The 144179-nt window shown below is 48.0% G+C and overlaps 1 protein-coding gene across 1 annotated transcript; it reads left to right on the top strand.

Annotated features, from left to right (window-relative positions):
* The first annotated feature begins 67056 nt into the window (after positions 1-67056).
* SYT6 (synaptotagmin 6) lies at positions 67057-125681 on the top strand. Its single transcript, XM_055312597.1, has 7 exons — positions 67057-67219; positions 77669-78017; positions 79513-80071; positions 113697-113817; positions 118282-118453; positions 119882-120032; positions 125462-125681. The coding sequence occupies exons 1-7, from the start codon at positions 67057-67059 to the stop codon at positions 125492-125494; spliced, it is 1548 nt and encodes a 515-aa protein (XP_055168572.1). The 3' UTR covers positions 125495-125681.
* The last annotated feature ends 18498 nt before the right edge of the window (positions 125682-144179 follow it).

Below are 144179 nucleotides of genomic sequence, written 5' to 3'. Positions count from 1 at the left end.
CAAAGGCAGGCGCCAAACCGCTGCGCCACCCAGGGATCCCTCTGTCAGTGATTCTTTTGAGCAAAAATGGTGTTCCACTTTCTGAAAAAGGCTAGTTCAGCTCACAGCTCAGACCCATCACACACTGCTTTTCATCAACCATCGTGCTTCGGCATCCAGCAGAACTGCTTTATGTGTACTTCCCAATTTGTCATGCAGAATATTAAAATACATGTACTCAAGGATCAAGAGTAATAAAATTGATAATTCTTACCACTCCATCAAAAACATTCTTAAGTGAGACTGACCATTGTTTTCCTGCAAGTGTGTGCCGATCTCATCAATACAGGGACGCAGGTAAATGATATCTATCTCAGTATTGTTAAGAAAATAGTTTTGACCTCAAGGACCTCCTGAAAAGGTCACAGGGACCCTTGGGTGTTCATCACTGTTCTAAGACTTTTGGGTTGGAAGAAAGGACACATTTCTTTATTTTCTAAATGAAATTAACTCTGGCCTGAGAAAGTCCACCGTGCTTTCTTTTGAGATTATTTCCTCCTTTCTTGGGTCAGGCACAGAAAACAGGCAAGGGCCTTGGTCCCTCCTGGTTGCTGCTGACTGCTTCTTGTCCAGACCCTCTGGGTCCTCTGGTGGCTCTGTTGGCAGCTCCACCACCTAGAGCCCTGCTTGGCAGTGGGCTCTTCCCCAGACCCTCCTGGCTCTGGCACTTGGTGCTCTGTCCTCACAGACTCTCCTGCCAAGGTTCTGCCTCTTCAAGGTGCATTGGCTCAGGTCCTTATTGCTCGATAACTAGCAACTCTCCTTCTCTTTAGGAAGAGCCTATGTCTCTAACCACTCCCTGGATCAAGCTTCCCTCTTTTCAATCCCTAAAGTCTGAAGCCTTCAAAATCCTCCTCTTCTCCAGCATTCTGATATAATTCACTCGATGGACCTAAGCCAAAGGGCCATGGGCCCCAGATTGTGCATGAATTTGACTACAAATGTGTTTTTTTTTAAAATTTGGATTAACTGTCGTATTTAAAAATCAAGATACAGACAACTGTGATATTTATCTTCTCCAGAAGCATTAGAGGGCCTGACAACCTTAGGCCTACATTGTCATATGGTGGCAGTTGCTGAAGATGAGAAAAATGGATCCGCCATGTTGCCAACGAGCTACCATTTCCTGTTAAACCCACCACAGCCTCCTTTGCTCACTCACTTACTTGCCTGACTTCATTAAGACTTGAGTTTGTCATCTCTGTCCAGCCCTTTGAAGAACAAAGCCTTTTTTCAAGGTTTATCTCCTTGAAAACAAATTAGTTTTTCAATCACCCCATTATAGTTGAGAAGACAGAGATAAGCCTGCCTGACGACAAACTTTTATGAAAGGATTACTATGTTGCCTTAACCCCAGTTTAAAAGCAGAGCTTCCCCCTAGCCCTGCTGCTGCTGCTGGGCATGTGTCTGTGCAGATGCCCCTGGAACCAGGCCTCGCTCATGCAGACCAGGAAGGCACCTGGACCTCTGCCCATTATTTCTACCTCTTTCCATGAATGAAAGAGACAAAACAAGGAGGATGCTAACCCATGTCATAGAACCTGCAAGGGAGAGGCACTGGGACAAGAAACTGAAGTCCCACAAAGCCTAAAATGCCTTCAAACAGCCACTTCTTTCACCTTCATGTCATCCTTAGAGACCTCTTGCAACTACCCTGGGAGAGAGAAGACATTGAGTAAGAGGAACCCCTGAAAACTTCGGTGCTGACTTTTAAAACAGTGTATATTTAGGTGATTCAGGGTGATGTGCCTGTCAGGTGAGGAGGAAAAGGGGGTGGGAGCATGCAGGGCTTGCAGGTTGGATTTTTCATTTCCCAATTCCTTCTTTTTTAAAACTTGAGTTATTTATTTGCTCATTTATTTTATTTGAGAAAGAGAGAGCGCGTGCACATGAACAAGGGGAAGGGGCAGAGGGAGAGGGAGAGAATCTCAAGCAGACTCTACAGTGAACACAGCGCCTGACATGGGACTAGATCTCACAACCTCCAGACCATGACCTGAGCCGAAATCAAGAGTTGGGCGCTTAACTGACGGAGCCACCTCCTGGTTCCTTCTGAAGAAATACATTGATAACCAGAGAGAAAACTCTCCAAGTTATCCATAGTGTTGGCACTTCAATATTGCAAACCAATGGGAATAAAATATTTCAAACTCAAACAACAAGGTGGAGCTTCTCCAACTGAAGTTTGTAGAGGACTCAGAGTATTGCCTATTTGAGGTCTCTTGGGCCTCCTTCACAAAGTCCAAAGTGTTCTATGGAGCACTATTGGACAGCCACAGATTTAGCTCATGCAAATCTCCTAAGAGAAAACACAGGGAGTCCTTGACTGAGTCCAGCCACAGATAAGGGTGTTTGTTAGGTACCTGATAACGTGCTACTGAGGAACACTACAGCTTGATGCATATAGAACACGGATTGGAAATGATCATTGACTTACCAAGTGGGTGCCCAGGGTAGATCATGTTATATTTTAAGCCTCCTCAACATCAATTATCACTTAGAGTATAAGTCGTTTGGATTATTCAGGTGAGGCCAGGCGGAGCCATTTTGGCCAATTCTTCTCTGTATAGAAGCAGGGTCTGTTTGTGTACTATGTTCATTGTCTTGGTGAAACCACAAGGCGTTTGTGGCCCCTGGCTCCTGTCATGGTCTGTGACTGGGTCAGTGCCAGAGCTGAGGCCTGACTGAGGCCATGAGATGAGGCAGCTTATGGAAACTGGAGGTGGGGGGATGCGGGGAGTAGTTCAAACTCAGCATCACTGTTGCTTTTCTCTCCTCTTTTGTATAAAAAAGATCAATCTCATGTCTAATTCATTTGAAAATTCTCCACTTCTCTGTGTGTGTTTTTGGTAAAAATAGAAGTCTCTGAGGATTGCAGGCTCCTGCTGAATTTTATGAGCAACTTCCAAAGCTTGCTAACCAGGTTCCTCTAATCTTTCCTTGAGCGAATTAAGCACCAGTGGGAGGCTTGCTTTTCCGGGTGACTGGTTTGAGTAAAAGACTTCCAGGGTTGGGGGTAGAAGACTTTTAAGGTCATTTAATCAATTTGTAGACCATGGAAAACACAACATGTGGGCAGGTTGACAGGAAGTTGGCCTATCACCTCTATTTGGCCTATCACCTCAATCCCATCCTATTTATTTTTCCCCTCCCTCCCACCCCTCCCCCTCCCTCCCTTCTTCCCCTCTTTTCTCTCCCTCCTCCTACCCTCCCTCCCCCTCCCCACCCTCCTACCTTGCTGCCATCCTCTCTCCCTCCCTCTTTCCATCCTCCTCCCACCCCTCCTTCCTTCCTTCCCTCCCTCCCTCCCTCCCTCCCTCCCTCCCTCTTTCCTTGCTCATTGTTCCCTTCCTGGTCCTGGCTATCATTATTTCTGCAGCAGACTCCCAGCTCACCTCTCTGCCTGCAGCCTTTCCCTTGCCCAAGCCAGGGAGTGCTTTCCAAAGGACAAATGTTATCCGATTTCCTTCTGGCTTTAAACCTTTAGTGCTTCTCTGGTTCAAAAACTTCTTTAATGTTAGAAGTCAGGATACACATTGCCTTTGAGGAGGAAAGTGGGATTGGTGATGGAGAAGGTAGGCTTCCGGAGGGTTGGCAATGCTTGATTTCTTATCTCCTGTGGTTGTTACATGATAATCACATTGTGATAATTTATTGAGCTGCCATTATGATGTGTGCACTTTTCAGTACATGTGCTATGCTACTATAATTTTTTTAATTGGATCAGTGTTTAATATCACCTTCCTGTGCTTTCCGAGGTGGAGGTGAATGACTTTAAATGCTGAGGAAGGGGGCTATAGGGATTGCTGAAGGGATTCGTTGAAACTTGTGGCAACTTTGAAGCTGGAATATCAAAATAATGAGCTAATTTCAATGACTGCTGGTGTGACAGACTTGTAGACTGTCTGATGAATGGTGCTATGGATCTGCAGTGTTCTGGGATAATGATGATTCAAAGGAAGCTCTAGAATTCTTTACAAAGGTTATGGTTTGGGGCTGAGCAGAGAGAATTAATTCTGGCCCAGTTCCCATCCAAGAAAGGATTTGTTTCGGATGAAGGTTGATTAGGCACTGGCTTGGCGTAGCTCTTAGCAGGGGTGTGAGGTTGCTCCATAGGAAAGCTTTCCTGAAGTTTGTGATTAGGGCTCCAAGGGGAAAGAAGCCAGGTGTTCCTCAGAGGCAGGCTGCAAACCTGTCCCTAGGAAGTGACTTTAATGGGTAGGCCAATAAAGGGTCCCTGGAGGAAGTGAGGGGTGCTGAGTCCCTCCTGATCATCCGATGGAGGAGCAGAGGCAATAGGATAGCTATAGGTCTCAGAGCAAAGAGAGAATTGGTGTGTTGGGAGTGATGGGAAACAGGCAGAGAGGCTCCCCTGTCCTCTCAACTGAGCCACCAGCTTGCTGAGCTTTTACAATAGTTGGGCTTCTTGTTCACTGCATTAAAAAAAATTACTCTTCATAGCCTGGGTCTACCTCCACTTAGCACTTTGTACATGATATTGGTATTTACTTTCTCATGCCTCCACCTCCTTGTTGGCCATGATGGCGGCACTGTCCCTTAAAACCATTGTACCCATCTCCAGTGCAGCATCTGATACCTTGCAGGTGCTCAGTGAGCATTTGTAGAACAGCTGGAGGTGCGCAGGTCTTCAGAGAGAGTTGCTTCCACTCCACAAAACCTCCCTGAGGAGTGGGACTTATTATCCCCCAGAAAACTGAGGCTCAGAGAAGTTCATTCAAAGCATATGGCTTATAAGTAGTGGACCTGTGATTCAAACCTCGGGCTGTTTGTGTTACCAAAGCTCTTGCCCCAAATCTCTAGGTAGTGCTGACCCCCACCTACTGTATCCTAGTATTCTCCAGTCAGCAACCTGTAAGGTTGCTGACTTTTTTATTCAGGGTAACTTAGCCCTCCCATCGGTGGATCCCAAATAGCCCAAGGATCAGGTTCCCTAGCCAAATATACAACATCCTGCACAAGAGAAGATGGACAGTTTCTTCCTGCTTCTGCCTTCCCAAGTCGTGGGCACATCCACTGCATGGCTTGCTGGCCAGGCCTGATTGCAGGCTTAGCCTGAGTCAAGGGGAACAGTGTTACTGAGATTAATTAAAACCCATCAGGATACACCCTGGAGCTGGGGATTGATTGGATTATGCCAGGGACAGGTGGGGACCCAAAACAGTGGGCTGTCTGCAAGGAAGGTCTCAGGATTGAAGCAGTAAAAAGGTAAAAAGTTATCCAGCCTAGCTTTTCTAAGGAAGGCTCCTCCAGTTAGCATTTTAGCCTCACACAGCCGATTGTCCCTTCACCAGCCCTTTTCCCATTGCCAATGTCCTCTGCTGGTCGTTTGCCCTTTGGCACAGTGGCCCTCTCTGTTGGCCTGGCTTTTTGCCTCACCTGGCCACATTTACCTGCTATGCTTCCCACATGCCTTGCTAACTCACTGGCCTGAGTGTACTGCCTACCGATAACCCTGTGCCTTCTTCCTGGACAATGTGTGCATCTTTTAATGTCCCTGGATTAATCCCACCCACCCACGTCACTCCCCTTCCATGACCCTCTAGCCTTGGGGATTCTCTCCATGGATTTACTTGCTGATGCGTTGCTTAAAAACTTTCTAAGTTCCAAAGTCACTTCTCATGCATTTCATGGGCATTTTTTTCTCCCAAACAAAAATGTTTGTTCCTTGATGAGAATAATGTCTTCTAATTCTTTGGCAACTCCAGGAACAATGAGCCTCATTCATATCACACACACACACACACACACACACACACACACACACACACGTTATCTCTTCTGACTTCTGCAGCCACACTGGAAAGGGAGGCAGCCAATCAATGCCACTAATTAACTAGCCAGGATGCCCTCAGCCTAGCATTTTGCCCTTGCTCTCACCCCTCCACAGAGATGGTAGCTGCCTCTGTACATGTGAAACGTTGGAGAAAGGCACAGCTCCAGCAGCTAGGGCCAGAAAATCCTAGGAATATTGTTCTTTTTGGCTAGAGTCTCTGGGGATAATTTAAGCTCTACAGTGAACAAACTGTCTGTGACGCTGCTAGGGTACAATTGCAGGAAACTGGAACCTGTGGAGTACCTACCATGTGCCACATACCTGTTCCTTACTTTAAATGCTTGTCCCTTTCAGTCATACATTTGCCAGTGCTGCTTCCTCTGCCACTCTTTCTCGAGTCTGTTTGGAGAGTTACACATACTCTCTGGTAAGCTCATATAGCACCCTGTGGTGAAATCCCCAGAAAAAGTTTCTTCTCCTTTTTGTCTGTTGTTATTATACTTTGTTTGTTGACCCCAGCTCAGCACAAGAGAGTGCACTGCTCACCTGCCTGCCTCTCTACTACTGGGTGAGCTTCTTTTTTTTTTTTTAATTTATTTATTCTAGAGAGAGAGAGAGAGAGAGAGAGGCAGAGACACAGGCAGAGGGAGAAGCAGGCTCCATGCACCGGGATCCCGACGTGGGATTCGATCCCGGGTCTCCAGGATCACGCCCTGGGCCAAAGGCAGGCGCCAAACCGCTGCGCCACCCAGGGATCCCACTGGGTGAGCTTCTTAAGGCCAGGAACCATTTTTTCCTGCATCATTGGATCCTCTGAGGACAGATCCCTGTCAGATAATAATAGATTCCTGTTGAATTAAATTAAATTAATTGTTGCTGAGGACAGCAGAAGGCAAGATTCAGAAAGAGTGAATACAGGACTTAAATACAGTGATTTGTAAATAAATAAGTATTTTTCTCCTTTATTATGGCTCATGGATGGAGAAAGAAGGGGGAAAAAGGAAGAAAAGAGGACTGATAAGGCTTTTCCCTCTCTAGATGAGCTTCTTAAGAGCAAGAATGATTTTATATCCCATGGCCCAGCCCAGCCCCTAGAATATGGAAATGATCCATAAATACTTATTGAGTGAATAAATGGAATGTTGGTCAGGTTGTGCTTTGGGGTTGGATTCTGAGTACTGCCTAGGGTGGGGCACAAGGACCCTGGAATCTAAGGTAGGATAGGGAAGTCTTCATGAGGGAATAATCGACTTGGTCTATGTTTCCAAGGGCCCATCTATGTCTCATACCTGTGGTTGATCAACTAGCTTCTCTCTTCTCAACCTCCTCCATCCCCCACTCTCTACCCTCAGGTCCAGCACTTGCAAGGTTGCATTTAAGACTCTAAACTGAGGCCTCAGGTCAAGGGAATGAGACCAAACCTGTCCTTCATGTGTGCCAGACAATCAAGATATTCACATCATGTGTTCTATTGGTGGTAATGATCTAGATGACTATATTAAAATTAAGGGTACAATACAAATTTAATGAATATTAAAATGGTTAAAGTCACTTAAATCAAGCTAAATAAGACTTGTCCTACAATTCTAGCATGTAATAGCCATGCAGTTGCCAGTGTAAAAAAACAGTATCATCCTTTATGCACATTATGCATAGACCAGTGGTTCTCACTTGGGGGTGATTTTGTCCTCCAGAAGCATTTGGTAATATCTGAAGACATCTGTGGTTGATACAACTTGCTATTGGTATCTAGCCAGTAGAGGCCCAACATGGTGCTAAGTATTCCATATTACATACAATGCAAGAAAGAATTAACCAGTCTAAGATGTCAATGGTGCTGAGGTTAAGAAATCTAGTTATGTACATGTGTGTGAACACGTGCATGTGCACGCACGTGCAAGCACACACACACACACACACAAGAGTCATATAAACTGTTGGAAAATTGCAAAAATATTCCTTCACTGTTATGTGCAATTGTTGTGAATAATACACTAATTATGGGTACTCCAGAATCATGAACTGGAATATGAAGAGAAGCAAGAAAATGGAGAGGCGACACATTGCATTATGCAAGAACTGATTGCATTCTTGCTATGCGAGAGGAGGAATTTGACATTTTAATCAATTTATCTTTCCTTTCACCCAAGCGATTCTGCCTGTCAGTCGCCACCCCCTTGCCCAGCTAATGCACATTCTGAAGTAATGTCCATCTCTAACATCAGAAACAATACAACCCACAGATCTTGACATTCAGACCCAATCACCTTTTGTGTCAAGGACGTCAGATGAGATGTGAAGAAACACTTTCCTGGGGCCAGAATGGTGTCGTTTCAAGAGCAGGTGTTTTAGGTTATGGGTCATGCTGTACCAGAGTCAGGCAGCAGATCCCTAGTGACAGAAGTGGCCATGTTTTCCTTCATAAATGCAGTTACTGTATTTGTGACATGGGGGGGCTTCAAAGCATGAAGCCCAGGGCAGGGGCTAGGAGGTTCCATGTCCTGTTGTCAGCTTCGGGTTCTGAGTGGGAACATAGAGGAGCTGAGAAGCTGCTAATCTCAGACCATCAGCAGTTTCCCAACTTTTTTGCAGAACAGCATGCTGTTTAGCTGCCAAAATATTAGGACTGGAAGCAGCTGGCAAAAATGTTCAGTGAGGAAGTGAGCCTGCTTGGAGAAGCCAAAGGAAAATTCTCTTAGACTGTGACCCAAGAAGGAACGTGGCCCTTAGGACCTCTTTTGGAAACTTGCGCTCAGCCAACTTGGGGCTCCCTCTGACCCTAGGTCCCCAGGGTTCTTTTGAAGAGTGTGTCTGGGACCAGTACTTATTGCTAGTCCTTTCTGGGGCAATGGGACTGAGGAGACCCTATCACTACTCAAAGAAATTCACAGCCTAAAAGTGAATTTATTCTCAGCTTATGTTTCGTGAAATTGGAAAGCAAAAAGAAGTAGACGGAACAAGCCACTTCCATATAACTCAGCTAATATCTCTAAAGAGGCAGGTCCAAGGCGGAATAGATGACAGCCACCTGTGCAGGTGAGTGTTGAGAAGAGAGAGGGGACACACAGCTCTACTGAGGCTCATCCCTGTGTACATTCACAAGTCCCTTTCCAAAGAGCTATCACTTGGTCCTCACTGCAACCTCAGTACAGATACCCAGGCGGGTTTGTTTTCATCATACAGGATATTGACCTTGAACTATAGAGTAACTCACACATTCAAGAAGTTATAGCTGGGAGGTGAAACTTGGTCTTTGGGCTCTAAAAACAATGCTCTTTCCAGTGACATCAGTGTTTCAGACTGTGGGCCCTGGACATTTTCATTATGAGGAGAGGTTTGTGAACCCAAATGTACAGTAGATGCTACCTGTAGCCTCATGTGAAGAGGGCCTATAGAATCTATTGACACTGATACAGAGCTCTATGGAAGGGTCTTGGAAGCAACCCATCATCCTCTGCTGTATTAGAGGCAGAGAGGTGACGTTCTTTGTCACTAGTGATACTGGGCACAAATATTCCTATAAGTGGATAGGACTAGGGTGGAGGCATGAATCTTTGGTTCATGGTGTGTGGTGTGCAAAGGACTCCTAACTCAGATAAAGAACCCTACACATAGTACATGGGAGGTGCTCAAAGATTTCATCAATTGACCAAGTGGCTGAACTGTAGAAGAGAAGTCAAATGCCAATGGGAAAAGCAGCCTCCTAATGGCAACTAGGATGGGGAAAATCAGAAGCAAATTCCCTCACGCACGAGGGACAAGGAATGGAAACAAACAGCAAAAGCATTTAGCACATTGCTAAACACTGGAAAGCTGTTGTTTTTGGAATAATAACACAACCATGCAGTCTCATTAGAAGTTCTAATGGGAACAGAAAAATACTTGTGGCCAATTTCCTTTCTGTTCCTGTAATTAGTAGTACATTTTTAAAGTACTGAGTAGGGTGCTAAGTCCTTTTCAATCACTACGAGTTCATTCATTCAACAAATGTTCACTGAGTGCCTATTATATGCCAGCCATTGATCTAGTGTTGGGGATATAAGAGTAAACAAAATTGACAAAATTTTCTGCACTCATGGAACTCATATTCTAGACAACAAAGAAGTGAAAACTACATAGTCTATCAGGTGGTGACAAGTGCTATATAGATGGTGGCAGGGGGAGGGACATGGGGGGAAATTGGCAAATTTAAATAGGATGACCAGGGAAAGCCTCATTGAGAAAGCAGTGTTTGAGCAAAAGCCTGAGGATATGATGGAACAAATTAAGAAAATATCTGAGGGAGGAACATGCCTGGTGTTTCAGGAACAACCAGGAAACCATTGCAAGGATGCAGAGTGAGAGAGAGGGAATCAGGGTGAGGCTGGAGTCTGGGTTATACAGGACCCTATAGGCTATTGAAGGATCAGAAGCTCTTACACTGAGTAACATAGGAAGAGGTTATGTGATCTGACCTGCATTTTAGCAGGTTGCCCTGACTACTGTGTTGAGAATACTAGTAGGGAGTCAAGGGTGGGATTAAGGAGAATAATTAGAACGTTCTGGAAAAAATCCAAGGGAGAGACCTGACCAGGGTGGTAGCAGTGGAGGTGGTGGGAAGTGATTGGATTCTGGATACTTTATGAAGGTAGTAAAGGCAAGATTTGCTAATAGATTAGATACAGAGTGGGTGGGAAAGATTTATCAAGGGTGATGCCAAGGTTTTGAACCTGAACAATGGTAAGAATATAGTTGCCATAAATTGACATGAGGAAGGCAGTGGAGGGAGGAAGCATAGGTTTGGAGAAGAAAATCAGAAGTTTGGTTTTGCGTTAAGTTTGATATGATTTACTTCTCCAAATATATATATTTATGGAGAGGTTCATGTTCGAGATATGAATTTGGAAGCCATAGCACAAAGATGGTACTGAGAACATTCACCAAGAGAGTATTTAGAAAAAGAGGTCAGAGTTCTGAAGCTTGGGGATATGAGCAAGATGTAATCAACAAAAGCCTGGGAATGGGTGACCAGTGAAGTAGGAGGAAACCAGGAGAGTGTAGACCACCCTGAGTCAAATGAAGAAACTTTCAAGAAGTGTCCGCTGTCTCCACCATATCAAAGGCTGTGAAACATTGAGCAAGATGAGTCCTGAGAATTGCCCATTAACTTTAGTAACATGGAAGTCAATGGTGAGTTTTACAAGAACAGTTTCAGTAGAGTGGGGCAAATGACAGCTTGACTATTGCAGGTTAAGAGAAAACAGGAGGAAAAGCAACCAGGGAATATAGACAACTCCTGAGGAGCTGGATGCAAGAGGGGGTGTAGAAAGGAGAGCTTGTCCCCCTGGAGGGGCCTGTCAGTCAAGAAAGGTATCTTTTCATTTTTTTAAAAAATATTTTTTAATGTGGGGAAGGTTACGGCATGTTTATATGCTGATGGGATGATCCCACACGAGGGAAAAATGATGATGCGAGACAGACGGGGGAAAATTGCTGGGGCCAAGTCCTTGAGCAGGACAAAGGAGAGACCCCCTTCAGAGCGCATGCGTGGAGGCTGACCTTCCCGTGCGCAGGTGAGGCCTCTGTGAAAGGAGGAGGAACGGTGGTCACAGACGCAGCTAGGAGGGGAGGCGGTGGCGGCCTGATCTTTCGGCTTCAGTTCTCTCCTGCAATCAGAAGCAAGGTCGTGTTCTGAAGGGGAGGGGAGGGGAACGGTGCTGGAGGTATTTGAAAAGACATTCCTCCCAAGTCTGTTGTGGGAATTACCTGAAAGGACCCAGCACAGCATATGGCCCATAGGAGAGGCTCATAAAATGAAAAGAATTCCTCTATTGTCTTTGTGATTGTTGTTCAGAACAATTTCTTTTGAACATTACATATATTGCTTTTATTATCATAATAATATTTCATTTTCGATGTAAAAAATTATGGAATAGGCAGAGAAGTATACACACACACAAAATCACTATCATCGTTCCACAAAGAAAATAGCTCTTACCAGTTTGATGTATATCCTGCCACTCCTTTTTATATGCATATACAATATATATAACCTGCTTGGGATGTAGCTTTTTTCGCTTCACATGTATTTCACGGTTTTCTCATGTCATTTGGTAGTGTCCCAAAATATGATTTTTAATGGCTATACATTCCATAAATGGCTATAAGCATTCCATCATGTGGCTATTCCACCATTTATCTTGAAATTTCCCTATTTTAGACATTAAAATTAATGCCAATTTTTCACGTTTGTCACTACCACTGTAACGGACATCCCTGCAGAGAAATCTTATGCTCTGATGAGTTCTTTAGCGTAAACTCTTAGAAATGGAGTTATTACATCAATGGGTAGGAACTTTTTAAAAACTCTTGATGTATATTACCAAATGGCCTTCCAGAAAAGTTATACTAATTTACATTTCTTCCAGTGGCATAGGAGAATACCCTGACATGATCATTTTTAAAACCTTTGCAGGTCAGTATTGATTTATTGTTTTAATCTGTACTTCCTTGATGATTTGCAAAGTCCAATTTCTTTTCATATATTTACTTTATTTGCATTTCTCTGGAATGGCTCTGTACAGGGAGTTTGGCTTGAGGAAAAGCTTCTCAGTGGAAAGACTTTTGAAGATGCTGAGAGTTGTCCTGGGTCTATCCCTTTCCAGGACGCTTCCCTGGACAGGGACTTTGAGCTCCAGGAAGCCAGCATGCAGGGGTGATCACAGCCCTTCTGCTATCATTTCTTTGTCCCAGTTCTTAGGGAAGGCGCCTCCAAGCCCCTTCCTCCCCCTAGATGGCACCTCCATAACAGGGAGACTCCAGCGGTGTCTGCAGGAATCATCCCAAGTCCTAGGGCACCCAAAGTCCTTTTTAATATTCCACAAAGAGAGACTTTCATCCTATCCATAACCTGGCAAACAGGAGTCATCACAGGAGTGAGTGAAGGGACATCTACAGAGGGCAGTGAGCACTTGTTTCCTTTCCCTCTTGGTGTAGTGCCTGAAACTTGACTTGTTTTGAAATGAAATAATTCCTCTCACCCAGTAGAAGGAAACCAAACCACCACATTGTTAGCACTGACTTTTAAAAAGTTCTCCCCCAGGGATCCCTGGGTGGCGCAGCGGTTTGGCGCCTGCCTTTGGCCCAGGGCGCGATCCTGGCGATCCGGGATCGAATCCCACATCGGGCTCCCGATGCATGGAGCCTGCTTCTCTCTCTGCCTCTCTCTCTCTCTCTCTCTCTCTCTGTGACTATCATAAATAAATAAAAAAAAAATTTAAAAAAAAAAAAGTTCTCCCCAATATATCTTTAATACTCATCTTATTTGATGGAGACCCAGCTTGTCCTTTTAAACCAGAGCATCAGAGAGACTCCCAACATAAGCTTTAGCTACAAAGGCAGTTATTTTTGCAATTTTTGAGGAATAGAAAAACTCCCTTTCCAAACTGTTTTGTTAGTGATAGCTTCAAACTCAATCTCTTTTATACAGACACACACACGTACACATGCACACACATACATATACACACACCCACAGATATCACTACTACCACATCTGTCCCCCCACACTCGTACCGCATTTCATACACCACTCCCATACACACACCCAACCTACACAACACACATAACACCATACTACACATTGCACCACACATGAGCATACCCACACACCACACACTCACACCACCATGACTACCACCACATCCCTAGCCCCCCAACACACACACATACATTCCTTCTCCCTCACAATCCTTCCCATCACAGCTCTCCACTCTTGGGCTTCTAGAAACATACATGGGCCTGCGATTTTCACAAGGATGAAGAGGGTTGTGCTGGGTCATCCATATTTCCCATCACAAGACATTGAGGTCACCCCAGTCATCTTGCTACCTGCCTGTAAGGAGGGGAAGGGGACAGAATATGCCCAAGCCAGGGCTCTGGGATGCATCCAAGGATCACTTAGAAATTAGTGAGTCATTTTTGAGGCAGTAGCTTTAGTCCAGAGCACACCTTGGACTGAAACTTCCCTGCTTGCTCATTAATATGGCTCATGGAACTTGCAATCTGGAATAAATCAAGTCTAGGGCAGATGGTCAAGCCAAGACAAAAGAACCTTGAAGCATCTACGCTTCTAATTTCCCTCCACTTTCCTCATTTAAAGATAAAGAATTAAAAAAAAAAAGTCTCAGTGGTATGAAGGAGCTATAACTGTATAGCTCTTGTAATTAGAAAGGGCAAATCTAATCAACTTTGGTGATCAGCTTCACAGATCTGTGATAAAATTTTCATGCCACAGCAGTTTCTCAGTCCTACCCTTCCTTCAGAATCATTCCCTCTTCTACTCAGAGTGTTCTCAGAGACCAGGGGCTATTTTCTAATACTTGCCATGGAAAAACATCATTCAGGAGCAAATCTGCTATAAACTACTCTGGTTAGGTGGTCTGGAGTCAAATCTAGATAACTTCTTGCATATCCCCATGCCACCACTGTCCTTTCCATCAGTGTGGATGATTGAAAGTTACTCCCTCTTGACTAGAGGTGTCAATGTTGACTCATGCCAAATAAATTATTTCAACCACTGAAGACTTTCCAAATGGCAGTCGATGTGGTATGTGGTTGAGAGACTGGGCTCTGGGTTCAAGTACAAAATGATTTGAATCTGAACTACTCTGGCCCTAGACTCCTAACCTCAGATATCTCACAAACCATGAGTCTCACAGATCATAACAGGATATACTTGATGGGGAGGTGGAGAGGATCAAATGAGGTGTTGCACAGGGCCTGGCACATAGCCCCGTGCATTTACTTTCCCAGGATATGCTATTATTATGAATGTGCTCTGAACTTCTGCAACCAAAATATCTAATAGGTGGGCACATCACAGAGAACTTCACTTGCCCTGATAATGCCCTGCAACCAGGAAACAAGGAAGGGAGATTGTAGCCACATATTTTCCAAAAGATGAACTGTCATTTCTCAGCTGTAGTAAGAGACCAGAGGGATGTTTTTCCCTACCTGTTCCCAGCGTCAGTGGCACAGAATCACCTTGGGAAGTGGCCAGGTAGTAATCGTGTCCCTGCCCTTCCTAGAGTTCCTCTAATGAGACCCTCTTTCAGCCTGTTCACTCATTTGGGACTATGTCTCCCTTATCTTTTATACTAGTTTGGCAAGTCATTATGATAGTAATAATACCTGTTATTACCAGTCAATCTCTCTCAATACAAAATTATTATCATGTAACTTGGCCAAAAAGGTCTGTGTTGTTATAATTTATAAAGGCCAGATGAAGCAGAACAATAGAACTTGAAGTAATAACAATGACATCTTGCATTTCCATGGTGAGTTTATTTTTCAAGTACATAGTATGTCAGCAGGCTGCTCTCTGACCTCCCTTGGCCAAGAAATCCTGGCATTGGGCCTTTTATTCTGTTGAGAAGCCTAAGTTTTGGGGCCACATGTCTCCATGTCTTCAGGCTCTGGTGATAGCCGCATCAGATGGAACCAGACCTCGTGGGGGGGCTGTTTTTCTGCAAACATGTGCCCCTGACCTCAAAGAGGCAGCGTCTTTATTATGGCCATTTATTATTTACAAAACACTGTAGGTGTACACAGCATTTTATAGACACAAAGACAAGGTCCTGCCCTGTGCACTGAGAGGTTTTATCCAGCATTTCATCTGTCTGAGCTGAGCTGTGGGGATGCAAGGCAAGCAGGACTAAAGAGCTGAGAGTGGTGTCTAGGGTGTCAGGGAGGAAGGAAGGATTTCTGACGAAGAATTTTAAATGGGGAAAACCAGGTGTGTGAAACTTGAAGCATCACTGCAGGGTCCAAGGAGAGACTTAGCAATGTCCTGTGTTCCAACCCCGTGAAGAGAAATTCTGTCTGTGTGCCTTGGAACAGTTGGGGGAGGAATAAATGAAAGACGGAGAAGAGACAAGTGCCCTGTTGGGCCCAACAGCCTCTTATCCCAGCCTGTACCTCCCTACCCCAACTTTCCTGCAAGTTGTCTTGTTTTCTTCTGTTTTGGGGAGTAAGCATGACAGGGAGGAGGATTAGTTGGCCTTTAAAAAATGTGTTGTTTTTAATTCACTCTGTAGCTTTGAGCAGATTCACTTTCTTCCTCAAAAAGGGTAGATTCCTGGGTACTTGGGCCACCTGTCTCCAGGTGGAGGTGGAGGTGGCCACCAATCTCCAGCCACCTGTCAATCATTCCTCTTCTGCCTGCATCTGCCTGGCAGGCCAAATCTAATGGTACCACTGAGTCTGGTGGGTGACCATCACCTGCCTGTGTCATCCTTCCACCCACCTAGCAGACACTCGTCCAGTAGCTCCCAGAATAGGCACTGGTGTGAAGGGATGAACAAGCCCCCATTCCTGCCCCCCTAGAAGCCATAGACTCTCGGGCACAAGATGTGAAAAAACGATGAGGTTGGGATCAAAGCTGCCTCTCTTTTGGGAGCAGCCCGAGGGTTTGGCAACATGAATGCAGATTCCTTCAGGGCTTCTAGTCAGTTTGGAGATGTTCCTGGGCTCCTATCATCTGAAACAAGGGCTCAAATCCTAAGAAGGTGCAGAAATACAGACTTGCCCTGGGCACGGGACAAACTGATCACGTCCTTGGCATGGGAGACTTCCTGCTCAGAGCTCAGGGCTTAGTCTAATACCAGGCAAGTTTTGCAGCCAGAAACAGATATAAATTTGGCTGAGTTGCACTAGCGAAAGCAAAATAGATTCTGTAATGTACCGAATATGCACCAGATGGCTCTGCTTCCTACCAGCCCTGTAAGGCTGGTTAACTGCCCTCCATTATCACCACCACCGCCCCCCCCCCACCATCGTCACCACCACCACCTTCACCCCCACCCCCCACCACCATCACCACCATCATCATCATCATCATCATCATCATCACCAAATCTTATTAATAGCTCTGTGGTACATGACACTCTACAGAGTCCTCTGAGTCTGGAGGTTTAGTTGAGAGTATTTCCTGCCTCCCTCCCCCAATCCCCTCCCTCCGCCTCCACATCCCAGTATGTCTGTAGTCTGGGTTATCGTTTCCTCCACAATCTTCCTTCCCCATTTCCCATCCCTTAACCTGTTCCTTCTTCACATTCCCTTCCACTTTCCAAGCCGATGTCAGAGTGTGGACCTTACACCTCTTGTGTAAGAATCATCCAGGGAGTGTGTTAACAGTACAGATTTTGGGGAGCCCCTCTGTCCCCCATGGTAATTCAGAGTGTCTGATGGTGGCCCATGGGCGTTTGCATTTTAACAAGCTCTGTACATGATTCTTATATGCCATAGAATTTGGCAATGCTGCCCTACACTCTCTGCTTTCAACAGGAGCCAAATAGTCTATCAGCTTCCCAATTTAGAGGGGCACAGACCAAAAGCCAGCTCAGGAAGGGACACCAGCAGTCATGTGCCAGAGCTGACCTGTATCTGATGGCAAAGACATTTTCACAAATTTACAAGCTGGTTGTTAAACCATAGGTAGTTTGAAATCAACCATGGGGCAAGTATTTACATCATAGAAACTATCAAATACTACATATCAAGATCTTGTTTATTTTTTTGGAGAATTAGTTCACCAGCACACCCCTGGACACCAGGTATCAACCCAGCACTGTGATTTGCCCATAAGAGCCCTAAGGACCAGAGAGGTAAAGGGATCTATCCAAGGTGTTTGCAACAGTGAGGTGGAATCATAGCTAGAATCTGAGGCTCCTGGTCCTTGTTCTGATGTACATGAGAGCCCTACTTCTTTTTCATAATTATTTTGCCTCTTTTGGGAGGTTGGTTTGTAAGGATTCCTCCATAGAATTCCCATGAGTGGTTTTCACTCTGTGAGTTGGTTAGGGTACTTCGATTGCAAACCACAGATTCTAGCTGCCGTAAGCAGAAGAGAATTCAATTGAAGAGTCTCACTGAGTTCACAGAATTGGAAAGTAGGCTTGCAGAAGGACCGAGCAAGGGCAGCTGAGGACTGCAGGCAGCAGGGACTGATGGACTGTCTCCTGAGGGAGATGTGGATGGGTTGAACCAACTCCAACAAATCTTCTTTCTAGCCTTGCTTTACTTTGTTCAAAATACAAATTCCTTGAAGAGAGTGAGATTGCCCTTGGGCCTCATGCCCACCTCTTAGCTCAGGCTGGACAGGGCACTTGATTGACATACCCAAAGCTACATACAATGGGTGAGAGATAATTCCCCCCAAAGAAATCAGGCACCTTTACAATGCGAAGAGAAAACTGATGCCCTTTAGCCAAAAAAGAAAAAAAAAATCACATGCCTTCTATGCATTTCAACCAGACAAGAGCTCTAGAAAGCTTAGATCAATATTTCCCTCTTTCCATTGATACCTTGCGTGGCACTTTATGCCCTGGGTACATCCTGCCTTTGGCTTGGTGCTAGGGCTGGGAGCCAGACTTGGGCATTCTAATGCTTAAATGCTTAGATGCTTAATGCTTAAACTGAGCTCCCAGTCATCTTTTGCTCACTCCCTGTGTCCTCTCTTACTGTATTAACTACCATCTAAATGCTAAAGATTCCCAACTCTGTGTATCTAGACTTATAGGTTGGGTTTCCCATTGGACATATTGACCTTAGAAGCACTTTACAGCTCCAACTTCCCTTCATTCCTGCTGCCACTCTCTGGATTCAGGTTAGCATCATGCTCATGTATCATTTGTACCACCTCTGGTCTCTTCTCTATTATATTCTTTCCTATCCAATCTATCCTGTACATTGCACCAGTTCAGTTCCTAAAAACAAGTGAATCTTATTATCCCCATCCTTACATGGCATGCAATAAGTCCTTTTTATTCAAAGTAAAGTCCCCACATCCTACCTTCCACACAAAGCTTTTGGTGATCTGCTCTTAACATGTCCCTCTCAGCCCCTCTTCCCATCACTGCTGACACACAACCTTCACCTTTATCATGTGGAACCTCTCAGCAGACACACCAGACCTTCTTGGACTTCTTGACCACTTCTTGGAATTTTCACATGCTTTCCTCTCTGTGCAGTGCCCCTCCTCAGAATCTTTCCCCAGAAAGTTCTTATTCATCCTTTATGACTCAGAAGACAAGATAGAAAATGTGGGCAGAATGATTGTGTTAGATGGATGGGAGAGGTAGAGATTGTCTTGGCGAATCTTGGAGAATCTTGGTGAAGATTGGCCTTTGCTGTCCTGTCTCATTAGATTTTATTTCTCTGTCCATTGTATTTCCACAACTCTTTGTTCATATAGTTCATAAAGTGCTCTCTCCATTTTAATGTATGAATTTACATGTATTTTTTTCACCTCATTGTCAACATTCATGAATTTTTTGGCCACTCAGGACCTTTCACATCCTTCCTATGTTTGAGAAATTCTCTGTTTTATGAATCTCCACATTCTACTGTGGAATGCACACACTCACTGTCCCAGCCTCCCTTGCAGCTAGAGCCCAGGATGTGACCACACATGCACATCCAGAAGCTAGTGCTACAAAGCAGTGAGAACTGTGTGGACACAGGGAACCAGTTCTGCAAAGTGTTTTGGGGTTTGATTCTTAGGTGTGTAGCTTCCCAGAAATTTTGTGATTGAACTGCTATTCTTTAATAAATCTATTTTCTGCTTAAAGTAGCCAGAGTTGGCTTCTGATTTTTACAATGAGGATATTGACCTTTTAGTCTGAAAAACCTTCAAGAGAAGGGGCTGCTGCTTGTTTATTTCTTCATTTCCTCCGAAGTTCCCAGCACCACGTTGCTTCTGTGTATGTATTTGTTGAATGAACACCTGGCTTCTCTGGGAGGAGATTGCTTATCCCCAATGTCTGACTTAAATAGCTACAGGCTGAAGTTTCAGAGCTTAGGGTAATGCTTATGTTACTTGCTTCAGATACCTGGGTCCTGGAACTTATTTCAAAGAACTCAGAATTTCTCAAAGAGGAATGTTGAACAATCCACAAGATTACTTTGATTTTCATGTAGAATTTTTTATGTTTGTTTGACTTTCCCATAAAGCTCCTAGTCTTGGACTTTAATTGGGTTTTATTCTTTCAATTCCAACATATTCCTGCATTTTCCTTCTTATTTCTTCCCCACATAGATTAACAAAAGAATTGAATGAATTTCCCTGCCCCAAACCTGGAACCATTTTTTAGAGATAATGTAGACTGCCTGTGTGTCATCTACTTATAAGGCCCTGGAAATAATTTTTTTGTGTGTGTTATAGAGTTCCTAGGCCAATAGGAGAGCAGAATACTAGAGGCCTTCAATTTCATAAGGCATTTGATAGAGTCTCATTTTACTTCCTTGAAGACAGAGTAGAAAATGTGAGCTGAATGACAACACATTGGGGTCATGGTTGAGGTGGAGATTGCTAACGGTCCACCAAATTCCCATCTTCTTCATAGGAACAGGAGCAGAGCTGGCCCTGGCTGCCCAGCTGCACTGCATTTCCCACCTTCCATACAATATGGTGTACCATGTGTCTAAATTTTCTCCACTGACATGCGAGCAGAAGTGATGCCTGCCACTTCTGAGCCCAGCCCATAAATATCTCCTAGTTGCTCATCTAAGCTCTTCCCCTTCCTGCTGGCTGGAATGGTGACCAGCACCGTAACAGAAGTCACATGCTAAAGACAGAAGAGCCTCCCTCAGCCTGGGTCCCTGACTAATGGTGGGAGGATGGTCTCCTGCCAAAGTGGAGCTTCTTCATACTGTTACATGAGAAAGGAGTAAACTTGTATATCTGCTAAACCTGAGTTGTTGTGTGGTCTCTTAATACTGAATTCACTGTTCTCTAATGCACTGGGATAGCTGGTTTAACGGCCATAGCCAAAGGATAATGACCAATGCATCAACATCAGCTTGGAAGGAGAACACCAGTGACGTACCACAGGGCTCTGTCCTGGATGCTGACACAGATTATTTTAAGCAATAATTCAGACAAGGCTGTGGAAGTCATACTTACCAGATTTAAAGACGACACAATAGCTGGTCAAATTAAAAAAAGATCTCACAAAGCTAAAAATAACAGGTGCTATTTTCTAAGCACTTAATGTAAGCCAACCTCTGGGTTTAATGCTCTCCATACATGATCTTATTTAATGCCTGTGATAATCCTACAATGTAGGAACATTATCTGCCTTTCCAAGATGGGAAAACAAACTTTGGGAAATTAAGCACAGAGCTGGTAAATGATATTTCTGGGATTTGAACCTGGACTCTGTGGTCCCGACCGCGATGCTGAGGTGGCCTTTTGTCTAGGTTTGTCTGGGACATCCCTGGTTATTCCTGTTGTCTCACTGTGATTATTAATAATACTGATAGTACTCCTTTCACTTTCAAAGGTGTGCTGATTTGAATGATAAATTATATGGTCACCTTAGTGATTTTTCCCAGTCTAAACCTAACAAGGTAAGGTTTAGAGGAAATCAGTATAGAGCTCCATACATCAGAAATTCAAATATGGAAAATTCAATGGATTTTTAAAATCATAAAACATTACATTGAGACAATAGTATGATTAGGTTGTAAAAATGGCATTGGAAACTTATATGTCATCATTAGTAGGTGTGGTGAATCCAGAACAAGGTATGGATGGTTCTATGGTACTTGGTGCTGGATAGGCCATATTTAAACTGTCGAGATATCTTTAAGGATCCATATTTACAGAGAGACAACCACAAACTGAGGCATATCCAGAGGATGATGTACTAGTGCAATATCAGGAGACTATATTATATAAGGACTGGGTGAGGACCATCCAAAGGAATGCTTCACCTGGTGTCAAGCAGACTTTAGGGACATATACGCTGTCCTCATATGTCCCAGTGGCTGCCATGTGGGGGAGGGATCAGGCTGATGCCAGAGACTCCAGATGGCAGATCCAGGACTAGGTGGAATGACAAGGAAACAGATTCCAGCTCAATTTCAGGAAGAACTTTCTAACAATCTGAGCTGTCTGACAATATGCCTGCTTCGCAGAGGATAGAGCAGCCGGTCCCTGGTCATGTTCAAGCCAAGTCAGAGACACAGTGGTAGCACGTGCCCTGGGAGTGGGGTTGAATTAGATGACCTCTATGCTTCCTTCTCAAATTCTGTAGTTCCAAAAACAGGGATAGAAATAGATCGCTGACACAGACAGGGCACAGAATTTATTCAGGGTGTGAGTAGAGAACCAATCACAGCCTGGATTTTTAAAATTTTTATTCTATTTATTTTTAAAAAGATTTTATTTATTTATTCCTGAGAGACACACACACACACACAGAGGTAGAGACATAGGCAGAGAGAGAAGCAGGCTCCCCACGGGTAGCCTGATGTGCGACTCAATCCCGGGACTCCAGGATCATGCCCTGGACCAAAGGCAGGCACTAAACCACTGAGCCACCCTGGATTTTTTTTTTAAAGGCAAGTATACAAGCCTTAATTTGTACTTTGAATGGCTCCATGGTCCCTAACCATCTCTGAATTACCAGACCTGCTAAGGTAGGCTGGGGGCTTGAATTAAGCTAGTCAGGAATGATCCCATTATAGTGGGACCAGGAGTTGGTGGTTGTGCCTGAGCCAGAGAGAAGAACTCCTGCACCTGCAGGGTCCAGGGGAACAGAAGGGAGGATGTCTGTCCAGCCCTTGAGTAGAAATAGAAGAGAAAGAAGTAGAACCATGTACCAGGTTGGAGAGAGCTGAGTGCTTCTAGTGCCTGCTCTGTGTCAGCCTCCATGGTTGCCAGGCCCCAGATTTTTTACCCAGAACAAAGGAACTTCTGCATTCACCCACAACTCAGTGAAAGGCTGTTGGCTGAAGCCAAGGGATTATAAGGTAGAATTTGAAATTAGGATGTTTCTCAGTTGCAGGTAACAACAACAACAACCAAACCAAACCAAACCTTCAAACTGGTTTAATGTAAAGTGATTTTTTTATTGTCCATGTAACTGACAAGCCTACAGGTAGCTTTAGTTTCAGGCGATGCTTGATCTAGGACTTCAAATCATTAGGATCAGGAGTCTGTTTCTTTCTCCCTATTTCTTCTTCTTCTTCTTTTTTTTAAAATATTTTATTTATTTATTCATGAGAGACAGAGAGAAAGGCAGAGACACAGGCAGAGGGAGAAGCAGGCTCCCTGCAGGGAGTCTGATGCAGGATCTGATCATAGGACCCTGGGATCACTACCTGAGCCAAAGGCAGACACTCAACCACTGAGCCACCCAGGGGCCCCTCTTTCTCCCTATTTCTTAACTCTGCATGGCTCCATTGCTGGCCAGATTCTCCCACTGTAAACCTCATCAGCCCTGGGTAACTTCCAGTATCCTAGAAAGCTATGAGTCCCGTAGGGGAAAAAGGCGAGGATGCATCATTTCCAGCCAGAACCCTGAGGTTCAGTCTGATTGGGCCTAAGTAACATGTCAGCCTTGAGCTTATCACTGTGACTGGGATAATGCAGGGAGGGAATGCCATTAGTTTAAGCTTCGTAGCTGAAGCTGTGCATTGGTGTCAATCCTGTACAAATCACGTGGCTAAAATAGGGGACGGAGGTTTCCCAAAGGAAATCTGATGGACTGTTGCTCAGAGGAGGGGGAATGAATGTGGAGCTGTAAACAACAGGTATCCCACAGGCATGTTCTCTAATCTCAGGGGGCATCTATAGAAAACCCCGTTAATTGTGAATCTAAGGTGGTATTCCCCTATTATAGAGGAAACCCTGGGTCCCAGGAGAACAGAGAAACACCTAACCCAGACAGGAAAAGAGGTAGTTAGGAAAGTCTTCCTGGAGGAAGTAGTGTCCACATTGAGACCAGAAGTGTGAATAGGCTTTAACTAGATAATAAGAGGGAAAGACAGTTGTACATAAAGGCATAGGTGTGATCTAAGCCAGTAGGTGAGAGAGCATCACAAGCTGGAGTACTGAAAGGAACTTAGTGTGGCAAGAGGGAGCAAGGAATCCTGGGAGGCAGAGCGCTCAGCCTGGCAGCGCTGTTGCTGTCCTTTGTACCCAAGAATGGAGCTGGGGCTGAACTGAGGGGTGGGAGCTTCGTTTGTTCAAAAGGCTGCAGCCAGGGCAGCATTAGAGGCTGAGCACTGTCTGCATGGGGAGGGGAGGGGGGCAGCCCTGGCTTGTCCTCTCACCATCCCTGAGAGACAGCCCAGAACCCTGAGGGAGGAGGCCACAGAGTCAGTAGGTATGGGTGAGGGGGGCAGAGGCCCAGCGCTGTCCAAGGGGTTAGCTCAGTCTCTGGGTAGCCCCAAGCTAAATATCACAGTTTTGCCTAAAGCTGGCTTGAGATTAAATAAATGTCTGTTAAATTATAGACTGAGGTACTCGCTGCATTAATATTTTTCACTGGATCTCGAGGTGTGAAAGAGGATTATTTGGAGAAGAGGTTTTTCTCCCAGCCTGTACGTCAGAATTTCCTAGGGAGCAGTGTCAGCAATGGTGTCACGGTATCATCCTGTGGTGGCAGGGCTCCCAGCCCTGCTGGGGCTCCTGTGGTGGCCCACTGCCTTCTTGCTGGAGAGATAACATACGTCGGTGGTGATGATGTGGGATGACGTGTGGAGTCAGGCAGCCCTGGGTTTAGACCTCAGCTCCTCCTTGTACTGTGTGATCTCCAGGAAGCTTCCTGACTTTGCCAAGCTCCAGTGTCCTTCTCTGTAAAATGAGGTTGGTACCTACCTCATGGGAACTAAATGAAATTATGTTTCTAAATTGCCTACACTATCATAAACCCCTAAATGGAAAATACTATTCTTACTGTGTTAGAGATTATTTCATCTTTACATACCTTCAAATGCCATTCATTCGCTTGTTTCTTCTGGCAACATTTACTGAAAATCTCCTCAATCCCACGTACTGGAAACATATCTGTGAACAAAACAGGCAAATATCCCTGTCCTCGTGGATCTTACCTTCTAGTCAGGGAGATAGACAATAGACAAATAAAAGACAAATTTCAAATAGCGATAAATGGTCTGAGGAAAATAAAATAAAGAAGAGAGGGGAACCCATAAGGGGATGTTTTAGATAGGAGTGATCAGAAAAAGCCTCACTGAGGATGTGACAGCTGAGCAGAGACCCAAAGGATGGGAGAGAAGAGAACCACGCGGGAAGTGCTCGAGGCAGGAGGAACAGCTAGTGCAAAGGATGGGAACGGGTTTGGTATTTTCCAGGGAGAGCAAGAAGGCTTCTGTGGCTACAGCAGCATGAGTCAGGTGGGTGGTGGGATAAGGGGTGGGAGAGCCAGGCCAAGGCCAGACCTTGAAATGCAGATGTTGTTCTAAGATGTGATGGAAGGTTTACTACCACAGGCAAGTAAGATACTCTCGCCTACATTTCATAAGGGCTGTTCTGGCAGCTTCAGGGAAAATTGACTGGGAAGTGTGGTCCAGGTGACTACCAAAGGGTGTGCATGCCTTTGTTTTATTCTTGAAATAGTAGGCAACCTCTGAGATGTCCCCAATGACTCATGCTTCCTGGTAATCACTTCTTTTTGTAATCTCCCCCCCCCTTGAATGTAGGTGGACATAATGATTCCCTTCCATCAAATATATTATGGCAAAAATGACAACATATTACTTCTAAGATTAGGGTATAAAAGACTATGACTTCTGTCTTTTCACATGTTTGTTGGCTTGCTGTGTTGCAAGCTCCAAGCAGCAAGGAGCTGTTATCTTTAGCCAACAGCCAGTGAAGAGCTGAAACCTGCCAACACTACCTGAGTGATCTTGGGAGTGGGTCCTCTTCCAGCTGAGCCTTGGGATGACTGCAGCTCTGGCCAACACCTTCACTGCAGCCTCAAGGGGGACCCTGAGCCAGAGGAACCCAGCCAAGCCACATGTGGATTCCTGACCCACAGCAGCTATGAGATAATAAAAACCAGTTGTTTTAAGTCACTAAGTTTTGCAGTGATTTGTTACACAGCAACCTATAACAAGTACACTTGGGATGAGTCAGTAAAATGGGAACCTAGTATAGCCAATCGGAAGTGTAAGAATTACCAAGAATCACTGTGAGTTCTTCCTTCAGATGTCTCATGACTCACTGACTTCCTTCTGGTCTTTAATCAATGTCATCTTCTCACTGAGGGCCTTTTTGGCAACTCTGTAGAAATGGCATCTCTCCACTTGCATGCTGTCTTGTCACTAACCAACACACTATAGACTTTACAGTTATTTTGTTTATGCCCCTCTCCGCACCCCGCCCCCAGCACCTTGTGAATGTAGGTTGCACATAAGCAAGAGTTTGGGCTCTTTTGATCACCACTGTATTCCCAGTGCCTAGAATCCTGTATCACCCTGGGAAAGTAGTAGGTGCCCAGAAATATCTGCTCCCACATGTACCGCTGTGCTTGAGCAGTGCAGGCAAGCACCGAGGAGTGACTACGTTGGCTAGAGACTACATTATTCTGTTCAGCAGCGCTCCACATACATGCAGAACAAAGAGCATCAATCAAAGCCAACCGCAGTGTCTGGGAGGCAGTGAGAATTCCAGAATACAGAACATGAGCAGCAAGAGAGGATGTGCAAAAGATGAGGAAATGAAAGGGAAGCAGGAGTGGGGGAGCAGAGTCACCGCACTGAACAAAGCCCTCTTGCGCTGTGTGTCAGCCTGGCACATCAGGGTCCTGGCCACCTTCACTGTGGTTGAGTTTAATCAGTCCTAGAGACGCTCCACTGGCTAAGCAGCTGTTACGTGGGGTTATGGTATATAAAGTGTCTTTGAACTGGCTACAAAATTCTGTGGTATTTATTGCCTTACCTAAGCTCTCTTCCTCCCAATTTCACATTTAAAAAATCAGCTCTTCCTTTTTTAAAATAATGGAGGGGGGAGAGGAAAAGGAAGAAGTTAGTCTTGGAAAGTGGGGCATGTCCCAGTGGAGAGTCCATTAGGGAGCAGAGCTTCACATCCTTAATCTATGGCCTTTGACTGCATGTCGTTGGCTTCTATTTGGGGGATGATCATATTGTCTTATTCCTCCATTCACTATCCTGGTAAACTTTTCTGTATGCTCCCTAAAAACCCAATTTCCCCATCCCACAGCATCTGTTTCAGAGAAGGCTACTGCCAGCCTATAGAGTGTATAAATTCTAAAAGAATACCCCTTCTGTGTGGACACACTCCGCCAACAGATGGCTTAGTGGAAAGCTGTTGCTTTTGTGCAAAGAAAAGGCATCCCTTCTTGTAGGACTGGAATTCAGCCTTACTTGCCTTCCTGGCTGGGTACCTTTGCACCGTGTATAAACTTGTGTCCATACACAGTGGCCATCTTCAAGTCCTTCCTTGTCCTCATCTATAAATGTGAAGTATGTGTGAAGAGTAAAACTCTAAACCATCTGAAGCCCAAGGGGGTGTTGAACGGGGTTGTTCAAGATGTGTCCTAGAAACTTTCTTTCTGAAGACAGAGATCACATTCAGTCTGGAAGTAATTCTTGATACCACGAATTCCAGTTCCCAACCTAGTCCACCATAGACGTAGCCAAGCAGAGGCAAGCAGATGCTGCTGCTGAAACAGAAGAGCATGTTGCAAGTAGAGAAAGGAGTCATTGTGGGTTATAAATAACCAACGGCAGGCATTTTGCAGAATATATTGGAAAAGACAGCCTCCCTGGATATCAATTGATATAACCTTTGTTATTTAAGATCTAAACTTTGGAAAATGAATAGCAACGCTTCAGTTAAAATTATAAACGAGAAAAAAAATAAAATCTGAACTCTGAGAGATTACAGATACAGAGATTGAGAAGTTTCTGCAATTAATAACGAGAGCCTTGATAGAAGAAATAACTGCCTAAACCTGGAACAATATGAACCAAGAATTAGGTGGGACCGAAGAAGCAGCTCAACCTCTTGGGCCCAGATAATATAAAATCAATAGATTCATCAGTCCTTCACTTTGGATGGAGTGGAAGTAAGCATCGAGCCCAGGTGGAGTTTCCCCCGTGAATGCTACAGTAAACTTTAGATAGTTCTCATTACATAGTGTGAAACTCAGCCATTCTCAATTAACCTTGGTCTAATCTTTATTGAAGTCTAAATTAAAGAACACTTCCAAGTACCTTCTCAAATGGAATCTGACTGTGAGAAGAGCCCTACCTAACTATGGCTGACAGGTCCCGGTGTCCAGAATGGGCAGGGTAAGTAATGCAGCCTCCCTCTGGGAATGCGCCTCCGAGAGCCTTCTCCCTGTCCAGAAGGGGCTGCACATTAAAGTGACAGTGTGTGTGGCTCCTGGCCAGGCTACCTTTTTGCAGCCATCTGTGTGACAGAGTCTCCACCAACCTGCCTTTGTGTTCACCACCCCATGGCATCAATAACCCAGCACATTCCTGTGTGTGCCTTGCGGCTAACCTTGGGCAGTCCTCAGGAGCTTCAGCTCCACTGCAGAACCAGCCTCCCATGGTGAGTCTGTCTTTGCCTTGTCCCAACCCCCTAGTGTCCACGGAGGTGAAGTGGGGAAGAAGGCAGGCACTAGTAAAATTTAAGTAGAAACCATTTGTTTCTAAAAGGGAAACAACTTTCAGCAACTGATAAAACTGGTCTTTGACTGTCTTCTCACCTTTCTTTCAGTGCCTTGCCACTACCTCCCCCAGTCTGTCGATAATGTCCCCCCTTCACTCCCATCCCACAAACTTCCCTTGAGAGCTCAAAGCTCTGGCTTTGGCCTGTTTATCTTCAGAGGGCTCTACGCCTTCAAATTATTCTTAATCTCCATTCCATTTTCTTATGCCATGTGGGGAAAGCAATCTGATTAAATTCCAAACCCTCACCATGGTGGTTGGTGAGATTTTATTTCAGTCATGAGCACTTCTGGCCGGCAGCATGAAACACATTTTTTTTTTTTTAAGTAGGCTCCATGTCCTGGATCCCAACATGGGGCTTTTACTCACAACCCTGAGATCAAGACCCGAGCTGATATCAAGAATCAGACCCTTACCCAACTGAACCACACAGGCGCCCCAGCATGAAATACTTCTATACTTCTTACAATGCTGAGTATGGCATCACTGCATTATTCTTGTCATTTTATGTATTATTGCAAATAATTCCTTTTTTAGACTATAGCTTCTTGGAGTCTCGCTTCTCACTCTTCCTCCCTTCCTCTCCTCTCTTCCCTTCACTTCTGAGTGTTTCTCTTTTGAAATAAATTACTCCATGTAGATTTTTCTTTTGACATTTATTCTACCCGACAGGGGGTCACTATTACTTTTGACCTCCAGAGGTTTCTAGAATTAGGTTTGGGGACCAAGTACTGCCTCCTCCTACTTTTCTGTTGTTGTTATTGTTTGTTTTGTTTTGTTTCAAATGATTGAATAGCTCAGCCCTAGTTTTCTAGCTGTATCTTTTTTTCCCTTTTAACATTTAAAAAATTGGGTAGAAAACACATGCCATAAAATTTATCATTGTAATTATCTTTATTTTTTTAAAGATTTTTATTTATTTATTCAGGAGAGATACGGAGGGGAGAGAGAGAGAGAGAGAGAGAGAGAGGCAGAGACACAGGCAGGGGGAGAAGCAGGCTCCATGCAAGGAGCCTGATGTGGGACTCGATCCCGCATCTCCAGAATTACGCCCTGGGCTGAAGGCAGCGCCAAACCGCTGAGCCACCCAGGCTGCCCATAATTATATTTAAATACACAGCTCAGTAGTATCAACTATATTCATGAATTCATGCAAAAGATCCCTAGAACTTTTTATTGCAACACTGAAAATCCATACCCATTAAATAGCAACCCCTCATTCTCCTCTTGTCTCCAGACTGTGGCAACCACATTCTACTTTTTCTATGAGTTTGATTGGTTTAGATACCTCATAGAATTGGAATCATACAGTACTTGTCTTTCTCTGTGCCTGGCTTATTTCACTCAGTATAATACCTGCAAGTGTTACCCATGTTGTAGCACGTGTCAGAATCTTCTTCCTTTTTAAGGCTGAATGACATTCAGTTGTAGGCACACACCACATCACATCCATTCATCTGTCAATGGACATTTGGATTGCTCCCATCTTTTGGCTATTATGAATAATGCTGTTATGATGAACATGGGTGTGCATCTGTCTCTCTCTTATACTAGAAGTACATTAAAATTATCCAGAAAGCAAGAAGAACTGAAAGGATAAAGCTCCACTTTGCCACAATGGCAAAAAAAAAAATCTGCTGCCTACTTTGTCACTCACTCTGGAAGCTGCTTGCTAGTGTGAAAGTTATTTTGCATAAAATTATCTATTAACTCAAAGCTTTCAACTCTATTTAAAGCTCCACTTTAAAGTTTGACTCTTTTTTTTTTTTTAGTCCTTCAGAAGTTTTATTATCTGAAAGTACTCAGAAATGTCTCCATTCATCAGGGATCTCTAGAATACTTTATTCTTGAACAAGGGTATCTTATATTCACACTAACATGCAAGCGACTCTTGAGCGCTGTCCCTGCTCAGCGTTAGTTTTTAAAGCCGGTACATCTTTACGTGGCATTGAAAGTAGCTATTGAAAAGGAATTTGTAGGCAGAAGTTTTTCCGTAAGTCAGTAATTCCCAGCCCCTTCTCCAGTAGGGCAGACAAAGAAGAAAATCTCCCATGGTGAACCCAGGTAATGACAGATGTCTGCTTGCTTTGCCTTCATCTCTCTTCCACTCAAGAAAGCATAAAATACAAGTGAATAGAATGGGTGTTGTTATAGGGATAACCTTGAATTTTCTCTGGTTTATTTTTTCAAAAAGTCATTCTTTTGCAAACTCCAGTATCTTAACTATTTAAACAAATCACTCACAAGCCACCTTACAAATGATTCACTGCACCAGTACGAACACACTGTGTTTGAGAACTTTTGCCTTAAATGGTGATACTGCTGTTCTGCATGTGGTGCGTTCAGTCCTGGGAGGGGTGAAAAGAGGTTATGTTTGTGGTTCCCTAGTTCCTTCTTTCTGATTGGGGAAAGGCAGAGGAAGGACAATGGAGAAGAGTAGCAAGTTCCTTGAGAGTCCAGAGGTCTTGATCTTGAACTTACTGCTAGGCTTCCTGCAAATTCAATCATTTTGAGAGCCCTAAATGACAAGCTCCAAGTCTTTGGAGCAGGAATAATGGAGTTCCTGGAGATTCTGGAACAGTTAAGATAGAGTTTAAGGGTTAAAACACTCACTTTGGAGGCAGACAAATATGGCTCCAAGTCCAAACTCTGCTACTTCTTAGCTTTGTAAACTTAGGTGAGTTATTTAACCAGTCTGATCCTCAATTTTCTCCTTTGTAAAATGGCCTTAAAAACAATCTACCTGATTGATGTTTTCATATGTCTAGAATTCCTTCTTCAGTTCCCTCTTTCCTATGGACAGCCCATTCTGTGGGGTTCAAGTGAGACTGACCTCTACTTCATCCTCCCAGCCACTCCTGTATCCACTCAAAGAGTTTGATTCAGGGAGGAGCATATGACCCAAACTGGCCAATCAGATCTTTCTGCTGGGGCTCCTGAGAAAGATTCTTTTCTGCTGCAGCCACTCATTGGGTAGACAGCAGTATGGGGGCAGGGGGCAGTAGCCATCTATCCTACCATGTGGGAATAAGCTGTCCAAAGAATGGAGTCGAGTGGAAATAAGCAGAGGTTAAAAAGAGCGCCCTAATGAAACTGATTCTGTGTTCCAGCCATGCCTGAAAGCAGATGTGCCGGGGTCCTTAAATTTCCCTTTTTGTTTAAACTAGTTTGAGGAGTTGAGTTTCCAACATTCTCAATCAGAAGTCGACTAGTATGCTACCTGGAGGTTGTTGTGGGACTAATGCCTCAAAGGGATTTGAGGCTAGGTCATGGTGTCACATCTTCTTCTGAGCCTCTGTCATCAGCCCTTAAGCTAGTAGAAGCCAGAGAGTCCCTCCTTTTGTGTACATGCGTGTGTGAGTGTGCGAGCGCGTGCATGTGCATGTGTCAGGAGTAAATAAGAGCCTACAGACTCTCCTTTCTCCTCTTTCCTTGCTCCATCAATGCGACTCAAGAGCCCTGGAGGAGAAAGTACTTCCAAGTGCAGCTCTTTGAATGACTGCTGACCGTTTCTTCATACAGCTCAGTAATCACTATGGGCATCCCATGTCTATATGGGATTGATTTGGTTGTAAATTTTACTTGATTCTTTTCATCACACTCCATTTATGGAACTATAGAATATGAGAACCAGGAGGTACCCTACAGGAGGAAGTGTCTGGATGGACCCTCTGTCCTGCCCCTCGGGACAGGGGGAGTATTGGTTCGGTGATCAGCCCCAGGCCCCACAGCCAGCCAGCTGGCTGGAGCAGGTCTATGCTTTGTCTCCTGATTCTCAGTTCTCTGCAAGGCTTTTGCCCTCAGCTTGAACTGGGCCTCTTCTCAGCTGCACATCCAGACCCCTCCTCCCTCTCACTGAGGTGCCATGTGGTGTGCAGCCCCAAGGTTTGCCTCGCTCAGAGGTAAGGTGGGGGTGCCGCCCCTGCCAGGTGTTCTGAGCAGCATGGCCGAGTTCCCACCTACTCCAGCAGTGGATGCCCCCCCTCCACTCTGCACCCTCCCTCCCCTCCCTTCTTTCTCTGTTCTCTATTTGTCCTTTTCTCCCCATTGTTTTGTAGCTTCATCCCTCTCTATCTGCTCTTGACCGCCCTTGCCTTCTCCCTTGCTCCTTTTCCCTCTCCCTTTGCCAATCTCCCTTCTTACTCCCCTCTCTTCCTCCTTTCCTGGTCTGGTTGGCCCACTGCTCCTGGGGGCGGGGACAGGTTGAATCCTCGATGTGGAAGCTAATGTTCTGAAGCCAGAATTTCCCCCAAATGGGGAAATTCCCAATTTTCCAATGACCAACAATTCCAACAGTTGTTAATATAGACTTTGTGTTTAAAAAGATTTCTGTGGGCAAATCAAGAGTTATCAAGTTTCATGGGTAAGAATTTAAATCCAAACTTGAATGTGCAAGAACTGCCATATTACCCTATTTTCTTAAAATCAATTTGACTCTGAATCCAAGCCTCCACCCCAACAGGCAAAGGGGAAATTCACCTTGTCATCACTGAAGAGTTCCTCCTGGTCTTGCCCTCGCCCATCCAGGGTTATGACAATGTCCTGAGGCATGACATTGAGCAGCACCTTTCCGGTAGGCACCCACGGCCACATAATGGGGAGTGTTTTGTTTTGGGTTTTTTTTTTTTTTTTGCCTGTGCCTGTATGAGGCTTGGGCATGGGGACCTTAGCTGGGGCTGGAGCCTCAGTGCCCAAAGCAACCCCCAGCTCCCAGGTCCTGTTGGGCTCCAGTGCCAGCTTCTCCCAGACATCTCCACCTCTGGTACCCTTTCATTTTGGAAATTTTTTAGCTGCTTCCTCTTCTGGCATCCCCTGCACTTTCTACCAGGCAAAAAAACTCACCTTTTCCCTCCTGCTCAAAGAGGATCCAGCAGAATTTCTCCCAAAGGCAGGAAAGTCTATATCAACAAATGGCTCCCGAGGTTCCTTCCACAAAATAAATCTCCTCTCAGTTAAGAGAGAATAGAGGGCTGGTTACTTTCTCAGGGAGAAGAAGCTGGGCAAGGAAAAACAGTAAGAACAAAATGCAAAATATTTTCTTGTAACCGGCCCTGTCATCAGAGGGAGACAGGTCCCTCCTTGGAGAACTTCACGGGGCCACTGTGCATCGTGAACCTCCAGGAGGCAGAGAGAAAACCTCTCCTGTTGTATTTGACCTAGAAACGTCTCTGTCAGCATCTCAAGGACTAGTTCCACAGAACATACCTCTGGGAAATTCTGCATGGGCAGTTAGCTGAGGGCTCCTAGCTCTGGGCTGGCTCTCAGCCTGGACCAGTTTGTGACACTGTCTAGTGGACACATGGAAGGACAGAGTAACGCTTCAAGCTGTGGTGGGAAGGTGTGGGCTGAGGGTTCCAGTCCTGGCTCTGCTTCTTCCACACTATCACCTCAGGCAACTTAGCTTCTCTGAAGTTCAGTTTTCTCATATGTAAAACAAGGTTAGTAATAATACCTACATAGTAGTGTATAGGGAAGATTACATGAGGTAATGCACAGAAGCATCTAGAACAGCTCCTGGAATGTAGCAGATATCTGGAGTGACATTGTCCTTGTAAAGCCTGAATCCGAGGAGTCTGTGAGTAGCAAAGTGACTGTCCAAGTGGGCTTTGAAGAGGCCCAGCTGGCAGAGCTGAGGGATATGAAGGGGAGCAGGGTCTGGAGATCAGACCCTGATCTCCCCAGCTGGAGGCAGAATGAGGATGCAGGGGAGTGTGGTTCCCTCCCAGCACAGCTCCTCAGGGTGCTGCTTTTTCCACGATCTGAAGAAGTATGTTAGCAAGACTGTTACTAAGGCTGCGATAACAAACAAACAAACAAACGAATGAAAACAAAAGCCGAGATCTGAGACACTGACCCCATTAACCTGGAGCACAGGCCCCAATCCCCTTCTTTATCTTGCCTCAGAATGTGGCTTCCCTAGGGTACCCGGGTGGCTTAGTCGGTTAAGTATCCAACTCTTGGTTTCAACTCAGGTCATGATCTCATGGTCCTGGGATCCAGCCCTGGGTCAGGCCCCACACTTACTGGGGAGTCTGCTGGAGATTCTTTCTCTCTTCTCATTTCCCTCTGGCCCTCCTCCCCTTTCACACACACTCTCTCTCTCAAATAAATAAATCTTAAAAAGAAAAGAACAGAATATGGCCTCACCGCTGTGAGAAGGCCATTGTGACATGTGAGTGAGGACTTGTAAGGATCTGAATTAGGGCAGCATCAGCACAGAAGGGAGAACAGAGAGAGCTACCCCGATAATGGGAATGAGAGCCTCCCCGCCAAGAGCTTGCTCTGCCTGCTGCCTACGTTGATCTCCTTTATGGGGACATTGGGGTGTCCATCAGCCATGGCTTCCTCCAGCTGTGCCTTGTAGGTAGTTCATGGTGGCAAGGATTGTGCTGAGATGTGGTTCAAGGCCAGTGTTCAGAGGCACGGGGACTTGGTTCATTTCTGCACCCCTTACACTTAGCACAGGGCTTGACTCTTTCCTGGCCCCTCAGGAAGCAGGTGCTAAAGGGACAGAAACATTCCCTGCTTCCTCATGACTTTTGTCATCAAGGCTATGGGGCTAACAGGCAAGGTTCCAACAGGACGGGATGGGATGTGGGCACCTGACACAACCCCCTCCACAACTGGCTAAGGAGACTGCGAGAAGGGTGGGGGGAGACACTGAACCAAGGTGACAGGTCTGCTCCTGCCCCCTCCCACCCTCCCTTCTCTCCCTGCACTGCCTCTGACCCCTGGGTTTCTTTGCAGCTCAGATTAACAGCCTATGAAGGGAAGCTCGCTTCTAGCATGAAGCCATGTGCACAGGCACAGCTGGTGTTGTGCTTCGCCCCTCCTGACATTGCTTCAGGAGCAGAGTGATTTGGGCTGCAGCATTAGGAACAGGCTGTCGAGGAGTAACAGCGCATTAATTTTGACCATGGACAGGAGCACAAGTGGCAATTCTGCTTAGACATTGTATTTGTACAGAATGGAGGCTGTGTCGGTATCCTCTGTCAGTTCTCGTGCACTGCCGGTGTGTGGAGCAGCACTGGGCTATCATCAATAGCTTGGCAACTGTGACAAGGTCTGTGAGACACGAGGTTCTGTAGGGTAGGGTGATGCCACAGAATCATTGAATCTTAGACCAGGGAGGGGCCTTGGGTATCGGTCTAATACTGGAGCCTTGTTTTGTGGTGTCACTGGACCCGAAATCCAAAGAGGTAAAGGAACTCAGGAAAGGACACAGAGTTCATGCCGCAGCAAGAGCAAGGAGAATCCACAGCTTCTGGCTCCCACCTAAGTGCTCCCCCTGCAGAGAATCTTCTCTCAGGAACTGTGTGGTCTAGAATCCTTTTACTTGAACTCCGTTTGCAGAGGGATGGGTTCCCGAGGAGCCAGATCTTCCTTGGGCTGGGCTGCACGGAGCTTCCAAGGATCCAGGTCTGGTGAATCTGCTGCTCTGAAGCATCGTGGTGCAGCCCTTCCCACGGGGTCTACTCACTGGATGGCAGGTGTCATCCAGGTCTGCCCTTCCCCTCCTCACCTGCTTCTCCAATCTTTTCTTTCTTCTCTTCCTTTAAGAAAGCCACAGGCTCTGCCTCTGATGGACTGGGCTGAGGCCTTGCCTCAGAAGCCTCCACTCTTAGAGCTGGAGGGAGCCCCAGAGATCATCTTATCTAGTGCCCCAGAAGGAAACTGAGGTCGGAAATGCCAGCCTAAAGCCACACAACTGGGGAACTGGCAGCTGAGGTTAGAATCTAGGACTCTGGACTCGGTCTTAGTACCCTTCCCTCCTGATCCCACAACTTGAGAGAGAAGGCCTAGGCAGGGTTCCTCAGAGTGGGGCCTGTGGACAAATTGGCTTCAGAATCACCCAGAAAGCTTGCCTACACAGGTTTCAGGAGAGCTACCCAGGTGGAGCAGATCAGAATCAGTAGGGCGGGGCCAGGGATCTACTTCTGACACACCGCTTCCTTTGAAGAACCAGTGAGGCATATATTACAATCAGTGGTGAAGGGTGTTGCAAGTAATTTGTTACTAATAATACTTGAAGCTTTGACTAGAACAGATACAATAGCCCTGCTCTCACACACTTGCATAATGATGAGCTTCCTTGACCAGGGAAAGTTATGCAGCTCCAGCTGACTCTCAGGGAAGACACCAGCCCTGGAGTCTGCATTTTTCTGCACCCAATGACCAGCCCCTTGTGTTTGGGCCTCTGCTGAATGGATGTCTGAGGGGCACACACCTTTGGAAACAGGCTGAATGGGGTTTGACTCCAAGCACTACGGCTCACCAGCAGTTCATCAACTCCCTTGACTTCTCTGGGTTTCAGTTTCTTCATGTGAAAATCAGGAATAATAGTTCCTACCCCTGAGAGTTGCTGTGAAGATTAAATTAAAACATTCCAATGCATGTGAATTGGAACAAAATGAATGTGCTGGGGTCTATAGCAACCTGCAACCTACAGCAAGGCAACTGGGTGTGGCCTCTGGCTTCTTCACCTTCTGGGGAAGGGGAAGACTAGGGTCTGAGGACAAAGGACCCCCAAAGGACTCTTCTAGGATTACAGAAGAACTGTGTTTCCCAGGGGGACAGGCTTCACGCAGAGCCTACCCCTGCAAAAAGGCTCCCTAAGTGGAAGTGACAATATTAGTTCTTGTCACTGCCATCTTTACTGCCTGCCACCTTCCCTCTGCAGAATTTGAGGGCTGTGGCCTGAGCTGGGACCCCCTCACCTTTCCCGCTCTTCCATTGCAGGAGCTCCTGTCCCAGCCCTGAATCCAATTCAGTGAGAACAGAAGTCAGACTGGGCATCAGGTGGGAGGCTAGTTTGGGAATAAATAAAAGACATACCCCTGGCTCTTGTGAAACTTCCAGCAAAGGAGAAAAGGAATGCTAAGCCCAGGGATTTTATTTTGCATCTTTGCTTCTCTGCAGTCCCACCTGTCTTGTATGTTACCTGCTTCTTTTCGGGATGGACAGCAGGATAGAGCACAGAGGGGCATGTTTGGGGATCCCAGTGGGCTGTTTGATTCCCAGACAACTCTCCTTCATCTTACTCCAGACTGTGTTTACCTCCAAATATGAGCCACTCAATGGGCTGTTCTGTTGCAATTTCAATGTATCAATAGGCAGCCATTCACCAATAATGATGCCCAGCAAGAAACTAATTTTCTTATTCACTGCACATGGGCCTCATTAAGGCCTGTAGTACATGTGACATCTCAGGAGGAAACAAGCTCCAGGCTGGGAGGCCTTTCTCAGCATGTAACCTCCTCATAAATAATGGGTGGGGGACCCTCTGGGGAGCAGTGGCCCTGTTAACCCACTTCCTGAGGTTCACTGGCTGCACCACAAACAAATTCTAAATAAGCCTCAAAATGGAAATAATGAGTGAGCTCAATGTCGATCGATACCCCTCATGGCACTTGTACAGAGGCTATGGTCACTGCAGCGCACCGTACTTGGATATGGCCTGGTCCTGGGTGAGCCTAGGCTTTGCTTTCTGACTGCAGACCCCAGAGAGAAGGCTTTTAAAGAGCATTTGCCACTTCTGCTCCCCTCATTTTGCAGACGATGCCTCTAACTCCTGTGTCTGTGACCCTCTCCCCACTCGTCCACAAAGGCGCTCATTAGTGCTGGCCAGGCTCACATCAAAGGTGACTGTAGGTCCAATTTGTAGGAATCTGGTTGCTTTTAATTATCCACACCCTTAGGGATGGAGGCCTTAGGGCATGTACAATTTTTAAACTGCGTTTTATCTAGAAAGGACCCACATGATCCTAGACAGTCTGAAACGATTAAAGAAAAGTTTGGGGGCAGCCCAGGTGGCTCAGTGGTTTAGCGCCACCTTCGGCCCGAGGTGTGATCCTGGAGACCAGGCATCCAGTCCCATGTCTCATTGCATGGGCTCATTGCATGGAGTCTGCTTCTCCTTCTGCCTGTGTCTCTGCCTCTCTCCCTCTCTGTGTCTCTCATGAATAAATAAATAAAATCTTAAAAAAAAAAAAAAAGAAAAGTTTGGTGGTGGGAGGTGGTGACAGTTGGGATAGCATTACAGACAGGCTGGGTTTCTAATCGGTCTTAGCTTACTCATTTTCAAAAACCCCTTGGGTGGAGACAGACTTCTAGGCAGAGGCAACTCAGATATGCTCTTGGTATCCATAGGGAGCTGGACTTACATTAAAACTTTGCAACTGACCTGTGTGTGCACAGGAGGGATGCCCATCCTACTGATGTGAAAAACAAAGGCAAAAGAAAAATTACATTTCCTTACTACTTACAGCCCAGTGACAAATCCTTGACATAGGCAGAGTGACATTCCTCTAGGAATGCAGCTGCCTCGACGTTAATATTTTGCTAAGGGCAAAAGGCAATCTTAGACTCCCATGATCCTGTGAGTCTACTTTAACATATAAAAATTGCTTTGGAAACTTCCTTTATCTCTGCCCATCAAGATATATGTTGGCGATCATCCCACATGCATATAGTCCGTGGATGTACACCCGAAGGGTCTCATGACTCAGATTTTATTAGACAGTAATAAATGACCTTTTCCCAACAATAGCTAGCCCCCTCAAGGTCTTGGAAAATTTGTTTCCAAAATACCTTGGAGGCTTGCACTGTCCCTAACCCCCTATCAACTTGAAAGTATATAATCAGTCAATCGTCACAATCCCAGTGCAGCTCTTTCTGCTTACAGGTCCTGTCCCCATGCTTTAATAAAACCACTGTTTGCACCGAAGTCATCTCAAGATTTCTTTTTTGGCCATCAGCTCCAAATCCCACTGCTTCAAGCCACATCACTGCTTTCAGGCATTTAGAAATCTTCATACTGGCTCAGATTAGGCTGCGCTCTTTCTGGTGATATTTCCCCTTCCAAGGATGACTGTAACTAAACTGGCCTAGCCTCCTCACTGAGTCTTATTTAACAAATATTTACATTAATGAACTTACAAATTCAACACCAAAAAAACAAAAAAAATTCAGTCAAGAAATGGGCAGAAGACATAAACAGATATTTCTTCAAAGAAGGCATACAAATGGCTACCAGACTCATGGAAAAAATGCTCCCATCACTTGGCATCAGGGAAATACAAATCAAAACCACAATGGGATATGACCTCACAGTGGTCAGAATGGCTAAAATTAATTACTCAGGAAATAAGAGATATTGGACAGGATGTGGAGAGAGGGGAACCCTCTTACACTGTTGATGGGAAAGCAAACTGGTGCAGCCACTCCGGAAAACAGTATGGAGGTTCCTCAGAAAGTTAAATAAATACAGAGCTACCCTATGACCCAGCAATTGCATTACTAGGTATTTAGCCAAAGTATACAAAAATAGTGATTTGAAGGGGCATATGAACCCCAATGTTTACAGCAGCAATGACCACAATTGCCAAAATATGGAAAGAGCCTAGATGTCCTTTAATGGATGAATGGATAAAGAAGATATATATATATATATAATATATATATATATATATATATATATATATATTATTTGGCCACCAAAAAGAATGAGTTCTTGACATTCTCCACATGCCTGCCATGATGTGGATGGAACTAAAGGGTATTTATGTTAAGCATGTAAGTCAGTCAAAGAAAGACAAATACCATATGATTTCACTCATATTTGGACTTTAAGAAACAAAACTGATGAACATGAGGGAAGGGAAGGAAAAATAAAAATAAAACAGAGAGGGAGGTAAACCATAAGAGACTCTTAACTCTGGGGAACAAACTGAAGGTTGCTGGAGGGGAGGTGGGTGGGTGGATGGGGTAACTGGGTGATGGACATTAAGGAGGACATGTGATGGAATGAGCACTGGGTGTTATATGCAAATGATAAACCACTGAACTCTACCCTGAACCTAATAATACACTATATGTTAAATAACTTGAATGCAAATAAAAATGAACAACAAACACACAGTGCTTGCTGGCACTTTTAGGAATACTTACTGATTGAGTCCTCATAACTACCAATAAGGTGGTTACTATTATCGTGCTTATTGTATAGACAAGAAAACAAAGGCACGGAGAGACTGGGTGACTTGCTCAGGGTCACACAACGCGCAAATGGTGGGACCAGAATTCAGATGCAACGTGGTTGCAGATCCTAAGCCCCTGAGGTGAAATGTTGGGGTCTAGGGGTAAACACTCAAGAAGGAATTCTTGAGAAATCTTTGGTGCAAAAAAATAAAGGTAGTTTTATTAAAGCACAGGGACAGGACCTGTAAGCAGAAATAGCTGCACTGGGGTCATGAGGAGTAGCTGATAACATACTTCCAAGTTGGGAGGGGGTTAGGGATAGCTAGGTCCCTAGAGAATTTGGAAGCAGGGTTTCCAGGATGTTGAGGAGCCAGCTGCTGTTAGGTAAAGGTCATTTACTACTGCCTGGTGAAACCTTAGTCATGCGACCCTTCAGATGTGTATTGGTAAGCCATATGCTTGGAGGATGATTGCCATACATCCTGGGTGAGGGGTGGAGAGGGATAAAGGAAGTGTCCAAAGGGAGTTTTATATGTTAAAGGAGACTGGATCCGGAGGTTGGGCTAACGTCAAGCTAAGGTTGCTCTTTGTCTCTAAGAAAGTACTAACATTGAGGCAGTTGTGTTCCTAGAAGAAGGTCACTCTGCAGGTCCCAAAGACTTGTCAACGAGCTGTGAAAGAAAATTTAATTTTTTCTGTCTTTCTTTTGCCTTTGTTCTCCACATAACTAACTGCTTGGCTAAACTGCACCTACACGCCTGCAAAGACCTTGCTAAATAGTCCGTTTTTAGGTCTTTGATCCTTAACCAGCCTATGAGTTCTGAGGGCTGGAATTCACTGCCAGGCACACAGCTGATGTTCTAAGTGCTCCTGGGAATACCTTGACTCCTGCCCCGAGTCAAGGAGGAGCACACAAGAGCCAGGAATCTTCTCTTGGCACAAAGAAAGGAGCGGTTATGAGCTGAATCATGTCTCCCCTGCCAATTCTTAGGTTGAGAACCCAGCCCCCAGTAACTCAGAATGTGATTTTATTTAAAAACAAACAAACAAACAAACAAACAAACAAAAAGGTCGGGACTCCTGGGTGGCTCAGTGGTTAAGCATCTGTCTTTGGCTCAGGTCATGATCCTGGGATCCTGGGATCGAGTCCCACATCAGGCTCCCCTGCATGGAGCCTGCTTCTCCCTCTGCCTATGTCTTTGCCTCTCTCTGTGTGTCTCTCATGCATAAATAAATAAAATCTTTAAAGAAAGAAAGATCTATATAAAGGTAATCAAGTTAAAATGAAGTCATTAGGGTGAGCCCTAATCCAATATGACTGATGTCTTTATAAAGAGGAGAAATTTGGACACAGAACACTAACAGCGGAAGACAATGCAGAGAGACAGGGAGAAGAGAGCTGTCTGTAAGCTAGGAGAAGGAACCAAACCTACAGGCACTTTGATTTTGGCCTTCTGGCCTCCAGAACTGTGGGACAATCTATTTCTATCATTAAGCTGCCCAATCTGTGATTTGTCCTGGCAGCCCTGGCAAACTAATACAGGTGCTTAAATGAGGGCAAAGGGCAGCAGCCCCCAGGATCACCAGTGTTACCCGGTGCTGAAGATTGTCCTTCCATCTCATGCTGACTTGCCTGGCTCCTCTCTACTGCCCCTGCTCAGGCCCCTGCTGTAGGCTTAGCTCGGAACAGGTCCTGGCACAGGACTAAGTGACTCCTTTGTCATCCCCATCATTGGCCCTTCGCACATGCATCAGGCCAGGCACTAGTCTCTTGCCAGACAGCATGATGTCCCACAGACAGAGTACCAGCTTCTGTATGACACCACCCTGAGTTCAAACCCCAGGGCAAGTACTTCACATCTATGCAAACATGGGGCAAGTTTTTTAGCCAACCTGAACCTCAATATCTTATCTGAAAATGGACGTGTGCTGGTTTTGATTGCTCATTCCTATCAGCATTTTGATTTCCCTTGGGGAATTATTTATTTCTTGCTGGGTGTAGTTTTGACAAGACTGTAAATGAAGGTGACTCATCTTTTCCCAGCTGGGGAGGGCATAGACCCCAAGTTAGGCCAATCAAACTATTTTCCTGGACTTTGATTCTAGAACAGAGTGGCACACGAATGGAAACACAGTGAGTATGGCAGGTATGCAGTCTTGCCTGTTCCCACTTGCCTTGTCTGTGTTCCATCTGGATGTTTAGACTCCACATCTGCCTATTTGGTCTATTAGGCTTGACAGGCCTCTAATGAACTTTCACTGCTTTTTATATGCATAATAACTTCCCCAGAAGTAACACTTGCTATGGGTCACGCTATCTCCTTGCCTGCTCTTGTTCTGGACCTTCCATACCCAGCATCATGCCTAGACCCTCCCTGTCCTCACCTCCTGCAAGTGTCCTGTGTTCTCTGAGTTCTAGGGTGCTGCCCATGGAGAGGCCCCAGAGGCCAGGGTAGAGGCTAAGCCAGGGAAAACTACTGGTGCCATTTTGATTTGTTTTATATACTCAAGTTCTATATAAGACTTCAGTTAGGAGGAAAAAAAGACCCTCTACTGGAAAAAAAAAAAAACCCTAGATCTTTATATTGTTTGCACATTCCAGCTTTCTGTTTGTTCAGAACTCAGTTACCCATTCACTTAATATTTGCTTAGTGCCTGCCCTGCCAGGCATCATGCTAGATGCTTGGGATGCCAGGGGAGGAAATACAGACTCGATCCTCAAAATGCTCATGAGCTAGAGTGGCATCCCTCAAATTCAGTGTTCTCACAGGGCACCTGAGGATCTTGTTAAAATAGATCCTGATTCTGAGTTTGGGCCTGAAGTTCTGCATTTCTAACAAGTTCTCAGATGAAGGAATCAGAAACCCAGTGCTCACTCATGCCTTCTGGGATGCTTGTAAAAATCTTAATGCATGAGCCATGATGAAATCAGCATCTGTAATTTTTAAATAGTGTCGGTGAACCCAGTATATAGCCAAGATTGAGAATCACTGATCTATAGAGAGAGATAGACTATGCTGGTTTTTTATGGCTGTCATAACAAATTGCCATAAACTTAGTCATGTAAAAAACATGCATTTAATATCTCACAGTTATGGAGGTCAGAAGTTCAAAATAAGTCTCATTAAATTAATCTCACTAAAGCCATGGTGTTGGCAGGGCTACGTTCCTCTCTGGAGATTCCAAGGAACAACTCATTTTCTTGTCTTTTCAAGGTTCTGGAGGCTGCCACATTTCATGGCGTGAGGCCCCTTCCATTGACTCCAATCAGGTCTTTCTCACATTGCATCACTCTGGCTCTCTGCCTCTCTCTTTCTTTTGTAAGGACCTTTGTGATTATATTCAATCCACCCAGATAATCCAGGATAATCTTCTCATCTCAAGGTTGGCTGACTGGTAATGTAGTATAACATATTTACATATCTTGCAGATTAGGACATGAACGTCTTTCGGGGGGGATATTATTCTGCCCACCACACAGACATGGATTCCAAGATTAGACAGCTCAATGTGGTTCTGCCTTGAAGGAGATATGCATAGGTTGGCCGGGGGCGGGGGGGGGGTGCGGGGGGTGTCCTTACCCAGCCTTGGAAAAGGGAGAGGGGGCATGGTCATGAAGGACTTTCTGGGGGAAAGTACTGCAGATGATTTGTACTGGCTCTAGAGAGCAGACTGTCAAATTGCCAGGAATACAACCCAAAACAACCATCCATAGCTTGAATATTTCACCATGGAAAAATGGCAAATGCTACAAATTATTCATGTTTTTTTCTTTCCCAGAGAATCAGTTGTTAAACATTTACTAGCACACCACTGAGGGGGTGCCCCAGAGTTGAATCTAAAAGAGTAGACATGAATTAGGTAGACAAGACACTTACCTTTGAAGTATATCTACTCTTATCAAATACAGTATAAATTCCCATTGGATAAGACACATGTTTCAATGCCTCTAGAGCAGGCTTCTCAGACCTTAATATGCACAGAGATCACCTGAGGATATTTATTTATTTATTTTCACCTAAGGATCTTGTTAAAATGCAGATCTGATTTAGGAGTTCTGGGTGGGGTCAGAAAAGAAAATATTTTTCTAATAAATTTCCAGATGATGGCCAGAATGCTGGTCCAAAAGGCATGCCTTACGTAGCAAGACTCTAGAGAAGTGGTCTCTGAAAGTGATCACAAAGCAATCCATTCAGGTAGAGGAAAGATGATTCCAGAGTTTCTATTTGCGTATTCTATCTACTGATGATGCCACTGGTTGCCATTATTTTATGTACATTGGAGAAAAAATTTTAAAGCTACCAATTAAACTATGATCTGCTATTAATTATAAGATGCATATTAATTTTAGAGATATTACAATGTGACAAAAATGCATGTCTTTGAATCAATAAAATGCAGAATTTGTATTTTATAATTTAAAAAGTAAGAAATTGGGCACCTAGGTGGCTCAGATGGTTAAGTGTCTGCCTTAGGCTCAAATCATGATCTCAGGGTCCTGGGATCAAGCCCCATGTTGGACTCCCTGCTCAGCGGAGAGTCTGCTTCTCCCTCCCCCTCTGCCCCTCCCCCTGTGTGTGCTCTCTCTCTCTGTCTTTCTCTCAAATAAATAAATAAAATATTTGAAAAAAAGGTAAGAAATTACACTTACCAATATTTACTACATGGACTGACACCAGAGCTCTTCCTGGCCTATATGTATGGTTCTGAACGTGCACAGCCCAGAGAGACCCAGAGGTAAAAGTGGGGGTCTCATACCCAAAGGGATTAGTGCTTGCCAATGCACTTTTGTTGTTTACTCATTATTTTTAGTTTTTATGGAGAGAGAGGTTATGTTATCTAGTTTTAACTAAAATAGCCATCATAAAATAGACAAATGGTTTAAAAGGATTCCTGGTTTGAAGTAACACCAATAATATAAGCCTCAGTAAGCAATAAAAAAGGCAGAACTGACATTTCTCCTCCTGATGTGAGTTCTGCATCTGCCACATTATGCAGTAAAACAATGATGATCTAATCAGATCTGACAAGACATTGGGTGGGGGGAGAAATTATCAGAAACCCTTTTGAAACATGGGTTTACATCCATTTCTATTAGGGATGAATGTCACCCTTGAGACCATGAGTATTAGTTTTATGGTAGGACTTGTGTATAATTCACACACACACTTAGGGAGAAAAGCTCTGCTTATTGTAGGTACCCAGGGACCCTTGCTGATGGAGCTTCCACCAGCTTGAATGCTCTGGGGGCGCTCACACCAGCAATTAAATGCTCTGGTCTGAAAGTGGTACATGTTTCTTTTGTTTACAATTCACTGGCTCAAATCAACCATATGGGCCCAGACACAAGGAGACCCAGAAGTGCCACCTGGCAAGCAGGATCGGTGACTGCCATGACACCTGAGTATTTTTTCTTCACCAACTGTGCCTCCTGTCCATCTGGGGTCATGATCATTGCAAGATACAGACAGCTCTTGACGCTCTCTGTTAGAAGATACTGCCCACATAAGCCTGGTTAGCCTGGAAAAATCTTACTTTGAAATGCATTTGAATATGAAGAGAAATTGGAGAAATTGCAAAGTTTATGAACAGATGATAGAGTCAGATCATGAAGTCATAACCTTGAAAACCTGTCTAACTCTTCCAAGCCAGCCCTATTCTGTTCTGGGAAATGACAACATCCCTTCTTAGCTTTGTGCCAAGAACTGAGTTAAGGAGATCTCTCTTCCAGGCTACAGTGGGCACAAGGAGAAACAAAGTTGGATATTATCACCTTGAAGAATGGATTTAATCAGTGGGGAGGATCATGCCAAGGAGGCTCTGGAAGCTACGCTCATTCCGGAAAAAAATCCCAAAACAGATCATCTATCTGAAGAGAATCTAGAGTTACAGGGAATGTTTTCAATCTACAAAGGTTATATATACACCCCAATTTTTTTAAAAGATTCTATTTATTTATTCATGAAAGACAGAGAGAGAGAGAGACAGAGACAGAGACACAGGCAGAGGGAGAAGCAGGCTCCACGCAGGGAGCCCGACGTGGAACTCGATCCCTGGTCTCCAGGATCACACCCTGGGCTGATGGCGGCACTAAACCGCTGAGCCACCGGGGCTGCCCTATACACCCCAATTTTTAAAAAGAGCTCCAAGTGGTATAATGAGCCCCAAAAGAGAGATACTTTGGGGTGACTCCATAAGATGTGTCAGAGCTGAGTCTTTCATGAAGCAAACTTCATTCACATTTGATATTGAGTAAATAGGTGGGAAACAAAAGGCAGTATTGAACTAGGATGTAATTATTCATCTGTAGTGGGCTCCCAGCTCAGGTACTGTTTTAACTAAAGGAGCATCATCTTTTCATCAGCAACTGGAATCTTATCCCAATTCTATTTGCCTGGGAGCCGGTGATGTTTGGAAGGAGCAGTGGCCAGGGAAAGTCACTATGTTGTGCCCCTGGGTGGGGACAGCACAATATGCAAGGAGAAGTCATTCTGTAGTATTTACTGTGAGACTGGAGGATGGCAGCCCCAGGAGCAGATAAACAAGGTAAAGAGTTGTGTCCTGTGTATGTGACCAGTTTAGCCTACTAAGATCATATTCAAGCTGGAATTTTAAAAAATTATCTAAATATGAAATTTTTATTTTTTGTATATTTTTCATTGGAGTTTGATTTGCCAACATATAGCATAACACCCAGTGCTCATCCTGTCAAGTGCCCCCCTCAGTGCCCATCACCCAGTCACCCCATCCCACCACCCACCTCCCCGTCCACTACCCCTTGTTTGTTTCCCAGAGTTAGGAGTCTCTCATGTGCTGTCTCCCTCATTGATATTTCCCACTCATTTTCTCTCCTTTCCCTTTATTCCCTTTCACTATTTTTTATATTCCCCAAATGAATGAGAACATATAATGTTTGTCCTTCTCCAGTTGATTTACTTCACTCAGCATAATACCCTCCAGTTCCATCCATGTTGAAGCAAGTGGTGGGTATTTGTCGCTTCTAATGGCTGAGGAATATTCCATTGTATACATAAACCACATCTTCTTTATCCATTCATCTTTCGATGGACACCGAGGCTCCTTCCACAGTTTGGCTATTGTGGACATTGCTGCTGTGAACATTGGGGTGCAGGTGTCCCGGTGTTTCACTGCATCTGTATCTTTGGGGTAAATCCCCAGCAGGGCAATTGCTGGGTCGTAGGGCAGATCTATGTTTAACTCTTTGAGGAACCTCTACACGGTTTTCCAGAGTGGCTGCACCAGTTCACATTCCCACCAACAGTGCAAGAGGGTTCCCCTTTCTCCACATTCTCTCCAACATTTGTTGTTTCCTGTCTTGTTAATTTTCACCACTCTCACTGGGGTGAGGTGGTATCTCATTATGGTTTTGATTTGTATTTCCCCAATGGCCAGTGATGCGGAGCATTTTCTCATGTGCTTGTTGGCCATGTCCATGTCTTCCTCTGTGAAATTTTTGTTCATGTCTTTTGCCCATTTCATGATTGGATTGTTTGTTTCTTTTCTGTTGAGTTTAATAAGTTCTTTATAGATCTTGGATACTAGCCCTTTACCTGATAGGTCATTTGCAAATATTTTCTGCCATTCTGTAGGTTGTCTTTTAGTTTTCTTGACTGTTTCTTTTGCTGTGCAGAAGCTTTTTATCTTGATTAAGTCCCAATAGTTAATTTTTGCTTTTGTTTCCCTTGCCTTCATAAATGTAATATGAAACTTTTAAAGGGCTTTGCAATTTCTTCTGAGAAGTCTTCCTGGAAATGCTCAGGCCAGATCAGCTGCCTCACCTCTGTGCATGCCACTGCCTTGTATCTATTACAGTGCTGTCATCATACGAGAATAATTGTATACGTATAATTGCTTATTTTCTTTCTGGCCATTGGACTGTTCTCCCGGAGAATGGATACTACATCTGGTTCAGTGCCATCCCCCTTGTGTGTGACACATAACACGTACTTAGCATATTTGATTGAAAGGATATGTGGATGGGGTGACTCATCTCAAGCCCTCAACTGAAAACACTATTGACATCCCATGGAGGACCTATTGCTATGTACGCTTTCTTTACGGTAGGGCTCCTGGGCCTGGAGTCTACTCTATGCATCTTGTGGGAGGGGATTCAGCTCATGCCTAGGATTCAGGGTAGGGGGGGTAGGTTTGATGCAAATGAATGCAGTATTTTATGTGCATGTTCATTTTTCTGGATAGGGTGCCCACCAGAGCACTTTAGAACCACTCACGACCTCAAAAAAGCATAAAAAATTCCTATGCTTGTGTAATACTTCCCTTTGGCCCTAGTGGAGGAGGGATGGGAATGAGTTCTGGTTCTGCAGGGTGGTACCTGTCATCTTCTGGAGATAAGGGGCAGCAGACAGTTACTTCTAGGCTCTTGACCACGGCAGATCACATGTCACTCTGCCCCATATCCCCTAAACGCAATGAGATAGACACATGTCTGAATTTGAATCTTGGAGTTGCACCATTTGGGATTTTAGAAAGCAATGAACCGTGGAAGGGACCTTGGAAAGTGGCAATCTCAAAGAGAAGCAGTCAGAGATATTGAAGCCAAGGAGAGAGGGAGGCTGCCTCGTCATGCAAGAGGAATTGCTTCCTGCAGGAGGCTCTGGAGGGCAGAACTGAGATGAGTAGGTGAATGCTACAGGGAGTCCATTTCTGCTTTTACAGAGGAAGAACTTTCTCCCAGTTAAAACTGCTTAAAAAATGGAATGGTCTTCTCTTTGAAGGTAGTGAGTTCTCGTCACAAGAGAAATTCACGCAAAGGCTGAATGAACAAGTATCAGGGATACAGTGGGGCAATAATTCTAGGATTCATTTCACTGTCTCCGTCCCAAGTAATTCCATAGATTTTGAAAGGCATTTCACCTTTCTTAATTCAGTTCCTTGGAGAGATTCTTTTCACCAAGCCTCACCCACAGCATCTAAGCTTTTGTCTTCAGGTTGAAGTCAAGGGCTTGTGCAGGCAGGCTGACTCTAAATAAATGGATGAGATTCTGAGCAAAATCCCTCTGAATAATGTACTGAAATATATTCTTCTAAAATGTGAAACAGATAAGCAAAACATCTTTTATTCTGATATACTCTGTTTTCTTGACTATCCTAGAAGCAACTGCTCTTGAAGATTGAGCTGTTGGAGCCAAAGACTCTGAAATTAATGGAATGGAATTTTCTGCCATTTGTGATAAATTCTGGCCTTTTTATGCACATGAAAGTCTTGGGATGAGCGGAAACAAAGCTACTAACCAAGAGGTTATTTCGACAAGCTTCTTTCAGCCATCCCTCTATTGTCTTTTCCTGATCACAGCTTTTTGTTTTGCACTGAATAACAATAAAATAAAAAACGAGAACAAGTGAGAGAGAAAAGCAATGACACAATGTTCGGCCAACAATGCAAACAGAATAAAAATGTTCTTCGATTTTAGACAAAAGAAGAAGAATTTGGTTAAGGGCAAAAAAAAAAGTGCAACTTTAAAAAAGCAGCATTGGGAATACCATAACTTTTCTGAGCCACACAGAGTTTCACCTAGAATGTTATTTTCAGTTCTAATACGACCTTGGGCACTGTGGACACACGATCCCTGTTTAGATCCTTGCTTCTTCAGGGCTTCGCTCAGCGAAGTTCCCCCTTTCAGACTCAGAGTCCAGTCCCCTAAGTCTGGAGGAATCCTGATCTTTCCTGGTCTTGCTTTAAGCATACTCTGCTTTTAAACTTGTCTCTGCACTTCCTTTCCCTCTGCCTGGGATGTCCAATGCCCCTGCCAGCTCACTGTGACTGCTGGAACTAAAACAGCCCCACCCCCACTCCCACAGCCAGACACTATCAATGACATCACCCTTTCCATTGCCGTCATGACATGTCTTGTGATCTTCTAAGCTTATTTGTTTACTCGTGTATTATCCGTCTTCCTCAACTGAGATACAGTTTCCTTCTCCGTAGAGTTCCTCAGCTGCTTTGAAGCACAGGCTGTCAGAGTACCACCCAGCCTCCTTCCTTTTACACAATTATCTGATGGATGTTCTCCTAGAGACTCCTCCATTCACTGACTACTTCATCTGCTTTACAGTTTCTCTTTCTACCTATCAGGATTCTTGGTGACTTCCATAGCCATATAAACGTCTCTGGTGTTTCAGGTCCTTGACTTGCTCATTGCCCCTAATCTTACCCTCCTCCTCCTTAGCCACCCATGCCCATCCATTCATCTTTACCTATTCATCTTTACTGTACATAATCGGGGCCCCAAACTATTGACCCACTCACCCTGCACTCTCCTTCCCCTGCTTGTGCCTATCCCCTCCTTACCCAGCTCAGATTCCCATATCCACCTGCAGAATTACTGCCTTGCTTCATTATAATAAGCTATCTCTCCCCTGCCTCATTCTTGGTATTTGCATGGCAAAATTCCCATCCTGATTAAATCCAACTCTTTGCTCCTCACCTGTGATCATGGCTGAAAAAAATACACACCCAGATTGATTTGTCTCATTTTAAATTCATGACCACAAACCTCCAGTGAGCCCTCAGTGCTGCCAGGCAGTGCTCCCACATTCACCTAGTTAATTCACTCTCCTACTCTCCGAGAGGTATATTTCATACATTTTCTCTCCTCTGACCCCTCTCTACCCATAATCCTCCCACTCTCAGCTGCTGATCTCACATGCCATGTCACCGAGAAAACAGGAACTCCCACTGGTGTATCCACCTGCCTCCCCACACATGAAACCCACAGAGTCCACCTCCTTCCTGCTACAAGAAATGATGTGTCCATGCAGCCATTGAAGGCCAAACCCTACACCGCAGCACTGGATATCCTTCCCCTCCCCACTCAAGGACATTGTTCCTTGTTCTCCTGCATCATGACTCTCCTCTCCCCACTATCCTTGTCAGCATAGACTGCTGTAACATCTCTCGTCTTAAAAAGGAAGAGATCCCTTGACACTGCAATCTTCTCCGGCAACTGCCTCATTTCTCTGTGCCCCTTTCTAGCAACACTCCTTGAAAACTTGACCATAGCCATCATGACACATTCACCTGCTGTTGTCTCTTGCATGCTCTCCCATCATGTTTTTCTCCCAGCCTCACCCCACCTTCCCATAGAACCATTGTCAAGGTCCTCAGTTGTCTTAGTCAGCTCAGGCTGCTATAACAGAATTCCATGGACTGGGTGGCTTAAACTACAAACATTAATTTCTAATAGTTCTAGAGACTGAGAAGTCAAAGGTTAAGGTACTGGCTAATTCACTTCCTGGTAAGAGTTCTGTTCCTGGCTATGGTCAGCCACCCTCTGTGTCCTCACATGGCAGACAGAGCACTCTTGTCTTCTCTTCTTTTAAGGGCATTAATCCCATCATAGAGCCCTCACTCTCATGACCTTATCTTAACCTAATCGCCCCTCAAGGGCCCCACCACCAAATACCATCACATCGGGGTTTAGCATATCAACATATGAATTTGGGGTATGTGAACGTTTCATCCATCACAGCAGTGATCTCCAATGTTGCTAAATCCAGTGGCTCACTCTCAGTTCTCATTTACTGGACCTCTTAGTTGCATTTGGCACAGCTGATTCTTCTTAAAACAATTTTTCCACTTGACTCCCAGGGTACCACCCCATTTTGTTCTCCAACTTCACTGGCTGCTCCTTCCCAGTTATTTTTATGGAGGCTCCAGTGCCCAGCATCTTAATGGTGCAGGTCACAGCACTCAGTTCTTGGACTTCTTCTCTATTCTTCACTCTCTCCTTAGATGACCTCATCCACCCACAGCTTTAAAGATTGTTTCTCAGATTTTTATCTCCAGCCCTAACCTCCCTGTTGTACTTCAAACTTGAATATTCAACTGCTTTGCTTTATCTCCACATGGATGTCCACTGGGTATCTCGCACTTGACACGTACAAACTGAATGGATAATTTCTGTACCACCCTCACCCCCACATAAACCTCTCTTTCCTGGGAATCTCCAGCTCAGTAAATGATTCCACAATTTATCCAGTTTCTAAGATAAAAAATCTGAGGATCATCTTTGACTCCTCTCTGACACACACCCTACAACTAATCAATCAACAAATTCTTTTGATTCTATCTTTAAAATATGTCCGATATCCAACTAAGTCTCACCACTTCCACCACTACTATCCTGGCCCATACCACCATCAAATCTCTCTTAGATTACCACAGAGGTCTGCTAACTGGTCTCTCTACTTTTACCCTTGTCCCTCTATACTTTATTTTCCACAGGGCCAAGATGATCCTTTAAAATGTAAATCAGATTATGAACACTCGCCTCAGACTTTCCAGGGCTTTAAACACTCTCAGAATAAAATCCCAAATCCTCACTGATGGCTCCAAGACTTCACAGCCCCTCTGTCCAACAGCGCTTTCTGCCATGATGGAGATGTTCTTCATGTATGTTGTCCAATATGGTAGCCATGGGCCATATGTGGCTATTGAGCATGTTACATGTGGCCCATACAACTGAGGGATTGAATTTTAAATTTTATTCAATTTTAATTAGTTTAAAACTCAGTCGCCATGTGTGGTTAGTGTCTACTATATTGTACAACACAGTCTGCACAGAATTTCCAGCTTTGCCTGCTACCTTCTTCCCTTCTTTCACTTGGCTCCAGACATACTGGCCTTCCTGAGGCTCCCTTGAACATTTTTTTAAGATTTTATTTATGTATTTGAGATAGAGAGAGAGCAGAGTGAGAGAGAACATGAGCAGGGGGAGGAGCAGAGGGAGAAGGAGAAGCAGACTTCTCACTAAGCAGGGAGCCCAACATGGGGCTTGATCCCAGGACCCTGAGATCTTGACCTGAACTGAAGGCAGACGCTTAACTGACTGAGCCACCAAGGCACATTAACTTGAACATTTTAAGCATATTCTCACCCCAAGGCCTTTGCACTTGCTCTTCTCTCTATCTGGAATTTACTTCCCCTGGATGTTCAAATGTCTTACACCCTCACTTTATTCTGGTCAAATACTATCTCCTCAGAAAAGTTTTTCTGAATACCCTATGCCGATAAAGGTATTACCTGTTACTCTCCAGCCTCTTTCCCTTGCTTAAGTTCATTTCTCGGCACCACTTCTCACCAAACATGATATTATAGACTTGTTTATTTGCTCATCATCCATCTTCTCCATTAGGTTATAAGTTTCATAATGTGGAGAGTTTGTTTTGCTCACTAGTATATCTCCCAAGCTTAGTGGGTAGTTTGATCACTAGTTGAATGAATGAATGAATGAATGAATGAATGAATGAAACAGCTCCTGCCAAGCCAAGAGTAAGCACCTGTACTAAGTATTATAAGGCTACAGAAGAAACCTGAGGCAGGGACCCCATCTGGAAGTCCACAGGAGAGGACTAGCATTGGCAACAGGTGTTTGCAGAGGGCAGAAGGGTCTATGTGGAGGGTTGGGGCTCTTTGCATGCGGTGTGGGTGGGAGGGTCTGCAGAGGCCGATGTGGAGAACAGAAGAGGAAGAGGAAGAGGTTGTTGAAGAAGACTGTGTGAAGGACACACTATGCCTGAAAGTATCTAGGCAGGGATCCCAGGCCAGGGAGCACCCTGAACAAAGACGTGGAGGCCATAGACCAGCTGTAAGCCTTCTTCTCTCTTGTGTGAGCACCCCTCCTGCCCCCCAACACACACCACCACCCAGAACTGATCCACAGGTTTGCTGATCTGTGCTGTCTATGGCAAACTTCTCAACCTCACCCTCCAGGGTCTAATCTAATGGAGCTCTGACCTGTTCACAATAACATTTTACAAGCTCTCTGTTATTTCCTCAGTGTTGCATTCAGTTGTCTGCAACTTCGGTGCTTTCTCATTGCATTTAATTTGAAATCACTCAGGATGAGAAGCAGCAAGCCCCTTCAGGCCTTGAATCTGAGCTGGTTTCCCCAATTTGGCTTTACCAGTAATAAAGCAGATATTTGATGTCTCTCTCTGATTTCTGTGTCTGTTTCTGGCTTAAAATCTGGAGTTTTGGTGCATCGGCCTTCTCAGAAACCCTAACGTCTTCAGAATCGGTTGAAAATGTGACCTCTTCTGGAAGCTTTGCCTGCTTCCCAGCAGATACAGTGGCATCTGCAGCAATTTGCACCCATACTTGACAAGGGGCTTAAGATACTGTCTTCTGGCAAGCTCCTGTAGCATCCAGCCTGTGTCTGCTCCTCACATGTTACCTCAGCTCTCAGCTCAGAATGGATGCCTAGTAACCTTCCATTAAAACCATGAATGGAAGCAACAGCCATAGCTCCTGAGACAGGGACAGCACAAAGGCTCCAAGCCCAGTTTTGGAATGGTCATGGGAGGCCTATGGAAAATGGCTATAATGCTGTGCCAAGGGCCTATCTCTATTCTCAAGGCTCCATGGCACATTCCCCAAAATCCCAACACAGAACATGTGTTGGGCATCCACAAACTACTTTCTGCAGTTTAGGCCTTACCTTTGGAAAACATAGGTTCCCCCCCCCCCCATTCCCACCTTATTGCCCATGTCTGGCTGCTTGTTAGGCCATTCCATTGGGTCCCTAACTTTGAACAGAGAAAGCCAGAAGCTGCTATTAAAAACCAACCACCCTGGATCCTAACGAGAGAATCCAAATATAAAGAGATGCTTTTATAAACAACCGAGTAACTTGAATGTGGACTGAATAATAAGAGAGGATTATTATTTTGTTAGTTTTGTTGGGGTGATAAATATTTATATACAGATAAAAAGTTTTTATCAGAAGTGCATGTGGAAGAATTGACAAATAAAATGGAATTTGCCTCAAAATACTTTAGGAAGGTAAAAGGATGAGGGAGAGATGAAACAACGTTAAGAGAATGTTAATAATTTTTGAAGCCAGGTGATGGGTGCATAGTATATTTCATTTCACTGTCTCTACTTTTGTATGTGTTTGAAGATTTCAATTAAAAAAAACCCAACTTCTTGGTGTTTCCTTTCTTAAGGCTGCAAAAGAATAGGATCCCCATGAGGCCCAAGAGGGTTATCTCTTCATGGAGTGCCCTGTGCACTTTTTGTCTGAACGTATTTCTTTCTACTTATCAGTTTAAGAACCCACAGATCTATTACGACAGTTTTATTAATAATCTGGAGGTTTAAAACTGTTTTAATGAATTGGCAAGGATAGCAAGCTTAAAAGAAGGATAAGGTGATTTTGCAAAGGTCAAAGGGATTAGGCAAGCCCAGAGGGGTCCAGTCCCTGGTCTAGGGCATGACCTTCATCACACAGAGAGAATTTTCCTGCCACAGAAATAGCCACACAAACCAGGGTGGATAAAAGCAGAAGCTCCAGGCCGTAGGTTTTGCTGACTGTGAGCAGAATTTGCCCCCAGGGCCTAGCGCCAGAGCTAGACCACCCAGCAGTGGGAGTAATTAAGCTAGGAAAGGTCACCGATTCATAATTTATGTGTAAACAGCTCAATTTAACTAGCAGCCCCCCTCCTCCGTTAGTGCCCACCTCAGCAGAGAGGGGAAAAAAAGCAGAGGGCCATCTGAAGTTTTCCAGGCCAGCAAAGACACATGCCTACTTACCTGGGGGCAGATCCCTCTTGCTGGAGCTGAGGACAATTTCTGTTGTGGAGATGTGACTGTTCTTGGTGTAGTTGAGGTGTTCAGTTGTAGCCTATAATAGGGGTGGTTAGCAAGGCCATCCCCTTGTATTTGAGGCCTCTCAACAATCACTTATGAAGTCTAAATAATAATCATAGTGCCATCATTTATTTACAGGTCTTCTTCAGGTATTACCACACTCTACATTTAAACCTCCTGACACCTCTAACAGTTGGTCAAATTATCCCCTTTTGTAGATGAAAAAAAAAAAAAAAGGAAGCTGGATTGGGGAGGTTGTTATATACATTGAATTAGTCAGACTCCCAGGATTAATATCTAACTCTGATATAACTCCAAGGCCCAAACCCTTAACTTCCATCATGCCTTGCCCATTGCCAGTTGTCTTGGCCTGAAAGTGAGGGTTGTCCTACTCTCTGGGTGACAGCTAACTATGGTCTTATTTTATGTTTTTATCACAGAAGTTGGTGTGGCTCCACCAGTTCATCTGAAGACTGGCAGAAACTAGAAAAAAGATGAAGTTTGGGATCCCTGGGTGGCGCAGCGGTTTGGCGCCTGCCTTTGACCCAGGGCGCGATCCTGGAGACCCGGGATCGAATCCCACATCGGGCTTCCGGTGCATGGAGCCTGCTTCTCCCTCTGCCTGTGTCTCTGCCTCTCTCTCTCTCTCTGTGACTATCATAAATAAATAAAAATTTAAAAAAAATTCCCTTAAAAAAAAAAAGATGAAGTTTTCTGTCTACCCTAAATTCTTTAATCTCACTCAAGCCACTCAAACACACAGCACACCAAGAACCCACAAGGACAAGTTTGACACATTCACAAGGGTATGTGGCACTTGTCCTGGGGCCTGGGCTGCTTAGTGTTGACCCCATCCTTCCTGGTTTCTGAAATTCTGGGTCTGCAGCTGGGACCTCAGCTCTGGCCTCTGGGCCTGGTGTCCTTTGTCTTTGGTCCTCTGGTATTGCACAAGTGGCCTCTTGGCTGCCACTGCAGAGCTTATGGTAAATGTCAGGACCCTCTCATTCCTGCCAGATTCCCAAAGCATGCCTCTGGTTGGACAGTCACCACACTCTAGCCTCTAGTCAGAAGGGGCAGATGCCCAGGAAGGTTTAGCCAGTAGGACAGGGCTGGAGCTGGATTCCCAGAGGTTACCAACTAAATGGCAGGCCATTTAGATCTGATGATGAGAATGGCTTTCAGAGAAAATAAGGACTTCCCTTTGTTGTTGTGCGGTTTGGCTCTAACAAGTTAACCCAATGACTAATGAAAAGCCCCCTTTCCCACCTACCATCTTCCCCAGGTGAGCATAGTTGTGAGAAAAGGGATTGGTTTTTGGTGATTTTCATGCACAAGAATCATAAAGAATTGGCTATGAGATGAGTCAGGCCATCCAATCCACTTCCTGCTAGGGCTGGAGGCGCTCATTGCTCTCTGAGGCTTCCCCCAAGCTGTGGAGCTATGGCCTGTCTACTCTACCTGGAAGCATCCAGGCCCCTTCACTTCAGCAACATCCTATCCTTGATTCCTCCTCCTTGAGCCAGAGGCTCCACCAATTTCCTCCTTCTTCCCTGTTCTTTCCTCTTTGGCCCACTTTCTTTTCCTGGGCAGAGAGGCTGGGCTCCCCTCAGTGGGCTCTGGGCCTCCCCTCCAGGATTTTCTCAGGAGTTTCAAAACAGGCTCTCTCCATCCTCCAAAGATTGCTGAGAGTTCCTAAAATCTCAGTGGCCTGCCAGAGGGAGAGCATGTCAGTGAATCTGCCAGGTGCTTTCAGGAGTATGCCTGAAAAAAATCCCCCTGGGGGTGTGTGTCTGTCTGAGTGTGGTCTGTGTGTGTATGTCTAAGTGCCTGAGTGTGTGCTTGTGCACACAGTGTTGTGTGTGTGTGTGTGTGTGTGTGTGTGTGTGTGTAGGAGAAATAATTACTCAGAGTGAAACAAAATGTTTTTCCATCGAACTTAGCTGTGGTTCCTACCAGCAGTCTAAACAAATACATCATCACCCACCCACGGCCCCATTACCTGGCTTGGCACTGGGCTAGCTCCCCACAGCTGGGGCAAATCAAATCCCCCTCTTACCAGGGCATTAGAGAGGGCCCCTGGGGCAGCAGACTGCTGTTACTTACCCCAAAGGACAGGTTGCCCCAGGGGCCAGTGGTTGCCTCCCGTTTTAACTATAATGGTGCTCTCCTCCGAAGCTAAGTTCTCCTTCCCCTTCATCCCCATGCTTTTGTTCTCTGCCTCCTCCACCAGCTCCATGTGCACCCTGCTAATCTGGGAGGCCTGGGAGTCCAAACCCACTCTCTGACAGAGCCACCCTAGACCCTCTTCTCCCACAGCCAGCTTGGAGGTTGGGAGGGAGGGTCAGAGAAGAAGGTATGAGTGCGCAGGGGCGAGACATAGCAGAGAGAGGCAAAAAGGGAGGGAGGGAGTGGGAAGGGAACTCTGCATTCCCCATTAGCAGTACTAATTGCACAGTAATGACTTTGTGTTATTATCAGAAATTTATCCTGGAAAACAGTCAGCTGCCCCAGCAGACACACGCTTCCTCCACAGCAATGACTTGACACTTGAGAAAAATGAGAAATTTCTTCTCATAAAGAAACTTTTCATGACCCAAACTCTGGTGTGCTCATGGAGACATTGGCGCTGGTTCTTCCCAGCTGCCTGCTGGGTCACCGTAATCTGGGGGGGGGGGGGGGGGGGGGCGGGGCGGGGGCAGGGACAGTGTCTTCCTCTGCTTCCCTTCTGGCTGCAACAACCGCTCACCATAGGAGTCTGTTCTCTGGCCAAGAAATTTTGCTCAGCTTTTCTTTTATATAAATTGCAGATTTTTGTTCCAAAGCCTTGTCACACAAGCTATTTCTATGTTCCCCAATTCTTCCAGGCTCACCTGGCTAAAATCTCAAGACTCTACTCCCCCAGGAAAACTTCCCTGATTGGACCCATTTAACTCAGCTCCAATGCTTCCAGCACTCACATGCTCACTTTGCATTATGTGACATTCACCCATTCACCTCTCTTCAAAGCAGCAGATACTCACTGAGTGTGCATTAGATGTGAAGCACTGAGGACATAAAGATGAAGAAGACGCAGACCCCAGCTGGAAGAGCTCACGGCCTAGTCACAGTCAACAGCATGATGTTGCAAATCTCTCTGGCAAAGGTAGGCATCGGGCACAATGAGCTAAAACGAAAAGGGACACATCTGAGACAGCTTTGAGGTCAGGGAAGGAGTTGTTCTGAGTGCTTTGGGTGATCAACTCATTTAAGCCTCTCAGGGAACTGATGACAGTGGTACTTCAATTATCATCTCTAGGAGCAAGAAAACTGAAGCATGGAGAGGTTGAGTAACTTGCCCACTGTCACACAGCAACTACAAGGCTGATTTGAATCCAGGCAACCTGACTCCAAAGCCCACACTCCTAACCTCTGCTTGATTGCATCCTGTAAGAACCAGCTGAGGGATGAGAAAAAAACAAGAAAAGTGTTCAGAGCACAGAAACATGAAATTACGAAGTTCCAGAATCTAGAGCGCTCACCGGAGGGGAGGGGGGGAAGACAAGAGGAATTACACGAACAAAGAGCAAAAGCAGGGAAGTTTGGGTAGGATGTGAGGATAAGAGACAGGAAATGACACTCTGTGAGCACAGCCCAGGCAGCCTAAGGGATGCCTGGAGTGTGTGGAGAGGAGGCTAGATGGGTGGATGGCGGCCAGGTCTGGAAGAGCATTGAATGCCATGTGCAAGAGAGTCGCCCTCAACCTGAAGGCTCCGGGAAGTCTACAAAGGATTTTAAATGAGAGAGTGACATAATCGTATCATCCTGTAAGGCAACTGCCATGACCCAGAAGAGGAATGCTGAGTGCCTGAGCTAGGGCAGTGACAAGGGTAGGGAGCACAGGGGTTCAAATGTTTTAGAGATAAAATCAGGAGGATTCGGTGCCAGACTGAATGTGGTGGGTAAGGGAGAGCGAAGAATCAAGGAGGCCTCGGAGATTTTTAGTTGAGTTTGTTTTAGTTTTACCCCCTTTCAAGGAGGTAGGGCAGGTTCATGAGGGAGAATACAAATTCCTGTCTTGGACATAGGGGATTCAGAGGGTCTGGAATAAAAGTGTTCGAACAGGAATTTGGAAATTCACGGGTAGAACCACAGAGAGACAGAATCAGGAGTGCTGAGGGTCGGGGCTCTGGGTTGCCTGGGCTCATAGTCTGGCTCTGCTACTTGGTACCTGTAGCCTATAGGTAATTACAGGGTCACCATGAGAATTAAATGTTATAGTCACTAGGAAGTGAGCAGGGGAGATCCTGGAACAGAGTGTGTGTGCTCAGTAGATGTATAGTGGTATTGCTCTGATTACAGGTATTCTTTAGTGTTTGAAGCTCCCAGAGTGGATGAGATCACTCAGAGAGACTACGCAGAGACAGAAGAAGGGATCAGAGTCCAGAGCTGAACCTGGGAGAAAATGGAAAGGCAGGGAGGAGGCAGAGGGGAGAGTGAATCAGGATGGGAGGGAACTCCAGAGGAGAGAATATCAGTCGATAGGGATGTGGGCATCTGCAGCAAAGAGGTCAAAGAACTCCTTTGAAACTGATTTCTCATGTGGCCTCTCTCCTCGGCTGACTATATGCATTCCCCCAGGGCAGGGCCTGTGTACTTGGGGCTCTGCACAATGCATGTGATGACCACACAGGGCTGCGTCTCCTGTGGCTGGTGTGGAACCGGGTCTGCCCAGGACCTCAGTACATGCTCAGCTGAGTGAATGAATGGAGTGAAAGGACAGGCTCAGATTCTGGCTCTGCCACTTGTTAGCTATAACCCCAAATCAGTTATTTTTAGCCTCTTTGCGAACCCACCACAAAGGTTTGGATAAGAAATATCTATCCTTTGGATAAGAAATATCTATCCGCTGCTCAGGGTTGTTGTCTGAAGTGAGATAACAAATGGGAGAGTGTTGTGTAAACTGTCCCACATTTTATGAATGTAAGGGAATATTAATAAAGGTTGGGGAGTTGACCCATTAAAATCTTTTACTGTACCTCTAACAAACAGCAGAGATGTAGATAGTCTTGGGGGCTGGGATGGGAAAAGATTTTTGTTTTATAGAATGGATAGAGGCTAAAACTGGAGGGACAAGTGTATTTTTTCTAGGGACTTCAGCCCCTCAATTCCACCGATGGCTGTAGGCCACTGACCCAAAACATGTCCTTTTGATTCTTATGGCTTGCATTCCATTGAAATCAAGGATTAAGACTTCCTGGTTTTGACAGAGCCCTTTTGGATTTGTTGTTTTAATTAGTTTTGGCATTTTATCTGGTTTCTTTTCATTAGTGCAACAGTCAGAACTCTGAGATGGCAAACTCTCTCCAGGCTCCATGGGGGAGAATTATAGTCTTTGGCGTCCCGGTCTTATAAGAATCTTGGCTTGGCCCTTTCTTGGAAGCTGTGTTCTGACCATGGAACACAACCCAGATGCAGCAGAGACTCCCTGAGCTGTCCTCTGAGGAGTTCTATCTCTGTCAAGAGTGAAGCAGCCAAGCATGTCCTAAGCCATGAAGCTGCTTGGCCTCAGCTCTGTGTTTTATCAATGACACTATCTGTCCCCCCCAGAACAGCATCTGGGCTCAAGATGCAATGGCAGGGGGCTATGATCAAAGGGCCAAGAGCTTTGCAAAGAGACACAGGAGTAAATCTTTCACTGCCCTATAATTTATTTCCAAATATTTTTTGTTATAAAGTCAATTTAAAAGCATTATAATCTTTTCTGTAAAAAATAAAAAATAGGGACACCTGGGTGGCTCAGTGGTGTCTGCCTTCGGCTCAGGGCGTGATTCTGGGGTCCTGGGATTGAATCCTGCATAGGGCTCCCTGCAGGGAGCCTGCTTCTCCTTCTGCCTGTGTCTCTGTCTCTCTCTCTGTGTGTCTCTCATGAATAAATAAATAAAATCTTAAAAAAATATATATATTCACGCTCACCATCCTTCCTAGTACAAGGAAGGGGTACTAACCAGGAATCAGAAGGTCTAGATTCTCTCTTTCTGCCACCTCCTAGCTTATGCAACCAGGGACCAGTCACTTCATTTCCCCATTTGCCAAATGGACTTTTAGCATCCACCCATTCTGCCTCTCTGGGTTGTTATAAGATTAAATGAGATAAGAGCCTGGGGCTCTTGGGTGACTCAGTTGGTTAAGTGTCCGACTCCTGATTTCAACTCAGGGCATGATCTCAGGGTGGTGAGATTGAGCCCGGCGTTGGGCTTCGCACTGGGCGTGGAGTCGGCTTGAGAGTCTCTCCCTCCCTCTACCCCTCCCACCACCCTAAAAAAAGGGGGGGGGACAAATTCCTTCTTGGCAATGTGCAGGGACTTGTCCAATGGAAGAATATAGGTTAACCTCTGGACAGTGCCTCATGGATGGCCTTCTAGGATCTGAGAGACAGAGAGAGGGCAAGAAATGTTGTTTGTATTAATATCTGCTGCAAATCAGTCACAGTGTATTAGGTGTTTAGCCTAACTCATATAACCTTTGTACACTCTAAAGCAGGCCTTTTATGACCCATTTTACAGATGAGGAAGTTGAGGTTCAGATTGCTAAAGTATGGCACCCAAAGTGATATAGCTGGTAAATGATAGAGGCGGAATTCGAACACAGGTCTGCTTGACTCCAAAACCTGTGCTCTTTCTTCTGTGTGGGGTCAGTGTGAAGAGGAGAACACTTGGCTTCCTTCCTACCTCTTCTCCTCCAATCATTCTCATTTCTCAAGTAGTACAGTGAGAGCCCTCACACACCATGGTTACTTAGGTACCACTCTAAAATTTTCAGGGATGATGTTGCCTTTCTGACCTTGAATTTGTCTGTTTCCCCAGTCCCCAGCCCACTGGGTGCAACAAACCCTGTCCAGCCTTCCCAAGACTGATCTGGAACACTACACTTGAGCAGAAGCACAGAACAGAAAAGACCTCTGAAATGAGGAAAGAATAAGAAAGAGGCAAATATAGCCCTGGCTCAGGAGGTTTGAATTGTCAAAGACCTTCCTCAAAATAAAAGCATTTTTGGCCTCTCAAAAATACCTGGGCGTTGATGCAGGGCTTTGTCTTCTGCATCTTTTCAGGCACAGAGGAATTCCTGAAAACTGTTAGGATGGCCTGGAATGGCATGGTTTGCAGAGTCACCTAGCTGTGGCTAGAGTTACTATGTTGGTGTGGGGGGTGGGGGACTTCTGCTGGAAATACTGATAAAGCTGTTCTGGCAGAAATCCCATGGGGATTCCATAGCAGTGTTTGTTTTAAATAATGGTGTAAAGTAGTCCCACTCCCCAATATAGGACATCGACTTAATGCTTCACCAGCAGTGAAACAGGTTCAACTGATAACTGTTTTCCTAGAGTTAATTTAAAACCCTGGCACAAAGTATCCACATACCTCACTAAGCAGGACACAGGGGCAGTGAGGAGAGGATATCAGGGGCCCTCAAGCTTGGGTCAGAGCCCTCTTGGCTCCAATCCATTTGACAAAGCAGTGAGTACACTTGTATTTTTTCTCTCCTCTCCCTGAACGTCAGACAATCAGGCTGTGAACGTCAGACTGCTCCCTTTACATCTCTACTGGGGGCTTGGAGGGGAGGAGGGAATGGGGAAAGGGCTCCCTATTTAGAAATTGCATTGAGATGGAAAGACAATATGACACATCGGCTCATGTCAAAGGAGCTCATTCTTCTCGCCTACAGCATTAGCAATTTCCTACCGAGGTTTAATTTTTTTTTTTTAGAAATTATTATTTTGTTTTAATTTACTTTTTTTGTAGCATAACTCAGCAGGTCATTATTGCTCAGAGCAGAGCAGGGACCTGTCCAAGGGCAGTCAGACCACTGCCTAAGAGAATTGGGGTGGGGACAGGGAATGTGCACTTTGGCTATTTCTGAGGAGAAGAGGGCATAGGAATGGGAGGCTGCTTGTTTCTGCCCCAAATCTCCTTTCATTCTGCTTCCTACCCCACCTCCAGTACCCCCCCAACTTCTGAGCAGTCTGGCCTAGGGGGGCTGGGGGCCCAGACTCAGGAGGCTCCAGCCACAGTGTAGATGAGAAGAGAGCAATGGGGGAGGGGAAGCCCAAAGTGAGTCTGGACACTATCTCTAGAGCCAGAAACACTGCTCTTCTGTCCCTTTTTCCTTTACCCACTCAGCGCCCCCCTTTCCCTTCATGTAAAAATCCTAGAATGTTGTTGCTGGAAGGAGCCTTGAAGAACTCCTCGTCTAACTTCATCACCTTACAAATAAGGACATTGACACCCTGACAAGGAACGTGACTGCACCGGTCCTGGCACCCAACTTCCTGGAGCCCAACTTAGTTTGCAATGCAGTCTCTGCTCCTTTTGTCTCCATCCCACCCTTAAATTGAAACTCAGATGGTATTTCTCTGAAAGATAGCCCTGAGGGGCAACAATTCTACTCCTTTCTACCTCCTTCCCTTTTCAGGTCTGGGTGGGACTCTGGGAATCTAAATTTGGTCTCTTTATATGGGAGTGGGCTTGTCAGAAAAGAGGGTTTTAGAGAGGAAGAGTTCCCATCTTTACGTGTTTTTTGTTTGTTTGTTTGTTTGGTTGGTTGGTTGGCTGGTCTGTGGCAGGTTATGTGACCACAAGTACCAGCAGGTATCAGCATTAACCTGGGGGCAGGGAGAGGGGCAAAGAAGACAACTAAAGTGGGGCTTTTTCTCAATATAAGAAAAAAATGTTTCTCTTTTATCTGTGTTTCTGGATGAGTGTTCCTTTATATGTGTCTAGGTCTCTCTGTCCCTCTTTCCCTGTTCTCTGCATCTCTCCTGTACCTCCTCGATCTGTCTCTGTATGTTTGATTCTTTGCCTTTTTGTCTTGTCTCCATCCATGTCTCTGTCTCTCGCTGTCTCTTTCATACACACTCATTCATGCCCTCCAAATTCAATAAGTTATTGACTGATCCGGGAGCCCCAGCCCCTTCCCGCAGCCCTGTCAGAGCAGAAACTCCTCCCCGTTCTGTTGAGAAATGCCAGGTCCAGAGCTGCTGCTGGGGCGCCAGAGATGCTACCGTTTGTCTAGTGTGGAGGCTGAATCCGGGAACAATGAGAAATTATCTGTTAATTCTCAGATCCTGCCACCTGCTCTGCTCCAAACAGGCTCCTTTGCCTTCAGTTTAGAAGCAAATCCCCCAGTCGTTGCAAAACAAAATATTGATTTCCCTGCATCACAGGCCTGGGCCCTTGGAAGGTCCTGTGCTTTTTCATTCTCTGCAAAGGCAAAACAAGGCGCTTTGTTCTGTGAATTTCCCGGGGAACTCGGGAGGGGGAGGGAGAAATCACCGCGGAGTGACAGAGTTGCCATAAACATGGGCAGAGAGCAATTCTTCTCCATTTGTATTTTACATAAACACAAACCTGCTGCCTGGGAAACTGTTAATGAACATGTAACAAGCAGCCTCTCCAGTGCTGAGCTCTGCCTTGGGTGGTGGAGCAGGAGGTGACAGGGCTCCTGGACTCCTCAGGTGGGTTCTAGAAGCACTGGGACGCGCTTGGGGACTCCACAGCCTCACCTGTTCCTGGAACAGCGACTGAGCACCTCCCTCAGGAAGGCAGCCTGGATTGCAAAGTGTCTCTGGGCTCACTCCAGCTCAGGTCCTCTGGCCTGAGTTCCTAGCCTTCTCCTATCTCAGGTTCGGGAGGTCAGGGTGGAAGCTGTGAACCCGCCGCGACTGCCCACCCTCCACCTCCCCTCCCCTTGCTCCCCCTCTACGGTTCCACCAGCTGGGCCTTCAGCACCGTGGACAGGGCCAGGGAACGCGTCCTCGGCGCCCAGACCTCCGCGGGAGCCGGGGCGCCCTCAGGCCGCGGCTGGGCCCTAGTCCCCGAGGCCGAGGCCGAGCAGCCGGGGTTCTCCAGCCCGAGGGCCAGCCAGAGCGCCTGGCGCAGATGGCGCCTGTGGAGACCGCCAGGAGCTGGGGCTCGGAATCTCCTCCCTCTGGAACGTGAGTCACCGCCCGAGCCACTTCCAATTAGCGTGATAATTAGGAGGAAAGACCCTCCTCCCCCACCCGCCACCCGGGCACGCGCCAGCCCCGAGGCTTCTGGAGGCTCCAGCTAAAGTTTCCTTCCCAGCTCCGGGGAGGCAAAGGGACCTGAGCCTGGAGCTTCAGGTGAGCCGCACACGGGCAGGGGCTCACGGAGCGAGACGCCTCGGAGCCCGTCAGCCAGCCTGCCCTTGGACCTCACGCCGCAGTCCCTGGGAGGGAAGTCTGCCTTAAGTGTAGCCTCAACCCTCCCGTTTAGTTCGGTCTTTCTGGCCCTGGTTATGCTTAATAGCAAGACACACGATCTCCTGTGGTGTTGCACCGCTGTGGGGAGATGGGTCTGGCGGCGACGGAGCGCCCTCTTGAAATGCCCCCCATCCCTATTTGCCAGAAACTTTCCCCTCCCGTTGCCATGGAGAGAGACGGCCGCTGCCTCTCGTTGCCATGGCAACGCGCGGTTCCGTGGACCGCAGGATTGCGGGGCTCAGAAAGTCTTTCTGCAGTTGGAATAGCCCCGCAGTCTTAGGGTCCTCTGCCTCGGAAGCTGGGACTTGGGGGGGGGGTCGTCGGACTAACTTCCCTCGTGAGGAACCTTGGCTCCCCACTCCCCGCCGGGTCATCTTTCTTTCCGTAATGGGTTTATCTATTTCGTCGCCGCTTGTGCGGCATGTGGCAATTTCCCCAGTGTCTTCACAAACACCGTCTCTCTATTCCCCGCAGCCTGTGAAGCACTCGTAATCATTATGCCCCTTTTACAGAATGGGCAGTTGAGCCTCAGAGAGGCCCAGGGTCACAGCAGGCAGGGAATGCGGAGTCAGATCCCAGGCCCTTTCCTGGGCCTTGCACCCTCCGCGGTGCTGGACCACCGGGCTCCGCTGCCTCGAACCCGCCGGGACTCCGACCTGTCCCCGGGTGTAGAGGGGGCGGCCGCGAGGCGCCAGACTTGCCAGCTGCCGCGGGATGCCACGTGAGGGGCGGAGACCCTGCGGGGAACCGATTAAAAGCCGAACGGAGCCGCAGGGGGCCGCTGCGGGGAGGGTCTTCTTGGGGCCGCGTCGCCCCACCCCAGTCCAGAGGCTGCACGGGTTCGGGCGCCGGGGTGTCCCGGGCATGAGTGGGGTGTGGGGGAACGGGGGGCCTCGGTGCCAGGCGGCGCTCGCGCTCCTGGCCTCGCTGTGCCGGGCCCGGCCGCCCCCTCTCGGGCTGGACGTGGAGACCTGTCGGAGCTTCGAGCAACAGCCCCCAGAGAGGAGTCCGAGCGCGGCCGACGCAGGTAACGGGAAACCCCAGACCCCCTCTCTTCCTGGATTCCCGCCCTGGCCGCCGTCCCTCCCCGGAGCCCCGGCCCCGGGAGCCCCGAACCTAGACAGAGGATTCTAGCTCAGGGTCCTGAACTTGGAAGCAGCCAGTGCCGCGTTCCATCGCCCGCAGGGCAAGCGGAGAGACGTGAAGGGGACCTGGGAGGTGGAGAATCCCTGAGCCCCCTCCCGTGTGACTCTGCGGGGATCTCGTGCAGAGCCGCGCTCCCGGGGTGCAGCGCCCCACCGGGGCCTCAGTTTCCCTAGCGTCTCTCCTCCGCTCACCCCGCGGGCGACCTGCCAGGGAAGGGGTCTGGAGCGAGTAGGAGACCAGGGACCTCCCGGCGGAGGAAGGAACTCATTTCTTGGGAAGGGCGGGGGGGTGGGGGGGGAGGTTGTGGAGGTCCCAGGGTCCTTCTGTCGGTTTGCGCGTCCGTTTGTCTGTTCTGTCGGGGAACGCTGTCCGAGCCCCCCGGTCTCAGGGCGAAACTTGCGTCTGCGGGCGGCACGAGGTCTTTGTGTCCGAGCGCGTCTCGGGCGGCGAGTGGCTGTCTGCGTCTCCGCTGCGGGGCGGGGGGCGGGGGGCGGGATGGGGGAGGGCGCCTCGGCATCTTCCCCCCGCCCCCGCCCCTATAACTCGCTCCCTCGGTCTCTCTCTGACTCACTCGGACTCGCGGCCGGCGCGCGACTGAGCCGGTGCCTCTCGCCGACTTTGCCAAGCGGGCGCCTCCCGCCCGAACCGCGCGGACCCTGCGCCGGACGCAGCCCCGCGCGGCCGCCGAGCCCCGGCGGGAGCCCGAGCCGGGGCGAGCTCGCCGGAGCCGGTGAGTCGGGAGCCCGAGCCCCGCAGGGCGCGGGCCCGGCGCGCAGCTGCGGCGTCTCTCGGGGGTCGCGACAGCGGCAATGGCGTGTCGCGCCCCGGCGACGGGAGGCGGGCGGGTGGCGGCCGGCCGGCCCGGGGCTTCCTTGCCGCACCAGCGCTGAGCAGCCGCGCTCCCCGCGGCAGCCGGGCTTCTTTGTCCGATGCCGACGTCTGGAGGGTCCCGGGCGGCAGGGAGCTCCGGATGGCCCTCCCCCGGGGGGAGGGGCGGGGGCAGTGCGAAGCCTCGAGAGCGTGAGAGGATGCGGAGTGGGGGTGGGGAGAGCCCGCGGGGACCCAGGCTCCGGGGTTCCCTCGGCTCCGCAGACGCCGCTCCTTCGTGCCCCTCGACTCTGACCCCAGTGGCACCGGGCCTAGGGGTAGGCGGGGGTCGCCCCTGGGTCCCCCCCACACGCATGCGGGCAAGGGAGAAAGGGGCCGCAGGAGGCGGGAATTTGGTCTCCAAGCGCGTCTCCAGGGAACAGAAGCCGGGGACCCGGGCGGCGGTTCCCGGAGCAGGTACAGGTGGGGTACGCTCCCCAGAGGCCGCAGGTTTCGGGGCCCTGTTTTCACTTGAGGTTAAAGGTCAGAGCTGTTGGTGAGTCCTAGGTGAGGAACGGGGCCGCTGGGGGTGGGCAGAGGAACAGAAGCCTGGCAGTGGGCCAAGGGGAGGGCTGTGGGGGGGGGGGGGTTGTGTCCTGCCTGCAGCAGTGGAGAGCACCTCAGCCCCGTGTGGGTTGTAGGGGGCGCTGCTCTCTCGTGTGCGCTCTCCCTGGCCCTGGCAATATTTGATCAATGGGTCGATTACTGCAGCAGAAAGGACTAAGGCTAGACCTAAGAAGAACTTTCAGAGGGTGGTGCAGTGATGGATGTTGGCGAGGCCCATTCTCCCTCTTGAAGAATCTCCAAATAGATTAGGCCCAGCAAGTGTTACTAGATTTTGGTTCTCAGGTGCCATCATCTGCTACGCCATCCCACTCCCCATACCCCCTAGACGCATAATTTTCCCCAAGCTAGGGAGCCTCTTCCTGACTGTCTACCCAGCTCCCTTCCATCCTCTCCTCCAACAATTTGTTTCCAGTGGGGGCCTCAGTGCTGGTCCTGACTCCTTAAACCCTAAAGGGGATAATTCAAGGTAAGAACACACCTGTCAAGTTCCACCTGGGGTGGAGGCTGCCTTCCTCCCCTGTCTGTTCAGAGCAGAAATGTATGTGCTGGGGAGGGTGTATGTGTGTGTGTGTGTGTGTGTGTGTGTGTGGAACATTCTGATACAGGGAGGCAGTGGTGTCTCAACTCCTGGGGGACACCCTGTAGTCGAATGACAGGTACTTGGCCAAGCTGAGGATGAGAGAAGGTTGAGGACTAGGAGCAAGCAGGCTCCGATGAATCAGTGTGCCTTTGCTGCAAGCTGCTTGAGCCCTGGTTAGCCCTGAGGGACTTGAACTTTGGCTGCTGAGTCACAAGCCTCAGGAGGCCCCCAGGGTGCCAAGCTAGTGGGCTGGAAGGAAGGAGGAGACAGAAGGGGACCCTTGATCACAGTGAAGGAAAGAAAGTGGTTGAGAGTGGGTTTGAGATCTTGGGGTTTAAGTGAACACAAGTCTGGGGAGATGCCATGCAGCTCAGGACCAGGCGCCCAGGTAGCCTGGGTCTAGCCTACTCCTTGCATCCCAGAGCCACTGCTGAGGGCTAGATTCTTCAGTCAGAGAAATGCTGGATCTTTTTATTTGTATAGTCATGAAAAATGCAAGTGACTAGAGCATGCCCAGTTCTCTTTACCTCTGTCTGTGTCCTCCTGCCTTCCTCCTACTGGGAGTCTCTAGCTCACAGGATTTCTAGTAACACCCCAAAATTCAACTTTGAGAGATTTGGACTCTACTCTCTATTTACTGGGACCCTTCTATGTGCCGTGGTCTGTGCTAGGAATTGCACGGGAAACCTTGATCAGATCTCCTTGGCTTTCCTGACTTGGAAACACCTCTACACATACTGTCCCAGGTAGAAGCAAGTTCATTTTTCTTTAAACATTCTAAAGGCAAAGGGTCTGCTTTCCTCCTTAAAATACAACCTCCTCCCGACCTGCGCACCCCTGCAAGTGAGTTCTGACAGGCAGTGTTCTATCTTCTTCATGCCATTTACCTTGTGGAGATGAATGAATTTGTTCCATAGGCCAAATTGCAGAGTGTTGGAAGTGGGTAGGAGGGTTCTGGATTTCAGGTAGTAAGCAGAGTTTCAGAGGTGTTGCAAAAAATTCAGGAACTGACGGGGATCCCTGAGCCTCCCTGCCCCTGCAGGGCTGGCAGCCAGGAATGATTATTCTTGGGCTTACTTGTGGCCATGAAATGTACCTACTGTTGGTTCACTTCTCTAATGACTCTGGATATGTTCTGTGATTCAGTCACCTGGCCATTGGCAGCACAGGTAAGATTTTTCCTGTTTGTGATGGCAAGTTAAATGCATAGCATTTCATTAAAACACAAATGTCCTGTTTCTATAACTAAATAATCAGTTACTCCCTCACCTCCTGTTGGGAGGAAGAAATTCTGCAATTTTGCCTTCTTTGAGGAACGGTGCAATGGGTACGATCCTTTAGAATGTACATCCTTTAGGTCATGTTCCGACTTTATAGTGTGTCTTGAACTTTAAGGGCACAGCCCTTAGGGTAAAATATCTAGGAGCTGTAGAGTGCTTGGATTTATAGTTCTAGAAGTTTTCTTCTACCTCTATCTGTGGGAACTTTGAGAGTGGAATGGTAGACTCCTCCCCTCCATGCTCTGTACAGAAGATGTGTCCTAACTACTCTGTTACTCTGTCCACAGAATTGGGGGCATAACACGGGACTGCAGAAAATTAGGACTAAGACTGAGGCATCTGGATCCTGCCAGGTTTCTTTAGGGTCTGTGTAAGGCTGTCTGGAGTGGAAAAAAGCAGAGCAAGAGAAAGTCCTGCCCAAGCAGGACATCTAGCTGTGGACACTCTAGGTGTCTGATACTGTCTCATCCCTCCTTTCTCTCTATTGCTGCTCTGTTTTTCTTGCTCCGTGTGGACCTAGGCAGACCTTCCTCTCAGTACTTGCAGGTGTAAACAAGAAGAGGGGTGTAGAGAGAAAGAATCTCTCTGGCTCTCTGTTTGCCATGCCCCCCCCCCCCGCCAACTTGGGGGCTTGAACTCCACATCTCAGAGAGGCTCCAAGCCCTGACCAATCGGGTGGAAATGTACAGTTACCATCTACCAAAATAATAATACTAATAATTGCTAAATTAATGCCAACGCTGTTAGCTATAGCACTCTGCATTAGTCTCCGGTTTATCTCTGAATCCCCTAATGATGGTGGAAGCCTGTGTCCAGTCATAAAGCTTGTGCGGCCATAATTAGCCTGGCATTGTCTATCTTCATCGAAGCTTTTCAGGAGCATTAATTCCTTCTCTGTTTGGACTCTGCTAATTATCCCCATCGGTGGTTCGGCCTGGATCTCTGAAAGAAGGAATGGAAGCAGAGGCTCTCTGCTCCCCCTCCCTCTAACCCTGAATTTTAATTACACCAGCATCTCCTAATAAATTTACAAGCCACAGCAGAGTTTATTATTAATGGACCACATCTGTAAGGCTTAGAACAGAATAGCCCCGTTCCCCTAACACACACACACACACACACACACACACACACACACACATACACATGCACTCTCAGGTATTTCTCAGGGACATCTATCTCTGGACAAGGTGTTTCCAGGGGCCACCGGTTATTGGCCTGGTGCCTGGTGTGTAACGTTCAGTGTCTATACTTTCTAGGGAAGAAGAAAGAGATGGGGGATGAGGAGGTTGGTCATAGTCCTAGTCTCCAGGTTACTACTCAGGTACAGAAGATCAGGCCAAATAGTAGAGGTTGTGTCCCATACCCTTCCTGATGATAACAAAGAAATGCCCCCCACCCTGCCACCTTCCTGTCCAGCTTTCTACTCAGCCCACAGTACTCTCAGGGGCCTGGCTCAGAAGCTTGGATTTTGGCATCAGAATTCCCAGGTTTAAATCCCTGGTGTCAAAAATAGTTTACTTCATACAGAATGGACCCAAAGCAGGGCCCTCTGAGACAAGGAAGGGAGATATCAGACCACAGGGGGAGGCATCCAGGAGACCTTGGGCCCCTCCTCTCTCCAGGGAAGTGAAGATCTCCCTGAAGCCCACGAGGACAGACAATGCTTGTCACCCTCAGTGAGACTGCCTGGCAGGGGTAATGGCTCATGGCCTCCCTCCCTCTCTCTGAAAAATGCTGGGTTATTAATTAGCAACCTGGGGCTTCCTTATCTCTCCACGCTGACATTCCTTTCTCCAAAGACAGAGCCCCCTCCCTTAGTGTTAGGATTCATCAGCAGCTCTTATCACCTGCTATTGTTCCCATTTTTCTAATAGGTTTTGACGTTAGGAAAACCCATTTTGTAACAGTAACAGGCATTTTTGCTAACAGATTGTAACTAAAAAGATAAACTGGGGAGAGGAAGTGAAAAGAAAGGACCATTTTCTCTACTTGCCCCAAAGCTGGAGAAAGCTGGCTTCAGGGCCTCAGGTTGCTAATCGACCCTTGGAAAATGGTTTATGGATAAGCCTGTGGGGAGCAGGAACCACCTGGGCTGAGGACCCCTCATTCAGGCCCAGAGACACAGAAGAGCACAACCCAGAGATCAGACAGCAAGAAATGCAGAGGTCCAAGAGCCCGGAAGGAACAGCACCAAGTCTGGGAAGGGAGAAGACTCTGGGTAGAACCATTCATATTAATACTAGTAATATTATTTGCTATTTCCTTCCACCGTGCCCTTTACATTATCTCATTTAATCTTTACCATCTCCCTAAGAAATTAGTGTGTACCCCTCAAAGATAAATTAACTCAGTTTAGGGGTGTTAACTAAGTAACCTACTAAAGGCGACGTTGCATTTCCAAATTTCCGAGAGAACTTTGCAAAACCATAGCATGTTCTCTCAACTGTGGATTTTTCTCCTACGATTTTCTTTTTACTCCTTTGGAGCTCACTCCTGTTTACCAGATGGCTGGTGACAGTAATAACAGAACTGGACAAGTAGCAAACCAATGAGTATTGACAGAAAAACTAGGAGATGTGAGATCTCTCATGTAGTACCTAGTATGTCTTGAGATCTAGCTATATATGCAATACTTATATTCTTTCTGCTGCTAGTACGATCGTTCCTAGTTTGTAATGACAAAGATAAAGTTCTATTAGTGTTCATGACTTGTGGGTGTTCTGCTGAGGGGATATTCAAAACTAGACTGGGCAAAACTAGGTGATTCTAATAGAAATGGCCAATATACTACATTCTGCCACTGTCCTCAGCACTTCTACTCTCCCTGAAACCTCACAATGACCTTCTGAGGTAGGTACTATCACAGATGAGGATTGTGAGGCTTGAGAGATTAAGTAGCTTGCCAAAGTCACATGGTTCAAAGGCAATGGAAATGGACATTTGAGGGGCCCAGCTTGACCCCAGGACAACAATTCTTTTTCTCCAGGCTGAAGAGGAAATAAAAAAGGAGAAGAGAGGGAGAAAGAATACAGGGATTTAGGAAGGTTTTTTTTTTTTTTTTTTCGTTTTCAGTACTGTGGTGAGGGCTTTCTCCTTTCCTGGAGGGTTCTCTCTCTTGTCAGGAAGCTAGCATGAGATGGCAGTGTGAAATATCAGAGCACTGGGTCAGGACTCAAAAGGTGGCTGAGTAGCTCATCAAAATCATCTGCCTCACAGTGTTGAGGTTCAGGCCAGACGAGTGGAAGAAAGGCTCTGAAGGCTACCTGTGACTTGCTAGAAGGCAATATGCCCTGATGGGTTGGCCACTGCTGACCTGGGGTGGGAAGGCACATCTGGTGGCTGATCTGGGCCTTGGTACAGCCCTTAGACCATACGGGAGCCTCACTTTCCCAGGCTCAGTGAACCTTTTAACCAGGCTGTTTGGGCTGACTGTGTTTAAGGCCACATGTGGTGATTTTACAGCGGCTAAATCCTGTACAGTCACCCTTGCCCTGTCCTAATTCTGCTCTGGACTTGCTCACCGCCTTGTGTCCCTGGTGGGTGAATCCACTCAGCAACAGGACCCAATTCCTCGTGTAATGCCTGTGGGTGAGGTGTCCTGGAAAGAGATTCTCCAGGCAGAGGAAGGGCCTCTCAGTCTTACATAACCAGTATTGAGTGCTGGGTGCTGATTCCGAATAATCCATACCTCTGCCTGCCCTAATCACAGCTCTGAGGGAACAACAGCCCGGGTGGGGGGGTGCGGGTGGGGGTGAAAGGGAGTATGGGGAGAGACATGTGCGCAAGCATTCCAAATAGCAGCCATACAGAGGAAAACTGATTCCCTCGGCCCGCCCCCTTCCCCCACCTCTCTTTTCATTTATGAATTCCGGTTTTTTTTTTTTTTTTGTCAGGCTGAACATTTAAATGCACTCTATGCTCTCTGGATTCCCCCCATTTCTCCCCCTTTCTCATTAAAATTCTAATTATTACCAGAGCAAGTAAGATGTATGATCAAAGGAAAGCAAAGCCCTAGAAATACCTTTTTGTTTTAAGGTGACTCATTGTAGAGAATGCATCCAGAACAGCTGGAACTGGGAACAGATGTAACTGCGAAGGGGCTAGAGATGGCTGGGTTCTTAGAATAAGGACCCGTGTATCTGTGGTCGCTTTGCTGGTGAACCCCAGGGGCATCAGGGCCTAAAGAAACTGTCTCCAAACCATTTAGCTAATGGACTCATAACAACACAAATTATTTGATTTAATGCCTCCAATATATATTTGTTCCCATGTTCCATACTCATGTGGGTTGTGTCTCCAATTCTACGGCTTACCAGCTGTGTGACCCCAGGCAATATAATCCTCTGTGCCTCACCTTTCTCATATGCATAAAGGAAATAATAATCATATCTATTTCGCCGGAGAGTATGATGTGAGTGAATACGTAAAAAGCGCTTCATACCTTGGACATTGTAATGTTTAAAACTTAACTAAATCTAAAAACAAAATGCGGGGATCCCTGGGTGGCGCACCGGTTTAGCGCCTGCCTTTGGCCCAGGGCGCGATCCTGGAGACCCGGGATCGAGTCCCACGTCGGGCTCCCGGTGCATGGAGCCTGCTTCTCCCTCTGCCTGTGTCTCTGCCTCTCTCTCTCTCTCTCTCTCTCTCTCTCTCTGTGTGTGTGTATGTGTGTGACTATCATAAAAAAAATAAAAATAAATAAAATAAAAACAAAATGCTATCATTTCTGTTATTAGCAACCTGTATATTGCAATTCTGACTTATTGATTTAAAGATAATAAATACGAAAACAATCTGATATTTTTTTCTCTTGTGCCCCCAGGATGCATGCACACTGCACTAGAGACCTTTAGAAGTGAACTTAGGGGACTCCTGGGTGGCTCAGCGATTGAGCAACTGCCTTTGGCTCAGGGCCTGATCCCGGGATCTGGGATTGAGTCCCACATCGGGATCCCTGTGAGGGACCTGTTTCTCCCTCTGCCTGTGTCTCTGCCTCTCTTTGTGTGTCTCTCATAAATAAATAAATAAATAAATAAATAAATAAATAAATATATATATATGAACTTAGACTTGGCTTTCCTGATACCTGGCAGTGTCCAGGTGAAGGACAAATCCCAGCTCCTCTGGCTGGGGAGAGGCTCTGATGTCTCTGCAGGGGGCTGGGGTTGCTGTGGGTGGCTGTCATAGTTGATCCACGCCAGTACCAGGGAGTCAGAAGGCAGTCCTAGCTCCCCAGACAAGGTGGCTGACACTCTCACCTCCTTCCAAGGTTCTCTGGCTGGGGGACAGCTTTTCCTGGTGCCTGTGTGCTATAAGAGAACTCTGGAGTACTCTGGATTCCCCCTACAAGGGACTTGGCATCTTGGTACTGCAAGCCTAGGTTAGCACCTGGCATGTAGCGGGTGCTCAGTAAATGCTGGTTAAGAAATAATTCTAGCTCTTGTGTGTGCCATTCATTTATTCATTCATTCACTCATGGATTCTCATGTGCCAGGTTCTGTGCTAGGCCCCGAGTCAGACAAATATGAAAACACAGAGTTACAACAGCCCACAGTTTAATCAGGAACAGCCCTGATTAAATAGGCTAGGACAATGGAAGGAGCCCCAGGCTGGGTGGTGGACATCTGGACCCTGGTCCAGGCTCTGTGTCTGACCTGGGACCCCAGGTGAGTCCCTTCTCTGGACTACTGCTTCTGTCTGCAAAAGCACAGCCTGGCCTCAGTACTTGTAGGGTCATTTCTCACCTTAGATCCTAAGGTTCCTAGGGCACTGAGCCAGGATAATCCAGGGCCTGCAAACCCACAGGCCTGCAGGGGCCACACAGGCCACTCAGGTGAGGACACACACCCCTTCCCTCCGAAGGGTACAGGAGCACAGGTCCAGTTACCAAGGCATCTGGCCTCTTCCAGAGTTTCCAGAAATTTGGTGTGATGATGATGGTGGTGGAATTTCTTGACTTTTCCACTTTCACCCTGGCAGGCAATACTCCTCTGCGGGCTTGTTCACAAAGTTGACAAGTGACCCTTGAGCACACTGTGCCCAGTGTCCCATTGGTTGGGAGGCTTCTGACCTCTCAGAAGGAGAAGAGGCTTTGGGATCTAAGGGTCATTCCAAAAGTATGTGTGTGTGGGGAGATCTGCTTAATCATTTCTTCTAGAGGGAGACATCCGGGCTGCTCTTCTGGAATAACAGGCATCCTGCTTCCTGCTGGGGTCGGGGGTGGGCTGGGGGCAAGACAGTGAGCACCTGCCTCTGAACCAACTGTGACATTCAAAAATGCTGGTTTTACAGCAAAACTCTCAACTAGCCCAGAAATGGGAGAAGCCAGCTACAGGAATCAACTTGTAATGTAGCTTTGAAATAAGTTGTGTAGGTCAAATTCCGACTTTATCCAAGTATTTACTGAGCCTGCCATGTGCAGAATTGAGAGTTCTGCAGAAGCCGGGGACCTGATCCCTGCCCCTTGTTGGCATCAAGTCAGCTGTGACTGTTAAGCTCCCGCGTGGGCTCTGGGCTCCCCAGGGGTGGGGTAAGGGAAGAGATGGAGTTGGCTGAGCCTCTGGTCCCCGAGCCACATGGCCTGTTGAGGAAGAGAAGCTGTATACGCAAAAATGACTCTGCTGTAAGTCTGGCCATAGTAACAGCTCTAATAGAAATTCAAACAGCATCCAATTGTGAACGCTTCAGGAATTTGCACATTTGCTTAGGCTGCTATTTAAATTACTTTCCCTTCCCTGTGCACGTGCCCATAGGCAGTGGGGGAGGCCGCCCAGGTGCTCCCCAGGCTGGCAGCCCGGGAGGGGTGGGGGATGGGGGAGGCCAGCGCCAGGCTGCAGACGTTTCCCAAAGTGGACTGTGGAGCGACACCCCTAAAACCACCTGTCCTCTGGCTGGCAGCTTTCTCACGAGCGTTCTTCTCTCTTCTCCCTTTGTCTTTGTCCCTTCTGTGTGTCCCCTCTGCCGACTCCCTTCCCTGCTTCTGCCCACCTCTGTCCGTCTCTGTCCCTTCCTGCCCGGCTCCTGCTGAGGGCAGGCACCTCTGTCAGCCTCCTCGCAGTGGTGGTTATTGTGTGTGGCGTGGCCCTGGTGGCAGTTTTTCTCTTTCTCTTTTGGAAGTTGTGCTGGATGCCCCGGAGGAGCAAGGAGGCGTCCAGTCCCGCGCCCGCTAACCCTGCCCCGGAGGCCGCGCCGCGCCCCGGCCCCAGAGGCGTCATGACCGACAAGCTGAAGGACAGCGCGGCGCTGGGCTTCCTGGAGGCGGCCGTGAAGATCAGCCACACGTCCCCCGACATCCCCGCCGAGGTGCAGATGTCTGTCCGGGAGCACATCATGCGCCACACGCGGCTGCAGCGACAGACCACAGAGCCCGCGTCGTCCACCAGGTGAGCGGGGCTCTCCGGGCCTGGCCGCCAGCCCCCGCCCGCGCTCCGCTCTCGGCGGTGGGGCCCAGCCCGGGCGGAGCGAGCGAGCGAGCCGGGAGGGGCACCACGCGCGCGCTGCCTGGAGAGCCGGCCGCGGTCAGCATGGTCAGCAGCTGGGAGGTGGGCACCCCGAAGGGCTGCGGGAAAGGGGAGCCTTGGAGGTGGGTGCGTGCTGCGGGGTGTGCACTGGGCTGTGCACGCGTGGGCGGGGCGGGGCCTTTGGAGGGAAGGAAAGACTGCAGGCAGAGGGCAGAGAATGTGCAAGGACCCAGAGGCGTCAGAGGTCGTGGTGTGTCCAGGGATAGGCCAGTAAAGCTTGCAGATCAGAGTCTGCGCTGCATGCAAGGCAAGACCAGAGGTTCCTAACATGTTGGGAATAGGATTCCTTTATGACCTCTGACAGGGTTCCCTGCAGGACAGCAGTTGTATACATGGCATCCTTTAACTGAGAAAGCCAGAGACAGCACCCACAACATAATGACAAACGTCTGCTCTAAACTCAGATACAAAAATAAATAAATAAATAAATAAATAAATAAATAAATAAATAAATAAATAAACAAACTCCGAAATGGAAGCGGTGCAGTATGAGACACTGTATTTTTATTCAAACGTAGGGCTCATGTGGGCTCCTGGGTCCCTGCAATGTCTCCCCAGGCTCTCAGGGGAGCAGCCAAAGGAGACTGGGCCTTCTAATGGGAGTCCAGGATCGAAAGTGCCGGGGAGTCACATTGTCAGAGTTGATCATGTGATTTCGGGCCAGTAGCTCACCTTTCTTAGGCCTCACTTTCACCCACTGTAAAATAGGACTAATGATTCCTAAGGTTGCTGTGAGGAGCCAAGGAAGGAATGCATCTGGCAATCCAGAGCTGACGATACTTACTATACATCTGGCCCTGTGCTAAGTGCCTTTTCTGTGTATTAATCTGGTTCATCCTCACAGTAATCCTATGCAGTTGCTACTTTTATTATCCTCATTTTGTAGCACAGTGAAGTTAAATAACTTGACCAAGGTCACATAACCAGACAGTGGCAGAGCCAATATTAACCTACGCAGTCTGGCTCCCAAGCCCAATAAATGTTAACTACGGTTGCGGGGGTGGTGCTGCTGATGATGCTGGAGGGACAGCCGCATCCAGGGTAGGAGAAGGGGTCTCATGCTTTCATGGTAGAAACCAGTCACATATACTAGGGAAAAAACCCAGAAAATAGGTGGGCGTGTGCTGGGAATGGTAGCCAAGGTACCATGAACTGAGTTTATTATATACCAGACCCCATCCCAACTACTTTCCAGAGGCTTGTATTGCTCACAACCACCAGTGCACAAAGTGTGTGCAGGAGGCAAAGGGCCCCCGCAAAGGGTGGGATGAGCCAGGGCAGACGGGAGGTGCTGGCCTGCATATCTCTCCCCCTGAGCCGTGACCCACTGTCCCTGCCCCCTCCCACCCCGTACCAGGCACACGTCCTTCAAGCGCCACCTGCCACGGCAGATGCACGTCTCCAGCGTGGACTATGGCAATGAGCTGCCGCCAGCGGCAGAGCAGCCCACCAGCATTGGCCGAATCAAGCCCGAGCTCTACAAGCAGAAGTCGGTGGACGGGGACGATGCCAAGTCTGAGGCCGCCAAGAGCTGTGGGAAAATCAACTTCAGCCTACGCTATGATTACGAGAGTGAGACTTTGATCGTGCGCATCCTGAAGGCCTTCGACCTCCCTGCCAAGGACTTCTGTGGCAGTTCAGACCCCTATGTCAAGATCTACCTCCTGCCAGATCGCAAGTGCAAGCTGCAGACCCGGGTGCACCGCAAGACCCTGAACCCCACCTTCGATGAGAACTTCCACTTCCCGGTGCCCTACGAGGAGCTGGCCGACCGCAAGCTACATCTCAGTGTCTTCGACTTCGACCGCTTCTCCCGCCATGACATGATCGGAGAGGTCATCCTGGACAACCTCTTTGAGGCCTCCGACCTGTCCCGGGAAACCTCCATCTGGAAGGACATTCAGTATGCCACAAGTGTGAGTACAGCCTTGCCTCCCGGGCTTCTTGAGGATCCCTGGTGCTGGGTTGAGTGGGGAGAGTCCCTATTGTTCTCACCTGTAGAGACAAGTAGGCCTTTGCTCTTTAGAATGTGAAGGGGGGCTCTGCAAACTGACCGGTGGCTCAGCCCACCCTGGGGAAGTCCTTGCACTGTGCCCCAGGTTGGGCTGGGGCCACAGAGCTCCTCCTGTGTGGGTTGGCAAGGAAGAGAATTTTTGACCATTGCTTCTGATTACATGTTCTGAGGGGGTTACCTCTACCTGCTGGACCTTAGGTCTACCACCTAGAAAACAATGTCATCTATCTCTTTGATCACGGAGGAGGACTGAGCCAGGTCTATAGGACTGGACCAGACAGCAGCATCTGCCAAGTGCACTGATGTGTACTAGAAGTCTGGGAAAGGCAATCAAAAACAGAACATATTTATCAGGACAAACAGGTTATGCAGCAACAAATAATCCTAGGATTTGGTAGCTCAGAGCAACCAAGGTCTAGTTCTTGTTCACGTCATACGTGCTTTGCAGCTCGGCCGGTGGCTCGACTTTACCTTGCGGCGCAGGGGTCTGAGCTGACAGAGGCTCCGTGTGGACACATGCTGCCATCATTACCACATCAGGAAGAAGGGGATGGGGCAAGTCATGCACTAGTCCTTAATGGTTCCACAACGAAGTGATATATGTCACTTCGACCTACATTTCGTTAGCCAACTCAAGACACGTGGCAACTCAGGAGGGCAGGACAAAGACATCTGACCACGTGTCCAAAGAAACTGGAACCATGTGATGGCCAACACCAGTGACTACCACGCAGCCCCTTCTCTCAGGCATTCCCTGCCTGGGCCAGCCTGGAAGGACACCTGGCTAATCCACCCACGGGATGGGATCCACACACCACATGGGGTTGGGCGCTTGGCTGTCTGTGACCAACTATAGTTAACCAGGGAATGTTTTGAGGAGCTGAGGCTTAGGCTGGTTTTTCAGAGGGAGGACACGTCTGGCACAGAGGATGAAGAGGGCATATCCAGAGGTCCAGTGTAGACCTCACAGGTATGGGTAACTTGCCTCTTTCTTAGCCCATCTGGGCAGCTGAGAGCCCAGCATGGGTATTCTCATCAAACGCCAATGGCCTTGTGTCTGGGGTCTTGAGTGCCAAACGGTCAAGTCTTCCAGGATATTTCCTGCACTGTTTCTCTGGGGGAGGAATGACTCCATTCAATCTCTAGACCTTCCCCTTGAATACAGTCAACTCTCAATATTTCTGTGTTGAACTTGTGAGGAGAGATGCCAGGAAAATCAGCCCTGCTCTGATGGGAAAAGTGTGAGAAACTTGATTTGTTCAAAGTTTGGTGGGCCTCGTTTCGGCCCCAGGGAGGGTCTCCGGGACACCCCATTCTAGCTGGTGCTGACTTTTACTGGTTCAATCTCATGACCCAGTGCCTCCCCCACCTTTGCTTCTATGATCTCCCCAAGAACAGGCGAGGCAGCAGGGCCAGGCAGAAAGGGGTGGGCAGACCGGGCGGGCTGGAGCAGCAGCTGTGCACCAGGCCGAGCCCAAGAGCTCTGCTCTATAAATCACTGTGAAGTTTACATCTGGTGCAGCTCTTCCCTTGTGGTCTCATTGGCCAGCAGCTTCATTATGGTGACTGCACAGGTAGAGAAAAGCAGCTTGGGCCTCCCTGCATGGAGGTCGAGGCTCAGGAGCTCTGAGAGTGGGAGGGGTGGGGCCAGGGGCTGGAGAAGCACAGCTTGACTCAGACTACGAAGAGACTGACTCCCTTTTCTAACAGGGTTCCCTGCCTCCCTCTCCTGTGACTTTAGCTGCAGGCATGATGGAGATCCAGGTCTGGTTTGGACAGTCTGTGTCTCAGAGGGATGCAAGCTTCCTAAATGCTAGAACTCTGTGGCTGTCTTGCCCACATCCCATCCCTTTCCCCAGCCCAGCTTCAGAAAATGGCAGATCATCCAAAAGGTGTTGGACCAATCGTCACCACCCTCATCATCCTCAGTACTCTTCTAGTTAGTCCTCCTCCCTCTCTTCCTAAGCAGAACACTGTGCCAGACACTTGTGGGGGGGAGTGGTGAGCAGGGCTGGGATTGAAGATGGCCCCTTTGATCCATAGAACATTTAGAATCTAATTCCGGAGGCAAGAGATGTCCATGCAAGGGCTAGTAATGCTGAGTAGTGAAGAGTGTATACCGTGTGAAGTTGCTCTTGAGAGTTAGGACAGCCCGGGAACTTTTCCCGGAGGAGGAGGAGGTATTAAGCTAGGTGGGGAGGAGCAGTATACATAGCTCGACAGGAAGGGTAGCATCCCAGCCAGGAGCACAGGGAGGCCCAGCCGCCCCCACCCCCCGCCCCGAGTTTCTGAAGCTGAGGAGCAGGTGACTGGGCTCACACATCCTGTCTTGCTTGCAACCTGTCTGGGCTGATATCCTGCCAACGAGAGGGCCCTGGAGCCCTCCAATCTGCAGCTCTCCCAATGGGCTGGCTCTCAGGAGTTGGCTCATCCTCTTGGTGGGGGAGGAATCAGACAAAGGAGGGAAAAGGAAAGTAAGAAGACTGGGGAAGTAAGAAGACCTGTGTTTTTGGTGCTGACTCTGAAATTATAGTTATTTGGGGGTCAGAGAGGCCCAAGTCATCATCACTGAGAATGAGGAACACCGGGTGCACATGAAATCCCGTGGCTAGCACGGTGGGGGCGGTATGAATGAGCACAGGGTCTCCCATCGGTCCTGTGTGCTGGACTCCATTCTTAGGAGCAACGTTTGGGCCCCGCTCCCCTTGGAACTCGGGCAGCTCTGCTGTCCTGCAGGCTGGTCCCCATACCTCCAGAAAGTCCAATATTCCTGCCTCCTGCCTTTGCTCACAGGGTCCCCTCTGTCAGGCAGGCCTGCCCCCACCGCTCTGCCTGGCCCAAACCAATCCCTCTTTCAAAGTTCCCTGAGTCCTGCCCCTCTTACAGAAGTCACTCCTCTGGATTTTTTATGTGTGGGTCCCTCAATTATGCCCTGAATCATATTCAGTCTTACAAAGCCCTCCCAATATCTCAGGAATGCCTTTGGTTCTACATGTGACTTTCTCTTATATTTTTCCTCATGGCTGAATGTGTCATTTTATGCAAACATAAGAACTCAGCACATTTTTGTAGAATGACCAACTGCTTAGCTAATTCAATTAAAACTGTATATTGGAATGCAAAGAAAGTGTTATTAGAGAAGCGGGGGGAATGGGGTGTGGCTAACCTGGAAGGCTTCCTGGAGGAGAAGGTCAAATTGTATTTTGAAAATGGGTAGATGGGACACCTGGGTGGTTCAGTGGTTGAGCGTCTGCCTTTGGCTAAGCGCGTGATCCTGGGATTGAGTCCTGCATTGGGCTACCCGCAGGCACCCTGCTTCTCCCTCTGCCTGTGTCTTGGCCTCTCTCTCTGTCTCTGTGTGTGTCTCTCATGAATAAATAAATAAAATCTCTAAAAAAAAAAAAGGAAGGAAATGGATAAAGTCAGGCTTTGTGGGGAGAGACGCAGCCTGTGTGTTCACTCCTTCAGAGACATGGTTCAGGTAGATGGTTTGTGTCTGGAGTAGCAAATTCATTAACCAGTTGGATCAGATAGTCTGGGCTGAAATGGAGGGTCAGTGACTCACAGAACAGGTAGGAGGACAGGCATGATGAAAATCAGGGGCCTGGCAGGCTGCTTTGATTCACGTGAGGCCATGAATGCTGTTCCATTTTCGGTCCTAGTGCTTATACTGGAGCATCACGTTCAGCCTGGGAGGTGGAACCAGTGTGTCCCTTGTTTTGGGCTCTAGCTCCATTGCTCAAGTTGGTTTGAAGTAGCAAAGCCTGGAGCATTCATGTTGTTTTCCCCCCAACCGCTGAATGAGGAACTTCAAGGCTGGTGAAGGGGAGGTGAACATCTGGGGAATCTAGCTCTTGGTTAATTGCAAATCTTAAGCCATAAGGGACATTTGCCTTGCTGCCCCCAGGTGGTTCTGGAGGGAAGCCTAGGGAGCCATGGAGGTAGTACCCCCCACACCAGGCTGGAGGCTGAGAAGCAGGCAACCTGAACATGCTAGAGCCCTCAGAGGCCTTTTCTATTCCCCTGACTCAAGGAGCTCATGGTGGGAAAGAGATCGTGGGAATTGGATAAATGCACTCCAGCCACAGCAGGGCTGCCCCTCCAGTTCTTGCCGCTGCCACTCTTGCCTGGCCTGACTCAGGGCCCCTGGTGGTCTCCTGGGCATTCCCAGAGCTGCGCATTTCCCCTCCACCTAGAACTTCGATGGGCTGAAATCCCCCTGCTCCTCCCTCCCCCACCTTCTGCCCCTAGTCTCATTATTTCTATATAAAGCTGTAGATTTATCATTATAATAGAGCCGCTATCACCCGGGTTTGCTAACGTCTCTGTAATCTTGTAGTTATTGCTACAGAGGCCTCAGACCCCACTGCACACAACTATTCCTGTCGCTGTTCCTGCTCCTTGGTGGCGGGGGGAGGTAAAGACTGTAATTGGGGCCATAAATATGTGTTGTGCTTGGTGGCGGTAATGGGCTCGGCCGTTTTCCTGCCTTAGCAGGTCCCTGCCAGGTCAGAGTGAGCAAATACAGGTGTGTGTGTGTGTGTGTGTGTGTGTGTGTGTGTTGTTTTGGGGTGATGGCTCACTCTGGGTATTTCCAGGGACCCTGGACTCAGATGTTGCAGGGAGGAAGAAAGGCCTAATGTGGTAGACGAGTCTCTAGCCTGGGAATGAGCAGGACTGGACAGAAAGACCTTTGGTGCCAGACACACCGTGTTGCAGTCTAGCTTCTGCTCTTTCTAGCTCTGAGACCTTGGGGGCGCTAGCTACACTGTGCCTCAGTTTCCACTTCAACAAAAGAGGGATGGTAATGGGAATTGTAGTTCGTAGTGATATTATATGTAGAAAACTAAGTAACATACCTGAGATGCCTAGGTCAGTGCTGTCACAGAACAGCCTCCGGAGCCTCCTTCTCACAGTGACTTTCCTCCTGGTTCAGCCTGTGGCCACCGCTCTCAGACCTGACCCCCACCTCGCTTCAGTCCCAACTACCTGTCCTGGCAGGTTGTTAGGTATCTTTATAATTTCTTGCCCTAGCCGTGCCATATGTTCTCTGTGTGACCTTGGGAAAGCGACTTGTCCTCTCTGAGCTGCAGTTTACTCAGCGTTAAACCAGATTCAAAGTTCTGAGATTGTCTTCTAGAGAAGTGGCTTCTCTTGTAGAGAAGTGCTTGGCTCTCTTGCTTTCAGAGCAGTCCCTGGGAGTGTGGTCCACAGTTTAATAGGCTGCTGGGCAGCATTTCCAGACATACTGTCCTCCCTTAGATGTTAGTAAGAATCAGTCCTCTCTTCAAGCCCCTGAGAAATGTCCTCTGCGGGGGTTCCTGCCGCAAGGAAGCACCCCTCCCCACCAACAAGGTATCTTCCTTCTTTTTCCACGAGGCACAGTCCTATGAGGGGCACTTAGCTCCCTCCTCACCTGCTTCCTCTCAGATCCCTGTTTACTGGGGCTTATTACTTGAGCTCCTACCAGGAGTCTACAGCACAACCAACTTGATTACATTTTATCCTTACCACAAGCCTTATTATCTTCCCCTTTATGTAAACAAAGAAATGAAGGATCAGGTTAAGTGATTCACCCAGTGTCACCCGGAAAGAAGGTGGTAGAGAGCCAAGATTCAAATCCAGGTCTTCAACTGAGCCCGTGGTCTTTGCGAGGCAGGAGTGGAGTGGCATTACATTACTCCCTGGGGCAGAAGACAGATCCGAAATTGTGTAGCTCATTCAAGGGATCCAGAAGAGTGATTTTGTTTTCTCTTTTGGCCGGGTTAGGTTGTCTCCTTCCTCTTGTTCCAGGTGGCAGCTTTTGTGTTGACACTGGAATTCCTTTCCCTTCTCCCCAGGATCCTTCCTGTGGGCAGTAGTCTGACATTCATTGCTCTTTTGTTCAACAAACATTCGAGTGTCAAGTATGTTTGGTCAGTTGCATCACTGAGCACTTGTTGGATGTAGAAGCTTGAGCTGCCTGTGGAAAGGATGGCAGAGAAAGAGCCCTCCACCTCAGAGTGCCTTGGCTAATGTGCACCTTAGAGTATGCCCAGTCCCCCCCCACACACACACATATGACATATGCCTGGGAATAGACCGGTTCAGGATGCTTGCAACAAAACTATGCTCTACTGCAAGCCATGTGCAGAAGTGTTGGGGAGAAATGCAGAAAAGAACAGAAAAGGGAAGTTTTATGCTAGACTTTGATGGCAATGAAGGTAGAGAGTGCTAAAAGGCCGGGGGGAGGGGGCGGTCAGGAGTGGGGGAGTGTGTTTCTTGATTTTCTCCAGATTGGGGAAAGGATCTAGAAAAAACTTCTTTCACATCAGATTGATTTTTTTTTCTTTGTGCAAGACTACTGGTGGTATAATTAACTATACCAGGTACCAGGCTAACACTGAGAACACGATGACTTAAACTCCAGTCTTGTCCTCAAAGGCTCACAGTCTGATAGGGGAGGCAGGAAAGCAGCTCTGCTGTCCTGAGGGACATGCAGGTCTTCACTAGCCCAGTGTGTTGAGGAAGGCTGGCCTCCTGGAATGAAGTTGCCTGTCCTTGCCAGAAAAGAGTTCAGTTGCATCCTCTTCTCATGCCCATGTACTCAAGTCAAATGAGATCCAAGGGTAGCCACAAAAGCCCTTTTCAAGTAGAGCCAAAGAATCAGCTAAATTGATCTACTGTGACTCATTAAATCACCTTGGGATGAAGCCTCCCCAAGGTTCATTGACCAGCGGCTTCATGCAATGCACACCTTGGATCTCAGGCTCTCAGCTCTACCCTGGCTGGGAGGCAGGCGGCAGGAAGAGGGAAGCATGATGAATCTTTATACACTCAACATGTCTTCAGTCATCTCTCAGAGAACTTATCTGGGTCCAAGAATAACTGAAGGCACAAATAGAGGCCTTGCTTTCAAAGAGCTTACCATTCAGTAAAGGTTTCAGAGCAAGTCAATGCAATCAGAACACGATGATTTGAGGTGATTATGGAAGCCAGGAGGGTAGGTGAGTGGGCTGAGGATGTAGATGGTGGAAGGAGAAGTTGGGAGCAAGAACTGAGCTTTGGGGATCACCCACACTCATAGAAGAGAAAGCGTAGGCCCAGCAAAGGACAGCAAGCAGGAGGAGACCCAAGAGAAAAGAGAACGGAGGAAGTGAGAGGAGGGATAATTCGACAATAGCACATTCAGTGGTGATCTGTTCTACCATCTGCGAGGCACCTAGTACAGTCCTGGGCTCTGGGGTATAGAGCTAAACAAAGTCCTTGCTCCCAAGGCACTTACAGTCCAGTTGGGGGACATGGGTGAGTTGGTGAGGTAAATATGTAGAGTCAGAGAGATACTGTGGAGAAAGCAAAAACGGGAAAGTGTGGTGGAGAGAGCAGTTTGAAGAGAGGATGTGGCGTAAAACAGGCTGGTCAGGAGAGGCCTCCCTGAGAAGGGCCCTTTGAGTAGATCCACAGGATGACTCAGAGAGAACCATACAGATACCTGGAAGAGAGATCTGGGTGGAGAGAAAGGCAAACAAGGAACCTGACGTGGGTTGGTCAGATAACAGTCAGGGGGCTGGTGTGGCTGAAGCAGAAGTGGACTGGGGAGGGGACAGAGCAGAAGCGGAAGTGAGAGGGATATAGAGGCAGGGAAGCTTAATACAGAGGCAGGGAAGCTTTTTTTCTTTCTTTTTTTTTTTTTTTGCAGGCATAACTCATTAATTTATTTTATGAATAAATAAGAAAAAAAGCCGCTGGCTGGAAAGAATAGTAGAGATTTGTTTTCCAGCATTCTTTGATTTGGACTTCCCCACCCCCACACCGTTATAACTGAGCTCACTTCCCACCCGTAGTCCGAAGTGATGACTCTTTCAACCAGGCCTTACCACCGCCTCTCCAGTTCAGAGGAAATTGTGTCCGGCCTGCGGCTCAACAGTCTTTATCCTACTCTGGTTCCAGCTTCAGGTACCCAGTCAAAAGTTTTAAAATATCACTGTAGCTGGCAGGTTGGGAGTAGACTCTACATTCAGGGCAGAAACAGAGAAATCAGTTGAGAGACTATTGCCATAAGAGACCACGGTAGCTTAGACAAGGATGGTGAAGGTGTAAGACCTGGCTTGATTCTGCACATGTTCTGAAAGCAGAACTAGCAGAATTTCTTGACAGATTGTGGGTAGGGCCTGGGGTATGGAGAGAGAGAGAAGAATCAGGGTTTTCAGCTTGAGCAGCTCAGGAGAGAATCACCAATCACTGAATTGAGGAATCCTGGAGGATGAATCCATCTGGGGAGGAAGGTCAGGCACTCAGACCTGTACACATTATATGGGAGATGACTTTGGGACATTTAAGTGGAGTTGTTGGACAAGGACTTGGATATAGAGTCTAGGGTCCAGGAAAGAGGCCTTGGCTAAAGAAATAAATATAGGAGAAATCAGCATATAAATGGTGTTGAAAGCCATGAGACTGGTTGAGATCCTGTTTGGAGATCCGCATTTAGACTGAGCATCAGGACTGGGACTGTCTTGTTCAGTGGTGGCGACTGGGAGGAAAAATCAGCCAAGATGTCCGACAACTAAGAGCCAGTGAGGTAGGAAGTAGGGAGATGCAGGGCCCTGGGAAATAAAGAAGTATTTCCAGGATGAGAGCCAAAGACCAACTGTATCAGGTGGACCCTGAGAGAGACAGCCTGAAGTCCGAACCTTTGGCTCAGCATCATGTGACAAGAGCCCACCTGGGAAAGAGATCACGTGTAGAAGACTGGGACATGGGTTGCATTGTTTTAGGGAACTTTCCTGAGTGGCTGGCCCTTGCAATGTGACTTAAAAGACTAAGAAGGCTGGTTTTGCAGTGTTTTCCAGGTATGGGTCATACTTCGGGGAAGGCAGGGCTGGGATGCGGGCGTGGGGGAGCAGTGGGCGGCTCCAGCCCACTCAGTGCAATCCAGGCCAAGATGATGCATTCCATCAGGAGTTTGCCGCAAAGGCTCAGTATTTCTAGAATTCTGCCTTAAATTTCCAGGTGTCTGGACTCTTGCAGGCAGGACCAAGCCAGGATAGAAGCAGAGAGGGAGAACTTCCCAAAAGAGGCCCGTAGGGAAAATTAGGGTCATGCAGAAGCCACGGGTGGTGTGAGGGAGCAAGGCTGGGCCCGGGCTGCCTGCCCAAACCACAAACACAGCTCCCCAAGCCTTCTTGCCAGAGATACTCTGAATAATGTATGAAGCCCGCCAGCCCTGCCCGCTTTGTGTCGGTGACCTGGCCCCAAGTGAGCCCTCTAGGCTGCGTGAGCCTGCACTCGAGTCAGAAGCCACCTGGGTCCAGAGAGGCCACAAGGTTCCTTTGTTTGAATGCTGCTCAGTGGGACTGCCTCCCAGCCTGCTAATGTTCACTCACCCCCACACTCCATCGAGCCTGGCCTCGTTTTCCTCTTTGTTTGTTGGGATGCCAGGCCTTGAGCTCTCCTCCTGTGCCCCCACCCTCAGGTAGTGGGCAGAAATATCCAGACCTTGCTCCCATAGTTTATGCCTCCAGCCCCTGCCAAGGCAGAGGACAGCTGGGTGGGCTCTTCCTTTTGCTCTCCTCCATGCAGGTAGGGCCTGGTTGCCTCCCTGGGAGGAAGTTCCTGCTCAGAATAAGAACCACAGCCCTACCCTCAGAGCTAATGTCTTTTTTTTTTTTAAGATTTTATTTATTTATTCATGAGAGACACACAGAGAGAGGCAGAGACACAGGCAGAAGGAGAAGCAGGCTCCTTGAAGGGAGCCTGATGTGGGACTTGATCCCTGAACTAGGATCACGCCCTGAGCCAAAGGTAAACACTCAACTGCTGAGCCACAGGCGTCCCCAGAGCTCATGTCTTATAGTGGCTGGGAGCAACCTGGAAGGGCAGGCACCCAGGGGTCCCTCAAGGCTCAAAGCTTAGGTCCTGAGAATGCGGCTCACCCTGCCAGGCCCCAGGTCCAGAGGCCAGAGGGGCCAAGGCTTTTCTAGAAAAAGATCACTGAAAATCCATCAAGAACCCAGCCAGGGGAAGAGACAGGGTATGGGGCCCGAGCTCCATCCTGCAGGCAGCATGTTGGAGAGACAGGGCACGCGGTCCCAGAGCGGTGGGCAGGGCTCCTGCCCACCCCCCACCCCACCCAGGAATGCTCCAGGTCTGCAAGTTCTTTGGGCAGAGGTGATGAGGGTGTAGCACCCCTTCCACATCCTCTCCCTTGGGCCTACTGGGACCAGTAGCTGTTCTTGGGCACGTGGGGTTAACAAGTTTCCCGTGTGGTACTGGAAAACAAATATAATTGGTAAAGACAGGTCCCTGACCTGGCAGTAAGCAGTTGCTCAATAACTGCCCCACTGGCCTTGGGTGCTCTCCCTTTCCCAAGAGGCCCTTCCCCTTGGCTTCAGAGGAAACGGCCTGAGAGGTTGCCAGAGGCTCCCAACAGTAGAGACAGTTCCAATCTCAACCTGGATCAATTCCGAGCTTCCAGACAGCCCCCACTGCCCACTCTGGCCAGCTCCTTACAGAACCCAGCTCCCACTGACACCTGAAGCGGAGCCTGTTCTGCCTCCCTCCTCAGCTTGCTGCAGCCAGAGCAGGCTGGCTCAGCCCCCCCTGCCCTGCCCTGGCCCCAGATGCCCTTCATTGGTATGCGGTGCATCTCAATAGTATAAATATCTCATCTTTGCCTACACGAGAATGAATGGGAAATCATTAGGCAGCGAGCTCATGCATCAACAAAAATCTATTTCTCTAACACTGGGACACTTTCTGTGCTCCCCCACCTTGCTGTGCAGAGCATATGCACTTGTCTTGTCGCTTCTATCACCTGATAACCCACAGTGACATTTTCTTCTGGAGAGAGACAATTTAGTCACAAGGGAAGCAACAGCCAAGCATCCCCTCTGGACACTGTCAAGGACATTCAGACTCCAGGATTCATTCAGGAGGAAGGGATTGTATGGGGTCCCCTAGGTCAGCATGAGTTCAGAGACTGGGGTCACTGGATATAAGTATGAGCAGAATAGCAACTGCCTTGGGAGAACTGGGGCCATCCCTGGGGAGTTCCTAATTTCCAGCAGACTGCAGTGTTATAACCCCATGTTCTCATGGATGTGGGGAAGGTCAGAGCTGGAAAGTGTCTCAGAGATGATCTGACCCAGTGTCTTCCTGCTACAGATGAGCAAGGCAGGACCAGAGAGTTCACGCTCATCTGGGGTGGCTCAGTAAGTCCTTGCAAATCTGAACCCAAAACCCAGGTCTCACGAGACCTAGTCCTGTGCTCTGCCTACTGCCTTCCTTGGTCGTCTCTAGGGTTTGGGGGCCAATTCTCTTGCCCTGGTATTTTGTGTCACTCCCCACCACTGCCCTTCCCTTCCAAAGCTGCTGCCCACTTGCTGTCTTCACTCTGTGCTTGTGAGTCTCTCCATCCTGCAAGGAAGAGGGCCAAGGGAAGACTGGGAGTCCAAGGCATGAAGTGTCAAAGGGTGCAGAGCAAAGAACACATTCTTGCTGCCAGCAGTTAGCCTCTTGTATGGAAGAGACTTCCAGTTTCCAGTGAGACTGGAAATAGGGCAAACCAACAAGTGACATCAGCACAAAAATCAAGGAAGAAAGAGAGGCCATTTATGAAAATGCCTCAAACCCTAAGCCAGGTGACTTTGACTTCAAAGCCTCCCCACTGCACATAAATACTTATATTTTGGAAGAGGAAAGAGGCAAAGCTAGCTGTAGGGTCCTGGTCAACCAAGACCCGTTGCTAGCATATTTTTAGGGTATTTTAGTGTCGGCAACTGTGTAGAACTATGTGGCCTCTCCAGCAGACCACCTCCCCTATCCCACTCTCCCACCAAGCCTGTGGCTGTCTGGTCCCCATTTATCCTCATCAGTTATCCCTGGCCACATGTTCCTCTCATGTCTGAGTTGACACCTACTCATTCTCCATAAATAGTCAATGCTTTCCTCTCTGGTCAAAGTCTTTGAGACCTTGTGGGTCTCTCTAAGTCTGTAGCAAAACTGGGTATGGAGTGTTTTCTGCAGAGTCCACTTGGCACAGGGATGAGAAATTACAGCCGGAAGAGCACCCCGAGATGCTGGAGGGTCTGAAGCAGGAGGCTGAAGGTTCGCCTTGTTCTGGCCAGCATTGCCCTCAGATCTGATGGCCCGAGGAACACTGGTGACAGCTTCAGGAGATGCCCATGTCTGTCACTTTACAGCTCTTACCCTGCTGGGGTAAGACTGGCTGGACTTGGCACAGCCTGGCTTTCAGGGAGGCTCCAGTATCCTCGACTACGACTCTAGCTTCTCCCAGAGCTCATTTATATTGTGATCAGAAAGCACATGAAGGTGGGCAGGATGGGCAGGGGTGGGGTGTGAGGGGCCAGGGTGGGGGAACAGGGCTCAGATTACTGTCCGTATGGAATCCCGTTGTAGGTGGAAGTGAGCACCTCTGCCTCCTATGCCTCCTATGTGCCAGGCTCTAAGTGACAAGCTTATTGTTAATCTCCAGCACGCCCCTGCGGGGGTGGGGGGTACTGTTGGCATCCCCAGGTTCCAGGTGAGGAAACTCAGACAATCTGCTCCAGGATGCGAAGCCAAGGAGATGTGGAGTCAGGAGTCAAACCCAGGTGCCTCGGCTCCACTGTATGTGCTCAGTCCTCCTCTCTGCTGTCTCTCAAGAGCTGGCTAAGGGGGGCTCTCCTCAAGGCCCTGCCTCTGCTTGGCGTGGGAAAGCAGATGTTCCCCTCTGACACTTCATTTTCTGCCTCATCTAAATGTCCTCTTCTCCGCCTCTGGTGACTCTTCCTTCACTGACCCAATCATGGGACACAAGCCCAGCTCCACCCCGCCCCAGGCAACACAAAGTGAGTTGCTGTGCTTCAGTTGGAGGTTTGTTGTCATGAGAATTGGGTCTTTCTCCTCCCACTGCCCAGTGGAGAACTCCAAATGACACAGCAGACTGCTGCCCCGAAGGGCTCTCCCACCAGGCCTCCCATAGAGTGCCGCCTCTCATCTTTCTCTGGGCTCCTCTGAGCTTTCCCCAGCTTCTAAACTAAGCTTCAAAGCACAAACAAAGGCCCTCTTTAAATTGCCCTGGGCAATTAGTTCTCTCCAGCTCCTAGGCCTGGGCCCCATTCCAGCTACATCTTCAAACTCTCAAAACCCGACAGGGTGTTCAGTTGAGTGGTGATGGGCCATCTTCTCCAGGAGCAGTGGAACCCTGAGATGGGTGGATTGCCTTTACCAGGCTCCACCCTCCAGAGAAAGCAATTGTGTTTTTAAATAACATTTGTTTTCTTTTATTCCCTGAGAACTGCTATGGCCGTTGGGATCCTGTGAGCCCCTGCAAGGGCATGTGGGGCCGTCCCTGTATGTGCATGAAGAGGTCCCTCCTGGGGGGGTAGGTGCGAAGCGGAGTTACCACCAAGGTTGGAGAGGGAAAGCCACTCTCCATCTCAACACCCCCAGTCCTGCCAGTGGGTTGAGGATGAAGCAGCTCTTCCCACAAGATGAGCCTGAAAGGGAGGCCTCAGGCTGGTAGATGCCTTGCGTGCAGCCTCAGCCAGGAAAAGATATAGGCTGTGAAGAGACCACAGATAAATGTTGAGCAAAGAAAGGATGCCTCTCACCAGAAATGGGCAGAGAGCTGCCAGAGACAAACCCAGGGAGGGGCCTACGAGGTTGTCCCAGACTTTCGGGGTTACCACCCAATGATTTATAAGACTCAGGGGACGCCTGGGTGGCTCAGTTGTTGAGTGTCTGCCTTTGGCTTAGGTCATGATCCCGGGGTCCTGGGATCGAGTCCCGCATCGGGCTCCCCACAGGGAGCCTGCTTTTCCCTCTGTCTGTGTCTCTGCCTCTCTCTGTGTGTCTCTCATGAATAAATAAATAAATTCTTTAAAAATAAAAGAGACGGGTGCTGTGGGAACCAGGAATGGAGAAGATTGGGGTCTGCACTTGGTTTGGAGCTTTAGAGAGAGAAAGGACAGAGAGAAAACCCAGAAGGAAAGAAGGGGATGTTGGGGGTGGGGTGGGGAGTAGGGAGCTAGGGTTCTAGGCTAAGCTTCAAAGCACAAAGGCCTGTGTTAAATTGCCCTGGGCAATTAGTTCTCTCCAGCTCCTAGGGTTTCAGCCCCTTCACACCTTGGCCTCTCTGGAGCCCCTCCCTCTAAATAAGGGAGCCACGTCTTTATGGAGCAGCATGGAGACAGTTGGTCCTCCCACCGCCTCGGAGAGCACTGGCGTGGGGCTCCTTCTCTACGGGCTTCCCAAGTGAGTCCACTCCTTCTGAGAGCCTCTGACTGACTCACATCTTGGTGGTGACATATTGGACCACATGCTAGGGTCAGTCCAACCTCCAGAGAGAAAAACAGCTCTGGTGGTGTGTCATGCAAACACGATAAGCACTGCCCTTCTTGAAATGTTGGGGACAGCTGGCTTTGTGACTTGAGGAACCTACTGGAAAATGCTTCCCCCTCATCTCAGAAATCATCTCCATCTGTGTCACCTTCCAAAGCCCCAGCTGGAGTGACACCCTGAGGAGCCCTCCCTACTGTGTAAGCTGCAAGTTAGCAGAAAGTGGCAGAGCAGGGGGGAAGGCCCATAGAGCAGCTTAAGTTTTGAGAGCTTGAGGACAGCGGGGAAGAGGGGTATGATTGGGGAGGATCCTGGAGCTGGCGATCTGTCCTGGGAGGGCTGACCCTTGACAAGTATTTTGAAGGTGGGGGTAGGGGCTCCAAGGTGGCTTTTATATATATTTTTAAAGATTTTATTTATTTATTCATGAGACACACACACACACACACAGAGAGAGAGAGAGAGAGAGAGAGAGAGGCAGAGACACAGGCAGAAGGAGAAGGAGGCTCCCTGTGGGGAGCCCGATGCAGTACTTGATCCCAGGACCCCGGGATCACACCCTGAGCTGAAGGCAGATGGTCAGCCACTGAGCACCCAAGAGCCCCTCCAAGGTGGCTTTTAAAGGGGAGAAACAGGCAGACTAAACTTCCTTCTTGCTCCTGGGCCTTTTTGGTAGGTCTGGGTAGAAAAAGCAGCCAAAGGGAAAGGCAGGCAGTGAACACCTTTATAATTCCAGTTCTTGCTGACAGAGCTTTTTTCTTCTTCTTTTTTTAATATATTAGTAAATCCTCTCCAGGACTGGGCAGACACCCAGCTCTCTTTAGGGAGTGAGTGTTCCCTAAGGAAAAATAATCCCCCAACCCTATTTGGACACTGTTTGCTGCAGAAACTCTGAGCTGAGCAATGTTTTTTTCTTGCATGAGACAAGAAGGAAGATTCTCAGCAGAGTGTCCTGACACCTCCAGTATGGGCCTGACCTCAGCAGGCAGTCCTGCACACGCGTGCGCACACACACACACACACACACACACACACACACACACTTTGAGTCCCTGATGCAAGCTTGTTTGATCAGCTTTTTTGTCACTTCCCTTCCTCAGAGGGCTCTGGCTGTCCAGAGTGGAATACTTTCAGTTGCCCTAAGAAACCATATTTGGAAAATAATAATCTGGGGGAAGACCTGGTGTCCTAAAAATCACTTAGCTTATTATATATACCCATACAGGTGGTTATAATAAGCCCATCACTAGAAACTGGAAGGTATTATGCTGAGTGAGATAAGTCAATCAGAAAAGGACAAACATTATATGGTCTCATTCATTTGGGGAATATAAAAATTAGTGAAAGGGAATAAAGGGAAAGGAGAGAAAATGAGTGAAAATATCAGTGAGGGTGACAAAACATGAGAGACTCCTAACTCTGGGAAATGAACAAGAGATAGTGGAAAGGGAGGTGGGCGGGGGGTTGGGGTGACTGGGTGATGGGCACTGAGGGGCGCATTTGGCAGGATGAGCACTGGGTGTCATGCTGTATGTTGGCAAATTGAACTCCAATAAAAAAAATTAGAAAAAAAGCCCATCAGGGGATCCCTGGGTGGCGCAGCGGTTTGGCGCCTGCCTTTGGCCCGGGGCGTGATCCTGGAGACCTGGGATCGAGTCCCACGTCGGGCTCCCAGTCATGGAGCCTGCTTCTCCCTCTGCCTGTGTCTCTGCCTCTCTCTCTCTCTCTCTCTCTCTCTCTCTCTCTCTCTCTGTGACTATCATGAATAAATAAAAAAAATTTAAAAAGAAAAAAAGAAAAAAAGCCCATCACTAAAAATAGATAGATAAAAATAAAAAGCAAAAAATAAGCCCATCACTGCTTCCGCTTTGAATTGTGTCTCCTTTGTGTTGATAAAGGAGGATAAAGAGTACCTCTTTAGTTTCACTCATGAGGAAGCTGGGGATAAGGAAGTACATCTGTTGAAGGCCACACGGTCCCCTCGGGCCTGTCAGTCAGGACCCATAAGGCATTTGGTGGACCTGGCGCCAGCCCTCAAGGACTTACAGGTAAATAGGACTTGGAGTCAGGAGACCTGGGCATGCATCCTGTCTCTGCTGTGCGGCCTCAGGTAGATCCCCTCACCTCTCTATTTCCTCATTAGTAAAACTGAGAACTAACCAGTCTTCCACAAGGTTGTGGTGAGGATGTATTAAATATCAATGAGAAAGGGCCTTCCCACATTCTTTCTGTAGATCATTGCTGCCAATGCGAACAGCGGCAATACCTAACATGTTTCTAAGGCACCATCTGAGTTTACTGCCTCATTTAGCCTCATTGCAAGGTATGAAATTAGTATTTCAATTTTATAGATGAGGCAAACTGAGGAAATTTCTGGAGTCATGCAGCTTTAAAGCGCTAGAACAGAGAACCCAAACAGATCATTTTCTTTAAAAGCTGTATGGCTGTTATATCTTTCACCTTTCCTTGCTTCAAAGCAAATTATTACTATTTTGTTATAGATATTTTGGAAAATACAGAAAGCCACCCAAAAAAGGAAATACTACTGGGACCCCTGGGTGGCTCAATGGTTGAGCATCTGCCTTCGGCTCAGGGCGTGACCCCGGGGTCCTGGGATCGAGTCCTGCATCAGACTCCCTGCGAGGAGCCTGCTTCTCCCTCTGCCTGTGTCTCTGCCTCTCTCTGTGTGTCTCTCATGAATAAATTAATAAAATCTTTATTTAAAAAATGTTACTCACCATAAGCCCATTGTCCTAAGATTGATGAAAACCAGAGTCCTATTGCACAGAAAATCACAGGGATGCAGTGAGAGGCAGAAATGTGCTGGAGGCTCAGAGAGTGCTGATGCACAGGCTAGGTGGGGCCTGCAAGTGTCTAGGATTAAGTGATTCTGGAAGAAGGCTGAGAAGAAGGGAAGGAGGTATGCGGGGAATAGGAGGAAGGAGATCTTAGGTGTGCAGGTCCAAGGGATAGTCAAGCTAAGCTCACAGGTCTGGTGGGCCCCAGGCCTACCTTCTCACTTATAGATCATGGTCCCTCCTTATCTATTATTAGTGAGCCCCTTACTACCTGAGGTGTGGGCAGTAGGAGGGGCTGTGTCCTCCTCTTCCCTGGTGATGAGGCGGACACATCCCTGTAGGATTCTGGGGAGCCTTATAACCTCATGGTGAATCGGTAACCTTCCCCTGGGGGACCCCAGTCAGCTCCTCAGTTGGCAGAGCAGCAGGGACAGCTCCAATTCAGGTCTCCCTCCAGGTCTGGGGGTGTGAGGTCTGGTATAGCTCTGTCCCCCCATCAGGACAGCGTCAGGCCACGCTGTGAAACCCATCACCGCTGTGGGAGCCTGCCCACTATCTCAGATGGTGTCCCAGCCCGTTAGACCCTCTTCACCAATCCCTGGATCCAGACTCTGAATGATGGGGGTACCCAGGGGCAGGGACTGGTCTTGTTATTAATAACACTGTTACCAACAGGTCTGGCTTGCCTTTATATAGCACAGCTGAATTTACAGAGCTTTGTGCACATCGCCTCATTTAATCCTCAGCATGTCTTTGTAGGGGCATTATCCTAATTCTGCAGATAGAGAAAATAAGCTAAGAGAGACAAAGTGAACTGTCTGAAGTTTGCCCAGCAAGTAAGACAAACTTTCATTTATTTTTGTCTGTTACTTTGTGCTGCTCCAAAAAGGATTTAGCCAGCTCACAAGACCTATAACACGATTAAAACTAAGTTTAAAACATCTGACAAATGTAGCAAAAGGATCCATGAAAGACAGTCAAAATTAAGTTCAGGGACACTGGGTGGCTCAATGGTTGAGGGTCTGCCTTCGGCTCAGGACGTGATCCCTCGGAGTTACGGGATCGATTCCCGTTTCGGGTTCCTGCTTCTCCCTTTGCCTGTGTCTCTGTCTCTCTCTCTGTGTCTCTCATGAATAAATAAATAAAATCTTTTTTAAAAAATGCGGTTCACAACATGCATGCTCTCCTGTCCACTGTCCAGAGCAAGCCCACGTTTGACTTTAGGCATCCTAGCAGCTAACACGAAGAGGGAAACACAGTCTCAGAATTCTGTGTCCATGAAGTGAATACAGACCAAGTGCTCTGGGAAAACAAAGCTATTCCTGGTCCTAGCACAGGAGAGAATAATGAATATCATGGGGTCTGTCCAGGGGACGGTCTTTGAATTCCAAAACCTTATTAACTCTAGTAGGCCTCAGTTTCTGCATCTGCAAAGTGGCAGTAATCATAAGACCTAGTTCCTTTTTTTTTTTTTTTCATAAGACCTAGTTCCTAAAGTTGTTGCAACAATTGAGATTCTCTTAAAAAGATTTATGAGAATGAGTAACTGGATAATGTACGTAAAGCGCTGTCATGTGCTGGAATCAGGACTCCAGAAGTGTTAGGGGAAACACAAACATTGGGTGATGTGTGTAATGAATTGGGTCCCCATGACAACCTTTCAGAAAAGCAAGCTGGTTTGGCCTGGTGATTAACAGGGTGTGTGAATTTGAGCCACATGCCCCTCCTCTTGAGTCAAAATCTCTGATTGATATCTCTGTGACTATCTCTGTGCTTGCTTCCTCATCTGTAAAATGTGGGTAAGGGTAATTCCTACCCCATAAACACTCAGAGCTCTCAGCCAAGTGCCCAGCATATGGCAGGTGCTCAGTGAATGCTAGCTACAAGTGGTACCTTGGAAGTTTCTTCCACAGTCTCCTTGACTGTGGTGGAGGTGGGCAGTCCCTGGAATCTGGGGCTCTTGACTTTCCTCTGCCACCCATCGGTCTCATTTGTTTGTACATCCCCTGTAACCCTTGACTTTCATATAGTAAGTACTTCATTTATACATGCAGGGTGAAACTGAAAAGTGAGAGAAAGGAATTCCAATCTAGTGTAGGAATCAGGGAAACTCCATCTAGTGTCGCCTGGGCCACACAGCCATTCAAGGCCTTGTTCCCCTGGTCTGTAAAATGAGAAGGGATTTTGGTAATATCCAAGGCCCCTTGAGCTCTTACATTGATTGTCACGAAGGGGGGGTTTACTGGGAAACTGTTAACTGCAGAAGAGCATGGTCAAGAATTCTTTAAAGAGACCTAGTTCCCACCCTTGTCTCTAAGAAGGCGCTAGGCTAGGAGAGCATTGCTGGGTGCTCTGCAGAGCTGTAGGCTGTGTGGATGGCAGTGAACACAGGTTCGGTCATTTCCCATCACCTGGTCTGGCAGGAAAGGGCCTGGGTCAGCCTGGGAATGCCCTGTTTCCACTCTTCAAGTTTGGCTCCTTCCCACCCGAGAAAGAGGGGCCTCAGCTTACAGAACAGGATATGCTCTATCTGTGGTCAGAGGAGAGGCAGATGGGGGTAGGGGACGGAGGAGGCAGAAAGAAGGAAGCATTGGTTTCCTTCTTGGGAGGGCAGGAAACTCTGGGCAGCCACAGGGGGCCTGAGAGAGGAGCTGGAGAGGTGGTGAGCTAGGAAGCAGCCGCCCTCCGCAGCAGCAACACCAGCAGCCAGAGGGGCCTGGGGGATGCCCACCCTAGGAGCTGAGGCCAGCTCGCCTAGGGGTCCAGCCTTGCCTCCACACCAGGTTGGGCCCTTCCAGGCTCATTCAGAGCCATGGGGCAGTTCCTCTCAGAGAGGGAACAAAGGAAGAACTTGCACTATGGCGCTAGGGCACCCCTAGTCATGGCTCTGGTGTGGGGGCAGGCAGGCACCTGGGATCCCTGGACACCACCCTCAGGGCTGCCTCGCCAGAGTCTTATCATGTTTTTGCCATCTGTACTTGGTGCCTGGAAGGGAGGAGATAGCCATCGGTGTCCCTGGCTCACCAGTGGAGACGTTAGCTGCCTCTGGCATAACATGAAACCTATGATTTTTTGAGGAGTTACAATAATAGAGCTAATTTGATGTTTCATCACTGTGCTCTTGGGTGAGCAGAGGGGGAAGAGAGGCCTGGGCCTGAAACAGAGCAACCAGCCAGTGCAGGGCTCTGTTGCCATCTCCAGGGGCTGTGGAGCCGTGCTCCCTCTCCCTCAGCCTCCTCCCCCACTGCCTGTTTCTCCCTCCAGAGACGTGTCCTCACAATGCAGCTTGAAGATGGTGGAAGTCCATTCCCATCAGCTGGCAGATGCAGTTCCATGGCAGGACACCATAAGAAGGGGTTCGAAAGTTTGCAGAAATGCTTGAAGAATCTGCCCTGTGGGGGGTAAAGCCCACACATTCATTCAGCCTCTCAGTTCTCTCCATTTCATGATGAGAAGGTGAGGTCATCTGGTACAACGGTCTCATTTTATTTTACAGTTGAGGCAACAACAGTTCAGGGAGGCACAGTGACTTGCCCTAGATCATTCTACTGGTTAGCAGCACAGTTGTGATTAGATCCCAAGCCTCTTGGCTATAAGTTCATCCTAATGCTGTAGACATGTGAGCTGGAGGCTGCAGCCTGAGAAGCCCCATGAGATGTCTTCCCTAACCTTGTTTGTTGAAAGTGCTGATGGGTGGAGAATCCCAGGTGAGAATAGAGGAAAGAGACTGCCTGCAAACCAGCATAGCTTTCTATGGATCCTGAAGCCAGGAGCTGGCCTTTGAAAGTCATGGTAGAAGAGGTCCTCATTGCCACCCTCCACCCCTTCACCCAGGGACACGCTCAAGGTGGCTGCTCCTCCTTCTCCTCTTGCTGACCCATATGTCCAGGGGACACACCTGGCCCTTCAGCCTACCAGGTGGGTTTTGGTTAGCCTGCCCAGTGGCTGCAGGGCCACTACCTGCCCCAATGTGGCTGGAGAGTAAGAGTTTTATAGACTGCGTGCTTGCTGCATGTGCATCCTGGTTGTGCCAGCAGCTGGCAAAGTCTACCTTGTGCTCTCCTCATATGCCTCCAGATCAGGGGCTTAGAGCAGCTTCCCAGTGGGACACCACCCTGAGGACGGCTGATGCTTACAATCAGACAAGGTCAGAGAAGTTCAATGACTTTCACAGACATGCAGCTGGAAAATAGAAGAGTGGGGATTTGAACCTGAGGTTCTGCCCCAAACCCCATGTACTACCCCCTGGGGTTGTTTATACTAATTCCCTTGAGGCAGACTAGTGACTCCCTCCCCTCTGTTTGGTTGAAGAGCAAGGACCCCAGCTTTCCACCAGACCCCCAGTTGAGAGTTCCTTGTTGATTATTGTGGGTCTACATGAGGGCCACTAAAATGCCCAGAAACTGTAGAAGGCCAGGGAAATGGAATTTCTTGGCTCTGGAGAAGAGAAGATGGTGAAAATTAATATAGTCTTCCAGACCTTGAAGGCATAATGTCTGCATCATGATGAAGTCATAGATGGGAACTGCGAGAGAACAGCATACATGGGAGGCAGTGGGTTGGACACTGAAGAGAATTTCCTGAGTTCTAAGATAGTGGGATACTGAGAAAAGTGTGAGTAAGACATTTTAAACAGAGGGCTTCATTGTTCAGCATAGTGGAGTCCTGCTTAGAAGCTACAACTGGATGAGTTGACCAATCACCTGTGGTCTCTTGTGGTCTAGAAAATGCAATTAGAGTCATCTTGCTTAGATCTGCAAAGATCCCACATCAATGGAATGAATCCCGATATGACACCTGCAACTCTCTAATAAGCCCACAGGACTACAAACCATCCACTCACCCACCTCAAAACCTAGGGGAGCAAGACAATGAAAGTGAGGAAAATAGCTCCCACTCTGCAGGAGACAAACTTCATATAGGGGTTTCCCAGTCCCAGGCCTGGTGTCTGCATCCTAGCTCAGGTGGGAAGATCTGTGTAGAGACAGCCTAAGGTCCTTGCATGGAGACAAGAACTTCTGGCCCAGGGGTTCTGTCTACCACCAGTCCACCTTCCTCCAGGTGGGGTGGAGGGGAGTGAGTGGAGCATGCTCAGTTCCAGAGCAGGCTGAGTGACATGGTGGAAAAGAGCAAGGTCTTCAGCGTCAACAGACAGGAGTCCAAATCCAGACTTGGTCAATCACTCTGAGAGCTTACGCAAGTTACTGACCCTCTCTGAACCTCAAGATGACAATGATCATCGACTCTTCAGAGGAATGTGGTATGAATGAAATGAAAAAAAAATAGGTTAAGTATCCAGATGCTCCATATCTGTTAGTCTCCTTCTCTCTTGTCTTTGGCTTTGATCACCAAAATAAGTAGGTTAAAAGAAGTAGAATAAACTTCAAAATCCTGGCCAGAGTGTGCATGCTCAATTGGTTCTTCTAACTGGAAACGGCAGTGGTCCTCACCTTGGTGAGGGTGGGGCCCAATAATCTGCATTTCTGGCAACTCCCAAGTGGTGTTGATGCTGCTGGTCAGGGAAACACACTTGGAAAACTACTGCAATAGGGGTATTTACAACTAACATCAGACATCTTTAAAACCCTCCCCGGGCTTCTTAAACCCTCTAAATTTGGGACAGGTGCCTTCTTGCTAAAATGTAGCTATCCAGTGTACATGTGGTACATAGAGAAAAGGTAAAGAGCTCGAGTGAGCATGCCGCTCCAGGAGGACCTTGCATGGCTTTGATCCATCAGAACCCTTGTGTGCACCCAACAAAAGGGAAGAGGCCCTTCCATCATCCCAACTTTTTTGGTGGCATTGATATTGAATGACTTTGCTTATGTTCCGTGAGGATGTTCCATGTCACTGTGGTTCTACTAGGGTCTGATCCAGGGTGGCCACAGAATCCCCTCATGCTATAAACTGCTGATACACAAGAATCACCTGGGGATCTTCTCAATCATTCACACCCCACCTTTGGAGATTCTGACTTAGTATGTCTTGGGCACAGCTCAAGAATCCAACCTCTACCTCCCCCGAGGAAGGGCCAGTACAGGAGAGTTTCAGACCACACCCCAAGGAACATCTTATGTGGCTCAACCCTGAAACCATCTCATTCCTCAGGGGGACACTCCTGGATAGACCAGAGACTGAGGTTAACCAAGGTCTACACCTGTCACCAACCCTTTCTACCACCTTCTTAACCAGGTGCGGACCACAAAGCTAAGTTGTTCATTCATTCAACGATTATTTGCTAAGCACGTGTTATATTCCAGGCACAGTGCTCAGTCCTAGGAATATTAGTGGTGAGTAAAATATAGAGCCAGGACTAGGGTAAGGGAGACAAGGTAACTAGGGGGCAAAATGTAAGGAGGTCCTCACTCTTAGAGGCATGCATGAACCTGAGAGTGAGGGCCTCCTTCCCTTTTGTATTCTGGGCACCTGGTTTACTTCACCCAAGTCTCCCTCCTGGTGAGACGGACCCAGTCCCTATCCCTTGGGAACACACAGTCCAGAGCAGGGGGTGGCCTTGGAGGAAGTGACCTGAAGGGTGAGTGGACACCTGCCATGTGAAGAGTTGGGGAAAGAATGGTTAAATGGAGAGAGCCAGATATGCGGAGTCCTGGGAGCAGGGCACCCCAGAACTCTGCTGTTGCTGTGGGAGGGTGAGAGTGAAGATTTGGATCCTAATCAGTTAGGGCCCTGTAGGTCTTGGTAAGTGTTTTGGATTGTATTCCTAGTGCAAGGGGACACCACTGGAGGGTTTTAAGCAGAAGAGTGACGTGCTTCACTTTAGAATTTTGAAAGAGGACTCTGGCTGCCATGTGGAAAGTGGGACAGGTGAACACAGGGAAGCGGAGAGGTCCATTAGGAGGTGGTTGTAAGTGGGCAGGTGAAAGATGGTTTTGCCCTTTGTGTGATACTAGAGAGGGAGAGAAGTGGGCAGGCTTGAGACTGAATTTGGAGGTGGAATTGACGAGGTTGGTGATAAACTATATAAAAAAGAGAGAGAAAGGCGAGCATCAACATTAATGTCTCATTTCTGACTCGAGTAACTGGGTGGATGGAGGGACCATTTCCCAAGTTGGGCAAAACTAGGGGAGGATGTACATGGCAGATCAAAGTTCACCTTTACACATCTGAGAGATTTTAGATTTCTGTGAGATGTCCACATTGAGACTTCGTGTTGGATATATGCATCTGGAGTCTAGAAGAGAGGTCTGAGAGGGGCCATAAATTTGGGAGTCCTGAGAACGAAAGTGGGCTTTAACATTATGGATGAGCAGAGAGAGAGAGAATGAGTGTTTAGAATTCCACTGTTTAGAGGCAGGATGGGAGGAGGATGGAGCAGAAACTGGGAGGGAGAAGCCAGACAGGTGGGAGGAGGCCTGAAGGAAGTGGGTGCTCCAGAGTAGGATGGTCAACTATGGGAAAGGCTACAAAGCGCCTCTTTACCGAATAGCCACACCATAGTAAGACCAAGGGATTGTCTTGTGTTGGAGCAGGAGATGGGGGAAGACCTAAACCCTCAGGTCAGCAAAGAAACAAGGAAGCTAGAGCCCCCGTCACTGGCCATTCAAGCATGTGCCCGTGGCCCAGACCAAAGCTCTGCCAGTCTGGCATCACCCAGGGCAGCACCTGTTTGCAGAAATGCCCCTCCACTGCCCCAGGAGATCATCTCCCTGGCACCTGGGCATCTTCCCTCCTGCTAAGAGGTCCCCCCCGCCCCCCCCCCACCACCCTGCTCTGGGGCAGAGGTCAGATCACTCACTGTGGAGATGAGATGGAGATGCCTGTCCTCTCCCCGGGGAGACTGACAGCTGTTTGACAGCCGCACAGCAGGACAACTGGAGGCAAGAAATGAAGACAGATTCTCATCGTTAACTTCATTAATGTGCCATTTATTCCTCTCTGTCATTAATGAAATGCCAGTGGAGGACCAGAGCAGAGTCCCTGGCCCCCTGACCTCCCATGGACAAGCACCCATGGAGCAGACATTCTAGCCTGATCAGGCATCAACTCCATCTCTTCTAGAACTTTCCCAAACTCTCCTCTCCTCAAGCTCCTTCCACCCCCTCGAAACCCCTCTCCCTCTCCACCCACCTTTTAAAGAGTCATTAAGATGAGATCTGTACCTCCTGGTGTGATTCTGACTCACGGATATTTGCCCAAAAGTAATGGTGCCTGTGAAACACTAAACCTCTTTTCGAGGGCAGGTTCATGGAGGAGAAGCTGAGAAAAAGTTTCCTAAATAAAACCATCTGTTTCCCTGAAGATGCTCAGTTACAGAAACCTTTGCCTCCCGCTGATGGGCTTTAATCTCTTGAAAGTCCCAGTGAGCCAGCCCAGCCCGGGGATCTCACCCACTCCCTCCTGCTTCCCTGGGGGCCATCCAGGGCTCTCCGTCTGTACCACAGGCTGCAGCTGGAGTCCACTGACTTCATTCAAGGCACCTCTATCCTGTCAGATCATTTATTCATAGGGCTGCAAAGCCCTTGGGGCAGAAGGCACTTGAGAGAGCAGGCAGGGATGGAACTCAGGGATGGATGGAACCCCGCAGGGAGTGCAAGCATCACAGCAGCCATCAGCCCTCCACCTCAGCCTCCCCCCTTGCTCCCCCACCACCCCTGGCAAGTTCCCCAGAGCCCAGGAGCCCAGGCAAGGGGAGGGGTGAGGAGGGATCCAGCCCACCCTCCGTCCCTCCCCACCTGGCAGCACTCACAGTGGGAGCCCTGGTGGCAGCCAGGGAAGAAGAACACCCGCCCCCCTCAGATCCACTCCCAGCAGGGAGTGGAGCCAGCCCTGGGGGTGCTGGGCGGACAGGGTGTCAGTCTGTCCTCCTCTGCAGCCCCATCATCCAGCAGATCACTAGGACCTCCTGGTTGTGTTCTCAAAACACCCCGCCTTGGCTTCAAGACATTTGTGACAGGATCTTCAGAAGCAAGGCTGGCAGGGACTCCCAAGTCACACCAGGGGAGTGAGAATAGGCACCCCGGAGGAGGGAAGAGAGCACCTGGCCTGGAAAGATGCGTGTGGTCAGCGGTAGGGACAGATTCTTTCAGGCAGTGGCCAGAACAGGGCCAAGGCACGGAGATGTGAGAGAACCTGGAGCATTTGGGGAAGTAGGGGGTCCTAGGGAGGAGGACGGTGTAGTTGCCAAAGCTGTGGGCATCAGAACCAGGAGCCTGGGTTCCTGCTTCAGCTCTGCCATTTGCTGTGTGTCCCGGGTCAGTTGCATGGCCTTGCTGTGCTTCAGCGTCCCCATGTAGAGAACAGGGACAGTACCAGTGCCCATCTCGCAGACTTAGGTGAAGACTATCTGGCTTACTATGTTTAGAAGCTAAGGACAGAATGGCCCGTGGTAGGGCTCCCAAAGTAGGATGGCTGGAAAAAAAGCCACGAAGAAACTTGAGTGTGGCTTGATCCTATATTGATTCTCTGGCTGACTCCTGGCAGCTCAAGGAGGTGGGCTGAAAGGTTCAAGGTAGGAGTCCTGCAGGCCCTGTCCCTGAGCCTCTTTTTATCTGTTGTTATATATTTGCACTTCTGGATGAAGAAGAGGTTTTCTATCTACAAACTGGATTTGAAGTGGGGAGCCATTGTAGGATTCGGAGCAGAAGAACAGCACCCCTATTTACAGCAAGGAGGGTAGGTCAGAGGGAATAGGCAGGGAGGGGAGATCAGAAAGCGCCGAGGTCCAGGCCAGAGTGGTGCAGGTCAGAGCTAAGATTGTGCAGAGGGGAAGAGAGGCCCCAGGGTCAGGGCTGGGGGTGGGGGGACACTTGGAAGGCACAGCAGCTCGCCTGGCTAGGTGTGGAGTCTGTGAGAGGTGCAGGAACTGGCCCATTCGGGTTTCCTCGCCCCCCTGCTCTCTGTTCTCCACAAGCCTGCTGAGGTCTCTGCTTCACACAGGGAATAAAATGCAAACATCTTTCAAGGTCTCTGACATCTGGCCCTGCCTCTCATGGCTCCTGACCCCTTGTCCTGTGCTGTTCTGGTCCCCCAGGCTCTCCAGTTCAGTAGCCACCTCTCACTGCCCCAAACCTGCATGTTTCCAGGCCCAGGGCTTGCTTTGCTGTCTTCTCTTCTTCCTGGTGGCTGGCCACCCCCTCCCTCTCTTGGTGGCTGGCCACGCCCTCCTTCTTTCAGGCCTGACCACCTTCCTGACCACTCTAACATGTTACCTGCCACCCTCCCTACCCCCCTGTCATGTCCCCAGTTCATTCACTGCCCTTGGATACTCTCTTCCTTAGTTTATTTTTGTCTCCCCTCCCTGGAATACAGGCTCCTGGATTGCTGGGACCTTGTCTGTCTTGTCACCACTGTCTCCCCATATTCACGAACCTTTAGTAGGTGGGTAACAAATGAATGACATCCATGAAATTGGTCTCCGGTGTGGGTGTCTGAGTGGAAGGTGTGACACTGTGAACTGGCTGGGGCAGGTCCCAGGGCAGACTCCTCAGTGGGGGCCATGAGGCAGCCAGGGAGGTCCCTGCCCTATTCCAAGCCTGCCCTGGACAGTTTCAATCCCCACCCTGCTTCTCACCTTCTAACACACAGAACCTCTCGTGTCCCCTCCCTCTACCTAAAAGGTCCTCACTTGTTTTCCTCTGCTAGCAAACTCCCTTTGCTCACCTTGCTGGACTCTATAGAATATCACCTTCCCTCTGGGAAGCCTACCCTGCAAACCCGGGCACTTGGTAATTCCCTCCTCCACTCCCCCCACATCCTGCCCACGCCTCTCTTAAAGCACTGATAAGACCAATGTATTACTTCCTTCTATGCTTTTCTCTCCCCTGTCCCTAAACTGTAAGGCCTTTATAATATTTGTAATTATAAAGTAATCATTATAATAGCAGCTAGTGCTTTCTGAGAGCCTACTCTGTGCCAGGCACTATGCCAAACACTTTATACAAATGACTTCACTTAATCCTAACAACAAACCCTAAGAAGTAGATACTGTTAGCCCCATTTTACAGATTAGGAAGCCAACACTATGAAAGGCTAAATAAGTTGCACTGCTAATAAATAAACATCAGAGCTGGAGCTTGAACCCAGAGCTGCCTGACCCCAAATCCCTATTCTCAACTTTTCGCTCATCAACCAGTATTTACCGAGCTTTTACTATGGATCAGGCACGGGCCAAGACATGACAGGTATGATGATGAATGATACCGGACCCCATCCCTACCCTCAAAGAGCCCACACAACATTTATCAAATAATCCCCACAAGCAACAGGAAAGTGATGGTGGTGGCCTGTGCTACGGAAGAGGGTGGTCTGTGGTACTTTGGGGGCACATACCCAGCCCCAAGTGCCAGCCCCCATATCTGACTCAGCTCTACCCCTGATTCCAAGCCTCAAGCCTTCACAGAGGGATTGCTCACTGGATGTTTTTCTACCCATTGGAGCCAGATTGGCTTCCACCCTGTCTCTGTTCCAGGCCCCCCTGCCCTAGGGTAGCTTAACAGCACTTCTGCCCCGTGTTTCAGAGATCTTTTTAGGTCTCCCGTGGCCTTTCTGAAAGTGCAGCGGATGCTTCTCTGCTGATGAGGAGAGATTCAGACAAGCCACTTAATGATTAAGAGACATGAAGTGTTCTCTAAGAGATGGGGAAGTACAATTCTTGCTTTGCTCAGCCTGGATTCCCAAGACAGATGTGGAGCATTGACGCCACTCATTGCCTATCTGGGAGGAAGAGAAGAAGGCTAGCCGTGGAGAAAAATAAAACATGTGGGGGCAGCGGGGACTGAAGGAGTAAGAGGATTTGGATTTCAAGATGAAGTTGCTAGATTCCTTGAGGCGGGCAATAGATAGCAGTCAGGCATCCAGAGGCCATCTCAACTAGACATGTGGGTGGTAGGTTTTCCAGTGTGAATCCTTGTTTTTTATGGTTGGCAGGAAGGGACCTGGTTTTTATGGTTTTTATGGCTGGCAGGAAGATCCTCTCATATTACAGACTGAAGTCCAGAGATGTGAAATGATGTGCCCAAGTTTTTGTGGCTGGTTGGTGACTGGAGGACTAAAGCCCAAGTCTCCTGACTTGCAATTCACTGCTTTTTCCTGGGCAGCCCACAGATCAGAATTCTCTTCTCTGCTTAGGGCTATGTGAGTGCATCAAAGAGATGGAAATGCCTCAGTGAGCTGTTGCAGACAGCCTACTGGGGAACCAGCATGAGCAATGGTAGGCAGTGGATGGGACTTTAAGAATATTACTGCCCAGACACCTGGGCACTACAGGCAGGGGGAGAGTGCTGAAGTTAGGTGGACAGCTTGCACCTAAGGACAGGCTTTTCCAGGAGCCAGCACCCTGGCTCTCCCTCCCCTGGCAGCAGGTCTGCCCCCTCCAAACACTACTCAGGACATAAAGCCAACTGCCACTGGTCCCAGATCTGCCCCCATCAGCCTGTAGGTTAGTGGTCAAGAGGGCCAAGTTGGCCTCTGCCGATTTCTGGACAGAGGTGACCTCTCCATCACTGGGGAGCTCATTACTAACCAGCGGCCCTAAGGCGGCTTCCCCTGACAGCAAGTGAAGATGAAAGCAATAATGTGTGGGTAGTTCTGCAGCCCCTGGTCACCCTGGTTTTATTAAAGCCAAAGTTTCAAGCATCACTAATGAGGATAAAAGGCTGGCAATGAGTCTAGGATCTGGGGCCAAAACCTCCTAAGAAAGGGTGTGGGTGGGGCAGAGCAAGGACCTATCAAGGCCACCCACGGGGCTTTAGCTGAGGCCCAGCTTTCCAGAGAAGGAGGTGGCTGCCAGGAGATGCTGACTCTGTTTGCTCAACTTCTGGTCCCTCTATTTACTCAAAAATATCCTCTTTTTTTTTCTTTATCAAATAAGCCAGTCCTCCGCTGCCTGCATGTACAAGGGTAAATGTCCCCTCGATCCACTGAGCCAAGGGCAGCCAACTTGTGGTCAGGCCCAGTGAGGCCCAGTCACCCACGGCAGAAGGTCCTGGGTCCAGCTTGGGGCCCCTTGGCTCCTATTTTCTCTCTGCCTGCAAGTCATGGGTAGATCTTGGCCCATTCCCTTTACCATGGATGGAGAAAGGAGTTTACAGTCAGGAACAGGGACCAGGGTGGAGGTAGGGGGGTCCGCTAACCACCCTAAAGACTCAGCACCTACATGCTGCCCAGCTGCCACTGTCATGTCAAGAAAGGGCTCCCTTGCAGAAAAGAGGGGGTCCTGCCGGTTTGGGGCTCCCCTGGAGGGAACCTTCCTTGAGAGCAGTTCATAGAGCTGCACATGATTCCATTTACCCCAAGAGATCCCCCAAACACTAAGCAAGTCTCCTAAGTTCATAAACAAATCAACTCGGATGCCCCCCCGCCCCAAATAAGACAGCCCTTAAAAGTGCCACTCTGCATTGTAGGATGATAATGGAGGGGAAACTGCTCTCCTCAGAGGGGCCACAGGATTCCTTCCTAGGCCCTACCTTGATGGCAACACTGACATTGAGAACCACTCCTTCCAGGGCTCTCCTGGCTAAAGATACAGCCATGTACTTCTACCGGTGCTTCTCTGATGGTTGACCACCTCTGGGGCACGAGTAGGTATAAAGCAAAGCCTAGCCCCAAAGGGGCTTCCAGTCACCAGATGCTAGTGGGAGGGCATGGCAGCAGCAGAGGGGGGACTTGGAAACCCCTAGTGGCTCAGGGGCAGAAGGTGCTGCAGGGGCATAGGAGAGAGATGCTGTCTGTGGGCTGGACCCTGGGTAAGGACACCTGCAGGATGCATAGGACTGTCTACGCAAAGACAAGAAGAGGAACATTCTTGCAAAAGGGACCAAAGCTACATCAGCCTGTGGAGCAGAGGACTGGCATAGAGGAATGGAGAGAAATAATCAGGTGAGGAAGTAAGACGGGACCTCAGTACAAGCTAAGAAGATGGATCTTGATTCCAGAAGCTGAACAAGGGGAGCCACCGGGGGTGTTTGAGCAGCAGCCTTGATCTGTATAAATTGGCACCAGGGCACTGGTCATTCAAGTTACTCAACTTGGGCGAGCTACTTAGCTTCACCAAACAATCCTTTCCTCCTGTTTGCAGTGGAGACAGTAAAAGCACTTGCCTTATAGGGCTATGGTAAGACTCACTGAGATCTTTTGACCAAAGACTTGGCACATGGTGCACACACAAGAGCATTAGTTCTTCTTGCTGTCGTTGAATCTGAAAGGTTTCTCTAACTTTGGGCAGGAATGGATTCATTTTTCTCATTATGAGAGAAATGAAGGGAGCCACCCTGCCCCCATTCCTTGTATCTCGGTGCCTCAGAGATGGAACCTTCAGCCAGGTACACTGGGGACCCCTGCATAAGAGGAAGGTCACCCTCCCTCAACAATATGCCACCAGGGTTGTTTCCTGTGTCTCCCTCCTTGGACTAAGGGACTAGGGAAACAGGAGACACTCCTGTGGGAGATGGGGATCCTGGCATCTCCTTTTTATGGGTGTACCCCCACTGGACTGTGTGTGTGTGTGTTGAGGGGGGACTATATACTCTCCACAAAGCATGATGCCTCTAACAGGTTCTCAGTAAATGTGAATTGGCAGATACATGAACAAATGTAGGAACTTGTGTGGTGTAAGGTCTAGAGGAGCCAGGGTTACTTTCAGGTGCTGCCTGGGTGTGCTGGAAGGTGCTCCAAGACAGAGCGTGTGCGAGGAGTGTGCTCCTAAGGGCTGGGAATCCAGTTGTGTCTCCCACCAGCTATGTAAGCCTGGGCAGAGCCTTAGACCTGTGTTTGAACGCTGAGCTCCTCCCATCTGTGAAGTGGAGGGAAGAAGGACAGTATTCCCTGCCCTACAGGTGGCTGCGAGCATAAGAGCTCAGGGGTGTGGGTCTCAGCTCACTGGCTCTGTGGCCTGAACCCCTCCTGGGGCCCTGGTATGGTTCACCTGCCGCTACTCTGGGGTTTAACTGTGAGGGCGAGTATAAAGACCAAGACTGGATCTTTTGCTAGGGCAAGGGTGGGTACCAGTTCTGCCCAGAGGAGAGCACTGGGACCACCTCCTCTGGAAGGGGATGGAAGAGTCTTGGATTCTTCTCCAGTTGGGGCCAGGTGTCAGGTGTCTCTAGGAGTCCCCAGGGAAGGAAGTTCTTTGTGAGGAGTAGGGACAAAAACTTTGGTGTCACCCTTGACTGCTCTCTTTCTCACACGTTGCCTTCTCAGGGAGGCCTTCCCTGGCCAGCCTGTCTAAAATGTCAATATCTATGGCATCCCCTGTGAGCATAACACATCCCCTTGTCCTGCCTTGCATTTTTCTCCTCGATACTTTTTATCATCTAACTTTTGACCTTTTTTTCTTTTCCTTGTCCAAGTAAAATGGAAGCTCTGTAAAGGTGCACGCGCACATGTGTGTGTGAATGTGTGTTGTTCTTTCCCATATCTTAGAGATAACCCAGAACAACACCTGGCACCCAGTAGGTGCTCAGTGAATATTTGTTGATTGACTGGCTGAATGAATGAATGAATGAAATGAAGCAAAGAGCTCCATCTGAAATCAGAGCCACCCCAAACCCTGCCCCCATCTTTCCCCCCAGGGCTGGGGAGCACCAGACCAGCCTCAGAGCTTGGGGGAGGTTTCGCAGCAACAGCATCCTCCTTCATCAAGTGAGGAAGCAGCCCGGCAAAGTGCTGCTTAACTTGACAGACAGACATGCTTATCCTCTTTGAAGTTTTCCTCTTCCCTGTTACTGAGAAACTTCCTGGGATTGGGACCTGCCAGGGGCAGGAGAGGCAGCAGAGTGCATACTCTCTGCCAGGGTCGTTTTTGAAGGATGATCACATTTGAGGGAAAAAGACGAGGTGGATCCAGGACCTGCACAAACCGGGGGTGGGGAGCATACATCTTGGTCGGCAGCATGGCCTGAGCGACGACACAATTGCTTGTGCTTTCATGCAGAGGCCTGGAAGTTAGGCAAGTGGGTGGGCTTCCAGAGAGGTGAGGAAGCTGCTGGCCAGAGGGGCTGGTGAGGAAGAGCTGAGCTGAGGACTGGATGCAGCCCTGCTGGGAGAGAGCCCCGGATGGCCCAAGCATGTCTTGCCGGGACACTGTCATGACCACAGACAGGCAAGGGGCTGGGATGTGGAGTCAAGGGGACCATGGGTGAGCTGGAGGGGAACAGGGCTGGTCCGGAGGCTGCAACCGAGACACACATGTAGGACAGGTCAGGACAAAGCAGGGTGGCGGGGACCAGGACCAGAATCTGAGCAGAGTTGAGAAGGAGCAATTCTACAGAAGAGGCAATATTGTTATCATTGTCTTTTATTCCCAGTTACTCCCAGCATGGAGGCCAGACCCTTGGGTCCAGAAGACCTGGTACTCTGCCTCAAAGAATGTTCTCCTGGGCACCCGAGTGGCTGGCAGCAGCGGCCCTGAGAGCTGTATGCCCCTCATCTGCCCTCTCGTCTGCTTCTTTGCAGGAAAGCGTGGACCTGGGAGAGATCATGTTCTCCTTGTGCTACCTGCCCACAGCAGGCAGGCTCACCCTCACGGTGATCAAATGTCGGAACCTCAAGGCGATGGACATCACAGGCTATTCAGGTACCTCTCCTCCCCAGGTGGCCTGCCATGCGGTCTTCCAGCCACCCAGACATTAGGACTTGGAAAGAGTTTAGAGAGGAGGGGAAAGAACTGTCAGTATTCTCAGAAGAGGAGCACCAGCTCTGGATTCCAATTCCAGCTCTGCCAATTCCTTGCTGTGTAATGCTTTGAATTTTCTAACCTGAAAAAACCAAAACCAAAACCAAAAAACTTTGGCAGGTTGCTTTAACGGATAAATGAGTTAGTGCATGTAAGTGCTTACTGTTGTGCCACATAATAAACATTCAGTAGATATTAGCTACTACTATCATTTTCCCTCAAAGGAGAGAGAGAATAAGAAGTAAACACATAGGAGGGAAAAAAATAAGGAAGCTTTCTCGTTACATGAGGCCCCGGCACTTTCGAGGGTTTTGTCAAGTTTGTGTAAATGTTTGTAGATCCACACAGCCCAACGGCAGCCCTGCAGGCCCAGTCAAGGGAGCAAAGCCACAGCAAAGCAAAGCACATTTGTATTTGAGTTTTTCCTGCAGGGCTCCCAGCCCCGGCCTCAGCACCAGGAATGCTGCTAAGTACAGCAGGAACGAGAAATCCTATTCTAGCAACCGAGGACATGCTTGCTTGGGGGCCGCTGCACAGACTGATCCTTTTCCATGATTCTCTAAGCTGTCAGAGAAGCTATTTGAGTTTTGATACAACAGAGGGGTAACTTGAGTCCCAGGAGCCTCCTTCCTCCCTATCAGCTCACATTAGCCCACGAAGAGAAGTGGGGTGAAGTCTCCCAAAGAGCAGACGTGCAGAATAGTCTGGGTTGCACTCGGAGTTGCAGACATAGGAAAGGCCTGTTTCCCTAGACCCATTGCCCAAGAGGCTCTTCTGAGGAATCAGATTTCCAGCATAAAACTACTCCAGAGGTGCCGATCTTTTATTCATTAATTATTTCTTTTCCTGGAAAACTCCTTAGTGTCATCACAGTTATCGTAAAAAAGGGATGGTCCAGCTGCAACTACCCGGGCCCAGGTGCAAACTAGTGTAGTTGGAAGATGAGGAGGTATTAGACCTTGAAAAATGAGATTTTTGGGAAAGGTAGCTGGAAAGAGCTGAAGTAACATGTATTTGTTGTCCCTTTGAGTCCCTTGGAGCCTCTGCTCCCGGCCCCCACTGTCTCTGTGCAGCACTCACGTCTTCCAGGCCAGATGCTCCCCAAGATAGTGCCCACCCTAAGTCCTCTCCTTCCACTGAAGCTCCCACTGCACTTGGGGGGGATATGAGGAAGAGCTTAAAGAGCCTCTTCCAACGTGTGCAAAGCTCTCAGGCCCCAGCAAGTTGGCTTCCTCCAAAAATACGGGCAATGTAGATTTCATTTTAATATCCAAAATAAGTGCATGCCAGGGACAGAAATTCACTGAGGACTCTCAAGGCTGCTGAGGGAAATGGGATTTTGCTGCCTAAGTCCCCACACTATCTTCTCTGGTGTAATTAAATTGATGTGCTAGAGAGGGAGCTTATGGCAAAGCCACTGAGGTAATCATAACGGCTGTTCCACATCAGAGGGTTGGGGGAAAGAGATTTTTCTCATGCTAAATTCTAATCTCCCTCTTGCAATTGACCCTCTTTTCTACCTGGGTTTGGAATCTACTATTAAATCTCCACTTGATTCTGGAAATTCAGGGGTCCTCTTTTTGTTGGGGATTTCTGTTTGGTCCACAGATGTAAGCAAGTATCTGGAATAGTGCATGCAGCACAATATGCATTGAATAAATATGTTTTGAATAAATGGATGAATGAATTGATAGCATGAGGAGCCTTGTCAGAGGGCGAAACAGTGGGGGCATGTGTGCTAGGGGCCTCTCAAACTAGATCTCCTGTTTGTGAGGATGAGATTGAGGTTGCCTTCAGCCCAGACTGCTTGGATATTAGGCCAAAGTAGGGAGTGAATGGAGCTTGTTGCCTCTTCTTGATTTCTATAACATTGACCCCCCAAACTCGAGGGTCTTCCTATTCTCCTCAATTTAACTAGTCATGCATCAATTCTTTAAGCCCATCCACTGGAACGATGACATAACACAAAATAATCAGAAGGATCAGGACACAACAAGGGTGGTGAGTAAGTAAAACCACCCATCTCCACCATATCTGGTCTGTACTGATTTGAGTCTAGTGGTTTAAAATGTAAATTTTGGAGTCAGAAAGACCTAGGTTCAAATCTGAAGCAAGTTCCTGAATCTCTCCAGCCTCAATTTCCCTACCTATAAAAGGGGATGATGATGATGATGATAGATATTTTACAGCATTGGTGGGAAGTTTAAATGACACAATGTATATAAATCTCAACACAATGCCCGACACATACTAAATGCTGGGCTATGATGGCTCTCATGGCAATGGGGCTGAAATGCACCACCTGCCTTTACGCTCCCTCTCTCAGCTACCTAGAACATCATAGGCTGTTAGAGAGGAGACAACCTCCAAGGTCACGTAGAGCCAGCATCCCACTGGAAGCCACCAACTTTTTGCTCTAGAGAATCCTAAGGAATAGGCATCTCTCTGCTTTGCCTCTTGAACAATCACAAGATGGATGGTTTCTTCAAGGGAGATACACCCACTGAATTTTATAAATGGATATGCCTCGTAGGAGTAAACAGAGTTGGAGAAGGAAGCTGAGAATTTCCCAGTCAGTGGCAAGGCATTTGCCTAGTGGCCTCCAGGACAATTGGCTCTGCCATATTTTTCCAAGCCTAGTGACATGGGACTCTGCTGTGCTGTGAAAGTGCATGGAGATGGGCATGGCAGGCAATGGGGCAGCACTTGAGCAGCCACAAGTCCAAAGGCACTTTCCAGGGCAGTGTACACCTTATGGAGAAGTGGCTGTGTTAGTGATGGGTCTTGGAGTAAGCTTTACCCACCTGACTCCTTGGACTTGAACCCTGCCCTGGGCATATCCATAGAGAAGGGAGCCCACAGACACCAGAAAGTTGCCTCACAGAGGTTCTAGGAACTCTGCCTTCCTTTTTACTGAAAACACCTCTGAGAAAGGGCCCTTCCAAATGGGTCGTTGGAGACAGCAGGTTGATGAAACACCTGCTGTTTAATCACGGTCTCCCCAGGTCCCTCGTAAACCCAAGTGCCCCTGTGGTTAAGGCATAGCTGCCCTGTCTGTCACATTAGTTAGTCGGCAGCTCCTTTGAGAGTCTGCAGAAATGCCTTCAAGGCTTGGAGTTTCTGATCACGTGTCGGAGTCCTCCCTAGCTTCCCCATAGCTGGGTGCCTCAGCTGCCACCTGATCGATGTTCAGGGATGCTCAAGGGCCTGATGGGTGCTCAGGTGCTCAGGAGATAGAACCACATGCCTGTGCATCAAGGCGTCAGGCAGCGGCCGCTCGGCCCCCGCCTCCTAACAGATCCTGTGAACCCTGGCTTTGGGGCAAGCAGGTATCTCTGTACATCAGTGTCTCAAAAGCTGTTATTACCTGCAAGTCGCCCTCCCATTTCTTCAGCTGTGCAGCATAAATAACAATTATGATGGTGTCTAAGACACCTGTGCTATGAGATACAATGGATGTCACTTCACTTGGATGAGTGGAAAATTTCAGGGTAGAAGGATGACCACAAAATACCTATTCAGAAAACTAAAGAAGAGACAGGGATGGGAGACACGTGGAAGTTCAGTAAAAAGACATCTCCTAAAAAAAAAAAAAAGACATCTCCTCTGGGGATGGAGAGGATCCAAGATCCCACTGAGAAATGAAATGTCAGCCGGCTGCCCTGAATCTCAGAAGCCGCCTTACTCACGGCCCCCACCATAGCTCCCTCCTCCTCCTTTGCCCAGAAGTGGGCAGGAAATAGCTTCCGGGGAAGGAGAGAGCGGGGCTCTTCTTGATGCCAGCTGGAAATGAGCTTGTTGGGACAATGAGACCCATAATCCCGTTGTCAGGTAGGGAGGACATGAACAGTGCTGTGATTGTCGCTGTTCATTTACTCTGACACACTGCTACTCCTTGGGTGTCATTGACTTCTATTTTTACCCCCCTTATCCTTTGGTTAATAATGCTGACAAACCCCCAGAGAAAAGGACTCCAAGCAGGTGAAAGGAAGAGTGACTTGTTCAGCTTCATCACCCTTTGGAGCCAGCCAGCTGTCATGGAGTGGGGATTTAGGGCCATGAACCACATACCTATGGGCAGGTGTCCTGTCTGACTTGAGGCCAGCTTCACCATTAATGCAAGTCCATTAGGCACTCTCCCAATAATCCTGAGGTTGCTAAAGACTCTGTGTTTATTAAGCACGAGGTGTCCTCAGAGACAGGTGTGCTACATAAATACAAGGTGGTTTAATTATCTTAACAACCCACCGATACCATCTGATGAGCTACAATAGATCTGTGGCTTCCATCCCTCTGCTGCAAATGATGTTTAAGGACATCTGGTTAACATGCTCCCTTCCCTTCCCATCACCTCCACTGGCACAGATCCATATGTCAAAGTGTCCCTGCTTTGTGATGGGCGGAGACTGAAAAAGAAAAAAACAACCATCAAGAAGAACACTCTTAATCCTGTCTACAATGAAGCCATCATCTTTGATATTCCCCCAGAGAACATGGATCAAGTCAGCCTGCTCATCTCCGTCATGGATTATGATCGGTAGGTGTGGGGCCCAGAGGGCCACAATTCCCTGCATCTCACCTCCCATGTCAATGCAGGACAGGTTTCCTGACCTCAGATCTTGTGATTCGGGGCTCGGGAGCCCATTGGCCTCAAATCTGGCTCCACTCAGGAAGAGTGCCGAAGTATGAGGAAGAGAATAGATTCCCCTGAGCAGAAGCTCAAATTTTGCTTTCCAGGAGGCACATTTCCATCAGGGACCAACCCACGCATCAGCGTCCCTGAATTCACCCCTGCTGGGTCCTATTCCTCCCTCTAGCTGCAAGTCCCATCATGGATCCTCTCCATTTCTGAGGCTGTTACCATTCCCACTCAGGGATGGCCGTGTAGCCTCCCAGCTGACCCCTGCCTTCATCACTCCCTGACTCGAGCCAGCCAACACTTGAAAGGCACACCTTCCTCAAAGACCACTTTCTTCTGGGACCTGCCCTTCTCAAGAACCATCACTGGTTCCCATTACCCAGGCCCTTCTCCTGGTTCTTCAAGGCCTCCTAGAAGCTGGACCCAGCATAATTATCCAAATTAATGTCCCCTCCCTTGGATGTCTTTCTTCTCTTCCACTTACCCAAATCCTCTCTCCTGGCAAGGCAGGCTCAAAAATGTTTTCTAGGGGATCCCTGGGTGGCTCAGCAGTTTAGCACCTGCCTTTGGCCCAGAGCGTGATCCTGGAGTCCTGGGATCGAGTCCCACATCAGGCTCCGGGCATGGAGCCTGCTTTTCCCTCCTCCTGTGTCTCTGCCTCTCTCTCTCTCTCTCTCTCTCTCTCTCTCTCTCATTATCTCTCTCATTCTCTCTCTCTCACCATGTCTATCATGAATAAATAAATAAATCTTTTTTTAAAAAAAGTGTTTTCTAACCACCCCAGCCACAAAACAAAACAAAACAAAAAAACCCAACCATGCAGAAAAGCCTTCATCCAGGATTTTTTAGCACAAGTTCTCGGGCATAGTAGGTGCTCGCTGAACATATTTGGGTGATGACTGATATTCTTGCTGAGTCAATAAATCACATTCTAGCCACTGGGGGTATGGAGAAATGGTGCTGAGAACAGGGTAATTTATTTCCAAACGCCAATGTCTCAAGCAAGGGCGTGATGTGCTAGCTGAGTCAAATAAGAGAAGAGACTTAAATTCTACCATTCCCTAAAGTCAGGCCATCTGCCCACCATTTCCTGAGATTCCAAAGCAGTTTATAACCTTTTTCTCATCTGCCTGGTGCCAGTGTCCACCCAAGGAGGCTGCACCAGGTTTCACTGCCACTGGCACTCTGCAGTCCTGCCAAGCATCTATTTTCAGAGTTCAGCACTCTGAGTTAGACCTGCCGGGCAGACTCCCAGCCAGCCCCCAGGACATCCCTTTCTGACAGCGCATCTGGTCACCAGCACCAGGCCCTTTGTTTCTCTCTCAGAGTGGGCCACAACGAGATCATAGGAGTGTGCCGCGTGGGGATCAACGCTGAAGGTCTGGGCCGGGACCACTGGAATGAGATGCTGGCGTACCCGCGGAAGCCCATCGCACACTGGCACTCCTTGGTGGAGGTAAAGAAATCCTTCAAAGAGGTGGGTGAGGTCGTGCTTGGCCCACGGCATGTTTGCTGCATGGCCACGTGGGCTGGAGAATGGCAGTCAGCAGCTGCGCGACCTGGCCTTCATGGGTCCTGCCCCACGGGGTGCGCGGGGGGCTACGTGCTTCTCATCCAGGGCATAATGGGCAGGAAGGAGATGGAAGAGGACAGCAGGAAGCTGCCTGATGGAAGAGCCTCCAATGTCGAGCATATTGAAAGTGACATTGAGTTCTAAATGGAAAATTAAAGCTCGGAGGTAGCCTTCCCCGCAGCTCCACTGTGGCAGGCCCAGGACGCTTTCACATAGCCCCCAGGCCAGGTCTGTCCGTAGGGGGAAGCCCCGAGAGGGTGAGATCAGAACTTGACAAGAAATTCTACCCATGTCGTACCACTATGTTCCCTGAGGCTCTAGCCAGGCAGTCCCAAGGCTGTCCTTCATTGCCTCCAAGCGGATGGCCGGAGACAAGAGCCTGCTGCCGCGAACATGAGTTCTCCCGTTGTTGGAGAGAGTATGGCTTCAAGGCATCCCGCTTTCCGACCTGATCCCAACAGAGGTAGAGCAGATGGAGCACTGCCCAGGGTCCTGAGGCTCGGGTTCCAAGCTTGGCCCCCTCGGACTTGCTGTATAATTTTGAGCCAGTCATTCCTCTCAACTGCAAAGAAAATGTCCCTTCCAGTGATATTTACAGCTGGTTCTCCCTCCACCAAACTCTATCAATGTGACATCCTACAATTTATCATCCCATGGCTCCCAGGCCTCCTTTTTCTCAAATGGATTGGGATATGGGGGTAGCCAGGCAAGCTTTAAACCTCATTTTGAGTATCTCATACCCCAATTTATATCCTAAAAGGCAAGGTGGTTGTTTGTTCATCCGAGATTTCAAGCCTAGGAAGTCTAGAGCATAAAATTAGAAAATCTACTAATGAAAATAAAGCTTTAATCATTACACCACATGGCCCCTCACCTTAAAAGCTGTCACCTCAAAAACAGTGTACAGTTGACCTCTGAACACCATGGTTTGAATTGTGCGGGTCCACTTATGTGTGGATGTTTTTAAATAAAAACAGTACTACTCTATGAATGTATTTCTCTCTCCCTCATGGCTTTTTTAATAACATTTTTTCTCTAGCTTACTGTATTGTAAGAATACAGTATAGAATTCCTATACCATACAAACTATGGTTAATTGGCAGTTTATACTATTGGTAAGACTTCTGGTCGACAGTAAGTCATTAGTAGTTAAGTTTTGGGGGAGTCCAAAGTTATATGGGATCTTTGACTGTGTGGAGGGTCAGCACCCCTAATCCCTGTGTTGTTCAAGGGTCAACTGTAATCTTTTCTTCAGGCTCTGGGACACAGGAAAGGTGTGGGCAGCAAACCCAGAGGACTTGCCTGCTCTCCCTTTTCTTCTTGATGTGGACAGGCCTGTTTCTACCTGCTTCCAGCACTGTGAGAGACTGAGGGCTGTGGGAGAAAGAGGACTCCAGGAGCCAGGGCCAGTTGTTTACCTACTGAGCTAGGAGTGCCTTCGAGGCTAGCATGGAAAAATAAGGCAGGGACACACAATTCCCGTTCATCTGAGGCTTCATGTTTCTAGCTTGTGGTTGTCTTGATTTTACCACAGCTGTGAAGCTTGAGTGATGGAGGCCAGAAGGCTCCCTTTGCAGGAGTGGGTGAGGTACTCACGACCCAGCCTCTGCTTCCATGGGAGGCAGCACTGGATAGAACTATAATGACCTGGGGACCACACTTGGCACCTCACTGAATGCAAGGTTGATTCAACCAAGGGAGAGTGCTGGGCCCCTGTCTGCCCACCCCCGCCACAAACACACATAAATACCTTGGAGATATTTAAGAGTAGAATAAGTATACTAAAATGTTCAGGATGATCTAAGGGCAGGAACATGTAAAGCTAAGAGGCCCCTGATGGGCTGCAGGGCTTCTGGCAACTCATTGCCCCAGTTTCCTGGTTGGTGAAGGAGGGGGCAGTCTCCTAGCATCTCTGCTTTTCTAGGAAACTCTGATTCTAAATGATGATGGGTGGGGCGGGTGAGTCCTCATGTTGCACCAGCTCAGAAAGCTAATTCTTCCCATAACTCACAAACTGAAGCTACCCTGACCAGAAGGTGGCTGGAGTTGAGGGTGGGTGCAGGGAGTCAGGGAGGTGCCGGCACTCGGTTACAGAACCACTCCGTGATGAATACAACCTAATTAAGCCAAATAATTGATTCCGAGTCTCATTTCTTTGAAAACTCTGACTCACTAGCCCAGACTACAAAAGAAAGAGAGATAAAGTAGAATCAAGCCCTTGAAAATGAATATTTGATGAGACAGTAAAGGGGAAGTAACAGTATACGGAGAACGAAAAGAGAATAAATTGATTCATATCCTTTGGGTTTACTTTTTTCTTGACCTCACACACCAAGCTCTGAGTCTGCTCGTCCCCCTTGCATTCTCCTACCATTTTGTGCTCAGCTGATCATTTCTCTGGATGAAGAAGCTGAAAATGGCATTCATCTTGGCAACTCAGGATTTCACCTGCACTTTTAGCACCCACCGTTTAAGTATCTTTATAAAACTGCATTTCTAAAAATCTACCAGGCAGATATGAAGTAAATCCTCTTTGGGCTCATGTGCTACATTGTACTCCAACATTCACCACCTCAATCATCCTTAGAGCTCTCCTCTTGCCTCCTTCGTTCTGTTCTGGACATTGAGCAAGAGCCTTGCTCCTGGAATTGTCTCTCCCGTTTGTATAATACATAAAGAAATCTTACCCCCCGGCTCCTGGGAAGATACTTGGCATCGTATCTATAAAGTACTCTTTATTCATGTGGTACTTTTCTTAAGGCATTTCAAGTGCTGTGATCATTCTTTTTTATTAATGGGAACAGAGGGCACCATACCTGCTCGCTCGTTTGGGGTTTTAAAATAAGGTTGAGGGGAACAAATTAACTGAAGAGGTATTTTTTTCCCTGCTGGGATATTTTTGTGAATAGAAGTTGATTAAGCTCCAGCCAACATCCTTCCCGGCAGTGGCCGTGGCCCCTTCCCTCTCAGCACTCCTGCCCAGGGCTACATGTCGTTACTGTCACCGTACACAGAGCTGAGGCTGACCAGCAGCCTTCTCCAAGGCATTTTATCATGAAGGGCCACATGGAAATCAGCTTCCAGAGATCTCTGTTTGAGTGTGACCCATTTCAGAACAACAAAAGGTCTTCCTGGAACATAGCCGCCCTGAAACGATCACCTTCCCGGGTGCTGGGGACCAGTCTTTGCTATTTCAGAGCCACCTTGATAAGCCTGCTGGAATCATTCACCTTCCTATTGTCCACGAACCCCATCTCCCTCCTCTGTTTAGCTTCACAGAAAAAGTCAGGGTCTGTCAGGGAAGCCAGCGTGCCTTCTTCATTTGTCCTGGGTTAACAATTATGCTCGGCGTGACTTCTCTTTGGGCCATTATATAAAGAGAGAAAGGTACTCTATGTGGCCATTTCCCCTTTTCTCCTCAGAATCAGTCCATCAATCAGATTGTCTAAGTGGCGTGCTTACCCAGGGGAGAAGCCAGTAATTACAGGGTACCTCTCACCAACACTACAGGCTGGCACAGGAAAAGCAGAACCTCTAAAAGAAAGGTGTGTTAAATGAGAGCCTTAGTGATCATCTTGTGTCACCTTCTGGTTAAGAAGCACTTGAGTCAGAAGTCACAGTGGGCTCAAACAACCAGGCATTTATTTATTTAAAATATCTCACCAGGGAAACCCTCGGTTGTGATTTCATTCACGTGGATGCTGCAAGCAGAGAGACTACCATCTGGAGTTAGGAGTAAGTACCTGGTGTGGACCTGAAGAGGTTAGGTTTCTTCTTACACTCTGTGTGCGTCTCCTTCTTCCCCTGGTGTGGCCCGATGCTAGGGTGGCAGCAGGATGGAGCAGAAGGAACACCAATCTGGGAGTTAGACTTGGTTTCACATCCTGGCTCTGCCCCTAACTAGCTGTGTCTTGACTTCTCTGTGTCTTGGTTTTGTTATGTGCAAGGACAAGAGAGTGACCGGATGACCCCCTAGGCCTGTCCCCCGGTCTGGCATGCTAAGATCGCTCAAGCCTAGGGCACATAGTGGTGATCATCAATATCCGATTGTCCAGCGTCTGGTTAGTTGTAAAGATCTGCTGGTTGGCCTCCACAGGGAGCTCTGAGGGCCTGGGCCCGGGGAAGGTGACAGAGGCTCTCTGTAGAAGTGGGAGCACATGCAGGTGTCCTGCAGGTCTGGGTCCCTCCTCAGCACTGTGGCTTTCCAGTAGGAAATGCTGGCTGGAAAGTGGTCTACTCCTTAGGTGGCTCAGCTCTGTCTAGAAATGGCTGCGTCATAGGCAAAACCGCATCCTTCCTCCTCTCACCCCCACTCATGCATGAATGCAGAAAGCATCTTCTACTCACCCATCATCCTGCAGTGGAGACCCTCAGAGATCAGAGGAAGCACAAGAGGCCATATTTCAGGTCAGATAGGCCATCTCCACCACCTCCCTGATTCTCTGGAGCCTTGTCCCATGGGCACCTGGGAGAGGTTGGGGTCTCCTCAGCCCCCCAAAAGGATGGAGTGTGCAATGGACATTGCCTCACATTGAAGTTACGTGGCCCCATGACGGGTCAGGAATATTCCCGAGGTCAGATCTTTGCCCAGAACGCACTGCTCCAGCATGCCTGGCTTTTCAATTTAAGGAAGGGTCGAGTGGCTCAGGCCCAGGTGCGTCCATCCTCGGCCTTCTCCTTCGCTCCATCATGCCTCATTACGTCACCCACTTTGACAGAAGGGTCAGGGTGGGGCCGACGGGGCAACCTGTGAGATGGGTGAAGGTGGGGGGACGTTCTGGAAAGGGGAAGGGGCTGCCCTCCTCACACCCCCATCTCCTGACAAGGGGGGTGTGAATGCCAACAGGAAGCATTAAGCCTTAGAAAGAGCCTGACACTAAAGTGATATCAGGTTTGTAGCTGTACTAACAGCTCCCAGACAAATTGCTAATAATTCATGATGGTGGGTTCTTGGCAGTAAGGGCATACTCTGTAGACTGCCTCTTTCACTGCTAACATAATCCGATTTTCAGGGTGAAAAATGGCTGAAGCACTCAGAAATAGCCCAGTCATAGCACCTCATTACACACACACACACACACACACACACACACACACTCACTCACTGCACACAGTGGAACACTTTAATTATCTCTGCAGTAAGTCTTTTTTCTTTTTTTAAATCAGGTATTCTGAACTAGAAGCTCTATAGCTCTTTTCCTTCTGTTTTTGCATGGCTGACAGCAAAATTCAAGCCGGGCAGGGTGAATCCAGTGCATGGGCCAGAGAAGTTTCAAGAGTGAAATGCAGATCCCCTTGGCAATCAATAACCAGCCTTCTCCCCCTCTCCACAGTGGCAGGGCCGGGCTGCCAGCTTTGACAGCTAGAGCTCGTGCCCGTCTCCGAAACCACCTCCCACACCGTGAGCCATGCGGCCGGGTGACATCAATGGGACTCAGCGACGTTCCTTTTTGCACTTGTTCAACCGTCCAAACAGTGCTGCGCAGAGGCAGCGGCAGCCGTAGCACGAGTCTTAACCACTCCTGCGCAGGTCAAAGCCAAGACACTTGTGTGGCCAGACCCGCCTTAGTCTTTTGTGTCTCCCAAGGTGATGTTTTCTGTGGTTTTCACTTTTTATGGATCTGCTGCTAGGAGGAGAAGGGGTGGGGGGTGGGTAGGAAAGAAAGAAAAGTGGGGAGCCCAGAAGCTGGTTCATATAAAATGCAATGTACAATAGTCGTCTTTTTCGGGGGAGGTGAGGTTGAGTTCCTGCAGTTTCGTGTCTCCACCAAGCTCCACTAGCCTGGAGAAGAAGGATGGGGGATGGAGCCATGGCTGCTTCTGCCATGGCCTGCGGAAGGATGTGAATCGGGCCAAGGGCCTTTACAAGTCTGGTTACCACACCACCCTTGGAAGCTCTTGGTGACAATGATGATCATGATCATGATGCGGACTCCTGGCCTTATGATGACATCACTGGGGCTCCGAGACGTGTGCACACCTTCCGCTGGTTGTGCAGGGCTCCTCGCCCCCCTCCCTTGTTGACTTTCCTCATCAGTTGAAAATGTCTTGATTCCTCACTGGAACTTAGTCACTTTCTTTAGGAATGATTCTGCTGAAACTAAACATGCCATATGTTTTCTGGCACACCACAGTTAATGATCGTATTTGTTTGAAAACAGGATCTTTGTTCTCAAAAATAACCTTCATTGTAAAGAAGAGAAGGCACATGTTCCAGAATGACTTCTGTGTTATGCATAGCTTTATAATTCCATGACATATCAAGCAACTGTTTAAAATGCCTAAATAGATCAAAGAAAAACCTAGATAAACTGTTCTTTGGGGACTGGAGAGTTTTAATCCAAGTCATAGCCGGAGTCCATCTTTCCATGAAGAGAATCTTCTTGATTGAAACAAAGTCAGCTTAAGCCTATTTCAGACCCCTTGACTCTAGGACAATATTCATCTTAAACTTTAGTTCTATAAATTACTAAGTACTTCAGTGTTTGTTTTGGTGGTAGTGATGTTCTTGTTTTTATTTTTTTCCTTTAGATCTCCACCTTAGGCCAAATTCAGTCTAGGAAAAAAAGATGTTTCAACTCTTCTGTGTTGTAATAGTACATTTCTGTTGAGTTAATAGTGGTCTTCCCACCGACCATCTATAACTCAGTTGATTTGCTCAATTTCAGTCTGTATAGCCCTGGTAAACTCATGGAGGTGAGTTTCTACTTTATCTGTGATTACACAGTGCCAACTTCCAGAGTTGTGTGTGTGACTTGCAAAAGGCAAGTCTGCTGAAGAACCCCTTCTTCCATCAATGGAATCTCAAGAAGGGAAAAGTTATTCACACACCTTGTGTCTTATTCTTTATATATGTCACATGCTTTAGGAGCAGAAACTCAATAAAGTAACCCTCACTCTAAGCCAAGTTAACAGATTTCTCTGCTGATATAGCTTTAGGCAGTGTCTTCTACCCAAAATTCAGACTGGGCATGAGGATGACCAGGATATTGTAGCCAGAGAGGTTTTCAGCTTAGAAAAGTAAAGGCAGATAGACCAAACTTGATTGCATACTGAGCCTTAGGCTAGGAGCTAATGTGTCATTGGTATAAAGATCAGTTTCTCCCCAAATTGTCTTGTGATTGATAGTCATCCTCGTTAGGCAGTACTGCAGCTGGATGTTCTTTTGAGAGTGAGAAAAAAAAAACACACAAAGTCATGACAAGACTCAGAGCAGGCCATAAACTTCATTCTGTCTCTTGACTCTAGACTGACTCCATCAAGATAGCCATCTCAATCATTGAGCAGATGCTGTGGGTCCTGCAACTAGGCAGGGGACAGTTGAGTTTCCTGGGTCATGAGCAACCCAGAAACTAGTATGAGAGGGTCCTTCCAGAAGTGATCTCAAAGCACAGGTCCGCTGCCCTCTTCATACGCCCAGATGCATAAGGATGACCACTAGACTCCTGGAGAAAGGAGTGTGATCTGTGTGAATTGGGGAATAGTTACTGTTCTCGGACATTCCTTTCTTGTCCAAACAGCTAACTTACACGAGTGAACCTCCCAGTGGTTTTGGGAAATCATTTCCTGAGCAGATTATGGTCAGTCCCACACCACCTACCCCACTGCTACCACTCCCACTACAGCAATCCTGGTAAATTACTATAGGCTGAGAAGCCCACCCCAGGGAGGCTCTCAGCTCCAGGAGCCCCGCACCCAGCGTCTTCTGGGAAGACCAGTCCTCAGCCTGAAGCATGAATGAACCTGAATGTCTGCCAACTTCATTATCTAGCCCAATACCTCTTCCTCGAAGATGAGAATCAAATGAATTACAAGTTTCAGAATAAAATGAAATACAAAGCTGATTTATTTGTTGGCTTCTCTGCCATGAAAAACCTCTTTCTTGGGTTGGCGTTTTGAGCTTTCCTGAGGCCATGATAACCAGGGCCTTTTGCATCTCAATGTTTTTTTTTTTTTTTTTTAATACAAAGTTCCCACCTGTATTTAGCTCTGTTTCTGGGCTGAAAGATGCCTCTCACCCTTCCTTCACATACTCAGGATGTTAATTAATTGCAACATCATTTAAAGACATTATGTTGTTAATTACCGCTTCGTGTCTCCCCGCCCCTGTCACAGCCTGGAGTTTTTGTTCAATTAAATCTCTGTCTCTTGACCATTTCTCTTGTCATTGCATGTTCCTGAAGATTAACTGTCTGTATACACACGGAACACAGCCCGGTTTTATCTTTAAACTTTGTTTCACATAGATAACCCCCTCCCTTCCATCAGAGGGACATCAGACGGGCTTGTTGGTTTTTTGTTCAGCCCAAGGCATACCTGCAGACCCCGTCAAGCTGGAATCCACCTGTGTTTTTTCAGACTTATGGCTCACAGAGCATTCGGTTCGCGGGGCTGTACTGGTTCCTCAGCTGTTGGGCTCAACGAGCAGTCCCTGCAGGTGCCGCTTCTCTAGGGAAGCAGGCTGCACGCTCAGAGCTGGAAAGTGTGATTGCTCTCGCCCACCAGGAGAGGAATTCTGCTAACTCTCATAATAAGACTACTTGGCCGAGTGAGGAGAAAACTCTACTGCAGCCTCGAATATTTAAAAAGAACATTCTGACTTAATAGAATAGCCTCTCCGCTCACCCCCAGCTTTTAATTAGATTAGGAAGCAGTCTGTAGAGAGGAGAGTGGTAGGGACCCTCCGCTCTGACGCATCTGCATCTGAATTGCCGGCACTCCACAGTGAGATGCCCCCAGGGAGCTGCGCTGCTGAGGGAAGCACTCTGCCTCGTAAACACACAGCCTCCCCTGGCTTCTGCCTTCCGTCAGGTCACCCATCAGCCAGCGGGGTTGGATGATGTGCGGCTGTATCCAGAGCACATCGGGTGACGAGGTAAACGTGTCTGGCCGGGTGATGCGGCCTTAACAACCTTCAGACTTCAGTGGCTGCAGACAACGAAGGCTCACTTCTCATCTGCGCTAGTCCAAGTCACAGATCAGCAAGGGGGGGCTCTGCTCACCTCATCGGATTCATTCCAGGGGGATTCAGTGTCTCCAAGGCCGCTGGCTGCCGCGCCCGAGGGAGAAAGAACACTCTGCAGCCTCTCCTCAACACTCTGGCCCAGAGGTGACACATGTCCCTTCCCTTCACAGTTCATTGCTCACGACCACGCATGTGGCCTCCCAGAACACAGGGGTTCAAGCACCCAGGGGAAGAAGAACTGGAAATAACTGGTTCGCACTCAGGATGACCACAGTGAAGTTAGCAGACCCATAGGGGTGGCAGCTACTGACAGGCAGGTTCAGAGATGCAAAGAGAAGCTGCAGTGCATTCACTGTTGAATGAACTCAAGGACTAGACTGAACCCCATGACTGTCCCTGGCTCAGACCTGAATGCTGCCCATAAAGAGCTTCTAGTCTAGCAAATTGGCAACATCAGTAACTATGGTCCCAGGTAGAAAGCGGGGAGTGCAGGATGGGAGGTAAATAAAAGGCTCCAGGGGTCCAAGAAAAGAATGACAGCTTTGAGAGGGAGGGGGCATCTGATCTAGAGCTCTTAAGGATGGGTAGGATTCGGGATGGGGAAGTTAGGAGGAGGGGGCATATTCCCTGCTGAGGGCTCCACACACCACACCACCAGGCTGCAGACCTGGTCCCTGCCTCATTCCTCCCAGCTGCCTCAGTGAAATGGGCCTGCTGCCCCTCCTCCCTCCACTGCTGGCTTGCCTCCTGCTCCCAGGCAGGCTGATGACCCAGAACTGCGAGGTGGGCCTGATTTTGAGGCTCTGGCTAGCTGCCCCACCTCATTCACTCACCCAACCTCCCCTCCACAGGCAGTTTTGAAGCCACAGGCCACTCAAGACTTCGTGATTTGTCCTATGTCTCACTCCTGTTTACAGCAGCGAGCCCCATCCAGATGTCTGATGCCCTAGGGCAGGGAGCAGGACTGGCATCTCCCTGGCTTTCATGGAGCTGGTTCCCAGCAGCTCTCCCAGCATGGCGGCAGCAAGCCCTCCAGCAGAGACTGGGACCCAAAAGGCTGGCAGGCAGTTGTAGGCATTCACCCGAGGAGTGGAGTGCTGAGCTAGGCAGGGGGACACAGGGAAACGAGGGCATCTGTACAGGACACAGTGAACACAGATGCACAACACAACAGGACTGAAAGCTGAGCAGATCTGGAAGTCAGGGAGGAGGAAGGGGTATTCAAGAGTATTGAGTGCTCTCCCACTTGAGGCACAAGAAAAATGATGGAGCCTTCCATAGAAACCGGAGACAGCAGAACAAGGAAGAAACGATGAGTCCAACTGGGGCCAACTGAATTTGAGGTGTGGGAGGGATGTGTAGCAGACAGCTTGGTTTGAGATGCAGCTTGGCAGAGAGGTCAGGCATGAGATGTTCGTTTATAGAAAGCTTACACCCCAGAATGAGAGGTGGGGACAGGAGGCTGACACGGCTACGTGGGCACAAGTGGACAAGGAGAGTCTCAAAGAGAGCTTCTTGGAGAACCATCAAGATTTAGAGGGCAAGGAAAAAGAAAGTGATGTGAATAATAATGGAGGTGTGCCCAAGCAAAGCTGATAGATGAGGATGCAGATCAATAGAAATAGATCAATCAAGGGCCTCAGAAAATGATTCTTCACAAGTTCATCCCAAGTGCTTGAACATGACTCGCAAGTCTGCCTTCACCCACACTTGCAGGGACCCACGGCTCTTTTTTCCCCCTAGCCTCTGCTCTTGCCTTTTGTGTGTGTGGTAAAATATATTTATCTTCAATTTACCATTTTTAAGTGTACAGTTCAGCAGCTTTCAATATATTCACATTTTTGCACAACCATCACCACCAGCCACCTATAGAACTTTTCTCATCTTATGAAACTCAAACTGTGTATTCATTAAACAGCAAATCCCCATCCTCTCCTCCCTGTCCACCCTTCAGCCCCTGGCAAAAACCATTCTACTTTGGGTCTCCATGGATTTCACTAATCTAGGTAACTCCTGTGAGTGGAATCATATCGTACCTGTCCTCTTGTGCCTGGATTGTACCACTTAGCAGAAGATCCTCAAGATTGATCCATGTTGTAATGTGTGTCAGAATTTCCTTGCTTTTTAAGGCTGAATAATATTCCATTGTATCAATACACCACATTTTGTTTTCCATTGATCTGTTGGTGGACATTTGGGGTGCTTCCACCTTTTGGCTATTGTGAATAATGCTGCCACGAAGGGGGGTGGTGTACCAATATCTCTTCTCGTCTCTGCTTTCAATTCTCTGGGGTATATACCCACAAGTGGAATTGTTGGATCATATGGTAATTCTCTTTTTAATGCTTTGGGGAACTGCCATACTGTTTTTCATAGTGGCTGTGCCATATTACATTCCCATAGGCGGTGCACAAAAGTTCCAATTTCTCTCCACCCTCACCAACACTTGTTATTTTATGTATTTTTGATGGTAGCTGTCATAATGGGTATGAAGTGGTATCTAATTGTGATTTTGATTTGCATTTTCCTAATGATTAGTGATGGTGAGTATCATTTCACGTGCTTATTGGCCATGTGTATATCTTTTTTGGGAAAATGTCTATTTGAGTCCTTTGCTCATTTAAAATAAATTTATCAAGGTTAAAATTTTACTTCCAGTAGAGTTAACAAGCTGTGTCATATTAGTTTCAGGTGCACAATATAATGATTCAAGTGCTCATTTTTTAATGTGTTTTGTTATTGTTGAGTTGTCAGACTTCTGTATATATTTGAGATATTAATCCCTTATCTGATTTATGATTTACAAATACAGCATTGTCTCCCATTCTGTGGGTTGCTGTTGATCATGTCTTCTGATACACTAAAGTTTTAAATTCTGAGGTAGTCCAATTTGCCTACTTGTTCTTTTGTTACTTGTGCTTTTGGTGTCATATATGAGAAATCATTGCAAATCCAATACCATGATACTTTGCCCCTATGTTTTCTTCTAAGAGTTTTATAGCCTTAGCTCTTAGACTTAGGTCTTTGATCCACATAAATCTTTGTATAGGTTGTGAGATAAGGGTCCAATTTCATTCTTTTGCACACGGATATCCAGTTTTTTCTACGTCATTTGTTGCAAAGACTATCTTTTCCGCATTGAACGATCTTGGTACCCTTGTTGACAATCATTTGACCATATATGTGAGGGTTTATTTCTGGGCTCTCTATCCTGTTTCAGTGTCTATATGTGTACCTTTACACTAGTATCACATTGATTACTTGTAGCTTTGTAGTAAGTTTTGAAATCAGGAAGTGTGAATCCTCCAGCTTTATTCTTTTTCAAAATTGTTTTGGCTACTCAGGGTCCCTTAGATTCCATATGAATTTTAGGATGAATCTATTTCTACAAAAAATGGGATTTTTATAGGGATTGCATTGAATCAATAGATAGCTTCAAGTAATATTCACAGGGATTCAACTTTTGAGGACACTATAAAATATCCCATAGGCATCGCCTATAAGGTGCCATTTGCTGACATTCTGTCCACAAACCCATCTGCACCTCTGGGGCTTTTGCTAATAAACATATGCTATGATGCTTGATGTAGGACCAAGCACAGTGAAGGAGGTTTAACCAGCTAATTAGACTTTTTACCCAACTCTTGCCAATTTCCTATGAAATTCATCTTCCACAACTGCAAATGTCCCGGACCAACTGCCAACCTACTAGCCAAACACAACCTTACAGTCCAGGTTCTCTCTCCTGCCCTACTTGGCCCAGAACACTTAAGAACTTCAGCTGGACTAAATCCCATGAAGGCAGGTTCATCTCTGTTTCTGAATGCACATAGGTATTCACTCAACAAACGTGTTGAGCACCTAGTATATATCAGATAATGTGCTAGGCTGAGGGCACACAATTAATAATCACAACTAACAAACACTATGCACTTCTTTTTTAAAAAAAAAGATTTTTATTTATTTATTCGTGAGAGACATACACAGAGAGAGGCAGAGACACAGGCAGAGGGAGAAGCAGGCTCCATGCAGGGAGCTGAACGTGGGAGTTGATCCCAGGACTCTAGGATCACGCCCTGGGCTAAAGGCAGATGCTCAACCCCTGAGCCACCCAGGTGCCCCAACTACACACTTATTCTATGCTGGGCACTGTTCTAAGTGCCTTATATCCATTACTTCACTTAATTTTCTCTTTAACCATAAGAAGTCAAGAAAGCTGTCCATGGTCATACAACTGAACTCAGGTAACTAAATCCCATTATCTACATGCTTAAGCATGATGCTTAATCATTGATCAACATGATGCTGAGCTGCCTTCTAACAAAACACATCTCTTCAAGGAGCTCACAATTCAGAGGAGGAGACAGATACATAAAGAGGAAATAACTCTGTAACGCAATAAGCCTGGAGAAGGATTGCCTAAGCCATCTACCTACATGTATACCCTCCTTAGTGCAACCCTAAGTGTACCCTCTGAGACCCCAACCCTCATTCCTTCCTGGAGAGAGCCCTGCAGTGGCCTCTTTGTGAACCAGCACTCATGCACATTCCATTTGCTCCCCCACGTCAATTACTCCTGCAAGAATAGCTGAAGAATTGTGGAGTCCACTCATCACACCCAGCCCTATCAGTCACCCCATAAACATGTCCTGTGTTAAACAATGCCAGGCAGAGTGAAGTCTTGCTGTAACTTGGTAGCTCTACTGGAAAGCTCAGAAATGGCAGGAGGGCTCATCACTCTACAACACACAACTCCAAACAAAGCCTGTGTCATCAGACTTGTTGAAAAGGGAAGTCCACGATGGGCTGGCATGGGAGAGGCAGGCAGAAGAACTCCAAGGGCTCAGAGGAGTTGTGCAAACTCAGGACTTAGCTGAACTGAGCTAGCTCAGCTCTCCTGCCTTACATCTCTTCCTGTTCAGTACCAGAGGGGTGAGTCTCCTCCTGCAGGGGCCTCAGCTGAGGATGGCTCACTGGCAATAAATTAGTCCTTGGGGCAGAGTGGGGAGATGTGTGACTCCTTTCCCTGAGGTGACTCTTTTTTCTGCACAGATTGGGGAAGTTTGGTGACACATCGGGGATTATGCAGACAGAGCAGTGATGTGGGCAGGTGCCTCAGGCATCCTGAGACATGTAGAATCTCTTCTGTTCTCTGTGGCTTCACATTGCAGCCTGTGCCTGAGCCAGGCTCATGGGGACCCTTTGGGCTAGGACAATGAGGAGTGAGAACCTACGGCTGGAAATTCTCAGTGTTTTTGGAAACATGAGTCCTGGAGATGACAGAGGACTTGCTAATCACAGCTGACAGGGTTATGGCCCCTTTGTACCATAGTCCTTCATCTCCCTGGAGAAATTACTGCTGATGACACTGCAGTTAGAGTGAATAGTGAAATTGAAGAACGAGACAAGCTTCACAAACCATCCTCCTTTAATTGCCACTAGCTTTCTTTTCCAGATGGTCCAGAGATGCCTGACTCCTTACACAGAGGGGTTTCTTTCTGTGCCTCCTGGTCTTAAACCTTAAACCTGGTCTTAAACCTGTGCTGCCCTGATGCTCCTGGCTTGCTCTCTCCCTGGCCAGGAAGCTGAGGCTAGAACTGTATTCTCCATTCTGTTTCATCCCCATGGCTGCCTGACATGCAACGCTGTATCTTGCCAGATTTGCCACGTGAGGACAGGTTCATCTCTTCCATGCCACTACATTTGGTAAACTCAAGAGCCAGAAGAAGATCTGGGTTCAGCCCTGACTCCAGCTTGCCCAGGCTACCCTGGGCAGGTCATGTGACCCACATCTATAAGACAGAGGTGGGTTTGCTTCGGTGGCAACAGCCAGGCTCAGCTTCTGGTGCGCAGCCTGAGGGCACAGTACAGCAGCCAGGGCTGCATGGACCACGTCCTCCCTCCTTGGAGGGCTCTTCACCTTTCACAGCTGAGTAGCTTGAAAACAAAGGCAATAAGATTGCACTGCTCTAAAGTCTGGAGAGGGTAGGAGGGAGCAGGGAGGGGGATGTACAGAATAAATCAAGTGGCTGGGTAATTAATTTAGAATAACTTAGGCACTGAACGTTGAAGAGAAACAAAAGTGGTGACATTTAACGAATGTGTCCGTTGATATCTCGCTCATTCCAGCTGTCTTTTGAAATGTCAGGAATCTCGCAATCCCTTTGCCTTGCAGCTGGAAGGTTTGTGCTAACAACCAGTTCTGGTTTCTGCCCAGTGGGTTAGCACAGGCACGGGATTTCCGAAGCGGGAGGTCCCGGAGGTGGAAGGAGCAGGAGACGATGCCCAACACCCTCAGAGAGCCGGACCCTACGGCTGCACCCAAGGAGCCCCCATGAGTCCTTTCCCCCACCTTCTTGCCACGAACTATAAGAAAACACACAGGGCGTGCACATCAAGAGAAAGACAATCAGTGTTTTCCTGGAGATCCATGGATGCCTCTTCAAACTTCTCAGAACTTAAAAGTTTTCGAGAGAAAACCTTAGCTGAACTCCAGGGAGAGAGGAAGCCAAGAACCAGTGGCTCCAGAGAACTCCAGGCTCAGGAATTTCCATTCTGAGCTGATTGGCCCTCGGTTCAGTCCTCTATAAATACCAGATACTGCTTCAGACACAAACTGGGGAGCAAACCAGCTGGATTTTCACTTTGGGGAAAAACGTGAAGCCAAGCAACGTTTGTATCCCAAACCGTATCCCGAACCTCCAAAATGAGTTTCCCCACTTCCATCTGCAGCTGAGCGGCCAACCCCGTCAACCTTATGGGCACCGAGGTGCAGGGAGAAGGAGTCACTAAAACCCAAAGGGAAACTAGCTGGTGGAAGTCTGAGTGACCAGGGAGGCGTCAAGTTCCGCAAGCCCAGCTCATCTAGCAGAGTCCGGCTTCTGGCTGGAGGAGCAGAGGAGGGCCGTAGTGTTCCAGGAGGCCTGGGAGCAGGCTGGGGGTGAGCCAGCTCAGGAGACATGGCCACAGCTCGGCCTCGGCCAAGCCTTGTTGTGCAGGGAGCACACGGTGACACGTCAGAGGAGAGCTGGCCTTCCACGGTCCAGTTCAAAGCCAGGCTTGTGCAGGGAGTCCGTGCCAGCCCCCAAGGGAAGCCAAACACACAGGAGCCCCACCACATAAGTGTGCCCTCACTTAAAGCAGAGCCAGACCGGCTGCCTTCCCACCAGCACACAAAGCCACGGCTCAGTAGGACAAGTGTTCCCAGTCCCTCCTGCAGGGTGCCGCCTGCGTGCTTGCCTACCTCCTGGGGGTTCTTTCCTGACTGTCACAGAGCCAGCTTTGCAGCCTCCCCAACTCTTAAGCACATTATCTCTAGAAGTGAGAAAAACCCCAGACCCAGTCCTTGGCCTCTCCCCACTTTCTACATCATTTCACCCACCCTCACATCACCTCCAGCCTCTGTGCTCCTGCTGCTCCATCCCCAGCTGCCATCATACTCCCAAGGACCAAACTGCCACCTGCCGTGCCCAAGGCCCTTAGAAGTCCTGTCGCAGCCCCGCTGGCTCTCTGTCTGTGAACTTCAGCAGCCTTCCCCCATGCGTTGAATCCTGGACTCTCTTCTCTCCCTGCCTGAGCCACCACACCACATTTCTTTCTTTCTCTGTGTTGTCTCACTGCCCCCCTCTCTCTAGACCCTAATAACTTCCTTCTGCATTACCCCCTGGGGCTCCACTGCAATTTCTCCTTCTCATCCTCCTCTCTGCCCACCCTGGGAAGGAAACATAAAGACCTTCTCACCCTCCTCTCTGCCCATCCTGGGAAGGAAACGCAAAAACAGCGGCACCTAAGCAGGTAGCAGAAATGCATGAGGCTATAAATCAGAGGTAGAATGGCAGGTTGTGGGTCTGGAGGGGGCAAGCTCTATCTAAAGATATTCAAATTGAAATAAAAAAAAAACCACTAGGCATACTAATCAGATTTGGCCCCTGGACAACAACTTCTCAGCCCCTAAAAAGCTGGTGTCTACTTCTTGGGCAGTTTCATTACCCTGATTGATTGATTGATTGATTGATTGATTGATTTTTAAGATTTATTTATTTGAGACAGAGAGAGAGCAGGGGCAGGGACAGAGGAATAGGGAGAGACAAGCAGACTCGACACTGAGCCCAGAGCCCAACATGGGGCTCAATCCCAGGATCCTTAGATCATGACCTGAGCTGAAATCAAGAGCTGGACACTTTAAGCCACAGAGCCACCCAGGCACCCCTACCCCAACACCTTTAATACACATTCCACCCTTACTCTGAAACTGTTACTGGCTCCCCTTTTGTCCGTGGGGAGAAAGGAATGATTATTGTTTGCATAGAATTTTAAATATTATCAAGAATCTTGCCTTCCATGACACCAGTAATGGCTTAGTCTGGCATTTGGGACACCTCGCAGGTCCTCACCACCATTTCCATGGGCAACGCCACCTCTCATCTGTGCTTTATGTATGCAGATCCTGCCATCAGGATGCCCTTCCCCCTCTGGGAAATATAAACATAAACATTCACTCTTTAAGGCCTAATTCCAGCCTCTCCTCCTGGAAAAAAAACGGCTACCCAGGCCCCTGGCAAGGGAGCGTGCCCTCACTGCATTCCTGAAGCAGTTGCTAGCACACACTCCCTTACTGTGTGTGCCTGTGTGCATTGCCTTGTCTCCTTATTGCTCTTGTCCTCTACCTGTGGCAAGGATCAGAGATTTTTTTCTTGTTTGGCTCCCTCCCACAACCCTACACTTCCAGGCGTTCCATTGCGGTGAGCCTGTCAGAGAAAAAGCACCTGCCACTAGGGAGGAGGACACACTAGCCAAGACCAGGGTCAAGTACCTAGATTCAGAATAGCAAGTGTGTGGTTGAGAAAATAGTTCTGAGATGTACAAGCGTACTAGTCATGGTCATGGTCATGGTCATGGTTTCCAGTAGTGGCTCTCAAACCTTACTGTGCACTTGAACCACCTGGAAAGCTTATTAAAAATGTGAATCACGACCACAGAGATCCTGATGCACTAGACCTGGGTTGGAGCCTAGGAATACGTCTATCAACAAGCTGGCAGATGACTCTGGTGCCCATGCTCTGAGGAACAATTGGTCCCAGAATTAGAGGTTTAGCTTTACCTGGATTGGGATGGTTGTTCCTAATTGTGAAAACCTCAATCCAGTCCCAGCTCACAGGGCGATTGTGTTCTAAATTCCACATGGTAGGTAGTCATGGGGGGCTATGTTCCTGGACAGTCTTGGAGTGGGATTATTGCCACCCTGGGTATCTGTCTGGCAGCCCCATAGGCCGTACACTGTCCATCTGAACTGGACTGGGTGCTAGCAGCAAATGCACCCCTTGTGGAAGCTCTGCCCAATACCCTAACAGTCACACCTCACCCGTGATATTATAATTCAGTCCCTACCACAGCAGGGCAAGCCATCTGCTTCCATTCCTGCACCCTTGTTCTATGTCACCACAGAGCAAAAGCAGAGGCCAACAGGTTGATCATGACAGAGCATCTGCTCTGCACAAGCTGACTGCAGACTGGGCACAGGCAGGGCCAGGCAGGAGGCAAGGCTGGAGTGCTGCCCTGGCCTGGCAGCTCTTCCAGAGCTCTTCTACTCACCCGTCTCCCTAACCCGATCTTTTCCTTCCTATAGTCAACAAACATTACCCAGTCTCCAAAGGACTGATACTAAAGAATTTTAGGGAAGCCTTTGTGAACAGGGATCGATTGGAGCAGAAGGTAAGAGGGAAGGTGGGAGCCCAAGAAGGCGCTAGTCCCACCAACTAGTCCTATGCATGGAGTCTGAGGATGGGAGGTCAACTGGGCCTCAGTTCTTTCTGCCATTAGAAAACATCCTGATATGCCTCGCAAGCTCCCAATTTCCTGCTGGAGAACTCCAGGTGGATGAAGAGGGACCTCAAATTCAGTGCTCCCACAGTTGAGAGTAGGATGCATTCTCAACTGACGCCCCTCCCTACTGGCTCCTGGTCTCCCAGTGCCTCCTGTCTGGGGGATGGCACCATTGATATTCTCTCCCCCAGCCCCAGGGCATCTGAATCCTCTTCTATTCCTCCCTCTCTCCAGCTCCAGTCACTCAGCAGGTCCAATAACACTAACATTAATAATAGCAGTTCTCATCTGTTAAATGCCTGTGATATGCCAGTCTCCATGCTAGGTTCCTTTTGTGCATTACTCAACCTGTTCTGACATCTGTCCTATAAGGATGGATACTTAACATACGTAAGAGAAGTCATGAAACTTGCTGAAGGCCAAAGGGAGGAGCCAAGATTCAAGCCTAGGTGAGTCTGACCCTAACTGCTCTGTCCTGCCTCTGCAGGGCTTGGGTGCCCCCTCAGCCTGCACCCCACTGGCTGTCCCTGAGCCATTGGTGCGACAACATGTTTAAATCCTGCCAGAGTCTGTGAGCTCCACAGGCAGATTGATCCCAGGCCATGAAGGCCAGCCCACTGTGCTTCCTTGCCCAAAGTGCAAGTTCCTCTGCATGCCCCCCAAACACTGCTGGGGAAACATCTTCCTTCCTGTCCTAGCAACCGATGCCCCAGCACCCCCAGACGGAGTGTTGCCACTGCGCCATGCAAGGTGGCACCTGGGATCAGGTGCCACTGATGATGGATGCCTTCAATATTCTGGCCAGTCCCAGTAAGAAGGTTTGAAAGTAAACTGGGCCAGCAGGAAAAGGTAATTAGGCAGCACTTTCCTGATGAGGTGGGAGGATCAGCAGGTGTAAAGTCAGGGAATCTGAGTCCTGGTGTGCATTTAATTAAGTATCACTGTTCTGTTCACACATTGGATGGCAAAGCTTGAAAAAAATCCCAAACCAACCTCTTCCTTCACAACTCTGGAGGGGGAGAGGAAGGAGGCCAAGGGTGCCACAAAAAAAAAAAAATCAACAAAGCAAAGCCAGCCTACAAAACAGTATAACCAGAATCCCAAACCTCCTCATACAACCTCAGCCCAGCCCTTGATTATGAAAAGAATAACCAAAGGGAACAGAGAGAGTGCCAGGGAGACCGGGCTCTAGATGGCCCAGTGGCACACAAAAGGGTTGGAGGAAAGGGATGGGATGCTTAAAAAGCAGTTAAGAATAGCTGCAAGTCATCCTATTTAAATTCTAACAAGGCCACTACTCAGAGATAACAAAGGCCACTGTGTTTAATTAAGGGTATAAATGGTAGAAATATGAGACAGGAACTCTTACTAGCTGTTAATGAGGTGGATGGGAAACCTCTAAAAATAAACCATGGCAAGTTGAAAGGGTAATTAGGGGTGCAAAAATAAACAGAGGGTGTCAATTAGAGAGAAGTTCCCTGCAAAGACTTCTTCCAACACATCCTCACTAGGTAGGGCAGGCCCAAGAGCAAGCCCCCCCCCACCCAGGGGTTAAGGTCTGTAGTAGGGGCAAGAGCCCTCTTGACTTGCCTGTTCTCCTTCCTGGCCTTGGAAGAATGAGAATAATCTCCCCACCTGGCCCTGCCACACAGGAAGCAACCAGAACCCAAGAGAGGCGGGCTATGCTTATTGAACAAGGAGTCCCAAGAGAGACCTGAACAACTATTAGGGGATGAGAGACTTTAAGAGCTAAGTGATAAAAATCAATCTGGTTCCTGCCTCTGAGCTGAGAGCCAGGAATTACCCCTACATGCATGGATCCGTGGACACACACACATCACTGGAGATTTCCAGTCATGGCCAGCCCCCCACATAGAGGGAGCAGATGACTGCTAACCCGAAAGGTAGACGTGAGATGTTCTTGAAGCCTCTGGCCTTCCACCCCCTGTCTTTCTCCCCTTCCTTGTTATGACTTTGAACACCACCACATTTGGAAGTCAGTCTGGGGTCAAGTAAGTTTGGGAAATTCTTCCGATGATATGTCTCTTGGGGAGATGCCCATTAACACATATAAGGCACTGAGAAGAACAGGGTAGAGGAGTCTTTGTGTTTATTTAACTCAGGTTTTCCCAAGCAATCTGATCACATAACCCTTTTTCCACAAAATATTACTCACCGTCTCTTCCTACCACCCACCCCAACCGGCAGAATTTGGGAACATTAAACCCAGCCCTGAGGAACCCAGAATTAGCCTTGGGAGGCATAACTGGAACACAAATCCCTCTGTGCTCCGAAGATGGGGCATCTGCCATCTCCCTGAGAGTTGCTGCAGAGCAGCAGGCTGGTCATGGGCCCAGGAAGGAGGAGACCCACAAAGGGAGACGAGGGGGCCCCAAGGATAAATGTCTCTCATTTCATTTATTCTTCCTCCAACTTCTCTGCAAATATTAAGCAGTGCTGATGGTGCACACCTCAAGGGGAAAATGGGAGCTTAAAAGTGGACCAGCCAGGAGCCATCACTGCTGTTGCTATAGGCTGTGTGACCTGAGCAATAGGACTTAGCCCTTTTTACCACCATTTTTTCTTTATTTATAAAATTAGATTGTAATAATAGCTACTTCACAGGGTTGTTTAGAGGGTAAGTAAAATAATACACACAAGCACTAAGTGTCTTTTCAAGCATGAAATGTAAAGTATTTATAATGATCAGAATAGCAACATTTTCTGTTTCCCTCTTTATCTCCCTTGGGTGATCTCATCCACTCCCAAGGTCTTCATTCCATGGAAATGTAGGCAGGCCCAAAAACCATACCCTGTCCGGATCTGTCCCTTGAACTCTAGATTTCTGCTACCGTTGGGGATTTATTTTAAGAAAGCAGAAATCCAATGAACTCCAAGGACAGAACTCTTTGCCAGATCAGAGAGGATCTACATTTGAGATCGGTGCGAGGGGAGGGGGGGACCCATTAAGAACAGAAGCAGTATCTCTGTCTTTCCCCCTCCAGGGTCTGCTCTGTTCTCCTCCTGTACTCCACCACCTACCTCTGCCTACTTATCATCCCGCAAGCTTACAGAACCCAAACCCAGAGCCCACTCCACATGGCAATAGATTCCATGTCTCCTTGTTCAAATGTAGGGAGAAAGAGTCTTCTTGAACGAGTCTATCCATTTGATCCAGAGAACAGAAGTCATAGGAAGGCTGTCCCGGGTTAGGCCCATTGCAGGTCCAATAGCTATGGCCCTCTAGAGGGAGAGGATGGTGTGGTGTATAGAGCTGTCCCTTGAGGCATTGGTGGGCAGGACATATAATAAAAGCCTATCACTTTTATTCTTCTGCTCACCCTGCCTGGCACACATAACTTTCTCCCTATTCAGACATTTTCAAAGATATTCTTATCTAACTTGATCACGTTTACAACTATAAATCAACTTTACAGTCATTTACAACTATAAATCATGCATCTCCCCACCAGAACGTGAAGTCACCTTCTACTGCTCATTCAGAGTCAGTGAGCATCATGAGATTGCTGCCGAGGTTGCTTGCTGGCCTCAGGATACACAGTATTCAGGTGCTGTCCATCCTCTTCCAGTTCTGTGGGATCCTGCCCCAAAGTGACCGACCACTTTCTTAACAATCTCTGAATGAAATAGTAAATTTAACCTCTGCCATTCCCCCATTATCCAGCAGGGGAGCAAAACAAGGATGGCAGCAGGTGGGGGGCGGGGGAGGGAATGGAATTACTTACTTGGAAAAGTAGAGGAAAGAAAGAGAAAATTAGAGAAAAGGAAGAGATCTCGAGGGCAAGAAACACACAGTAGCTCCTGGTCCAAGTGTATGTCAAACCCTGTAGCCACAGGGGACCCCTGGTTGACACAATGAAACGATGTCCTTGGAAGGCTGACTATTCTTAACAGTCCAAACAAATCCTGAGGATCAGGCTTCCAAATCTTCTGTTGTTTAGAACCCAGGATTACCTTTTTGCATCTGACCATCCTTCTTTCAATAGCTGATACCACATGGCACAGAAAGGATGGAAGTGAAGGCAGTATGTCTTTCCTTGTCTGTCTTTCCTTATCCATATTCCAACCCTCACTGTGAGACTTGCTTCTCAGTGGGAAGGCTCTCCTTATTTTGTGGGGAAGATGGAGGAAGAAATGCAGGCTGGGGCTTGTGGGGGTGTCATGTTCCCCAGCAACTCCTCCCATAATTCTTTCTAATGGTCTGAACATCCATCTTTGTCAATCAGAGCTTTAACTTTGGCACTAGAAATTCAATGAGACAGAAAATTAGGACCAGACCACAGTTTGGCAAGGCCCATTGGTCTGGACTTGGCTTGAAGTAATCAGAGAGCTCCAGCTACAGGCAAAATAGGCTGTCTGCACCAGAGTTACATAATCACTCTGTTTTCCTTATTTACTCATAGACAGGCATTCTGAACAGAAAACTCTCTCTTTGCTGCTATTATCTAAGGTTATAAGCAATAAATAATTGGCTTCATTATTCTCACATTCAGGCATCAAGCCTCCCAAAGATTCACCTTTGGTATGCATATGGTCTGAGTCTCAAGAGACACCGGATGACAACTTAATTACTTGTTTTTCCACCAAAAATCACAGACTGCAAACTTCCTATCCTATAATGAAAATAAATTTTTATTGTATCTCACCCCAATAATACCATAGCTAGTCTCATATGTTAAGGCTTTATCACTCTGAACCCCATTTCCTAGTACCAATTTCTATTCTAATTGTGACTTTTCTGGTTACACACCTGAAAGAACTGAAGTAAGAAAAAAATAAATGTAAATTTATTTAACATTTAAAGCTTTACTACCCTCTCAACAACTTATACGTGGCCCCAGTGGCTGCTACCACAGCCCCTGATTCTAAAACCTTCCAACGCCAATGTCCACCCAGTGGCTTGGTCAAAACCCTCCAGAGATAAAACCTGATTGGTGTAGCTCGTTTATTTGAGCCAGACCATACACAAAAATGTACCTGTCAGCCTACTCATTGCCTTTGTGTCTGACCTCTATTCCATGTCTAGTTGGCATTGGCAGTCATGTGAGAACCACGTAGTCTGTAATCCTGTCCCTTCCTGGAGCAAGCATCATGAAACAAGTAGCAGAATATACAAATACTACGTATATCTCTACACGGAATTTGTAGACCTTAAAAATTAATCACTGCACACATTGAAATTATCATCTTTATATATGGCGATCTTTGTTCTTCCATAATCCTGATCTCAGTGAATGGCACCA

This window comes from Nyctereutes procyonoides, unplaced genomic scaffold, assembly GCF_905146905.1.
Source record: "Nyctereutes procyonoides isolate TBG_1078 unplaced genomic scaffold, NYPRO_anot_genome, whole genome shotgun sequence".
In the NCBI taxonomy this organism is placed as follows: domain Eukaryota; kingdom Metazoa; phylum Chordata; class Mammalia; order Carnivora; family Canidae; genus Nyctereutes; species Nyctereutes procyonoides.
This window is presented reverse-complemented; position numbering and strand designations above follow the sequence as displayed.

Bases quoted from the DNA above. Each gene is read 5' to 3' on its own strand.
- SYT6 (XM_055312597.1), top strand. From the start codon at position 67,057: ATGAGTGGGGTGTGGGGGAACGGGGGGCCTCGGTGCCAGGCGGCGCTC. The intron at 78,018-79,512 runs GTGAGCGGGGCT...ACCCCGTACCAG, and splicing joins GAGCCCGCGTCGTCCACCAG to GCACACGTCCTTCAAGCGCC. The intron at 113,818-118,281 runs GTACCTCTCCTC...CCACTGGCACAG, and splicing joins GGACATCACAGGCTATTCAG to ATCCATATGTCAAAGTGTCC.